A 144,179-nucleotide genomic window follows, 5' to 3' on the forward strand; every position below is an offset into this window, starting at 1 on the left:
ACTTCTAAAAAGCAAAACCAAGCAAGCATGCCAGAAAAGGTTCTTGGTCAAAGCTTAATTCCCTTCGAAAGAAAGGATTAAAGTTCACTTCCTAAACATGCTTGCAACTCAATTCTGTTACATTTATAACTTAAAGTCAGTAGTCAGATATTGACCCCAGGCTTACAACACTCCCCCACAAGCCCTCCCCCCAAACCCACCACTTACTGAAAGTCAGCTTTATGTGAGTAATTTCATTAGTTCTTTTGAAGACTTTTATGGATTCCAGAGGGAGACAATTCCCACTGCAAACTTAAGTTTTTTCCTACATCCTTGCCACCTGACCACTTATCACCTACCACACTATAATCCCTAATTTATGGCTACTTTGCTTGAAGCCTCTCAATATAGAAGTGTAACGGGGGAAAATACTTATGGTAAAGGTGCGTCTTTCATGTTTGTAGATTGGCGATTTATCAAATTCCTTTCAGTATTCATAGCTGTTCTAAAAGTTAAGTCTGCTTTTTCTACTGAATATTGATCATTCTCATTTTTCTACTAATGACCTTTCCATAAAATGTTTTGGTTTTGTGAAATTTATGAAATTGTTTTAATTTGTACAGCTGATTCTGCAAACAATGATAATCTGAACACCCCCCCAAACACCCTTTGCTAAATTTAGTTTCATGATGAGCAAGTAAAATTTATGTTTTTTATTTGTCCATATAATACACCTTTTTTTTTTTTTTAAGTTTTAAAATTAGATAAAAGCATATTATGGCAGGTGTATGAAGTTCTTCAGAAACAATGCCAGAACAAAAAAATTGAATTACAAAATGTTAAAAAATATGTAGGTACATTTGAACTTAACATTCCACTAACGCATAATGTTACAGATATTGTCTAATGCAAAATAATTGTGCCACTTACCTATTTTTGCTGTTTCTAGGAACTTTTTATTCTGTACATAGGACGATTCTGTACAAAATATGAAGTCTACATTTTTATTACTTATTACCATAAAACAAGGTACAATGTATGTACAATATTAAAATGAAGCCATACTAAAGCCACACTAAAAAGACACTTGTAATATTACTTTTGACATTCCTGATGTACAGGTGTAATTTTGGAAAATGGGGGAAGGTGTCAGAGACAGAACTTTATGAAGAACAACAGTCACCAAAATTCTACTTTAATTTTTCTTTTTATTTTGGATGGATTATTTTTAGAATGGTTTAGTACAGGATTATAAGTAGTATATAAATCTTGTTAATAAACATGCTAAACCATTAGTGGTGATAGAGTTTGGAATATTGTCTAAGTAAATATTCAGTGGCCCAAAACTTCAAATATGAATTTATGGTGAACTTTAAGCCTTTAAAAATACCATAATATTTCTCTTTTTGGTGAATGTTTATCTTCAATAAAGAACAGAAATAAAAACTAGACAGTGAAAGATGTTCTTATACGTTGAGCATCACACAATCAATCAAACATTGATATACAGTTTTTTTTTCTTCCCCTTGGGTAACATAAGAATAATTCCTTTCAGCAACCTCTTGCACAAACATACTGAACACCCAAAATCAAAGGTAACTGATAATCTACCAGCTAAAGATGGAAGTTCAAACAATGGTATATCAAAACACATAGACATTGCTTTACACAATTAAAAAAGCACCCTTTTTCCCTCAAAAGGAGAAGGCATCTTTAATTTAATATAGTTTATCCTAATGGTAAAGCATATTCTTTTTCAAGTTTTACAGGAAATGTTTTCAGACACAGTGGACATTCCACTTAAAGGTTGGGTTTGTCTTTAAATTTAGTTGTGGTAAGCCAATATTTACCACCCACAATTTTCTTCCAATAAACAACGTAACAAATACTGGAAATTGAATGTTAAATGCAACCAACAAACAGCAGGCACTACATCTGCACAAGGTTACTATGGATGTCTGCTTTGCGCAATTTTTTTTTTTTTTTAATGGATGCAGGAGATGTTATACTTCCTTAAAAAGTAAAACAAAACTATTTTTAAAGAAGCCACATTTTTATCTCTTTATGCATCAAGACATTAAACATTAAGTTATATCATGTTACTGCCAGAGACAAAAGAAACTAATCACCCATTTAGAATAGCAGAACACATTTCAAACAGCTTGTAAGCAGGATAAGTAAGTCAAAATACTGGCCACCCTGAGAGAAATCAAATATTGAAGACAAAGCACTATATTTTTAAAGAGATTTTCCTCCCGTGCTTTTCCATCTACAACAAAAAGCTCATTACATGCAAGTAATCTTGTGGAATATATAGCAGCATTTGAAGATCATCAGCAACTCAGATGCATTTTCAGTTCACTTGTGAGGTGTATTTGCAGCACATGTGCTCTTTACAACAGCAAAAAATATTTTCACGGTAAAATTATGGTGACTATCTCCTCAGCTCTTAGACTCACTTAAAAAGAAGCAGAATGGAATTCAAGGGTCTGTTCTCTTTCTTGTAAGTTTGTGATGTTGTGTTTCCTGAAAGGTTATGTTCATCTTTCAGATAAAAACTGATGCAACTGAAATCACGCATAATATCTGCCACAGAATATTGAACTCCTAGAGCCCAAGAAAAATGCTGAGTATTAAAAGCTCAGATAAGGGAGAAAACAGTGAAAGAGTATCTTCTTGACTTGAAAAAACTTAAAATGGAATTTTATATTCAATCTATTCCCAGTCATAGTAAACAAATTTTCGTTTTAGGAAAAATTCTTCTACCAGTTCGTATCTGGAATACTGGTGCCATACTATACACTAAAGACTGGAAAATATGGCTTTAAATATACATAAAGTATTAGGACATGGTATATATAGATATATATCTTTATCCTAAGTGAAGGAGAAATAAATTTACAGAATTCTTAGAAAGGAATGATGATTGAAGATTGTCATGAAAGTTACCAGTTTGTAAGCCATAATACGAAAGAATAACTGTGTATTTTCAAAACTGCTGGTATATTACAAGACAGCAATAATGTGGAAACAACTATAAAGTTGAGAAATCCTAGAAAAAGTTTAATACTTAAATTTGAAATAATTTTACTTTTGAAAACATTTATCGTTAGTACCAACTATTGGTCATTCACTTATTTAGACTGAAAGAGTTTATAGAATGCTCTTCTCAAATATGACTACAAAAACTGCATGTTATCAGCTAGCTGGTACTATGATAACACCTCCAGGAAATTGTGTCCACTTGATTATAATCAACCCAATATTCTGCATATGGAATTGGGTAATTTACCATTGTTTGAACTACTAATCTTGAGCTGCATACTCTATTCAGTTATTGCCTACAGAACTGGGTTGAAGAAAGCTTTGACTTTGTGTGTGTAACTGATTGGCATGGCACAAAAAAGTAAGTTCTACTGTAGAACTGAGTCCAGAAAAAAAACCAGAAGTTTTCCTCCAAAATAATATTTCACTGTAATAGTTTAATGCCCATCATGTGATATTAATTCATCAGCTCTGCAATGTGATTCCAAGGCTTTCATGGTATAGATATCCTGAGGCAGTTCTGACTTGCGTCGCACAAGAGGACGATCTTTTTTCTGATCTTTCTGTGCCTGAAATAAAAATAGAACAAAGTTGGTAAAAAATATTAATTACTAGACAATTACTTAAAAATACTTCTTGCATATCAGTATGTTCATTTATGGGAAAAGAAATAAAACCCATATGGGAAAAAGTTTATACTTTCTCCTCTTTACCCCACCAGCTACCCAGTTTCAAGTCTCAAAACCATTTTTTTTGCTAAGAGGAAAAATTGGAAACAACTAAAATTCTAAGCTATTAGCAATCTGACATTACTACCATGATTATCACTAGATAACATCTTTAAAAATAAAATTAACATCTATCTTCTCACTTATTTTTCATTTTGTATGTCTCTACATGTAAGATAAATGATCTTAAGTTTTTTCCATGCTTCTAATTATTTGCACTATTCACATATCTGAGAACTTAAGGTTCTTTGAAAACCAGGCTTATAACCTTCTAATAATCTCATTTACTTCTTGCACACTTTCTGAGCAAGGAAAAGCAGGAAAGCATACACTTGGAGAGATGGCTAAAGAATGCTTAAACAGTTCCAACCCAAGTTTCAGAATTTTTAGTTTACAACTTCTTTTCCATTAGTGTAACTTTTTAAATCCCCACCCCTTCTAACAACTTGGGGGGGGGGGGGGGGGGGGGCGGGCAGCAGGGGGAAATCAAGCTCATCCATAGGAATGCGATGCACTCATCTTCCAGCTGGAATGCTATCAATGAAGCTGTATATAGTCCCAACATTATAGCTCTTGAAGTTTTTGTAGAAAAGAAGGTAAGACCTAGGTAGAGTCCTTGGTTTTAGTTTGGGCTGCCCTTACCTGTTTGTGCATTTTATATTGTGTAACACTGGCCCAAATCCCCAAACACTTCCAGCAGCTGGGACTGGGAACTTTGTTCTTAACTGCTTGTCCCAACTACTAGTATATAGTCATACTTTGGCTGCTTTTCTTCTAGAACTAATGTTAGAGCACTCAGAGGTAGGAGGTGTGAATTTTAATTCCCTCTGGCCAGGATGGAAAGTGAACCAAGGTCTCATAAATCTTGAGGAAACAGTTATGCGCTAGGAAATAGCATAGTCAAAAGATGGACACTACCATCCAACACTACTCTAAGATTAAACACTACTCTTTTTTTTTTTTAAATAATCTTGTATGTATCTTTCTCCACCAGAACTCGTTCTAGGCTCTGAAGGCAGTGAAAGGAGGCCCCTCTCCCCATCACAAGGGCCTGGCTAAGCTATCCCAGGTCTGAAGAAAGGCAGAGGTTTAGAAACTTTAGTAAGTCCAGTGCTCCTCATTGACCAGCTCTAACCAGTGTTCCCATTCAGGGGAATGCTACCCTCATTCACTGCCCTGGATAGGCATCTAATTCAGCCACCAAGATTTACATGTAATGCGTAAGGTTCCACTCCAGACATAAATGTTTAAAAACCAGTAATCACTGAGCATGTCTTAGAGGCATTCCAGCATTTCTGTTGATTTCAGCCTTCATCCAAAATGCCATAGTACAAATAAATAAAATATAATCTTGCAGGATAATGTAACTGGAATTTTAAGAAAGTAACGTAGTTTAGATTGACCATATACTTGTTTCTACTAAATTTCTTGTTTGATACATTGGCTCAAATTAACAGACTTCATCTCTGATCTCAACCAGTTTTTCAGCTCCAGATCATTCCTCTGGTCTTAAACTTTGCTGGATTTAAAGATATTCATATTACTGATATTCCTACCAGACATCTTAGTGATACTGCAATGCTCCCTGGCACCTCTCCATTTTCCATCAGCTCCAAGTTTAAATTTCTAGTTTGAATGTCAGGATTCTGGTTCCACTTACCTATCCTAGCGACAGGACAAGAGGAAATGGCCTCAAGTTGTGCCAGGGAGGTTTAGGCTGGATATTAAGAAAAATTTCTTTCCTGGAACAGGCTGCCCAGGGAGGTGGTGGAGTTACCCTCACTGGAGGCATTCAGGGAACATGTGGACATGGGCACTGCGGGACATGGTTTAGGGGGCCTGGTGGTGTTGGGTTGATGGTTGGACTTGATGGACTTACAGGTCTTTTCCAACCTTAGTGATTCTGTGAAATTAAAAATATCTAAAGATCACTAAGCATTAGCTAAAGATGAAGAGACTGGAATGACCTTCAGTCTCCTTGCCCTGCAGTAGGCAATGGAACGTGACAGATGGTGGACTGAGGAAGACCACCCATGAGTGGGCAAGACAAATGCACACTTCACACATTTTTTCAAAACCTGGTATCTTTAGCCACTAAGGAGGCTCTGAATAACAAAAAAATAAAAATGTCATCACTAGAATCTGACTATATTTTATGTAAGTTTTCCTTATGAAAAAACAAAACTGTTATATAGAGAATAGAACATGATGTGGTAGATTTTAGCCATATTTTTAACGATCCTTAAAGCACAATCATTGTTCCTATCATGACACAAAAAGCTATTTCTAAGTGAAAAGAAAATGAAAGTTGCTATAGAAGTAATGTCAAAAAGAGACCATACAGCAGATTCACAGGCATTAGAAATATAACACTGTATTGGTGGCTGCTACAGTATCACTTAGAAGTAGCAGCTCTAATGAAGTTTATTACTCTAGGATAAATGGTTACAGGGCTGAAAATATAACCCAAGTTTACGTCTAAGATTCACAGTCGCTCAAAAAAAAAAGTAATTAGAGTACTTTGTTATCTTCACATGGCTTTACCTGACAAGCCTCCTCTTTCACTGTCTTTTTCAGCATCTGCAAATCTTCAATTAAAGGCCCATCTGTTTCCATTGCAACAGGACTGTTCAGCAAACTCGTGTCACTGTAAGTTGGGTACTAATAAAACGCAAAGTGTTAAAATAATAATTCTTAGTAATAATACCTAAATACTAAAAGTGTATTTGAGCATTTGAATGCTATGACTAGTTATTTGAGATTAGCTTCAATATGTAATGCTTCCAGGCACTAGGTTAATAAATTTTAAAATGGAACTCCAACACTTTCAGTTGGCAGAAATGTCCTGTTGAAAAATACAGTCAGAATACAACAAATATGCTTTGATTATCTGAGACTGAATTTTAAAATAGTCAGATTTTGCCAGTATTGAATGTCTACTTTGGCAATCATTTACCTGAAACATTCTTAATACATTGTCTAGTGATTTGTGAACAGTGTAGTAACCTAAACACAATGATTTTATTTTCTGGTGCAGTTTTGTTTTGGAAGAGAAAATACACTGTTAAAAGGCCAAATATGGTTAATATAAATTTAAAATAATTTCAAAACAAAATATTAAACTTTTCTGTCTTGAGAAAGCAAAACAGCCATAAAAGTATTTTGGGAATAAAAACATGTCTTGTAGGAACACTTGTATAGTATCTAAAAAGTTTACTATACAGCAATCTCAATATTTTAAATTCTATTTTAATTTACATGAGGTGTATGTTGTCTTGAAATCAAAACTAATTTAGAAACACACACATACTTTTTTAATCCATTTTTCCTCATAAATATTTTAGTATCTGAGTGTACCAATAACTTAATGCAGATGAGACAAAACAGAAAAAACTGACAGCAAGGATTTAACGAATCTAAATACCATGACCTAAAATCTTAAAATGTATTCTTGTGTCATGCAGAGTCAGGAATAGCTCTAAACAAGAATTGTCAGTAATTAGACAAATTAAAGTTAATAGAAATTCCAGGAGAAAAAACACCTTAAAAATCCATTATATAGAGTGCTAAAAGCATTTATATCCTTATGTCAATTCAGTCGAGCACTCAGTGTTCAAATTAATGATTTTTATTTTAAATTGCTTCCAATTATTAGCTCTCTTTAAGCATATTATGCAGAACATACTGTATACAGGTTGTGTTAACCAGTTTCAGAAAATGTACACCGTTATAAAAAATTACTTGGGAAGAAAAGGAGATCTACACTGTAGAACTCAAAATTTTATCACTACAAGTCAATCCTCTTATTTAGTCAGACATGCAATAGCTCATCATTTGTGATAGCATATGACCACATATATCAAGTACTCTTCAAGCAAGGCTTTTGTGTGGCTCATCTGATTAGAGGAATGTTTTGTCACTGAAAGTCAATTGCTGCTTTCATATGAATGGTTCTTTTTTGATTTAACTGATCTGTTGTCAACTGACATATTGTTTAACAAATTTTATTTGAGCAGTTTAGTAATTGTTGCCTGAGAAAATGCCAGAAGAGGAAAAAACATTTATGAAATTCCTCCTTCTTAGAAAAAAGATGACCCCATACTTTCTGTTTTAAAATAGCACTGAGATCATAAGTTGTCCCACTTCTGTTTATAGAGTACCATTCTTCCACCACTTTCCAACATTGTCTAGCTGAGTTTAAAGATACAGTACAGTAAGTTTCTTGCTGCAGTATAGTCGAATTCTGTCTGCAAAGTGACTGAAATGTTTGGGGTTGTTTTGCCCATAGCAGCAATCAGTATGATTGAGATAAAGGAAAACTGGCAACATTCTCCAAGCAAATTAAGTAGGGGGGGGAAAAAACCCCAACACAAACCATCCCCTTCTCCCGTAATTTCAAAATACAATGAACAGTCTAAGTGACCTTTGTTTCTTTACCAAAATTTCAGTTACATCAAGTAATGCCTGACAGTATGTTTTCCTTTTAGTAAGAACCTGGAGGTGCAGGTTCACCAGAAGACTGGCCCAATGCAAGTATGAGAACAAATGCAGCAGACAAGAAAATACAGTATTACTTTAATCCATTTGACACAGAGGAAAACTGACCAGTCATAACTCACAGTTTGCAGAAAGATCTCTTTTGTAATATATTGTTTGCAAAACAGCTTTTCAAGAGAAACCAATTATGGCATCTCTGTATTTTCCATAATTTTGCACAATAACTTTTCAAACAGCAATACAGTATATCTCCTATTATAAGAAAAGGAAAGAAGTACTTCATACCATACTTTTCAGAAACCTTTTATAAAGAAAATAATTACTTGCACAAGAGAAAGTTTACAAATTTTAAAAGTACTTTTATTGTACATCTTTCATAATACAATTAGTGAAATTGCTTTATTTCCACGATCAGTCAGACGTGCTTCCCCCACTGATATTTAACAAAACTAAAGTATTTGAACATGAACATGTTAATCTTTTCTAAATACCTGGGGATTTGATTTGGCTAGATTTTCTATTTTAACCCATGCTTCTTCCCGTTCCTTCAATTTTAGTTTCTCTCTGGAAAAAAAAAAAAAATTAGACGCAAAAATGGCAAAAGAAGCTTGCTGAATCTTGTATCACAGCTTGTATACTTTCTTAAACATGAAGAAATTCACTAGAATTAATTCAACAGAGTAATTTATTTAGCTATGCCTGTTTCAGCCTACTGCCCAAAATATCAGGCAAAATATCAATGACAGAATAATTTGCATCATAGCAATACCCCATGATCGCAAAGCAACATTAAAAGGGAAAAAACTTGTATTTTCTCATGAAAGCAATGAACTGATACCAGTTTATCTTTAATAACTGTACATTGTTTAAAAGAGTTAAAATTAAACCAGAAAGAAGTCTTGATCTATGTTGAAAGTGTGTTTGTGTTTCAACTTTATAATATTTGAATTCTATATTGAAACATAAGAAACTAATATCTGACCATAAAAAAGGGCAGAGATTCTTACTCTCAGCCCAGTGCCTTCAGGTAATAGTTTAAAGGAAAAGGCCCAGAGACATTTTAAATTGAACACTAACAGAGAAGTACTAACAAAACCACTCTCATTCAAGGGAGTCATGAGCCAAGAGGGATGACATGGGATGCTTTTTTTTTTTTTTTAAGTGGGAAAGGTTTGTTTCCTTATGCCTAATATAATTCAAAATGGTAACATCTAGGGGTTTTTTCCTTTCTTTCCTACAGATAAACAACTTATTGCCAAGACTAGAATGAACACCTGTCTTTGAAAGGTGGTAGAGTTTAAAAGGACTTTGAGCTTAAGAGTGCTAAAAATGCTCTCAGGCTTCAATGCATAGAGCAGGTGATACAAATGTGAGAAAAAAGAAAAAGCAGTTATATTCAAGCACATACACAATTTGCTTCCAACTCTCAATTAAGTTTGCGCTCAGGTGGAAGAACTCTTTAACCACCTCCTTTTAAGTTCTTGTGTGGTGTGGGATTTATTTGGTTTTGTTTTGCTATAACGTCACTCAGCACTCTGTTTGCCTTAGTTCACACTCAAAATGCCACCCAAAAAACCCCCAAAAAACAAAGAAGAAAAAATTGCTTTCTCATTTAAAAGGGATTCTACTTACTTGCTATGAGGGAAGAGAGACTTACATAGTCTTTTATTAAAAAGCAAATGTTCACATTTTGTTATATATAAACACACCCACCCCTTAAAAATTTGTTATACTACAAGCTCATTTCTACTTAAATTGTAATAAGGAATGTCAAAATCTGGACAAATCAATCTACATTAAGAATTAGTATTACTTCCCATATATTGGTTTAAAATAGGTGTATAATTTGAACCACTACGTGAAGGAATCCCTGTTCACTTTGAAATTAAAAATAAAATTCAAATCCAGGAATTTTCAGTACCCACTTTCTAACTACACTCCCCATCCCCTAAAATGAGAGTGAAACCATTAATACTTTTGACTTCTCTGTCTCAATTTAGTAGGCTTTGTAATACACTGAATATTCAAAAAGTTATGTCTATTTAACAAAATTGGAAATAGAGGAACAGAAGGTAAGTGATCTGCATTTTTGGGCATAAACCAGAAGAATTCAAGCTTCCAAATCCCTCTTCTGTTCGCTGGCCTATGCAAGAATATACTAAACTCAGCAGGATTCTTCTGGAAAATAATGTACAAACACCTTGTATTACAATAGAGTAACAACTTCATTTCGGGTAGAAAAACATGCACATGTGCTCACACACAATGCATTGCTGAAAAATACCAGAAAAGTGTTTCGGGAAGAACTGAGTGACAACATGAAAGAAAATAACATTGGGTAAATAAAGCATGCTAAAATAAACACAGGATGTAAACTAAATTGTTTATCAGATCTTTTACACGGGCTCCACAATTATCAGTGTCCCTCAAAAAAAATAAATTTTTAGGAAGATGGTGACCCCCCGCAATATTAGGCTAAAAACTACATGAATCATCCTATTCTTAAGAAGATTTTACAGCTCATATATAACAAGAAGTTTCACCAAGTCAGTTTTGAGACTGTTGTACTGTAATCAAATGGGCACAACTTCCCACACAGTAGTTTTTCAGAGCTACTCTGAACAACTTATTCAAGAACAGACAGACACACTGACATGAAAACTTACTTCAGTTTTTCTGCTTTAAATTGCTGTGTGCAGTCATCGAACAGTTTTTGGTTCATCTCCATGAAGAGTTTCAGAGCATTGTATATCAAGCCATGTATTGTCCTATAAGTAAAACTTCTGGTTGAAACTCAGAGTACTTTAAACTTTGAAATCTATTTTTTCTGGTCAACAGTAGCCAATAGCCTACATAACTGGAAAATTACATCATTTCAGAATAAGTGGAAACAAAACTAGTTAGTGGAAGTTTCAATTTACCCTCAAAAGGGCTAATACATGTACTAAAATTACCAACTTTGAATGCAGTTTTCTTACTCTGTAGTACTACTTGTCACTTACACTTTTGATGTTTGAACTTCATTTTTAATACTACATGTATCAATACAGGACTGGTTTTGAAATTTAGTAGCTGACACTAATCAAACTAGGGTTATTAGAGAAAATCCAAGATGACATTAAAGATCTTGATATAAGTAACTTACTGGCAACTGACAAATTCAAGGAAAAAAACTTAGTAATTAAAAGGAGCCTAGAAAAGACAGCATTCATTTTGAAAACTGCCACACAGCAACAGCACTCACTTCAACACAATTATGCCAGGACTCTTTAGAAAAGTGTTAGAAAAGTGAAGTGGAAAACATCAGAAAAATTAAACAAAAACAATCTGCTTTATGAAGTACTTTTACAGAGTCATTTACACTTCCAGTCTGTAATCTATTGCTGATCATTAAATCCAAAAAGCAATCAGTTAAATGATTACTTTGTGTCATACATGTGAGTTACAAGTAAGAATGCAGCTGTACTGGGGAGCATGACTTCTGCTCAGAATAAAATGAATGCATGGCCTTGAAAGCCAGAAAAAACGACCAACAGCAATCCATATTTACTATGCACAGTTGCATCACTGAATCAGAATTTCATTAATGAGTACATTATTTGTTACTGCTTACATCCAGTGACAGTAACCAATCACTTTAACATCACTTTATCCGCCATTTCTTTTCCTGTGTTTAGTGGCAGATTGATTACGCATTCTTGGCCAACCCATCAGCAGTCCTCAATTCACGGCCATCGCTAGACTCTGATACTTTCACCATCCCAGCAGTTGCACAATAGCTCAAACAAAGAGGCACTTTACAATGGAACAGCTGCAGAAAGGAGCTGACCAGGACTGTTTTCATGCGTAAGTACTATGTTATTGTGGGGAAAAAAGTCAAAATAGTCAATGGAGAAACAAGAGAAAACAATAAACAAAACAAAAAAAAAAAAAGAAAAGAAAGGAAAAAATGACCTGATCTACAACATATAGCACTAGAACGCAGAAGAAATGCAAATCAGCAAAGAGGTTAGAGATCAGAAATCAAAGTTAGTCTTTAGAAGTATCTGAACTACAGATTAATGCCAAATTTGCTTCATATTAATAAAAGTACGTCATGGATTAGGTGCAGTGAAACACTGTTTCTTGTTCAATGAAAAAACTATCTTCCTCAATTCTTCATATTTACTAAAAATTTTAACAGTAGTCTCCTCCTTATCCAGTAACTTCAATGTCATAGAACGAACAGCTCAATACACTGTTGAAACTAGCAACTCAAAGATCTGAACCACTTTTAAGCCTAAAACTAGACATAAGTGAACTAGCAGAATTTTATTTGTTCAAGTGTTTCTTACTTGTTCCAATGCGTCTTTGAATTCCGGTACAAGGATGGAAACATGATGGGTAAAATCTTTGCTGCATTGTCACTAATTAAACTCATAATATATTCATTATTCCAGTAGTATAATGCTCGCTCCGCAACCTAAGACAACATGAAAAAAGGAACACTTCTTCAGACAACCTCTTAAAGAACAAATAATTGAAACATTTGGCAAATGTAAGGGAAAGGTAAGAAAAGCTGCAACTTAGATTTGGATTTTTCTAGTGCAAATGGGAGTCACAGAGCTGATGGAAAAAGAGATGGAAAAATTGCTTTTTCCTTGATAGGGACACAATTCAAACTATAACCTATGAACTCTGAAACTCAAGCAAAGAAATGTTTTCCCAAAGAAAGAATATTTGTAGAACTCTCTTACAGGCAGTGAAATGCAAACACTATGTACTGAAAGGGTGAGCTTTTAAGCTTTTATGTTAAGCATAACACTGAAGTGAATCACCCAATAAAAATGCACATGCTGCACTCCTGAAAAGAATAAAGCCAACATTTGGATCCCTAAAATTTAACACAGAACTGAAGATTTTTTTTGCAAAAAATAAAATTAATTATGGTGAATAATAGTAGGTAATACCATTAACAAGTCTGCTTTATGAAAATCCTCATATTATTATACATTCAGTAAGTACAGACCTGAAAGTGTGGACTGGACACACATTTGGCTAGCTGTCTGAAAAGAGGCTCCATAACTTTTACAAATTCAGATGGTTCAATAACATCTAAAATTTCTTCTAGTTCATTTAAAAACATGACTTCTTTTGGACTGTGAGTCTTTGGCCAGTATTTCAGTAGTGCCATTACAACCTGTAGAGACAAAGTGAACATAATCTTCATGATAATTTGACTTCACCTTGCACTAAATGATATCTCATTAAGAAGTCTGGTATTTTAAACAGAACACAAAACTCTGATTTCTTGACCCATGTGACAGCAGTGATGAGATATGGTTCAGTGTCACAGAAGTAACTGTTAATAGGTCTAAAAAAGCTTCTTCAGGAAACAGTTACACACTTAAAAGACATGTTCAAAAGCAATCATCGAAAGACTAGAGAAAGTAACCTGACATCTAACTTAACATGATCATCAAATCAAACTGCAAATTTGCTACTATGCTATGGGTGAAACTATCTGCCACTTTAGTGATAGCAGCTTTCAATCTCTAATTTCTTGGAGGCCTACTCCAAAGCTCAAGAAATCTAGACATGTTGCTCTTATATGTTTTTATTTAACTGACTATATTACTATAACAACAGTGTTAACTTTCTTCAAGATTATTAAATTATTTACCCAGCTTGCTAAGCAGTTTTTGCCCAGCAAACCATGAACACTCAAAAGATAGGTGGGAAAAGCGGGGAGGGAGGGAGAGGAAGGAGGGGAAGATAACTAAGGGATCCATAAAAACGTGACACAAAAGGAAGTCATCTGCTAGTTGGCTCACAACTCTTCAAAAAGAGTTTATACATATGTGGGAAATGCTTCTGAAGTCTAATTGAAAAACAAACTTTCTCATCTATTGAATATATAAGTAGAAGAATTTAAGTCTGAAAAGTGATAACTAGTCTAGCTGTTAAATATATTTAGACATTGCATTTATTAGTGGAGTTATCCATTATGTCATGATTTGTTCAAGAATCTTCAAAAAAACACAAGTTTATATTGAAGTAATAACAACTATCCTGCTGTTAGCAATTTCTGATTTAAGGACAATGTGTGTAGACACAAATGTTTTTGTTATGAAAGGATGATGATTTTTTCCCAAAGATGTCAGTTTTCAAACCAAAGTGTAAGATTTAAAAATTTAAGGTTTGTTTGGTGGTTTGTTTGTTTGGTGGTGTTTTTTTTTTTTTTTTTTTAAATATAAGAACTGTTTACCATCTATGGCAATTTGGTGCCAAACAATATTCAAATAAGACGACATTTTCCTTCAAAGGATATTTAAGCCATGTTAAATATTTAAAAATGACTGGCATAGCACTCAATCTTAAATTTAGATATTTTTTATGAGAAATTAATACAACCTTGAATGTGCAAGTTTATAAATGCATTTGTTTTGTGGTTAAAGATTAAAAAGCCGCATAAAGATCAAAAGTATGACAGTGTCTGTGTAGTCGTAGATGTAGAACTCAACAAAAAACCCCACCCAAGACAGTACAGACTTCTTGAAAAACTCTTTTAAAGTTTATATTTGTCTTTTTATATAGTTTAAAAGTTGCAACAATCCATTAGACTTTCTCTCAGACAACAATTTTTTCTCTCATTTAGAAAAAAAAAAGCAGTCTCTCTTTCTGTTTTCTGAAATGGAGGACATTTTTATAGAAGTCCAGCTTTTTATATTTAAAAACTATACACAATATTTGATATCATCACTGACAAGATAACTCAGTGAGAAATCGGTGCATTTTTCATGTATGTATTATTTAATCATGAAAGCAGACATTATGTCCTCAATGAAGCCTTGGGAAATTCATGCAGTTTTTTTTAAATAAGATGTCAGAAAGTCTCATAAGACAACTTTAAAGGGAAAACAAAGAGTTTTATTTTGTAATGACCAGAATTTTTGAAGGGGAACTTAGTACTTCAGTGATGCATGTGCTAAGTTTTTAAAGAATGTTGTAATCATGTACTAATTTGGGATCAAAAAGGGAAACAGACTTGCATGTGTTTTAGTTCAGATTTGTAATAGTAAATATGTAACATCCTAGCTGATGTCTGGAAGAAAGCTAAGGTTCTGAGATCTCATATAGCACGACTGACAGAATGTCTGAGATTTGATATCTTAACAAACATTATTAAAAGCTCCAAGTAGAACAGAGCTCTTGCTCAGCTGCATACTTCATTTATTTCAAGAATCCCAGTTTCCATTCTACAATGGAAGTGGTTATAGTCTAATAATGTGCACTTTTGTTAGTAGCAATTGTTTTACTGATTGCTACTTAGTGATTAAACATATTAGTTCTTACCTACTTAATATTGGGTGTAATGACGCAAACCACTATATACTATTGAGGACAATTAGAAATATTCACCTATGCAATTATGTGCAGCCAGACCAAAGTCTGGTTTTGTCTATGGTCCAAACTTGGTAGACATGGACAGGATGTGACTCAAAAGCCTTGCATCAGTAGGTAGCTCTGTGTGCCAGAAATGTGTGTTCCATCATAACATCAGTCTCTCAACAGAGCACAGTTCAGGAAAGCTAATATCTGACTAAACTGCTTCTGGATCAACTATCTCATATCCAGTAAGCCAGAACAAAATAAGCAGAATAAACTCTGGTCTGTTTGTAAGAGGTATGCTCCTAATGTTGTTTTAATTATTTTTGGACATTTCAAACAACTGTTGGAAAAAACTGCATTTGATAGATCAAAATGGTTAAATATTTGACTCTTCCTAATAAAAACAATTACATATCATTGCTCCCCAAACCTCTTTATACAGTCTACAGATGAAAGGAATATTAATATTCCAAAATATATAATAATAGCAAGATAAACTTACTGGTTCTGTAAGCGTGCTGTCCTTTTCTAAAAATTGAACTACACAGTATGCCAGCTACAGTAAAAGAAAAAGATTTTAGTAACGCTCACTGTGAAACTGAACACACTTTTGAAATCACTAGCATTAGTGGAGAACACTACCAAATTCAAATAAAAGCACACCAGTTTTTCTGGGATTTTACAAAAACTATTTGGCAGACAATTTAAACAACAAAAGGGTAAATATGCTTCACCAATTTTTCCCAACCTTCCCAAGTCTGTCCTCACCTTTTTCTGGGTTATAATATAGACAAACACATCATTTAACATTTTCTTTTTAGACCTAGTTCTTTGTATTTCAGCCCACCTCATCTTTTCAAACGCAATCTTGTCCTTTAAAGTGCTTTCCACTTGCTAACATTTTTGTGACCCATGCTGATTTAATAAGTATTTTCTATTTCATAACCTAAGTTAGTTAAAAATGCATTGAACAATTGTAAATCATAGGATTTTCTATATATGAGGACTAATGATAACTATGTATATCAATGTAAAGCTGATGCAAGCTGAGGCTGAATTACAGTATTTACCAACTTCAACTCTGAGAATGAGACTGTGTATCTGTGCCTGAACAGTGAACTATTACATCCCTTTCACTCGATAGGCCAACAGTCCCAAAAGAAATGGGAGGATCACTGCACACCTCATGAACTGTTTAACCATTTTTCTAATGTCTCTCTGTTTATGGAAGTTCAGTTGAGGAGTCCAATTCCTTTCCTGTTTTTGATGATGGCTACCAAAAATGTCCCTAGGTAATTTAGAAACATATCTGGATTTGGCAGCAAATCCTTCTGAATATCTGCCACTGTTTCAATGTGAATTTTTGTGGGTTTACTTTGGTGTTTCACACACTAAGTTCAGTTGAAGTGCCTTCTCATTTCATTCAGTAGGACATGTAAGAGAGGCATCCCTATGTCACTATCTTCTTTTTACTGATAGTAATGAGGAATGCAAATCACCTGAAGGTTTTGGAGAATTAGTTTCTGAAGTAAGGGTAAGAGATAAAGACCAATCTATCTCAGGTAGGTAGAAGAAAAGGTGGCGATCAAAGATGTCTGCACTAGTTGAGATTATAAGAAAGGTCTGATTGGCTACACCCCAACAGGTTATGTTCATAGCATTAAAACAACAACAAAAAAACCTTTTGAAATGGGAGCCACTCTAGCCTACTACTTTAACAGGAACTGATGTGAGCCCCAGTAGGCAAGATCCAAAGCAAGTGCTTAAAAGCATCTCTAATTGCTAGAGAATAGTAATTATACAGTGTTCTTAAAAATACAAGTTGTTAGTAACTTTATTTGAAGAAATGGTACTTAAAAGTTGAAGCACTTGAACTTACATAGAAAATGTTGAACTTTCCAATTGTAAAAACAAAGCTTTCTCCTCTCATGGAGAAAATGTCAGCGTATCACAATAATAGTGTTTTTTTCTAACAGTGTACGATTTCCCACTCCCCTAGGAATTCTGAATGGAACCAAAACTCAGCACAGAAAAGATACAGCTGGTTTAAAAGCACGATACAACTCAGATGCCCGCTTCCCCCCCCACCCCGAGTACTTCTATAAAGATCTATTGAATTAAATAATGATGTCCTAGTAAAGGCCCAATTCCTTTCAAAACATCAATAGTTGTAGGAAACTGAATTCAGCTGAAATTCTCCATATAGTTTAGAAAAAGCTATTTAGAGATGACATTCATTAAAACCATACTTTCCTGCAATTTATGTATGTCTAAACATTACAGACAAGATAAACAAAATATTTTGTGTGTGGATAAATATCAAGAACTCTCACATTAATCAACTTCTTCATGCATTTCATCTATAAACACTACAGTGCTTTTAAAAAAGGTATTTATTTATACACACACACACATATTTTCCACCCCCCTCAACAAGTGAAGCATTACAGGAACATGTATTAAATAATTTCCCCAAGGCCACTTAGCAGGGTAATGTTGGAGCTTAGAACAGAATCCATGTCAGAATGACTAGACAACCCTGACCTCTCTAGGCAAACTTCCTTTAACACTGGTATGAGAAGCGCCAAACAAAACTTACTTGTGGATGGTAGACACTGAGTGATTTTACTTTGTGCAATGGTAACAAAACCTTCAATAGGAATATTTTGTGCTCTTCTTTTAATGGTAAGGCAAATCCATTAATTATGCTGCCAGGGAAAGAAATGTAAAAATAAAATTCAGTAATTATGCAAAATCTGCACTATTGTAGAGGATTAACAAACCCCTTGCTTTCATCGCATGTTTTTTTGGCGATCTCTTGGAGAACAAGACAACAGAAAAATTTACAAATTAGGCATGCACCAGAGACTATTTAATTTTTGATGCGAGTTCTCTAAAGATTACAAATTAATAGAATAGTCAGATCAACCTCTGCCCATCCCTCACTCAAGTCTTTCACAGGTCCCAAATTCTTCTCCCAAGCAACATATATGACTATACCTACACTTCAGATTCCAACTTTCACTATGAACTAATCACTATCACCAAAGCTTTGAATATCTACTTCTCCCAGCCTCTTCTTGGAATTAAAAAGAAAGAACCAGAGACTGGATGTAGAAGAGATAAATCCAGGTCAGCAGACAAGTCAAAACATGATTTCTGCTAAAATATTACTATTTCTGCAAGACCCTAGCATATAACCAAACAGCATCTCAACACATGACATCTGAGTTCCAGGTCAGTGCAGATGTGGCTCAATACTGGGCCAATGGCACCTTTACCTAAAAACACGGTACTAGAACAGTGTTTTATGTTCACTCACTTTGCTAGCATTAACATCATTTAAAACATCCAGAATCCTGTTGCCCATTTACTATTTTAAACGCTATTTTATTCATTCTAATGCTTTTCTCTTCACTAACGACAACAGAAGGCACCCAGGCAAAAAGAACCTGCCAAACTTATCTTTAAAAATTCAGTTACATGTATTTCAGATCTCAAAAATCAGATGATGCCCCAGAATTAAAGCTTGCTAAATAACACTTGCTCACCCTTGCTGTGCATGCTTAAAGTAATTTTCACTAGTAATGACTGCACAACTATTTTGAGGTTATTCCTCCTGAAGTATCTCAGTGCATAATATCAAAACCCCATTTCTACATTAACATTTCTATGGTGTTTTGCCACAGCTTCCACATACTCGACAAATACATATTAACTTCATTAAAAAAAAAAGTTTCTCCAAGATGTTTTAAGGGTTGTTAGCCACAAAGAGAGGCAGAATTGTAGGGCAAGTTTGGCCTCAATTGAGCGTGAAGAATTTCTGCAATCCTGTCAAGAGATGATTGTCAGAAAAAACATAACCACATTAGTAGTTCCTACTGGAAGCATTCATTTGTCCAGTATTATATAGCACTTAGCAAAGGAAAAGAATGAAATCCTGCACTTCAGCATGAAATTTCCTTCCTCTCTACTTCTGACAAGTCAAAATCCAGGAACCCAACTGAAAACTGTTACTCGTAAGAAGCTCTATGTTAACAACATGCTGTGTGAAACTCCTTAATGGATTGGAAGAATAACCAATACAAGTTACAGCTTTGAAGCCTCATTTAACTACTAGAAATTCTGATTTGGAAGCCTGAAGAAAAAAAAACCTAACTCTTAGATTTGTAACACTTAAAGCTAACCTAACAAAACCAAGAATGAAAAAGCTGGTGACTTAAGTAACAGTTTTGAAGATTTAGCTCCATATTCTAGTATTTAAGCTTTATGCAGCCTTCGGCGTATCTTGATGAGTGTTACTTGATTATAGTATATTGAAGTAATGATGGATATGCAACTCCTTTAATCACTGAACATTTCATTGAAAATTAAGTAACTATTCTGGACAGACAGGTAGACCTAGAAAATTTTAAAACATTTTTCCAGTTCCAACAGAATTCTGGGCTGCATTAGGAACAGCATTTCCAGCAGGTTGAGGGAGGTAATTCTTCACCTCTGCTCAGCCCTGGAGAGACACATCTGGAGCGCTGGGTCCAATTCTGGGCTTCCCAGGACAAGGATATGGGCATACTAGAGGGATTCCAGCAAAGTGCCATGAAGATAATGAAGGGGCTGGAGCATCTGACATACAAAGAAAGGCTGAGAGAGGTGTTTAGCCTGGGGAAAAGAAGGCTCAGGGGGATCTTACCCATGTGTACAAATACCCGAAGGGATGGTGTGAAGAAGACAAAGTCTTACCTGCTCTCGCTGACCTGTTTTTATGTGCAAAAATATGGGAAGACCATAAAGTACACCTAACTAAGCTTTTCAAGTGTATTAATGTATAAAAAACAAAAGCTTGCACATGGATTAGAAAATCAGTTGATGAAAAACATACTAGTTTTGACAGGGCTATCAGCTTTAAGCTGTACAATTTTAGTTTCAAGGGCTTTCATATGCATCACTGAAGTTTGCTATATTAACAAAAGAAGGTTTCTGAAGTTTCATAACCTATGCTTCCTTTATTTACCTGCTATGCATTTAGTGATGTTAGAAGAATTTTTGAATAGATTTCAACTAATTACATGTTATTTGTAGTTGCTTTACAACTAATATTAATTACAAGGATCCTAAGCTAGAAAATAAGATTTAAAAAATAAGACTTAAAAAGTTTTCACATCCCAAAACGTTGCCACAAGGTTCAAGTTTTTGCTGTGTTTCTGCAATCTTACACAAAACTTATTCTCCTTGTTACAACTTTGCCACATGATATGAAGCTATGATAATCTTGTCTCAAAGCAATCTGCAACCCCCAACTTGATTTTTAAAGTCTCCTCTGAAGACCAAGCGAGTTTAATTAAACAACTTACCTTCCCAGTATTTCCAGTAATTCTGCTATGCCATTGTGATGTTCTGTTTCATAAATAAACCTAAATAAATGAAAAGTTTTACTCAGTTACTCTTGAAGAGAGATACAACTCTTAACACCAAGATACCCATCTAACATTACAGGTAGCCTTGACCTCCCAGGTTTTAGTCACTCAGTAAAAAGAAAACAGAAACACATAGTGGAAAAGAAACTTTGTTGAAACATAAATCAATAGCACATTAAGCTGCTTTCAATGTTCACACTGGCTTGCTCTTTTCTCCCATGGTTAACAAAGCAGCATGCACTTGAGCTTTTTCCAATAATCATATTCTATGCCATTTTAATAATGCAAAAAGGAACACAGCAAACAATGTTTTAAATATCAAAATAACACAAGAGCATCTGGCATAATCAAATGCCATGACTCAACCTTCTATAGCGCATGCAAGCACAAGGTGTTCAAACAGTTACTACTTATGGATCTAAAAAGCTCTCTGGCATTACAGACTTCTGTGCATACAAAAGGCTCTGTAATAAATAGAGGAAGAAAATTTTCCCAAATTTTCTTTTGATAGAGCACTGCAATTTACTAGGCAATCACCTTTCCATCTTTCTTCTCAATCGTCTGAATGTTAAGTTTACTGAGAAAGTTCTGTGCACAACATCAGGTATTTTGCAAATAGTTATAAAAATTTGGACTCGTGAGAAAATTATTCCACTCATTAGAAAGTATTTTTCTATTTGAAAATTCATCATAGACTGACATATTAACAGCTACTTTTAATCCAGAATATTTGATGTGACTATTTTTTCTCCTTAAAGACCTTTTCCATATAATTCAGGACAACAATTCCAAGCAAAACTAAAGACAATGATATAAAAAGCTTCGGACTGAATTAACAGGAACATACCTGTTTAATGATTTTTATTAAAATATATTTTACATTAGATAAAAATAAGATTAATGTACTATTGGGACAGAATTCATACAATTCTGGTCAGTGACTGAAAGACAAATAAAGACCACACATTTCTTAGGTAAGCATGGTAACAAACTGAAGACTGGCAGGAGAACGTATAAGAAAAGGAAATATTTTGAAAAATTCTACACATACTTTTAAGAGCTTCTCATGCACAATCCACTAATTCAAGACAGGAATTAAAACAACTTTCCTCCCTGGTGCTCATATCCAGAAACGCTAGCTTACATTTGCATGTAGTATGTTTCAACTTCTAGCTCCTAAATATTATACAATTAAGTGAGATTTTCTGTTTAATTTTTTTTCTCGTACAACTTGGTAGAGAAAGGTAGTCTCTACAGTGCAAATTATATGATCTCACATATACATTGCAGATTGAAAACATATTATACAAACTATTACAAAGTTCATCTAATGATCAGAACATTTCTTAGTCTTTCAAAAGCCTTGTACCAGAACTATCTGTGTTTGAAGACTTCGCTTCCATTATCTCTGAAAGTAAAGTAGTGCAAGAAGTGGCAAATAAAAACACTGTTCAGAAGTGCACTATAATATGCTGTGATGCTGTTGTACCATCTGGTACAGATATTTTGCAAAATTATGCATTTTGGAATTAATTTAATAAATTCTATGTGTGGAGAAAAAAGTGTATATCTTTGTTTGAAAGATACACCTGCACTTTTTCCTTAGGGTATACTGGCTCTTGACACATCCAGTCAAGAGCAGTTGTCTGCAAGACAGTGAAAGCTTACTAATTATTTTAAAGTAGCCCCTCTGTATCTCTTCTAAAGGCTTACTTGTTACCACAGACAGGGAAGATAAACTCCCTCTACAGCTGGTACTACTGGGTGCCTTTCATGAGATGATACAGATTATGTGACAGCTTTTTGCTATTTTCTTAAAGGGGTAGCATCATACATTCATTTTGGTATGAAAACAACAGTGGTAGAGAACACCGGAAGCAGGATGTAAGGAGTGTAGAACAGTTATTTGTAGGAGAAGTGTACCAAAACTAAAAGACTAAGAAAAGGCATCATAATCTTGCATTCACACTTGACATAATGGCAGTAAAACCACACTTCTAAAGACCTTTGGTAAATAGAGTGGATTAATTTTTCATCTTTTACACTTTTTGTATCAGGGATAATACTACAGTTTATTCTATGGCAATTAAAAAAAATATTTCACAAGCCCTAAATGGTACATCTCCGTTCTGAGGAAAGAAAAGGCAGTAGATATGTTCCTTCAAGCAAATTCCAGGTCTCTTAGTCATTCCATTTGAGCCCAACTTCTGCATTAGGAAGAACTACATTTTGTTAAGGCACTACTGCAATACAAACACTACTACCCAATAAGAAAAAAAGCCTCACAGATGAAGATAACAAACCACCTACTGAATCACATACAAACTCCAATTTCAGCTGCCAAATCTATGCTGTGTGCAAGACTACCCCAATTTAAATCTCCCAGATTGGTATTAATTATTGTTAGATGCAGCAATATTGGGTATAGATTTACTAAAAATTGAAAAAAACTGCTAACAGTGTCTTGGGAGTATTTTTAGTTGTATAGCTGATCACATGCACCTTAATATGAAGATATTGACATACCTATAAAATATATTATTAATTTGTTTCCGGATGTAAGCTCTTAGGCCTAAGAATTTCCCATATATTCTGTGAAGAGTTGTTTTAAGAAAATCTCTTTCACGAGGATCTTCACTGTCAAAGAGCTCTAAAAGCTGCGAAGAGGGAAAAGAAGATATGCAGTTTACTTGGATCTAATGCATTGTAAAGTAATTTAGAGCTTGAAGTTAAAAATTGGTTTTTTACCTCACCTGTAATACAAACTTCTGATCAATATATTTCTTAGCTATATTAGGTTGGAAATCTGGAGATTCTAAAAACCTTAAGAAAAATTCATAAACAAGCTGAAAAAGAAACAACCAACACAACATAATATTAGTCTTTTAAACAAGGAACCATTTTATAAGCAGCACATTACCAAAATTACTAATTAGTCGTTCAGAACTGCACTATGTTTTTATTTATATTTATTTATATACTACACAGTAAAAAGCTTTGCTCTTGCTCTCCTGACAAAGTACAAGAACTTAAGGTTCTTTCAACTGCATTGAAATTCTGCTGAGCCCCATCACTAAATTTCACTCAAATGTCATACAGTAATCTAATATTCATCATGCCCAGAAGTAGGTGTTTTGAAAATTCTCTGTCCTCCTCTGTCACGGTACCTCTGAAAGCTAGAGCTGTGCCAGAGTCAGATCAAAGCATTCATAGTGACAAACTGAAGCTCATTTAAAATCAAAGCAGTTACATCTGTACCGCAAGAAATGAGCCTTTAACCTCTAATATACTAACTGATTTTTTTTCCCAAAGATTATCAGTTTACATTCAAGAAATATTTTAAATATTGCAGAGAAATATAATTTACTTGAGATAAACACAAACTAAACAATTTTGAGTCCATAAACAATTACTTTAATGTCAAGATGTTGTTAGACTGACTTCCTAGTCTTCCTTAAATACCTGTAGATGAGGCCATGCAGCTTCTAAGGTTGGTTCATCTTCCTCTGGATCAAATTCTGCTCCCGTTGGATTGGAAGATGGTGGCAATGTTCGAAACATATTAACTGCAAACTGAAATCACATGTGCCTTTAAGAATTTTGAAACAAGTGAATGATTAAAAAAAGACTTCAAAGATGGTTTTGACTGAGAATTCTTTACATTAACTATTTTAATTAATATTTGCAAAAATACAAGCTATGTAAATTTAAACAATAATGAGGTACATTCGTTTGCCTTTAGAGACGTCTAACTTGGAGAACACTTTTCCATGAAGTACTCTTTAAAGCACAAACCTACTGCCAGGACATGCTTTATGAGGATATTGCTCTGATCTCTTTACACACACAGCCCAAGAGAGCGCATACAAAATAATTACACAAACATTTTTTATATATATACACCTTACAAGGCCTTGCAACAACCTGCAAAAGTGGAAGTCAGAAGCAGAGATGCAAAACAAAGATTACCTGCAACTCTTCTTCTCTGTTTCACACCATGGGTATACACACAAGAAAACACTTCAAAACCAAATTCCTCCCTCCCCTCTTAGTGGTATCTCTCTTAAACCACGTCTATCTACCTGACATCATGGAGGCACTGAGGGGAGAGAAATGCACATCCTAATACTTTAAACTTTCACTTCATCTGAATTCTCAAACCCCTGAAAACCGTTAGGCATCGTCATGGAAGTGGAGCAGACTACAAAGATGAGTTGCTTTTCATGTTGTTGATATATACACAGACAAATTATTTCTGTGTTTCCAAGTGCTTGTCTAGATGCACATTCATACTGTGTATGAACCAAAGTGGTATTCTTCACAAACCCCTTTAACGTGAAGAGAGTTTCAAAGTCCCTAATAAAGACAAAAACCCCATTCCCTGTCACATGGACAGAAAACATTTCTATGAGGTCCTGTTCTAGGCAAAACAACCTCATCACTAAATGCATGTAGCTTGAATTTTTTTTTAAATAAAAAATATATAATCAGGAATAATCACATTTCTATCAATTTATACAATGCATATAATCACAAAATGCAAAGTAAACCACATTTGTTGGCTGCAAAAAACCTTACATGATTTTTTTGGGATAAATTTAGCATGCATTCTCAAGAGTAATCTTAGAATGGTGCAAAGATTTAAAAGGTCTGCAGTATCCTAAATTCTCCACCTGAAATTATAGCTAGCAAAACCAACTGGCTTCTCTGTGGACAAGAAAAGAACAACTAGCTAGTGATTCAAGTGGTTGTTCTCACACCCTGAGGAGTTAGTGATTAAAACGTTACTGAGCAAGTTTGAGGGAACAGGTTCCTGTGTGTGCCAGTAAGAAAACCTGAAAAAGCCTTTATCTGTATGTGCAAGAAAGCTATGGCTGTCAGTACTGAAGAGAGACCAATTCCTCAATTCCACTTGTAATCCAGTGTATTAGGTAGAGCAGACATTGGTAAGACAACCAAACTGACGAGCAAGTAGAAAAATGCAATCTATTTAGCCACGTAAATTGCACCAATAGAGACTTTCTTGTTCTATCTTGTTGCTTACTCATTATCAAGCCAGTACCAAGCAGTCTAAACTTATTTTTGTACAGAATAAAAAAAAAACTCCAATTAGTATATGGTCCAAAACTGCCTCCACTGCTTCAAAATGATCCTTTGAGACAAATGCATCAAGTCCCACAGTGGACACATTGCAGAAATGATGAGAAGACTGCCAAAATAAAAACATAGTGGTGTACTGTTCTAACCCTTCATAACGATTTGAGTTGAGTAGGCTCCATAAAGAAATTCTCTTCAAGTCTACTCCTACTTACAACACTAAGTAAATTCTGCTTTCAAATACACAGATCATTTTGTGCTTTTTAAAAATACTGAGATATTTTCAGGTATATTTTGGTTGACATTTGCTCACGGTGAGAATGGTGGCTATGCTGAACGGAAATCTACATTCTGCACAAAACTGATTTATCAAATCAGCTGCAGCTGGCTGTGTGAAGCTTCAGCATAAGGCACACATACACTTCACTCTAAACATGTACCACAAGTACTGGTAAGAGTTAATCTATATATTGTTATTGATGTTCTATTGCTGTAACAGACTGGAGGTGCCTTTTGGCAAGTACTTAGGGGAAAATCTGAGAATACACTTCCTAAGTCTGGCAAAGTAAGAGCCAACAGGGCAGAGAAGCTGATTTGCCAAGGAAAAAGAAAATTCTTTGCAAAAGGCTGTATCACCAGGAGCAGCAGAAACATTCACAGAGCCTTTTCAAGAAAACCAGTACTTGGCTCAGCAAACATGCCAGTACAGTGCATCTCCAGGACCAGCTACAAAAAAAAAAAGATTACTCCATTGGAACTTGCACTTAACTGAATCTCTTATTTGAGGATGCAAAAGAACATTTTATTTCATCAGCTGAAAGGCTCCTATGCTTTCAACAAGTGTATAATACAGCTCAATTTAAGGAAAAAAGCCTAAACCCTACATGTTTAAGTTTACTTATAACATAGCTATTCAGAATGCGAGGTCTACTCCAGTACCACATTCAAAATCTATTCTTTATGCCACAATTTCAGCCTTTATTATGTTCAAATTCCACTGCAGATAATCACATGTGCCATACACATGTTTTTATTCTTTTCTCAGGTTTTATTGAGGGGTTTCTTTGTTTTTTGTATATTTGGTTGGTTTGGGTTTTTTTGTCTTAGTTTTTTTAAATAGCATCAAAGCTTTCTTGCTAGTAATTTGAAGATTACTCGACAGCTCTGAAAGATTAAGCTGTCTCAGTTTAAAGATGCTACTTCGCAGAGGAATGCATTCTACCCATCTTTGGTGGAATTCTGGGAAGAGCAACAGAATGTCATGTTTCCTTCTTCACATTCTGACTTCTCATTAACACCTCCATTCACAGTTTAAAATAATGCTGTGAATTACCTATTAACTGGCAGGGCTAAGGAGCATATGTATGTGCTGTCCTGCCATCTCACACCTGACAGATGGCAGAGCAGACAGTGAGAGGCAGTATCAAACTGCATCAGCTAAATCTGCAAGAATTACATCATATTCCCATGAAGCAAAAGTCATGCTCATGCTCTGTTTTTCTTCAGAATATTCCTTCATTTCAGCAACTGAGATATGAGTCTGATACAGACTAAGACTGGCATATGAGAGTAATTACCATTTTAGAGAATTAAAAGAAAGCTGAAGTATCTTTATGTTCCTCTTTTTAAAAGCATGGACATCAAGCAACTAACAACCTCCAACCTTTGTTTAAAAACATATGGTGAGAATTTACAATAATCAATGGTCTTACAAGAAAACAAACCTAGGAAGACTAGTCTTGAAATTTAAAGCTTGCTAAGGTTGTTAAGCAGATTGAAGAATAATCAGCCTTTTCTAGATGAGAAAGTCTCAGGCTCTTGCTATAAGGAAGAAAAGCCGGGTCATGTAAGGTGTTAGGTACAATGTTTTATATTTATTTTTGAGACTATCAAATGGAAAAAGTTAAAACCAAAATAATTTGTTCCATGAACAATGGAACCAATGAAACCTGATTTGATCTGTTTGTGTTTTATATCCTTGACCAACAGAATGTGGTTCAAATCAACATGCAGCGTTCTCTCATTGAGGGCACAAAGTTGAAACTCTTTTGCCTATTAAGCCAGTGAAATTTAGGAAAATTTACCATGAATTAATATCAGTGAGACCTTTACTTTTCTGTCAAATGGCTGATCTTTTTCATAACATCTCAGCCTTTTGCCCAAACAGAGAAGACACAAGCTGCAAAGCCTAATTTCCTCTAAGGCAAAATTCCCACAGAAATACTAAGCAAACATAACATAACCTAAACACATCCCCTTCTCAGCTCCCCCCTTCCCCCCTCCCCGCAGACCCCACAACGCCCCCCAAATTTATGAAACGCGAGTCTTTACGAAAACTGGGCTAGTGTGCCAAAATTACCTCTGTGCTGTTAGTACTAATAATACTTGACTCCAAAGGACATAACTTAAGAGGATGGGAGAACAAAAAAGGAAAAGCAAACAACCTGCATTTTTGCTGCTTCACAGATATGTTTGCTGTAATGGTAGTTATGCACCCTGTTTTTCTGGTGGCCCATTTTGTATGACCCTGGAGAATATCTGCAAGCAAAATAAGCATCAGATATATCATTACACATTTTCTCCTCCCTTCTGCTGAGCAGCCCGAGTGAAACTGGACATGAACAGCTCTTAATGGCAAGCTATATAATCTGAAAGTCTACGCCTTCTATATTCATTAAAGCTATCCTAATAGTTAAATACAGCCAAAAGTAGTATACTTCTATTCAGAGTAACATCTCTTATTCTAGACCAAAGATCAGAGTTTAAAAAAAAAAAACAAACCAAAAAACTACACACAGAAAGTTCTCAAAGCAAAAAAAAAAAAATCCACCTCCCCATGTGTATAACTGAGTGTGTCATTTCATTGGCATAACGCATGAAAAGTTGCAGTGAAAACTGCTTCAGTTGCTGAAAACAACTAGTTATAAAATTAGATCTGTTCCTATATATTATAATTTTAAAAGTAATATTAGCCTATATGCTTCAGAAAAATGTTAATTTACCATCCACAAGTACTGAATCATCATCGTCACCACTAAGGAAATTATTCTAAGCGCTACAGAAATAAGTAAACCGTATTTATACAAGCTTTTGATCTACTTCTTTCTCAGAACACTACAACCCTGGACTTCCACATCCAGTACTGCCCGAGCCTCCTCTCAGCTCTCTTCAATACCCTCTGGCTGGCTAGCTGGGGAAGTGAATATTCATATTGATGTTCACTTTCAGAGTCCCGCTTAAAACAGATACAATCCAGGTATTGCCCATCCTTCCCCGAGATGGAAAGCAGCATTAATTTGGGTCTGTATTCTACACAGCTAGCAATTCTCATAAAGTGCTAATATCCTAAGTGTTTGTGGTTCTGACAAACTAGTGCACAACAGAACATTCTCATAAAGCCCTGTTTTCTTCAAAAACAAAGCTAAAGAAAAAGCATATATTCTTTTCTAAATAAGAATCTGTAACAGATGCTTTTGATCCAAAAAACTAAATTTATTATTTACATTTACAAGATTTAATTTTATTACATGTCTTATAGTTTTGAGAAGAATAAGTTTCTGCTCTGAGGCTAATCAATCCAACCTTAGTATATTATTCCTGAGAAATGGGACTTGTTATACAAGCGTTTAATAAAAACATTTCCTTTCCCATCACATCTTTGCTTACGAACGTAAAAGGAATTTGAAAGACCTATCAGCTGGCTCTTTGACGAAGAAAGGGAAGAAACTCTTGGATCCACTCTGGAGAATAACACTAAATCATTTTAGAAATTAATTTCTCTCATATCTTTTGAAAAGGAGACTTATACTTAACATTAAATAACTGAATTAAGCCCCTTGATGAATATACAGCTTAAAGACAAGACTTTGCTATACATTAGCCCGGGACACTCGAAGTGAAAATAGAACGGTGAGGGTGGGGTGGATGGACATGACAAGAGCACTAGAATTATAAAGAACGAGATGATGATGTAGATGCTTCTCTTGTCAGAAAGAAAGAAGATTTGAAGCTATTGAAGAGGAAAATATTATTTTATTATTATTATTAAACAGGTAACTTGTGAAATTCATTGCCCTAAGTGTTTGGCCTAAATAATATGTTAACAAAACCAAATAAAGATTATACACACACATGCATATATATCTATTACATCAATGAGTAACCTCCAAATTGTGAAGATGAACAGAATGTCACAGTGAAGTCCTAATTCCTATGCCAACTACCAACTCCACAAACTTTCCAAACCAAAGTCACTCTCAAATATGAGTATTTCTTGATCACTCTCATAATTTTACTGAAAACACTATTCCTTATTAGTATAATTCAGTAGCAGTAGCAGCACACAACTTATCAATGTCTCTTGGAAGACCCTTAAAGTACAAAAAGACATTAGATTTATTTTTCCTTAAAATCCACACAATCAACTCAAATCTAAGGCTAGAACTTAACAGAAGTACACCTCAACCTATATGTACATGCCTGAAAGAAAGAAGCTGATAATACTACTGCAGGAGGAATACAGTTGTTTCAGAACAGATGACCAAAAGAAAATTTTTCCATGAAAGCAGCCTAAAAAACCTATCTGAATTTAACCTCAAAATACTAGTCCAGGTGCCTTCACTGAGCATCTATCACAGTGCTGTATAAGTCCTATGCAAGGAAATCCTGCACCCTTTAGAACCTTGCACATAAAAAGCATTTAAATTCACTCAAAGAATTGTCAAACAGATGCCATATGCTCCCAGCAAAACACTAGCGATTAAGATAGTTTAATAAATCTTGGTGCAGAATTTGGCTAACCGAAGTGCAGACTTTATTACCATTAGTTGCACCTGAAAGCAAAGAAAGTATATATTCTCCTCAGCCAAATGTATTCTGGCCGTAACTGTTTGATGGAGGAAAATAATGCACGCATGTAAGGCAAAAGTTATAAAATTATGGGCAGTTAAGACTTCGTAAGCAGAGCAAACACTGATGTCTGACATAGATATTGAAGAACTCATCACGAACTCCGTTTTACCTAAATGAAGTCTCAGCAAGCTTATTCTCCTTCATAACTCCCCTTTCATCAGCGTCCAAAAGTATTCCAAAACAAGCAATCAATCAGCAAAAACCAGAGATATAAATAAGCTATCAAGACATGGGAAAAGCCATGATCCCACATCTCCTCATTAACCATCCTCAATGCTTTGTGTATATGTTTGACATCTAGAGTTATACATAATCCTCATATACTCTGAAGTTCTCATGAAAGTAACTTCTGTATCAGTAAACACTTATGGCTGATTTAGATAACAAGCAATCTTCAGAATAAGCAACATCTTTCATACTATAAATCCTTAGAATCTTTGAAGAAGCTTCAAAGTCTCTGATTTGTAGGAGGACCTCAAAATTTGACTGAGTTCATATTTATGTTAGAGATGCACTGTTTTCTCATCCCCCTGAAAATTCAACCCCAGCTATAAAGTCTCGGGAAAAGCCATCATGTCACACAGCTACAGACCTCAACCCAACTGCTACTTCAGGCAACTGGTGTCTAGTCACCACAATGAGAGCTGAAAGACCCTCTTGTAGTTTCACGGCCTCCTTATCTGGAGTGGACTTAGGCATGAGAGAAAAATAAACCAGGTCTAGCTGGCTAGGACTTGGACAGTGAGCAGGGAGAAACAATGCAGGTGTGAACCGTTCACATAGCTTGATCCAGCAGAACCCCCATCTGCCACTCAGTGTATTAAATAAAGTCTGACTCTCATTCTCACCTCAGAATACAGAATAAAATCAATCACTGGTACTGAATGGGATTACATAAGATTAAGTTTCAAGCTTGCACAGGTGATCTTAATTCTAATCTTCTAAACTACCAAATTACCAGTTTTGCAATCTACATGTTTTTTTTTTTTTCAACAGTTAGGTGTATTTAACTTTCCTCCCTAGTTTTAAACACACCTATGCCAAAAAAGATTTGTGGGGAAAAAAGCAACCCCCTTTTTTTTTAAATACCAATTACATTTTTACCATTTTTTGACCGTAATTTACTTCTGCTTCATATGTGTCTAGTTTCTATCTTACAAAGAAGAGGAATAAACACTGGTAATGGGATTTAAAAGCACTGTTATATTACCATTTTCAGATGTGCAAACATAGTTGATCTTTTTTGAAGATTTCAGTAAGATTTCTTAAGATAAATTGGTACAGCTGAAGAAGCAACTGTGAATTAAAAAAAACAAATCAAAACAGTTCTCAATGTTAAATCACTTACCATATGTACTACTTCAGGGTAAATAGGTTCTGTAATCACATTGCGATTGTGTGTGATATATTCTACCATTTCACTTAAAGCTGCTCGTTTTACTTCCTTCCACTTTAGGTCACTTAGTGGATCAGAAACGAAGTCAAAAAGTACACAACATTGTCGTAACTTCTGGATAAAAAGCTTTTCTTGATCAGCAGGAGGAACATCTGAAAAGTGAAAATAATTGCTTATAAATTATGTTATAGTGGACTTCACTCTCCTCTCCATTTTTACTTCCCAAGACAGAAGCATAGCAGTGTTTAAGACTACAAGCAAGCTTTCTGAATCTTCAAACAACTTTCAGGAATATAATGGTCCAGAGTATGAACCCCACTACAATACACTGTACATGACAGGATGATTTAACAAAATTGCAACAGTGATGCATACTTGCCTTTGCCAGAATAGATACTGCATGGAAAAAAAATACATACTTGAAAAAACGCCTCAAGGAATTCTCCGAATTCCCCTGTGTAAGGAATATTATGCCACAATTGCAGAAATACTGTTTTTAATATCAGAGATAAATGGGTAGATCTTCAGTTTCAGCATCAGATTTAAGCCAGAGCCACTTTTTAAACCTGGGAGCTGCCACCTCACTAAGTCCATTTTTGTATCACGTGCCTCCTACAACACAACACGCTGCAGTAACCACATCTAGGCACAGAACAGCTATGCAAGATTTTTTTAAAACTTCATTAACACAAGAAATATTTAAAGAAACTGGAACAACACACTTAGGATCTTCAAGTATTTGGTCAGTTTGTAACACTATTTTGAATGTTTGTTTCACATGTACAAGAGTTAGACTCGCATTATCAATCTATTTAAGCACTTGCAGCAGTCTGTCCGGTTAACTGCAGCCAGCACTGCAAAATTAAACAACACTGGCCTTCTAGAAAAGACCATACTTAATCACCAAGATGAATATAAGATATTAAAAAAATTAACAGTAAAGTTTAAAACAAATTGAGTAAATACCTCATTTACTCATTGTTTAACCATCACTCAGATGCCACTGATAAGAAACTATTTTGACTTCTGTGATACCTATTAAAATATTTCACAAGACTTCAGATATTCTGAGACCAGACTCCCTCATCCTCAATAACAAATAGAAGAAAAAAAGGAGAATATTTGTACTGTTTTGGTAACACTTTAATTCATTGCCTGTATCAATGCTATACAGACACTTAACCTTTTGAGACAAAGGTTGCCTTGCATTATACAGTTTTGTGCAGTGATGTTTTTATTGTTTGACAAGGATACCTAGGTTATAAAAAAAATTTAGGAAGTTTTTACCTCCCAATTTTCACTTCCTGTGCTTTACCCCTTAGTCCTCCCTGCTGATCCTCCATAATTCATTATATAGTGCTTGCATGTGAAGTGAAAGTAGATTGCACAGTTCAAACTTCATACACAGAATTGATAAGCAAGTAAGCCAGCACTACTTTTGCCATCAGTATTTTCCAAAATAATGAACCTGCAAAAAACTAAGAATATACTCACATCGGCATAAAACCACCAATTATAATTTGAAACTAAAGTAAGCCTAAATCACCAAGTCCAAATATAGATGTTGAAGTTTAAGTTCAGGTTACTGTTAAGAAAGAACTAACACTAGACTGCTGTTTATAAACATGCATATGTTGACAAATTAAAATACCTCCTATAGCTAACATTTCAACAGTTATAGAACAGAAGTTATGGCTTTTTAAATTCTACAGAGCTTTAGCCTCGATGCCACAAAATTCTGCATGTGCTTTATTTCTTGCTTAAGTAATCCCATAAGCAGTTAAGATGACTAATGCATGTGAAATTACATATTATACACAGCAAAAACTTTGAGGATCAGCACCTTAACTTTCAATACTTAGGAAATACTAAAGTATGGCCAGAGATAAAGAAAGCAGTACCATATTCTGACAGGAGCAATAATTCATGTCCAATTAAAATGGCCATATAACTACAGCACTAAGCTTAAGACAAGAAATGCAAACACACCATAGAAAGCCTGCGTAAATTAACACCATAACACATTTTATGTTTCTGCATAATGAGGTTTTTGTTAGATATGAACTGCTAAGACATTAATAGCATGTTAAAAAACAGAAAACAACTAGATTGCCTCCGTAAATATTTCTACAGTTTACTCCCACTTCTTCCAGTTGATGACTTTTTCCTTAAGAGTATCACAAAATGCTAAAATTTTCTTAAACAACGGCAGCAAGAGCTACCATCAAGCAAAGCATTTCAAGTGGTACTACTGAATACAAGCACACACAACCTAACACATCCAAGTACAATCTAATAAACTGAATGTCTTGACAGATACTTACAGTTCAGTCGATTAGTTAAATACAATGAGTTGCTCTAAGTGCCTGACAAACTTCTCCTTAAGATAACAAAAGCTGGAGTAGTTCCTCCCTCCCCAAGAGAAGTTACTTTCAAAAGTACTTTTGTTATAATAAACCTGGAGGACGTATTTAGTTAAAAAACAAAAATTGCCAGCTGTTTTAAAAGGTATGTATACTGAATTGCTCTGAAGATTAATTCTAGGGGGGAAAAAAAAAACACCAAACAGTAAACTAATAGCCCTGAAGAACATACAGAATAAAATGTAGCATACATGAAAGAAACCATAACCAGTTACAGACCAGTGTCACCAAGACACCTGGGATAGTGAAGACTTCAAGCACTAGAAAGAAGATGCTAAATGACAGGTGTCCCTAAACAGAGCAACAGCTTTGTGGCAAATAAACCAAAATTCCTGTCAAGCATTGTGAACAAGTTGAGGGTACTTTAAGCCATACAAATTTTGTATCTGAATACACACGCTTTTGTCCATTTGGATTAAAAACTATAGCAATGAATAATTTCTCCTGGAAAAAGAGTATTTGAGTAGTCTGCACACTGAAAGCCACCCGAATTTATGACCTGAATGTAAAAAGTCTTGGATGGACCAAGTGGTTGGAGTGGTTACCTTTTCCCAATTAACTGTAAAATGGAAAGTGGTTCAACCTGAAGTGTAAAAACACAATTTCACTTAGAGATACTGTGCTATGAATGTGTAACTCCACAAAATCCAAAGCCTAAATAGAGACTATAATCAGGCAAGTAATGGACATATAATTACAGTGATTTACAGTACACTAACCTGAAAGGAAAGGAAGTATTAAAGCTGTAATTACTACTAACCTTGGAAGTTAAAGACTGACAACTAAAAGGGTCAAAAAACACCCTCACAAGGCAAGCCACCTCCCTCACCATTTTTAAGTGGCTTGACTATTTTAACTACCTCAGTCATCCTTGTTATTCTAGCAGAGAGAGATGTTCCTTATACAGACTGAGAACCTTACGTATTTCTAATGAACTGTGCTTTGTTTGTTTGTGTTCCCCCTCCTGCCCCCTTTAGGAGTCCTTTCAAGTGTCCAGACCTCAAATCTCTTGTGGTACTTGTCTGGAGTACTTGCCATCAAATCAAGATCATCCCTACTTTCAAGGTTTGAAAGGTTGATTTCAGTATGACAGAAAATAGAAGCTGGCTAAGAAGTTGACCCGAGTAGACTGTAATTTTTGTGCAGAGAACATATGCACACTGGCAGAGCAACTCCGAGACATCCTGAGAAGCCACTTATGCTCAGCCACATGCCAGGGACTATATAGCCATGTTCTTTCAGTAAACTGCATGGTGACTTCTACATCACCTTCCACTTCAACTAAGCAATAACCCCTGACTTCCAATTGCTGAAGTTAATTGACATATTTGAAGACAGTGCCATTAGGTAAAAGTTTCCACAGTTAAGCAACTCTGGTGCTCCATTCCCCAATGACCACGGGAAGGTCATGGTTATTCAGAAGCTGCTCCTTACAATTATTCCAAAAATGACATTTGGAGCTATTCACTTAGCAATGTTTTATTAAAAAACAAAACAACCCTACACACCCACCCACCTCCCCACCAAAAAAACCCAACCCCCCCCCAAACACCCCCCCAAATCAAAACAAAAAACCATACACAACCCCCCCCATCCATTTGCTAGCCACTATTTACATCATTTTCACAGAATTTGTTTCTGAACAGTAGCACTAGTATAATCTTAAGACTGTTTATTCAATCCAAACACTTATCTCTATCAGTAACCATACTTTAAATGAGTACTGTTTCTGGTCTTCTACTGGAACAGGAGCATAGTTTTTCAGAATCACAAAGAATTTCAGTCTTACATTTGGATTGGATGTCCAGCTATTCCTGACACAGATTTACGCAAACAAATATTGTAATGGCATATTTTATGCCTAAATCTGCATTATTTACCCTACTGTCCTTTTTGTGAGATAGAAAAATACACTAGAAAAAAATACCAAAAGAAGGCAAGTACTATGACAGCAAGGTAAGCCTCTGGGCCTGAGGGATCAGCTTTTTTGTGTTGTTTAGGTTTTTCAGAGTTTCACAGAATCACTAAGGTTGGAAAAGACCTGTAAGATCATCAAGTCCAACCATCAACCAAAAAACACCACCATGCCCACTAAACCATGTCCCACAATGCCACGTCCACACGTTCCTTGAACACTTCCACTGACGGTGACTCCACCACCTCCCTGGGCAGCCTCTTCCAATGCTTCACCACTCTCTCAGTGAAGAAATTTTTCCTAATATCCAGCCTGAACCTCCCCTGGCGCAACTTGAGGCCATTTCCTCTAGTCCTGTCGCTAGTCATTTAGGAGAAGAGACCAACACCCACCTCTCTGCAACTCCCTTTCAGGTAATTGTAGAGAGCGATAAGGTCTCCCCTCAGCCTCCTCTTCTCCAGACTGAGCAACCCCAGTTCCCTCAGCCGCTCCTCACAAGACTTGTGCTCCAGACCCCTCACCAGCTTCGTCACCCTTCTCTGGACACGCTCCAGCACCTCAATGTCCTTCTTGTAGTGAGGGGCCCAAAATTGAACACAGCATTTTGAGGTGCAGCCTCATTGGTTGTAAAAGCTAAAATTTAAATAGTTGACTTGGTATGAAAACCGATTCCTTGGAAGCTTCAGGTATGTCTTCAGCCATTCTTACAGCGAGTTAAAGGTAAATGAGCTCACTGCAAATGAACTGTTCATGCTGGTAACTGTCCTCCCTCTGTCCCTGCTTGCTTCTCAGACAGGATGTGGCATCATTCTGCACCCAGGACAGACTATAGCATCCTGAGAAACCACCTTTTTTTAAGTTACAGCATAGCTAAGGAACTAAAACATAGTTATATCCTAACAAGTCAAGATTTTTCCTGTCTTCATAATAAAACAAGTTTGCCTGGTTGAAGAAAATTAGAAATAGAAAAAATAAAAATAAATCAGAAAATACTGAAGTTCAGTTTTTAAGTGCTGGAATAGATGTTCAATATTGCATGATACATGAATATTTCTGCATTGTAGGACTGTAGAGAACTTAATGTTCTCTGGATAATATATTTTATGTTCCTTCAAATATAAAAATTACAATTTTAGTTTTGTATTGTAATTGTGGCACCACTGGGCATTGATGATTGATCCATCCCCTATCTTTTTCACATAAGCCCATTTTTCTATGACAGCGGCGTAATTTAGTAGTTGCTGAATGCAGGACAAAAGGCAAGGCAGGGTAAGTAGGTGACCGAGAGGTATCACATAATACAGCTGTTTTCTAGTACAGACTGGAACCGAAATAAAGCCAGAAGTTTAAAGTTTTTAGGTTGTGTCCTGACAGGAAGAACAGTTGATACAATTTCTACCTACCACAAAACACGATTTGTGGTCAGTAAAACTCACTATGTTACATCATTTTGAAAGCCGAAAACAAGAGACATGGTTAATAATTTGCAGAAAATACATACAGAAGATAAAATTAGCCTCAGTTCTGTGAGCACTTTCTTGCTCATATATAAAGGCTCAGTAGAGGTACCAGTTTTGCTCGGCTGACAGCTCCCCTTTTCATTAGAAGTAGCTTTTTTTTTTCTTTAAAACTGTCAGATTCCCATAGCTACTAGACTATGTACACACACATCAGTAAAACGTTCCTCTGATTTTAAATGAGCAGCTAGATTTTTTCATACAGAAACACAAACAGAGGTTTAAGTCAAAGAATACACAGACCACCATACAGAGGAGAAGGAGCATGTGCAAAAACAAGGTCATAGAAAAAAAGACTAACTAAAAATCACATGCTAAAAGTAACTGCTTCCTTAAGACACTGGTGTAGAGCAAAAGTCTGTGTGTGTGACTCCTGCTTGCAAGTAGACGATACATCTCATGAAACATGTCTGCAAACCTACTGAAGGCTAGAGTTTTTAATGATATGGAAAAACAACATTTAACTGTGAACTAGGGTGCTACCCAGAACATATTATCAAGTATATTGATAACATGGTCCCTTCTGCTGGTCAAAAGTGAGTATTAGCATATTTCAAATTTGATGTCCATTGGAAAAGCTAGCAGCATTAAAGTTTTAGTGAAGCTTTGTAATTTGCACTATGTAGTTGTAGTTCAACATGGGGAGTCCAGTATCTTGCAATGTCTTCTTAGACATTTCAGTTGATAGTACCATGGCAGCATTTTTTCAAAGAATAAGCAGAATTCAGTATCTTGAGTAAGAGAAATGGAAATTGCCAAACGTGAAGGCAGAGGGACTGCAAAGCATAGGAAAAAGGACATAATCTGCCAAAACAGATTTACCAAAATTAGCACTCTTTCCAGAACTAGCGATCCAGCCGTTAAAGAGAACATAAGACAATCACAGAAAACTAGAAAGAAGATTACAAAAGCTTGTCTAACAAAATTCCATTTAAAATATTTAACTGATTTTTAAATGGTTAAATTACTATCCTAATCCCAAGAAAGGAGTACTTTTCTGGCTTACAAAACTTAATTTTTATTGCATTTCTATTATTTGACAGACTCATTACAGTTTTCACTGATTTTACTGAAATCATGATGACAATAATTAACACTAATTAGAGATGACGCTCTCCCAATTAACAGTATGCTATCCTAATACATGATATTGGAAGTAAGGGGGTGGCGTGGGGAAGAAATCTTCCAACTCATGCATGGAAAACTTTAATTAAAGCTACTACCTCTAGCAGCACTTAAAAATAAACTCAGGGAATACAAGAAAGTACTATAATTACATACAATATGCAATACATTTTATACTGTAACTAGCAACCCTGGAAGTGGGAGTTTGACTGCAGATAACTCAAAGCAGGCAAGAGATCGTTGTATGCATACATTGGACTAGAAAATACGTAAAACATACTGTGTATATTGTTTTATTTGGAACATTATTGATCCTGTAGAAGCATTTCTTTGCCAAAAGAAATGCTTAAATCAAGGAAAACGACCACAGTGATCAAAGCCACAGGAACACTCATGCAAAAACAGAGTGCTTGTATTAAGCTGAATAGAACATGATATATAAACATTTTAAGTGGCACAGAAGAGGAACAAACTTCCGCTCTATCTCACTAATGAAGATAAAGGGATGCACATTTAAGTGATGCGAAATATCATAAAAGAATGCAGGCTTACTCCAAAAGAACTGAGCTGTTAATTTAAGGTCCTTCTCTAGTTACCTGTAAACATTCCTACAAAGTAGTTAACAATATTTTTTTTTCTTTGAAACACTTAATACATTTCCTGTCAGAAACAGGACACTGAAGATTAGGTGGACTTTCAGCCTGATCCACAACAACAAAGCCCACGATTCCCAAACAACTCCTGATGAATAATTAAAAATATTTTACAGGTACTTAGAGCTTAGGATTACAAGAAAACACTTACTATTCCAACAGCTATTACCACAGTAAAGTTGTTTTGTTCAAGACTAGTTAGAAGGCAAGCTGAGAATGGTAGGTGGATGCACAAGGGAAGCTCCCACTCTCAAGTAGTGCTTGTACAGAGGACAAACTTCCAAAGCATGATGCTCGTCTGCACCAGCTGCCTTTATGCAGCACCGTAACACTGAGTAGCAGTCCAGGCATTCAGGAGAGCGGGGAAACAAGAACCTGCTGTAATTACTGGCTATGTTCACTCCTTTGCTTTCAAGGAACTGAGCTGCTGCCAGAAATACCTTTTGGCTGTTCTTCAGATAACAGAAATTTGTAATTGGAAATTACAAATTGGAAATTTTCATTTCCCTGCATTTGGAGAAATGGCACTGTTCCTAACTGCTGCTGTTTCACATTCGGTAATGCACCCAAAAAAGACTAGCACCCAAAATAGGAGAACTACTTCCCTGAATATTGACAGAAAATAAGGTTTAAAAACAAAGCTTAAAATCATACATATGTGACACATTTCCTACCTAACATTCAAAAGCAAGCTGCATTTTACTTTATTTTCAAGTAGTTCAAGTTTTTGGACATTCAGGTACTCCAATGGTTTTATTTAAAGCAGCTTTATTTCTAGCAAACAAATTCTGGTTAGTAGTGAACCTTCAAGCTTTATGTTTTCAATAAAGCAACAGCACTGATACTGGTTCTATGCTGATCTGCAGTCTGGATCTAGCCATAACTCCACTTAAGATAAAGAAGTTATTCTTTCACCTGTGACAGCTGTGTATGAAACTAGTGTTAATCATGATACAGAAGTGGGGAGGGGGGGGAGGTAGGAGCAAGATGTTGAAATTCATTAAGTAGAAAGGTATACAACATTTAAAATTTTCAGTTTCTACATAAAGAAATCTCTTGGCTAAATTTTCATTCAAATGAGTGGCTTTTCATTGGATTATGAGTCTTTTAAAGCAATATATTCTTCCATATAATAAAAAAAATTAAGGGCTGTTAGAATCAAATACACCATTATCAGACTAATTAAACAGCAACAACAAAAAAAAAGCCACCACCCAAAAAATCCCACAGCTTAAGAGACACTGAAAGGAATGAGAAGCACGTGTTTGTCAGTCCTGGAGTGAAGCTCAAAACAGGTGCTTCACAACCCTAATCCCCTCTGAAAGCTGCAGTCGTTGGGGTCAGCTGCAGTGCTCAAGGCTATTGCTGATGGCAGCTATCTCCTAACTAGAAGATTACACTGTGGTTTTGAGGGTAGAGAAACTAAGTAATGACATTTAACTGTCAAAGATTTAAGAAGGGAGATTTTAAAGACTGACTGGTAATGAAGTAGAAAAAAGCCTGCTGTTATTTTATACTATTTGCCATAATTTTTACATACTAAACAACCTGAGGCACTGAAATTACTTCCAGTAACATCTTTTCCAGGTGTACATCATAAGTCTAATGATGATAAAAAGTAGATCAACAGTGAATAATCCGTCCACCTAATTATCTAATGATTTTTCAGAAGTGGACCAACACCACCCTGCACCTAAGTTCCTGCTTTACAGAGTTTTATCACAAGTCAACTATTTTTTTAGAATCCATATGAAATTTTTAAAATCCTTGGAGAATATATTTGTAATAATATTTAAGAGAAATATGGATTTTTATAATATATTAAAATGTTAAAAATAGAAAATTAAGAATAAAAGTGGTAACTGTATAAATACTTAAAAAGACAATTTCCATAAGGAGGAAAACAGGAATGCTTATACAGGAAATGACAAGTGAAACAAGCCAAAATGGGCTTGAACTAATGAAATAAAAATTCCACCTGAAAATTAGGGAGAAAAATAACAGGGAGGATAATCAAATAATGGAAGAAAAAACTGTCTTAACAAGGGAAGAGAGAAACCAAGCAGATAAAGAACTCTCAGTAGGGCTTTTTGGCATATCATACAGTTAATATGATAGCAAACCCCACTTTTAAACACAAAGCACTTACTATAAACCTAAGAGAAAAATCCTCAATTTCCTAGCCGTTACAGTGTACTTGAATCCATTCTCACGGCATAAAAACAAACTTATTATGCAACATCTTCAACTGCATTTGAAAACTTCAAAATTGTTTTTAAATATGTACAACAATCTCTCTGAAAAAAAATGAAGCATTACTGTGGCGAGACCAGACTTGAGTTACATTATAGAACATAATTGAAGTGCATGGTGTAATTCAGAAGAAGATTTATATTAAGTAAATTGAAGAAACCCATGAACCACTAAATAAACGCTGCCACTTTGGACACTTATTTGAAATGCCAATCAGCTAACCAAGCCTTACCATCTGCTATAAGCAGAAGTGCTGTTTCCTGCAACACACCCAAACACCATCCCATAATTCTAGTCAGATACCGCTCACGAGTCTGAGTAACTTGCCAATCAATGTTACATGTCACACATCTACAATAAATATAATTCAAGGAACAATCAACTGCCAAAATGTAAAATAACTTGGTTAGTTCCCGGGAGCGTAGCAGCCTGCTTCTTCCTCTCCTCACTCTCCGTACATATGCTAAACCCTGGGGCTTACTGCTTGCTTTCCATTGGATGCTTCTGAATGACAAAATAGGTGAATTTAATGATAACATTTAGAGTAATTACTAACAGATATCACAAGAATTCATTGAAGAATGCTGGGTCATGTGTTGGCTTAGAAAGAAATAATAGATTAGAAAGCATGAAGAAAAGCCCCCTGTGGTTTTCTATGGTCAAACTTAAGTGTTCCACACCCTAATGCAACCTAAACCAAATGCACAGCCCCCATGCAAGAACTCTGGTTAAGTTATAAGCACAACTGCACGCACTTTCCAGCTTGTCTGAAGCTAACATTTATTTTTAAATTAACAAACACTTCCATAACCTTTCCTTGATGACAACACTAAATCAGCTTTCTGAATTCTCCATTCTTTTCAAAATTAGAAATAGGATGGGGAATAGGGTAAGTCTTTTGAAAAGTCTATTCATAGTAAGAGCTTTAACAGTGCAGGCAGCTCTTAGCTGTGATGCAAACTAAGGTCCTGAATGGCTGATCGACAACTAAAATCATCCCACATCACCATACAGCATTAAAACTTCCAGCAGTCATTACAAGATATGCAAAAGTATCACCAAATACCACCAGGACTTTTTTGTGGGTTTCCTGACAGCAATTTCTTAATAAGTTTTAATAGACAGTAAGTCCCACCCTCTGTGGGGTTTTTTGTTGGGGGGGGGGGGGTATTGTTTGGTTTTTTTTGTGTGTATTCCCTGAAAAAGCCCATTTTCCCATTCAGTGCATAGTCTTCCTCATTTTTGGCATAAGCTACACTTCCTTAGTCCCACATGCCTGTGAAATTTAGGCACCTCATGTGATGTGACACAGGTAAAAGAAATGGTCAAGCACAATAGCAACAATGTTTTAGGAAAAAGAAAAAAATAATCTTAAAGCTAGGTCAATAACTTGCTTAGTAGCCAATGCTGGCCATGTCAAATGCTAACAACAATGACTATAAAATGCTAACAGCAATTACCAGCAGTTCCCTGCTGGGAAATAAAAATCATGTTTTGGCAAGGAAAGTTTTGACTGAAATACAGCAGAAAGCCAATTATGACCATTTCAAAATGTACTAGAATATGCACTTTCAACACAATCATATTTTAAGAAAAGTAAAGATGTAATATACCTGCACATTTTGTCTGGAATGAAGTACTTAAGAATTTTGCATTTAACTCAAAAGTAATTCCTGCACAATTCAACACTATTTTTCTCATATCATATTTCTCTGAAAACATACACATTTCCTTCAAACAGATGTCTTCAGTCTCTTGTCAAAATAGTCTTCAGTCTCACAAAGGAATTCTAGTAAGAACAGAAACTGTACCTACTAGCAAAAGTGTCCGGCACAGAGTATACTGCTTAGCTGCCACAAAAACTAACATTCTGCTGATAAACTGCACGAAATTTCTACCCCTCTCACACAGCGGAAAGAGTATAGAATTTCATAAGGTAACACATTTAAATTGGAGCCTCCAACAAATCTGCACGTTTACAGGGCACAAACAAGTTGTGTGGCTTTATTAGCTATGAATCCAAGACTGACCCCCTACTGCATGTCCAGAAGACCTGCACATGTTTACAAACATCTCACTCCCAGCACATTTCCCAAAAATATTATTTACAATTCTATTTTTAAACCAAAGATTTAGGTCTGCAATAAAAGCAGTTTATTTAAAATAAGCTTTAGCATTCTTTATTCCTTAAACTACATTAATGAGTACTGAGTTTCCAATAAGAGGGAATGAGAAAAGTTACGCAGTGAAGTATATGCTCAAAATTTTACTTTAGAGAGGATGTATTTATTCTTATTCAAATGTCAGTAAGATCTTAATTTTCCTACTGAGACAAGAACACCACAGAAGTTTTTACAGCATGCAAATAACTTAGTCCTCCAAAAAAACCTGTGCAACAGTTTCTGGACTTTAAGATACTTTATATAGGAGATTAGATGTAACAGGAGCAAATGATACAAAAATATTCTTAGAATAGGTTAGAAGAAAGATTCAGTGTTAAGGCTAGTTACAGTTTGTTTGGAAAATATTTGGAAGAAAAACTTATTACACCCAAAGGGCAGACAACACATTTTTTCCTTAAACTATTTATGGGATTTCAGGCTTTGATCAATTTTGTTCAAGTCTTCTTTCCAACATGGCCCAAATGAACATGAGACACTTTTGAAACACCACCGACATTGTTACGCTTTCACTTTAAATACAAAAGCAATACAAGAATTTGGTTCTAGAGGCTGTGTGTAGATACACAGCTTGTAGCTTTAATCCAAAAATGCAAATTAAAAACCTTCCATAAAACTGCTCAAACTGAAAAAGTATTTCAAATTAGTAGACTGCTATAAACAACTAGAAAAGTCCCAAATAAGTAATTTTTTACCTCATTTTTACATCTTTTACATTTCATATGATTTTTGTGTAACTTATAAATAAAATATTTATTTCATAAAATTCGTATCATTATCAGTAACAAGAGCAATTATGAAAACTGACATAAAACCATCACTTCCACTACTGATAACAATCCAGAGCCAGACACCACCCCTAATTTTACCTGCATTTGAAAAAGAAATCTTAATTGGCAAATTATAGCAGAAATGGTGTTGCATGATCTGTACGTGGAATTGATTAAGAGAGGTGTGGATTAGCTCTAAAACATCATGCTCTCAGAGCATCATTTAACTCAGTTTTGTCATCAGAGACACAAGCATGCAGGCAGAAGCCAAGCACGGGCTCTGTTACGCTGTCAAGACTGTACTTTCACTGGTACATAAAGGCATAAAGGTTAGAATGTAAAAGCCACCACCACCAGAGGAGCATCTTGTCTGCATATGATGTAAATATTCCTGTATCTATTAAATATTGCTGGTGCTCACTTAAATCCGTGTGGTTTACAATGCAATTTCAGTAGCTACAGTATTTGATAGCATATGGAGAGAACTAGCTGATTCTACTGAAGTTGAAATTAATAATTAAAAGCTTTGAACAGAAATGGGAATAAACATTTTCCTCAGAAACAGATGACACTGAATTTTAATCTTAAGATGTATTTCACAGCAACAATCACAAACCAGAAGATTTTTGATGTATGAATAAAAACTGAGGGAAACATGCATTTATGCTGATATAGTTTTGCTTCCTTGAAAGGCCACACAAATTACACCATGAGTCAGTAAATGTAACTTAAAAATTCCAGCTGACTACCTTCCTATAATTTCACGGAATTTTCAGCTCAACAAAAAGTCCCCTCCAGAGACTTTTTACTGCCTTAGAGATTTTAAGTGCAGCATGAACACTTAACATCCTCACTGTTTCCAGCAGCAGAACTTACACATACACTCTTCATACAAGCAAAAGATCTATGCGATGGTAAAAACCACCCAACAAAGTGAAGAGGAATGACAGACTGACAGATAACACAGAGTAAAAGCAGTAACAAGGTAAAATACATCCTCTGATACAGAGTGATGCACAGTAAGTGAAAAGTTAATAAGCATGTCACCATGTTAAACACAGCAGCGGTGATAACTAAGCAACCTCCTTTAAATCTGCTCTTGGTCAAGTATTAAAAACACTCCCCACAAGTTGCTTCAATATACACCAGCAAAAACTGTTAGTCTAAGTCTAGCAAAGCACTATGGCTATGTCTGGATGTCCTTTGAAAAAAATCTAGCAAAACTGCCCAAGGGGGAATACAGTGATAGTCATTTGTACCAATATCAGTCCTTGGACAATTCAGATGATTATCTAATACTAATTGAAACTCTTAAGTAAATGTGTCACAAACCTATAGATACGAGATTCCTAGCTTCATTAAGAATAGAACAGCTGCTTCTTCTCAAGGAAGACGGTCTTCTTTCTCCTTTTTGAAGCAACACTTTTAGAAAAGAACAGTGGATGGATTTCAGAGCTAACAATTCGGTGTACAACTGGTTAAGAAATGTTAAAGAGCAGCACTGGCTGAGAACTTGCTATGAGGATGTAAGAAACTTTTGCTGAGATGGATGACTATGAACTCCAGGAGTCAGGCTGAGTATCAATGGAGTCTGGGTGGCTTGGTAGGAAGGCACAGGTATCAGCCTAAACACACAGCTGGTTCTCACCCCTTCAGATTATCAAATTATAATTGGCTCATATGGGAGAAAGGGAAGAACAAGCATTTTTATGTCCTTTAAATCTCATCTGAGGTTTATCCATTTGATCCAAAACCAACAACTATGACCCACAAGCAGGACAGATGTGTGATGCCCATGGGAAAACCCATTTATTAGATTAGCAGGGGTGAAAAAAGTTTTGAAGATCTTTTGCACGGGAATGTTTCCACAAAAGTAAGAACAAACCTGCAGTTTTACAAATAGCTGTACTTTTTAAATTTAAATTCACTGAAAGACAATTAGCACGATTCATCACTGTGATGGAAGCATCTCTGAAGAAAATGGTTAAGATGTCTACTCTATGTACCTTTCTTCTGAGGAAGATTTTACTCACTTCTCACAACAAAGAGTCACTGTATCTTAAATGTTTACTAAACGCCAATGTGTTGAAAGATTAAAGGAAAATAGTATTTAAACAAACATACATGCTCAGACCAGTTAAATTCATCATCCTTAAAAATACCTACTTATGTGAAAAATGCAAGATCTGTGAAGGTGAAGATTATCATTACATGGAAAACACAGAAGGAATAAAACAGTCATTTTCCACTGCACTATCCACTAACAGCAAAAAACAGTAGCATGAAAGGTGACTTTGAGATTTTCAGGTATGTTTCATAATCAGCGAAGGCCAGTTTCAGACTATAATAAAACATTAATACCCAAAAAAAGGCAAACTGAGCACATGTAAAGGAAATTATGCTTGAAATTTATCAAGTTCTTGGAAAGTATTAGAAAGTTCATAAGTGACAATTATCCCTGGATTTTTAGGCCTTTAACATAATGTTTTTGTAGTGCAGGAAGATTACCAGAAACATGTTGTAAGGATCTGTGGTAGAAATTACACTGTTCAACATTTTCATAAACACCACAGAAGATGAATAGTGAGGTCACACAGTTTGTTAATGCAGTATTCATTGTCACTTTAATGCTTGTTAGAAAGAGCTACAGAAAAAAAAAATCTCACGATACTGAGGAAATGAATTCAATCTATTAGATCTTTCCAAAACCTGATAAATGTAAAGAAATGTGGGTGAAATAGCTGACTGTGTGCATTCCTAAGTTCTAGCTTATTCAGAAGATACTTTTAGAGTTATGGATGTTCTGTAAAAAACACATAGCTGCTACAATTTTTTTTACTACTGCTGAGCTGCTAACAGAATATCAGGAAATGAATAAGGCATCCCTTTAGTGTGCTAATATTTTTAATACTGCACACAGTTCCAGTCACCCATCTTTAACAGTTTGCAGAAACATGGTAAGAATCATTTAAGACACCATGACACCAAAAATTGAGAGTGAACACAGAGGTAAAAGTACTACTAACAGGCATGCTGGCACCACACTTACTAAAAAGTCTGCCTTAGTAACCAAAGGGAAAAGAAGAAAAAAAAAAAGAAAGGTACTTTACACTAAGAAGATTACGCCTTCAATTTCAAAAAGTACATTAAAATTGGTATTGTAATATTTTTAAGTGACAGTAAGGCCAGTCATTTTTTGGTCCCACAGGCAACAAAGAATGACAGAATCATAGAATAATTTTCACCAGAAGGGACCATCTCATTTCTGCTAGCCTTATCCCCCACTCAAAGCAGGGTGAGCTAGATAAACCTGGCTGCTCATGGTATTGTCCAGTCAAGTTTGAAGTATCTCCAAGCAGAGATTTCACAGCCCCTTTTGGAATCTTGTTCCAGTGTTTAACCACTTTTACAGTGAATATTTTTTCTCCTTGTATACAATTGCAATCTCCTGTGTTGCAACTCCTGAGTTACTTCTCACTCAATCCCTGCGGACCTCTGAGAAGAGCCTGGCTCTGTCCTCTATACCCTCCCATGCGTTAGTTGAAGACAAGATTTCCCCTTAGCCTTCCCTTCCTCAAGCCAAACAAACCCAGTTCTTTCAGCCTCCTTTTGTACATCAGGAGATTAATGGCTACTCTTCTGCATGCTGAATTTGGTTTGTATTACTTCTGAAGTGTGAGCTTTGGCCTCTGCTTCCCATTTAATTGCAAAATGGATTTTATTTTTTTTTTTTTAGCTCAGAAACAATTCCTCCAAAGTAAGAGCCTTCATGATTTTTAGCAAGTATGGTTAGACAAAAGTATCTTCAGGTCAATTATTTTTCAAGAAAAAGAAATACATGCTGGGTTCTTTCTAAAATGAAAGTGCTGAGCTTTTCTCCTTTAAGAAATGAATTGCACACTTCACATTTAAATGCAATATGCAGCTCACTTAAAATTGTTTCCTATGTTTACACATTGTCAAAAGGGACTTGACCTTTCACAGCTGAGTATGAAAATATAAAGGCAGTGGAAACACACCTTGCAATAGCGAGATAGCACTTGGTTGCTTTAAGAACCTGTCAGTAGTTCATAATGATCAGGTAACCTTTTCAGCTCCAGACCAAAGGTGGCCCAAGCTCAGGGAAAACTCCACAGACAGGTGCTTGATGCTATCTATATCAGTACCTAACCCAACAGAACAATGATCTTTCACCAGGCTTTGACAAGCATGCAAATTTCTATGTAAATACTCAGGTATTTACATCACAAAAACATTACCAATGACATTTTTAGCCATAGCCTGTAGAAAAGCACTAAGTGAAGATGGAGTATGAACTACCTTCCATGATCCTTTAACTCAAGCTTAACACGTATGAGGAGCACATAGAAAGAATGGACAAAGTTAACATCACCTACGTCTTTGAAAAAAGTCAAAGCATCTTTCACAAAATCTGAAGTAACTTCAGTAATGTCAGAGTTGAAACTGTCAAAAAAAATTTGCTGCTGTGGAAGGCAGAGGAGAAGGATGGACAATGAAATATTTGAAACAAGTTATGGCCAACAGGAAGCATCAGTTTGAGTTGACACAGTATCAGGGTGTTCTCGCCCTCCTTCCCACACAACTTTCAGTATGTCTTGCAAAACATCTTGAAAATAATTTTTGAAAAGCATGAACAGACATTACCCATCCCAGTCAGTCAGCAACTAAAGCAACTTTATATTCTGCTAATTCTGCCCCTGCAGATCAGAGCAGAGTTTTACCTATTTTTTGTTCAAATATCTGTTTTGAGTTCATAAAAACACTGGCATTTAGGCTACTTTTGTGTTACTGATAAAACAGTATTATGAAATTTTTCTTAACAGCATTGTGCTGTATTCCTAATGAAAAATGTGTGCCCCCCCAAATGAATAAACATTTATAATCTGCCTACAAAGAATGAATTACAATTATTTTCTACCTGCAGCTGCATTCTGTACTACAGCTACAGTTTTCAGCAAGACAACTCACAACAGTAAATATGAACTGGTAATTCTGAAGTCTAGTGACAAATGTTTACTGTTTGTCCTAATCCATGCTGCTTTTACAGCTGCTTTCTTTGCTTGAAGTGCTGAGATAGAAATCGAAAGGTCCTGATTCCTTCCCCCAGGCCTCATCTCATCTATGTGGATCCCCCTGTGAGGGCCTTGAGTGCACTTCCATCACCCTAGGGGTTTAGCTGCCAGAAGGGCTCCATAAGAAGAAAGATGCATCTTGAAAACACCATTCAGTGCTCTGCTTCCCTCCCTGCTGTAAAAATCTTAAATTCATAATACCTAATAACCCTCTTCTCTGTGCTGTGCTAATGTCATCTTCATAGCCAGTCATTTGTCTATGCACAAAGATCCTAAAGGAGATCTCCATACAGATATCCCATGACCAGTTGCTTTGGCTACACCATTTGTTTCACAGCCAACTACAAGCTCAAGTCTCTACCCAGGATGACAAACCACAGTAGTTACTCCACAGCCATAATGGCTGCTCAAATTGAAACTGTAATTTTCTTGGAAGCTTTGGATCATTTCAGTACAAGGTAAGTTCACCAAGATAACCAGTGACAAGCAGCTCAGCCAACCATTGTGCACTATCTTTGTACTCTAGAAAGATCAATGCAGCAGTAGTGTAACTCGGATCTCCTGGAAAGCCTGTTGCAGGTGGAATGACCAAGGGCTCACTACCCCAGCAGGCCAAACACTCTCACTGAACCAGTGCTTTCAGCACAAGCAAACAGCATACAGTAATGGCTCCATGCCACTTGCGTTCGGTGTGGTTTAGGCTTTTTTGGTGTTTGGTATTTTCCAACAACGGGTCCAAAGTCATCTTTTGCAGACCCGATTTCTACACATTGGTCTTGAACAACTGCCAACAGTCTATGGTTGTGACAAAGGGCATAGTCTCACAGTACCTGAATGAGGAAAGAAGAGCAGGTGTACTGACAGTGATCAGGATCAGCCAGCAGTCCAGCGGTTGCTGAACAAGTCCACAGTCACAGAATCACTAAGGTTGGAAAAGACCTGTAAGATCATCAAGTCCAGCCATCAACACCACCATGCCCATTAAACCATGTCCCACAACGCCTTGTCCACACATGTTCCTTGAACACCTCCAGGGATGGTGACTCCACCACTTCCCTGGGCAGCCTCTTCCAATGCTTCACCACTCTCTCAGTAAAGAGATTTTTCCTAATATCCAGCCTGAACCTCCCCTGGCGCAATTTGAGGCCATTTCCTCTTGTCCTGTCGACAAGTCAAGGCACACCAAGCCAGGCAGTCACATCAGGATCCAGATCAGCGAGGTACATGCCTGGTCAACCACATAGCTGCAACTTAGCTGAGGCAGCGACCAAGGCCAAGGGCCTGAGCTTAAAGACAACTCTTGAGTGAAAGAGACAAGACTTCTCACAGCTCTTTCCACAGCAGTCTGACTCAAGATTACATGGCTGCACCATATCCAAGATGACCTTGAGCACTAGCAGCCAAATGAACTGCAGAGGACGGGGTATTTGGAGCCCTGACACCTCCCATCCTACAAATAGCTACTGCTCTTCCTTATTGGTGATGGTGCAGATACCAGTGACAGCAGTCAATAAAATTCTGACACTCTTATTTCCTATTCACAAGACTCGCAACATCATTTTTAAAAAAACACCTGCATCTGTTTTTCCAACTGTGTTGTTTCGGCGAAGCTGTTAAGTAGCCCAGATAATAAAGCTGCCTGAAGTTCAGGAAGGGCGGGAGGAATGGGAGCAAGCTTCCATCCCATGCCAGATCAAAAGATTTCCTTTTTATTCTGCAAGCATTACATACTCCATGTGATCCAGGTACAGAAAGCGCGTTAGAATTAACTTCAAAGCAAGACTGCAGTTTTTATTTTCAAAGAAGTCCTGATAGTGTAGTTCACAAAGCTTCACAGATTTTTAAAAAAAAAAAGATTAAGGCCAAATATGGTAGCTACAATATAAGGGTAAAATAAAATACATAATCTCAAATTGGTGATAAAACAGTATCTTCTCTATTACAACAAACTAGACCTACTAGAAACAACTGAGGGGTTTGTGCCCCCCTGCCTTTTGACACTGAAGTTTTAGCTCTTACAGCTGCAAAGAAGAGTACTTCTAGAAATTTAATCCTATACTGCAACAGATGCTGTAAAAGGACAGCTGTAAAAGTAGCACAGATTGAGACAAACAGTAAATATTTGTCATTAGGCTTCAGAGTTACCAGCTTATTTTTACTCCTATTATTTTTGTATGTATTGTTCTGACAGGCTTCATTTTGGAGGCAGATCAGTATTGGTAGCATCAGAGCAGCTAGTGAGGTGAGGTACAGACCAAAAAATAAAGCAACTTCTGTATACATATATGTGTGGCAGAGATGCTTTTCCCCTCCCAGCGTCAAGAAATTCCTGTGGACTATAATACCAGAGATCCATCTAATTTCCTACCACCTGAACAATGCAGAACTATCTCCCAGTTATTCCTTAATTGCTTACAAGAGAAAGTCCACTCTTATGTTTTTAAATTTAAAAAAAAACCCCAAACCACAAAACCCCTTAACCTCTACTTTATTACTGTATTATCCAGCGCACCAAAAATTTAGGTCTTAGGAAAGTACATTTCAGAACAGTTTCTTAAAATCCATTGTTTCCACAGTTACATATTTGATTGGAGCAACAACAGGGATAATAAATTCACTGCCAAGAACCTTGTTATCGTATCAAGACAAAAGATTAAGTGTCATCACGGTAACATTTCATCATTCTGATTGCAACCTTGGTTTGTTTTCCTGACTGGCACCTTTAAAAGATGGTGCTTCTCCCCTTCCAAAAGGCAGCATCTATCAGAGAATTAGGGTGATTTGTGCAGAGCGAAAAGCGAAGGCCTGTCTACAGGTCAGGCAGTTGCATTTATATTCCCTTGACAACAAGCACAGTCCCTATTCTAACTCAAGGGAATTTTATCGCATTCTCCCCCACCCCCGACCAAAATTAGAGTCTTCTAGAATACATCCAGTCCCACTTCAGACAGAGAAGGATATGTCTCTTTTAAAAGGTAAAGAGAAATCATGATTTCTTAATCCACGAAGACCAGTGCTACTGCTTAAAAGGAGGAGGCTTCTGAACAGTTGGGGTTTTTTAAACTTTCAAAGCAAAATTTTTTAGTGTATGGAATATTAATGAAAAAAATATTCTTTTCAATACTAACATCGAGCCTACGCCAGTGAAAGCTGAGAAGCAAAAGGTAATTGAGAATGGTATCAGCTGTGTTTCTTCCATATAAAACTGCCATTGTTCAAGGTGTGCTGATCCCAGCTAATACATGTTCTGCTTTCACAAAAAAGTTCTAAACCAAAAACCACCTTAAGGAAGACATTAAAAAAAAAAAAACTTTGGTTGGTTAATAGCCAGCTAAAAAAATACACAAAAACCCCCACAGCAATGCAAAATTTTACTAACTAAAAAAATACAGAAAGAGAGATACACACTTAGTATTACGCAAAAGTGTCATACCAACATGTATTTTCCCAATGAATGATACAAAATGTAGATTTGCAATGCAATAATTCTATAAACCCAAAAGAACATATTCTGTGAAGAACTTTAACATTCAAAATTGCACAAAGCGATACGCACATAAGAGCTTGCTTGTTAAAGCTGAACCACATCTCTTCTAGGAAATGCTTTCTGAATACATAAAGGATTATGTTCATAATAAATGTCACATCTCTTCCCCCCCCTTCCTCCCCGACAACACTCCCAATTCTTTTACAAGCTGCAGTGGGTTTTAAAGGAGCTCTATCTGAACGATTCACACAAAAAAGCCTTTGAAGCACACCAAACGTTTGCCCTTATTCTATAGAAACTGTATAGCGATAACTTGGCTCTTCCCTCCCCCCACTCAGTACCTTTCTGGGGTAGTGACTTCACATCCTTTGACATCAGCACAGCTTGAAAGGGGGATGGGAGAGTTACGGCAGAAAGCAGTAAAACCTGCTTTTAACTACGTATGCAATGCCGCGACGAATTCTTAAATCTTCCCAAAAGACATTTAACAGAACACGGGTTTCGATCTCCCCCGGTTTTATCGCGGCTGTAACAAACCGAAAGGGACTGGGCTACAAAGGACTTCCTGCTCCCCTCATCCGAGCACCACAATAGCCATTTATTAGCTCGTCAGAGGGTCGCGATTCACTCGCACACGCACAATAACTCACCTCTAATATGCAAAAGGGCCACGGGCTGGAAGGGCCCATTGGAATTGGCTGCGTCAACCACCATCCTGCTGCCAGCTCTGTTACATGTCAACATCTAGGCTCCAGCAGGCAAGGCAATGTATTCCTTAAGGCAAGAAACCAGCCTCCATTTTAGTTTAAAAAAAGACAGAAACTGAAGCGCTCTGCAGCTGGAGGGAACTGGCTAGTTAGTGATGTCAGCGGGCGGGAGGAGCCCCATTGGCTAACGGCAGCAACTTAAAATGACACTGAGGCGGCCGCGAATGAGCGGAGGCTGGTGCGGGGCTGTCACTGCGCCCTGCGCCGGCCCGCCGCCCCGCCGCCAGCCCCGTGCCGTGCCGTGCCGTGCCGTGCCGTGCCGTGCCGTGCCGTGCCGTGCCGTGCCGTGCCGTGCCGTGCCGTGCCGTGCCGTGCCGTGCCCCAGCAGAAGCGGAGCTTGGCAAACCCCACCCAGCCTGGGGAGGGGACGGCTCTGTTGCCTTCGGGTTTTTTTAAAGCAGGATGGTCTTACTGCTGCTCTATTATTTCCCCCACAGACAGTATTCAGTACGCACCTGCTGGAAAGAGCACATGCTTTTTTTTTTTTTTTTTTTCCTTTCCTGAAAAAGCCAAAAGCTTAATCTTTCCTTCAGTAAGGTTGCCAAGAATTGCCAAACTGCAGTTCAACTTAACCACGGGAAAACACAGCATTAAGAGAAACAACTACGACTTTAGCTTTCAAGAGCCATATTAAAAGGTGATTCACAGTAAGAATTAGTAGTAGTAGTGGTGGTTTATAAAACTTGATAAGCATTCCCGTGAAGTATTTTATGACTGGTTGCTAACATGTATGTTATGAATAAAAATACATACATATGACATTGAGGAGATGAAAACCTCATGTTTCGTGTTCATCTGAGTATTTCTTTCAATCTAGAAATGGACCTATCGAGTTTAACGTAACATTGGTAAACTTGGATATTACAGAATTCAGGTCTTCCTTTCCAGAAAGTTCAGTAATTGTAAGTAACTTTAATTGTCTACTGCAGCACTAAGAACCGATACATAGGCATATGGAAACAGTTTTGCTGCATGATCGCAGAAATAAAAAAAGCACAGCATAACAATTTCTAAACTTTAGTTAAATTACTTAGCATATTTGGAACAGAACTGTAAGCAACCTTTTCTTCATCATACGAAACTCGTACATTTATTTTTACAATGAGCTATTTGAAGAACCACTTTGTCCCCTTGATACTGCACCTCTGGGAGTGATGGTCAGAGAAACAGGCAATGTTGTACCATCTCCGTATCCATGCTTCTCCCCAAATGCTATTTGCACCAGTTTGTCACCTTTAAATATTCAGATTACTTGATCTATGACACTGTCCTAACTTATATCGGCTCAAAAAAGGAGTACATAAAAAAAAAAGGAGGGACTTTTCAATTAGGTAATTTGTTGATGAAAATTTGGAACAAATTTGGAACAAAAACAAATTACAGGGCATACGCATACCTGGTTAGAAAAATTATATCGCACTGCAGTAATACACTGTGAAAGGTGAGTTAGAGCTGTACTGAATATTATTGAATTGGATGAAGGGAAAAGACTAACTGGGATATACAAAAGAAGAATATTACCCATAAGACACATGAAGAAACCAACTGGATTTACTGATTGCTGACAAGGCACAGTTTGAAGTAGTACCTCCTGGGTGTCACAGTTGAAGAAGGATGTAAACCTGACAAGAAAGCCCAAAGACGACCAACCTAGAAAATACTACTTAGTTAAAAAAAAAAACAATGTGGTGTGGGTTGGTTTGGTTGGGTTGTTTGGTTTTGGGGTTTTTTTTTTTTTTTTTGATGGAAAGGACTAGACCGAGAATATCCAAGTATTTTAAAAAGTAATTATGGAGATGGAGGGAATTAGTTTTTCTACATTCGCTACGGACAGTAAATTCCTCCTACATCAAGGAAGATTAGGGTAGATATCAAATGAAATCCTCTCGCAATAAGCATAGTGAAACGAAGAGACCGGAAACTTTCTAATAATTTAAAAAGTGGCCAAACATAGTGAGTGATATAAAAGCAGGATCAGCTACATTTGAGAACGTCAAAATGGACTACATGAACTTCTGATGCCTTTTTAAACCTTTTCTCTAAGACTACAGAGATTCAAATCATTTGTCCTTCTAGTTTAGGCAAAACCAGGGGAGGTATATTCTCAAAAATTTCAGGTTTTATATCCGTTTATCCCTTGTGTATACCTTAGATGTGGAGTTTTAGTTTTGTAAAACAAAAAGCTACTATAGAGATATGCCTTTAGTAAAACTAAATTTAAAATCGAAAACAAGACTGACCTCAAAGTTTTCTACAAGATCTTGATGGATGAAGGAGAAAAGAAAACTGAAGAACTCAGATAATTTTTTGCAGTATTTTCATATGCAGAATTTTGTAAGCAAATTCTGCTTCTTTTCCCCATCTAAAATACAATTAGACTGTTCTACAGCGATAAGCCACAGTATGAAGCAGCAAAAATTAGGTTTAAAATTCCAGTTTATCTGGTAACCACATCTTTAAGAGGCAGCTGCTCTATCTCTTCTCCTCCTCTCTACTCATTTCTGTGCATTAATGGTCAACTGCTGCTTCTGCCTCTTTGAAACTCCCTGCGAAAATTACAATGGATATGAAGACTGCTGGTACAACAGCACACAACTGCTGTACTGGAACACAGAGCAAAAAGGGAATGTTACTTTAGTTACAGTGCCATTTCCTATTTTATACATAAGCATGGCTTGAATAGCTGGAGGTTCATTAGCAAATTTTAGGTAATGGTTTAAGAGTCAACCCTCCTACATTGTTCTTCACTGAAGAGAGTAAATGTGACATTTGCAGCGCCAGCAGTAGTACTGGCAGAACACCAAGTCACATTCAAGTAAGTTTTCTCTTGCAAGATACACATATCCTGTTCACATTTCTTCTTCTTTGCAGTACTGTGTTACATCTGAGGCCAGTACTCAGTAAACTACCAGGAAACTGGTTCAAACAGCCATAATTCAGTATATTTCTGGTGTGCTTCTGACAGGACACTAGTGGAGTTGAAGAACTTCAATCTTTATAAGACCTTTTGCTCGTTAACAAAAATCTGGTTTCTTCTCACCGGCCATACAGATTGAGAGGTACATTCTGCTCAGGAGGTTTGTATACCCTCCCTTTGTTTCAGCCTTAAAATATTGGATTTGCCGCCAAAGGAAAATACTTAAGTTGAATTATTTTTAGTAGCTGCATTTGGGAAAAAAATTGCAAAGAAAATTGAGTTAGGAATTGATTTACTAATGGAAAGGGAAAGAATATTAGTGCAAGTGGAATGGAGCTAACGAGTGAGTTAGCTAACGAGTGAGTTAGCTAACGAGTGAGTTAGCTAACGAGTGAGTCAGTGAGAGGACAAAGAGGTTGTTGAACAAATTTATGAAGACATTTCTGTTGCAAGAAAATAAAAACCGGTATTAACTTTGGCTACCCATTTTTAGAATTAAATTAATGAAAAAAAACATACTGACAGTATAGCAAAACTAGCTATTAGAGGTTTCCTCTGAACCCTGCTCATCACTTCTACCTTCCTGATGATGGGAATGAAGGAAAATCCTATAAAGTCCTCAGGATATAATTAAATGCGTTACATTTAGGATCCAGCACTATAGCTGGTGAATTCCCTTTACACTGGCAGACTATGTAGTATTTCTTTCAACACAAATACTCCATTTGGGTTGTGATTTAAAAAACAACCAACCTGCCCCCCCCCCCAACAAATTCACCTGCCCAAAGGTTGCCTTTCATTCTGAACTAGCTACTGTTTAACTGATAGCGACAAAATCAACAACATAAGATAATTAAAATTGGTTGAACTTCTATTTACATGAAGACACCTTGGACAATGTTGGTTACCTCTCAAACTGTATGAGGAGTTTTCATTTTTGGATTGGGGGAAGAAGGGGATATTTAGTCTGAACTTTAAGGTAACTAAGGTTTACACTGGATATTAGGAAAAACTTCTTTACTGAGAGAGTGGTGAAGCATTGGAACAGGCTGCCCAGGGAGGTGGTGGAGTCACCATCCCTGGAGGTGTTCAAAAAACCCCATGTAGATGTGGCACTGAGGGACATGGTTTAGTGGGCATGGTGGTGTTGATGGCTGGACATGATGATCTTACAGGTCTTTTCCAACCTTAATGATTCTGTAAAGGCATAATTCCACAACTGCTGAAGTTGATACTCCTCAGCAACCTAAGTCAGCCCAGTTGCAGACTGCTTCTGTTCCCTTCCTGCGTTCCCCTCTGCTTTATTTTGCTCTCACCTGCTTCAGTGGTCATCAGACCCACAGTGGAGTTGGTTTAGTCCACTAATCCAACAGAAAGCCACTTACTTTATTGTCAGGTTGGTTTTCTGTTAACTTAGACTGTGTTCCATGGCAGCCTAAGCTGAGCTACTGCTGCAGTCCCACCTCTTCTGAGGCACACATACGCAACTGTCTGAAATTGCTCTACAAGGGCTTGTACAGCTGCATGGTTGAACCAGATTAGGAAACTGAGCAGAGTTAAAATGAGAAGGAAAAGGGTTAGTTTGAGCCACGTTGATTCCATTATCTGGTTCACCAGACAGCCACCCCAAAAAAGGGATGGGAATAAACATGACTCACTTTTACTGAATCACAGAATACCAGGTTGGAAGCGACCTCAAGGATCATCTAGTCCAGCCTTTCTTGGCAAAAGCACGGTCTAGACAAGATGGCCCAGCACCCCGTCCAGCCGCATCTTAAGTGTCCAATGTTGGGGAATCCACCACTTCCCTGGGGAGGTTATTCCAATGGCTGATTGTTCTCATTGTGAAAAATTGTCCTCTTATGTCCAATCAGAATCTCCCCGGGAGTAACTTAGAGCCACTACCCCTCATCTTTTCCTTGTGACTCCTTGTAAAAAGAGAGTGTCCATCTTCTTTGTAGCCACCCTTTAAATGCTGGAACATGGTGATAAAGTCTCCCCTAAGCCTTCTTTTCTCAAGGCTGAACAAACCCAGTTCTCTCAGCCTTTCCTCATATGGCAGGCTTCCCAGTCCTTTGATCATCTTTGTGGCCCTTCTCTGCACCCTCCCCAGCCTGTCCACTTCTTTTTGTGTAGCGAGGACCAAAACTGAACACAGTATTCCAGGTCTGGCCTGACAAGCACTGAGTAGAGTGGGATGATGACTTCTTTATCTCTGCTGGTGAGGCCCTTGTTGATGCAACCCAGCATCCTGTTGGCCGCCTTTGCCGCAGCAGGACACTGTTCGCTCATATTGAGCTTGTTGTCCACCAGGACCCCCAGGTCCCTTTCCACAGAGCTGCTCCCCAGCTGGGTAGATCGCAACCTGTGCCGCACTCCTGGATTATGTTTTCCCAGGTGCCAGACCTTACATTTGTCCTTGTTGAACTTCATAAGGTTCTTGTTAGCCCACTCTTCCAGCCTATCTGGGTCTTCCTGCAGGGTGGCTCTCCCTTCCGAAGTCTCCACTTCCCTGCTCAGTTTGGTATCATTGGCAAACATACTGGTAGGACCAATGTAATTTCCTTTTTTCCCCTCCAATTATAGACTAAGCAAAACTTACCATTCTCACAAATTATGTCAGGCTATAGAAAATAAGGGTCTCTTCACAACCCTGAACAAAGAGTTACTCATGGACAGTAACTTTGTTTTAGGGGAGGAAAGGCACTAGATACTACACATTCTGGACGAGAAACCCCAGCAATAAGAAGGCTACTGGGCTTGTCCTACAAGGTTCTGACTCAATTCCAAAGGACAGCCAAGAGGAAATTCTTCAAGGAAACAGAGGCGGTAAACACCATGTTAATACCTAGCTATCAAAAGAAATACACAGATAAGAAAAAAATCCTTACCTGGATAAATGAAACGGGTATGGGACTATTATTTGGCTTCCTTAAAGAATTCCTAAGGCTGAAGCATGGCAAAAGATAGTATTCTACCTTCCACACTGAGAAATTTATATTTACTCTTTCTAGTACAGGAAAAACTGAGTAAAAGTGGAATTGGCAAACATCTGCCTGTGACTGGATTTGTCTCTATCTGGATTTCCTAATATTTGCATGGTCACTGTAGCACACACAGACTCAACAGTGCCAAGTTTTCCTTCAGCCAATATTGTATATTCGAAAGGTTTTGTAAGTGGGGGGAGAAATCTGTAGGTATCTGTTGAGTTCAGAAAGCTGTACAACACAAAGAAATCATTAGTTACCTTAAAAGAAATAAATTTTAAGAGTAGCATCTGATACAAAAACATATTTCCCAGGGCAGATTGCAGAATCTTATTTCAAGTATTGGCACACTATTTTCACCAAGCCCGGTATAAAAGCTAACACCTATACCACCAAACTCGCTCCATTCTGTGGCCTTATTACATAGGTCACACATGTCATTTTCAAGAAGTGAAGCATAAAATATTATATTTAAGAGTAAAAACTTGAGAGCATGTCACTTATCCAGCAAACACTGACTTACATTTACATGTATAAATATTGCATTCAATGTTTGATCAGTAGAGGTCTTATGAAGGGATAAGTTTAGTGCAGCAGCAAAAATGTTTAGGTCTGATTATAATGAAGTCCTGCACAATGGAACAAAATGCTCTTTTTGTAAATAAAGGCATAATAAAAGACATTTTAAGAGAGATCTAAACTCTGAAGAGACAGGTTAGAATCTAGAAAAGAAGACAATACCACACTTTAAATGCTATTTTTATGGATTCTATCCAAGCTTCAGTGGAAACAAGTTTGGTAGGAAATGCTGCCAGTGACAGATGTAGAGCATTCCTCTAACACTTTCAGCTGCTGACTAATGAGTAGGTGTTTGATAGGGCAGTTGAAATGAAAAATGTCTCATTAATCCAAGCCTATGATTTCATGTAAAGCTAGCTAAAGCAGAAAGATTCACACACTCAAGCAAAGTATTTTTCTCTATAACCTTTTTTTGGTAGTTATTCACTATCATGTTTCTTAATCTTTAAAATGTTACGAAGTAATTCAGACTGGATAATTGCTAGTTAGTATTAATGATTCTATAATCATTAAATATTAAAATATTTACTCATTTGCTAGATCATATTTTCCTATATGAACACCAATTGCCAGTTTTTGCTTTAAGAAATTTATATGCTTACCACACACATGTTTTAATAATTCTTCTAAACATTTAGAAGAAAACGAAATACAGGGAAGTCTGTTTATGCAACACTATGATAATTTTTAAAGGTCAAAGTTCAAAACCAAAGTTACTAAATTAACATGGCAAAGAAAGTCTCCACAGTTCTTTCATATGATACAATACATACACTCACTGACACCTACCTATACTGATGCATGAAAGAGCAAACTTCTGCAGTATCTTCCTTCATGGACTTTCTGTTTCAATAAATTCAATACAATATTGGACTGCCAAAAATACTATAAAAGCATGAACGTGGCCAGGACCAGAAGGATAGCACTTAGCATACTGAGTTAGTCCAATGTAGTTCATGTACAAGGGAGAAGAGCATCATCTGTTTCACAAAACTGTATTCATCAATGTTTTGCATGAGAATTAATTTGTTTTGCCTCACTGTTTTGCCTTTTAAGTGCATTACGTCTTCGGGCAAATTATCTTTTATAGTAGCAATATCTTGTTTAATCTATCATGTTACTTTGCATAAAATACTTTCAGCTAAACAGTGATGCTACCACCTTGCAGCTGGACAAAATTCCTTAATTGCCATGCACACACACAAGAAGCGTGATTAAAGTGGAAAGGAAAAGTACTGCACCTTTGTTCTCTATCTACTTTACAACTGGCAGGAGTAGGTTTCTGCAATGAAAGTGGGATTAAACATTGAGATGTCCAGTCTCAACAGCTTTTAAGAAAAGTGCTCCTCAAAACCCCAAAGTAGTCCATTATTGCTATGATTCCCATAAATACAATTATATTGCATATATCTAGTCAGTCTCTTTTGTATCATGAAAATAGATGGTAGTTTTAAATTAACAGGTAATACCACAGTCTGCTTGAGTTTGAGCTTACCCTGATATAAGTTTGTGGTAATTACCAACATATACGGTTGAATTTCTCTGCAGCACAGAGCAGTACTTTATTTGCTTTTTAATTTACCTTGATACCAGTTTTGCTTACTTATCTCTACTCTACAGTGGAAAGAAACACACAACAACCTTCCATTTCTGACCTTGAGAAATTCTCACTTTTTCCTCCTTCCTCATGGCTACAACAGATTTATCAATGAAAATTTGGTCCAATTGGTTTTTTTAGTATTAGACTCTTAAACTGGAATCACCTCTTCTGCAATCTTGATTCATCACGCCTTGATATTGTACAGTTGATGAAAACACAGTTATCTCCTAGACAGCCATTTATGACTTAAAAACATTAGGAAAGCTTTAATAATGCTTGCCTTCCTATCAGAATCCTGTATCACTAGCAGACAAGTTGAGACACCACCCTGATGTTCTCCTCTTGCACAGAACAGACTCCAAATTTGGCATAGTTCTAAAGTCTCTGCTTGAAAAAAAAAAGAAACCACGCACTCTGCATGAAATGTGCTCAGAAAAATGGCACCCTTACGACCTGTCATGTTCATTATTTCTTCCCCCCTACCTTTTTTTTTTTTTTCAAATAGATATGACTGATAGTACTTTTAATGTTGAGATCATGCTAAGTCAGAAACAGACATCTCCACCAGAAGGTCAAAACCAGGGCTGATCAACATGCACAGCAAGATCTTCAACAACAAAATACTAGAATCTGTTTGATCATATCACATGCAGTTATTCCACATTAAGAAAACAACACTGTATTCCATATTCTATACTCCTCAGCACTAAAAGTTAGTCTAGATGTCTAGTCTACATCTGTCAACATAGCTCATTTCTTCCTACCTCGATACATACCTTTATTAGAATATTGTATCCACATTTTCGAGATCAAAAATCCAACTCCAAGAGGTAAACAGTAATTCTGTAAATAAATTAGGAACTGTATTTGAAAATAAAAGCTGAATTGCAATTGCTATCTTTAAGATTATATACAACAATGTTCACTTACCTAAGAAAAAAACCCAACCCCAAACTCATGAACAAAACCATGACACTGCCATCATAGGAGTCCTCTTATAAGGCTATAAAAGGATTTCTATCCAGCTTTAAAAAAATATACACAGAAATGCTACAGAAAAGCATATTTTTGAATCGTGCCCAAATTTACATATGCATGACTAATACATGCTCATTAGAAAATTTTGCAATACTTCAGAATATTAAGGAGCACTGACTTCTTTATTTTTTCAAATTTGTTATTCTAGGACTGACAGAACATTATCTTTTAATGAATATTACTTGCAGGTTAAAGTTAGATTTGTCCAACAGTTATCTCTAAACACTGCACATTTACACAGTTTACTAAAATCATCACATCCTTGCAAAATAACGTGTACAAATGCAAGTATGCTCACCTGTTTGTACTGTTAAAAATCCCTTGTAGCACATAAACTAGATGTACATAATGGGCAAGGCAGCATCTTAGAAATACATAGTTAGCAAGCCTGTACCATAGGGAAAAAACCTGTCAACCTGTAATAGAAGTATTACTAAAATGATAAATTCTTATGAATATAAATTCTCATTTTTAACAACATGTACATTTTGAATCGTTAACTTAAATTTTATTTGTCTATATTAATAGTGTTGAATAGAATTGAAACACATTAACATTTAGGTTACCAGTTAACCAGTTATGAAATGCCACACCGCTGGCTGTTCTATTTTTTTTTTGTTCCTTTTTGATCTTGGTCAATTACTCAGTGAGTCCATCACAGCAGCAACCTCAGTCCTGCAGATGCCAACACTTGCACACTACTCTCATTTAGTAAGGGACAACTATTTCTCAGTAAAATCAGAGGAAAAAAAATTTTTTTTTTTTTAATTACAAAAAACCAAAACCAAACAGCTGCAAAACACTTTCCAGAGAAAAATCAGAAAACAATAAGTCTGATCTCCTAATGGTTTAGACAGTAAACTAAACTTACAGATTTTACAAATGTTTGTTTGGTAAAGTTTTCTTAATATGCATTTAAGAGGAAAAAAAAAAAGGCAGCTAGGTGTGGAAGTAAATACAATTACCTCATTAAAAAAGAAGGAAAAAAAAAAAGAAAAAAGATATCCTTCCTTTCCCTCAGCATTAAATCCAGGTAATTTTTTTGTTTAAAATTTTAGAGATTTGATCTGTATGATGGTCTTTGGATACCAACTCCATGACAGCTGAAATGAAAATGTTATTGCAGCCGTCAAGTGCACAAGCAACAAGCACGCAATTTCTAACATATCAAGACACTCTCAAAAGTTTCCTCTCAAAACTGAACAAACAGCTAGATAAGTGACACATACACATGACATATTCAAGCTCTAGAGCTTTTTCCTGTATATAATGTTGGGTGTCAGAAGTTCATAGGGGTAACCTAGAATCAAGAACTCAAGGGAAGATGACCCATCAACATCACCAGAAATAAATGCCAGCACACAACAAACTACATCACAGACACCGTAGAATCATTTGCTGATTAACCATCAAAAAGTATCCATAATGTAACAATGAATTCAAGCTTCTTGCATAAAGTTGATGCGAGTAGTTGCAAAGAACACAAACTACTTCAGTGTGTCAACGGTCAGGTACATACAAGCTTGATTTTGATACTTTTTAAATGTATTTAATTACATATGCATATTGAACACTTATGCTGTTTATCTCATACAGAACACATTCTTAAATTTGTAAACAATTTCAATATACCCTAAGTTCAAACTGTTTTCTTAAGAAAGCAAGAATAAAAAAAAGAAACTGGTAAATTTCTGAAGGCTGAAACACCCTTTGCCATTTATATTTGCTATAACCAAAGCATTAATCTGCAAGTTTTTATATCATAATAAAACAAAACACACCTTTAAGGCCAGTAATTTTTTCCCAATAAACAACCAAAATGAGGTTGCATTGCACTGTGCTGCAGGAAGCTTCGCTGTCTTGCAGCTTTGCTAATATATGGTTCTCGATGCTCCACAAGCCAATTTCATCACGTTCTATGTTCATCTCTATTCTCAGAGCCTCTTACCTCATAACTTATCTCCTTTTCTTTTTGCATTATCTGAGCTATCCTGCTCCTCCATTTCCTGAATAAACTGAGAGAGTGCAATGTTAATCATAAGCTTCTCCAACGAATATAAATCATACCACACTAATACCAGTCACCAGGGCAAATAGGCTGGTACTTCCAGAAGCCTATCATCAGCACTTTTGTGCAACGTCCAAGAGAGTTAGCAGCATGCCTGAAGACCAAAAATTGAGACCATTTCTGATTAAAAAGCAAAGTATTTCCTAAATAAGAAACCTTGAAGAAAACGCACTTTGGCAGCTCCTACTTTCACTTCCCACTATTTCAAGTGATCCAGTGACCTCAACTCCAGCCCTATGGTGCAGAAGGTGGTTATCTCAGCAATACAGCAGGCCATTTAGAGCTTACCAGTTATGAGCTTTCACAGATCTAACATATATCTTCAAGTATGCGAAGACAACCCCATTCTATATGCTAGGTTTAAAATATAATCTGGTTAAACATAGCTAACCTGAAGGAACACTACATTCTTCCCAGTGCTTCGTAAAAGTCAAACCCCCACCTTAATCATCTCAGTCCTTTAAATTACAGCCTGCCGGTTCGCTTTAACTCCTGTCCAGACACAGACATTAACCACCACACTTACAGCTGTCCAAAAAGAAAGCTTCCCAGATTCGCTTGACCCACTGAACACACATCAAGTCATGTAATCTGTGTACACATTAGGAGAACAGGGTGACCGGCCAACAGCATTCTCAGCAGCCCTAATAGGTGGGAATTAAGTCATGAGTGAGCACATGTAGCGAGCACAGCAACTATACAGAAACCTGCTACAATCCATGAGACTTGGACATAGCCTTATTAGTAAAGGTAGTAATTACTACCCATTGCTAGGTCAGCAATTGCACCAGTGTTTCATAACAAAGTTTGACCATCGACAGCCTGGGGACACACATACAGCATCAGACATCCACAAGAGATAAGCTCAAGATCTTGTCTTCACTTGAGAGCAGGGGGAGTGATTGCAGACTGAAAGGCAAATATAATGCATATACACAACAATACTTCTACCATTTCTTCACATCTAGGTACATTGCTGTCAAAAACGGTAGAGCACTCTCAGAACATACCTTAAACAGTTTTTAAGACTTACCCACTCCCTGCCACATTCAAAGCAGGCACTTTTCTGCCCTTCATTTGCCTACTGTTTAAACTGCAACAGAGCCAAGGTTCAAACAGATCTAAAACTTCACCCCACCTGCTGGAAGTTGGACTACTTTCCCCCTCTCCCATCTGCACTCATTTTTCTCATTTCCAGCTCACTCTCCACTCTGCTTCTAATTGAATGCTCCATCCTAGTCTCCCTGAGCTGACAGTCCCAGGCACTACCAGAAACATACTATTTAAAACAGGACAAAATGGAGGTTCTAGACCAAGTAACAAATGTTTTTCTTTCCAGATGAGTCTTTGAACAAAACGTTATGCCAGTCAATGAGGCTGTATGCATACTTTGTATAAAAATCACTACCTTAATTCAGTGTCATTTGCTTATGTCACACCCCGGATGTGACAGCTGGTGCATGAACCTACAATGTCGTTTTAAAAGACAGGACATATTATTCATAATCTGTAGTGCTAAATATTCTTATTTACAAATTTAATAAAATAGGTTGAAATTCACTAATTAAATAAACAGCAGTTATGTCTTGAAAAATTTTAAGCAGCATCTTGTATATAGACTGCTATACTAACATGATGGACAATATTTCATATTCTTTTTGTAAAAACAGTATCTGTGTGAAGATAAGAATGTTGCAGTTTGATTTAATCTGTATGAAAAGAGTGTAATTCACATGGGCTGAGAAGCTGGGTTTCTTATTTTCAAGAAACACTAATGCCTTCCATCAAGAAAACAGTGACTGGAGAAAAAAAAGTCTTATCCCTTGACATTTTCACATTGCCTACAACAGTACTATTCAACATTGCAGCAATCGGCTTTCACCGCCAACTTTGAACACTGGAAAGCAGTATGCATCACACTTCAAAACAGCTTTTTTTTTTTGTTTAAATAAACCTTCAGAGCAAACCAGTTGCTCATAAGCAATAGATCCGTACATCTGACGATACCTGGAAAATTCTACCCTAACACTACTACCATAAGCACACTATGCAAACGTGTATCTAGACAACAGACAGCAGCTAAAATAAAGATGATAAAAGCCATATTAGTAAGAGAAGACGCATCAATTGTCATCATCTGTTCATCACAGATGGCAGTAAACATAATTCTAAAAAAAAAAAAAAAAAAAATGAAAGCTTTGAAATTGACAAAAGGAAAATTCATGTTCACTAAAGAGATGCCAGTATGCTTGACCCATGCTCAAGAAAACCAGACCAATAAATAGCAATAGAGCAGGTCTCACAATGGCAAGAGATACTTTAGTACAAAGTAGGGTTTAAGCATGCTGCACTGAGAACAGATTTACTGATGTTTTGCATACAGAGCCCAAATACTCGGCTTTTATGCGAGATGAGTGAATATACTTTCACATAGACATTTCTGGGTTGAAGAAACTTAGATATTTCGTATACAACACACTGGAAGTTCTTATATAAGGAATGAAAGAAAAACACACCAGTGTGTTTGAGCATGCCAGTATGTGCAAGTTTGCACATGTGTATACTCAACATATAATGGATGCTGTCCAGATATAAGAAGTATGATAGCTGAGATGCTTCTCTGTTTTATGCCCAGGATCCCCCACAAGAGTCATTCTAATTTAGGAAGACATACCTTTTAAAGCTGGCAGTTTTTGAAGCTCCCTGTTATTGCTAACATTAAACCTTGAAGAACTCTGCCGCTTTTCCTTCTTCAGTACTGTCTGTGGTGCTGGTACTTTGATTTTAGATAGTTGTGCTGGGGGAGGAGTGCTGTTTGATTTTTTGTTTGACACCTGTTTAAAAAGAAATTAAAGCAGTTAATTGCAGCTGAGCTCAGAGAGAAAATCTTCTAAAAAAACTATTTTTGTTACAGAAATAAAATAAGTAAAATAAGCTTTTAATAAAATTGCTCTACTCATCATCCTCTAAATGTATAGCTATCTATTCTTCTGTTCCCTCTTTTCAGTGTCATTTCTGTACCAGAGCCCTCATGTAGATGGGACTAGATCACCTTGTTACATGCACTAGCCCATTTATTTGTAGTTACCAGCCAATCGAAAATAATTTTCAAATAGTGTAGTTCCTCAGCTACTCTCACCTTTTCCCTGAGAAGTCCAGGTCTCCAAGGTATTTGGCTGTCTAACTTCAGCTTCAAAGGGATCACAGGACCTTGTCTATTTACAGCAGGTGAACCTTTCACTGCCTATTTGTACTGTGCCTCATCGCTGGAGTCTTAAGCTTGGCTTAGGACATGCAGGCTGTGATATAAAGTTAAAAGAGCGAGTCTTATTATTGTAGTAGGTTCAGCAGCTTCTAAAACATACATGAAGATTTGTAGCAGTTTACTGCCTACTCAGAGCAAGTTGCTTTTACTCTAATAATCCCTATCAGATTGTCACTGTACCTCTGTATGAAGTAACATAAAACCAGAAAAATGGTTCCCACCTACAGGTTTCCAGTTTGCTGTTATTTCCCAGACTACACTTGACAGTTCTCTCTCTCTCAAACTGAATAAAATGCATCATTACAAAAGCCTGTCAGAACTTGTGATGCTGCCCTTCTCATTCCTTTTTTGAAGTAGTAAAAGCAGGTTTAAAGTAGGTAATAGTTAACTTTTTACATATGAATAATTTCATAACATTCTTTACAAGAATGATAAAACATCTAGGAGTGACCTACACTAGGAATATAGAAACAACCGAGCAGGAAAACTTGCAGTAAGTATTGTAATTCATTTTATAGGACCTTAATTTACTGTAGAAGCCTTTCAGATTTGCAAACTATTTTACACTGAAGCACACACATCTGAAAATATACCTTGGCAGTTTTCTCTTACAGGAAAGACCATATTCTCCTTTTCAGGAAGTGCCCACGTGACAAGAAACAGGAAAAAAATCAGATGAGAATGGGATTCAGGATGGAAATCAAGTTGTAATGCTGCTACTTTGGCACTTTGAAGGTATTTAATTACAGTTTTGTTAAGTATAGTAGATATGAAAGCAGTGTTTCATTCCTGCATGAAATAGCATCAATAGCCATATCCCTGTGAAAATGCTAAAACAACAGAAGCCACTTTTCTCCATGTTCTAAAAAGGATTTCCAGAATAGCTTATTCATCAGCAATTTCCATATGGTCTGGGAGCGTACACATTCAGTGCACATGGAAAATGTTACCATACATAAATTTATCTACCTTTAGAGTCTAAGACAGTAATTTTATTCAAATTTTGTTCTAGTAGCATAACTGGGAGAGAAATGTCTATGCTTCAAGAATAGATTAACAATTACGTTTAATATATTAAAGTATTGTGTGTATAATATCAAAGACATGACTGAAAGCAACATTTAGTTTTCATTGAACACATTTAAGATGTCCATTTTGCGAATTTAATAGTATAATAGCAAAAACCCCCACAACCTTATCAAACAAATAAGGGGAGACAATACACTAAACACCAGAAGTCTTGAGTTACCAAAAATACTCTAGAACTTGTTTCAGTAAAATGGCGTACATCAGCAAGTTAAAAGCACTTATGTACAAGTAATACCCATCACATTGCATTTTTCAGGCTATTTTACTTTTTAATCACAAACACTAAATGCTTAGAAATCTTTTTGCTGAAGTACAAGTGATCTGCAAGGTAAATTCTCTTCATTAATTCAAGTTAAAAAAAAGCATTCCAAATGAAGTTATGAATAGACTAAGCAGAAAGAAAAACAGCACTAAAAAATACAAAGCAATGACTTACCATGTATTAAACAATAAAAGCTAATTAAGATGCATCATAAACACTATTATTGCGCAGAGTTCTGTACTTTCAATATTGTGCTTGAGCCTAATGGTGTTTTACTGAATTGGCTATCTGCCACTGACACCTGTTTTTTGTTCATTACTTGGAACAGGAAAAGCCACTTTCCTGTTTCCCCTATTCCCAAACAAATTCTCAGTTTCGAATTAACAAGTGCTCACATGTGACTGTACACATGCGCACGCTACGCTATCCTAAGGTAACACACACCTCAGAGAACCGAGCATTCTAAATTGCAGATAAATTCTAAAATTAGCCAAAGGTGGTTATTTAAGAGGATGGGTAACATTTCTAATTATAGATGTTGAAAGAAAGCAATTTTTGTTGCTATGGGAACTTCCCATCTAGAAGTGATGACTTCAGCGTAATTCTAGCCCTGAATCACTGGCCAATTTATCCAACAGATCTCCTCCTCCTTTCTACGATCAACCATAATCATCCTTGCTTTTCAGTCATGCTCCAGTCATTCAGACAGCATATACCAGAAAGCTCCCAAAACAGTTTCCAGTTGATTATTATTTGAATACTACACTACATAGCTGTACTCAATGACCTCTGCAAGTGGCACTATGGTGCTACCACGAAAGAACTGGCCTCCAGAGCTTGCAGATAACCAGCCCTTGGATAGAAGGGCACCTGGAGATAGCAAGTGAAGTCAACTTAAGCAACACAGCTCAGCAATCTTAACCATCCCTCTAAAAAGAAAACACATTCAGACTAACAATTGTGTGTATTCATTTGCTAAAGATTTCAAGGTAACATAACTAACTTTTTATGAAGGTACAGTGCTCATTAGTTCAGATCAAAGAGCCAACCAAGCTCAGCTTCTTCCTCCAAGTGACAAACCGAACTACTTCAGAAACCACAACTCCAGGGAATAACTGGTGGACATTCTGCTACATCAGTGAACAATTCAACTTATTCAACACCAGAACAGTCAAACTGCAGATATGGTTTTATCAATTTTCTTCCTATGATTAGCATGGGAAATACCTATTCTTTCCTTCATTCTGGCAAACAGCTCCCGCCTACCCAAATGTTTATATACTCACAGACACATTCAATTCCAAAAGTGCTGATAAACCCCTAAAAATGTGTACAAATTAGTCTGAAAAAATGTCAGATTGAGAATGTGTTTATTCAGATCATAATTTGTTTTCTGACCAATTTCTTTTTTAAAAGCTAGAGCTTTACATACATTTATGAACATTAAGACAATCAGGACTAGTGTGATTCTGACTTAACTTCCGCTCTTAACAATTGGAAAAAAAAACACCAGAGTTTATGTCCCTCAGTTCCCTTGAATAAGCTTAAAATGAATTCAAGAGAGTGAAAGGCAGGGAGGAGAGAAGGATGTTTCTTGCCAGTCGTGACAGTTCAAAATAGATAGTCCTTGCATTCCTCCTTTCCTTGAGTCCTCCTCCATCAAGCAGGATGTGGTACATTGCTTGCCTTAACATCCCTGTTTTGAGCAAAGTTGGATCCTTCATCCCCCCAACTCGTACACAGGCAAGTATAGATCAAAGCACAACACTAAGTTTGTGACCAGGGAAAGAAAGATATGAGTAGACCAAGCACACCTACTGTTACAGCCAATTTTTCTTTTTAATTGAAATCGATCATCAAACAGCCCACACGGCAACTTTTACTTTTAGCCAGCCATTTAAGACATAAGAGAGAGAGAGAGTACTGAGATCTGGAAGGAGGCTCCACCCTGCATCCCATGTATGTCAGCAAGTCTTTCAGAAGACCCTGTTCTTCCCTTTCTGACAGTCCCCAAAAAAACTGGTATTCAAACTACCTTGACCAAACATGGGCCGTCTGACCTTACCTTTCAAAGCACACTCACTAATAACTACATTAGACCAAAGCACATGAAATCTTCTGCTCCACAAAACCAAGAGGGTTTCCAAGCCAAGCCTAGAGTGGAGTCAACTCACAATGCAGCAAGTTTTCATACTGCTTTCTAAGATAAACTGGTCAGAGCAGGGTAAAGATTTGAAGATGACAGTAAGATCACCTGGATGCATCTGTCATTCAAGATTAAAAAAACTGGATGGCTTACTAGCGACAAAAATCAGATCACCTCCTAAACACCAGGCAAGAGAGATTCTCTCTCTGCCTGAAGAAAACATGGTGCTAGGCAGTGTCCTATATGGTGTTTCTTCACACAGATCAGTCTAACACTAATCCACAAATTTCCTCCCTCTAATCACCACTGAATTCAAGTTTATATCAGTGTGTACACCATCCCAAGATGGCAGCAGCAAGCCACATCCCAAGAACCTTGAAAAACACTCTGGACTACAAGATCTGGATAAGTGAACTTTGTACCAATTAACACATAATTAAGACTCCCTGTGAAATGCAGGTACACAGAGTGAAAAGCACAGAATACCTTTTACGAGAATCATTAGTCTAAATCTGAAAACAGAGAGGGAATGCTTATATTAATACAGAATTAATCCCTTCCTTGTTTTCCTTTTGGTATAGTAAGTAGCCTCCATGGATTTATTTTTCATTGAGATAAACAGAGGTCTGATCTATAGCACCCAGAAGAGCTCATTTCTTGCCAAGGCAGCCTCAGAAGGGGCTATGAAAGCATTCTGGATTGTATCTAAAATATACTTACAATGAAACTGAAATACAATTTACTGAACCTAAACAAAGAACATGCGAAAACATGAAAGGGACATTTACAACTTCATTTTCAAAACTGTATGAGGGCCCAGTATGTAATCAAAATAATTTGGCTAAGAGGTTGAGGCCCAATACATAATGAATGTAATTAGGCTGAGAAGTTGAACTTAATTTAATCTCTTGAGATGAGAACTGAAATAAAAGATGACGGAGTCAAAATGGGTGGAGAGCAGTTTAGAGCCTTCCATGCAGTTTTTTCCCCTCTGCAGTAACTTCAAAGTAGTGTGAAAATCTCTGAACACTCCAGGAATCTTGAACTCTGCCACAGAGCTCTCTCCTTTACAGATCTTCATCTACTACTCTGTTTTTTGGGTGGGAACAGGGACAGATCATATTTGGCATATGGACCAGTAGCCATCAACCTGGTAAATATATCCACAGCATACCTGCAGGAGGGGGGCTGGTGGTGTTAGATTAGCAGTTAGGACCAAGGCAAGTCGTTCAAGACAGCTTGCTACCAGAAGAGCTATATTTGTCAGTTGATTTCAGTGCTGTGTTGTTAACACCACCAGTTCAACATGCCTTCCAACAGGACATCATCAGAATAAACTCTTGTTATAGTGGTATAAAAGATACGGTTTGACAGAGCTATCCAGAGTGTCTGCAGTAATTCTAGTTCATGCAAGTAGTGCCCAGTCACTGGTAAGGAGTTTGTTATGGAGCAACTAGCTACAATCTCTAACATCGGTATTTTCAATCTACAGAGACTCAGTGCAAACTATATGATGATATATATAGATTCTTAATCATCTGGACACATAAAAAGAGGCATTGATCCATAAACAACCCAGTTAAAAAAACAAAAGCAGGGAAACAACATGCTTGTTGGATATCATTTTGGATGGCAAACAGTTCTGAGGTTCTCACTTTGTTGAAGACTCTTGCTACTATGCCATTATCGTTCACTAGTTTCACCGCCACAAGATTGTTTGGACAGACAACTTATGGATGAGCCTCTGGAGATGCAGCTTATGGTGCTGAAAGCTTTGGTTGGTTTCACACAGACTGCAATTTAGATTTCTGTTATTTTTCCTCAACAAAATCATTTGCCAGAATGATACCTCCATAAGCCTGCTAGAATGATCTTCGCAGCTACCTTTCTAGCAAGGATGTTTATTATAAACATACTCTCAGTGGTTGAGATACACTGTATAGTACAGCGGTAGGCTCAGCATAACTTTTTATGGTTTTATTTGGTAAAGTAGCAAGAGCTGCATCCTAAAGCTTTGAGGATCCATGTTATTATAATGATAAACAAAAAGACTAACTTTTCAACAGGGTGGTGATGACAAAGTTTATGTATTTTAGCACACTGTAATCAGTGCTCACTGATTTACGTTGTGGTACTTGTTTAACAACTGTGATTTTTCATTTACAGATAGCAATGCTGCTGCTGGCTATTCTTGATGTCTAACTATGGAGTTCCATTAGTGTTTTGGCAGAGACAACATGGAGTTTGTTGAATTGCATCAGTGACTGGGAAGTTCCCTACAAGCAGTGAAGGTCATCTGGTCCTCTTCGCTGTGGAGGGGTACCCACAGCAAGTTTTACAGTCATAGACCATTTTAGAAGACCAATCTACAACTTGCTGAAGCTCTTCCACTCTTCTTGCTGGCGTTTATTTTTCACGACACAAAGCATTGCTTGTATTTCCTGTTAGCTGCTCACACACACAGGTCAAGTTTTATCTTCTAAAGGATCATCACAGCTTTGTGCAACACACTTGACTTGCAACACATCACACCAATCCTGACAACTGCCAAAGATATCTCAGCATGGTTTACTGCATCCTTGACATTCTTGCACTGTAATTTTACATTCATAGTTAAACATCAGTAGCATAAGGCTTGGTTGCCATTTGCTCCTTGTAAACTTAGTTTTGTTTTAACTAGTTTACTCCAGGAACAAGCTGATATTTTATTCCTTTCAGACAGAAAACAGATCTGCAGCCTGAGGTTGTGGAGTATGGGCAAAGATGACAGGGTGCCCAGGCTTGGACCGTAAGCAGATTCATGCTGTTTTGCATTTGCTGAAACACCACCATCAGTGAGCACCTGGTACTTCACAAACACAGGCAGCAAAGCAACATTTGTTTCTTAATGTATTTTCTATAATGAAACTTCAAAGAAACAGAAGCCCCCAGAAAAGTAAAATTTGTTACCTGCAACCGTCAGTTAGCTAATGAAATATGATTAAAACCAGATAATATCCTAACTATTATTTCAAAACATTTATACCAATACAGAGATGAAGAATCTGAATGAATAATGGCCTGGCTTAAATTACTTTAGTTCTTGATTTTCAATTGTAATTTCTCTCTGATCAGCCTGAATCACCCTTTTACTTTCAAAACACCCAACAAAAACTACCTTTGTGCTTCTTTTTATACATATACACACATACATATATATACACACACACACACGTAGGGTTCCCACATTAGAAGGAAAACACACACAAAATAATCTCATTTGCTTTAAGCCCCATCTCCTACACTCTGCTGTAAATTTTAAAGCTACTGATGAGCTAAGGCTACTGATGAGCTAAGGCTACTATATGCCTGGTTTTACCAATGATGTCTGTATTCTTGTGTTCCCTGATCCATTCATAATAGTTTCGCACTTCATATACTCATATTGCCAAAACACACAAACAAAAAAACAAAGCCTGCCACCCCACTTCTAGATTTACAGATTTATTCTGGCTTCAAATGAAATTGAAGGAAAAACAACCAAGATTTAATGTTTGTAAAGTCGGTGAACATACGGATGGATTCAACAGCTACTTGTTTTTTCTTACTATTTGTATTCTCTATGGGCTATCTATATTAATAATTCTGTATTACACATATGCATTAATGAACAACGGAGTCCTCTCGAAGTTTAAGGAGCAGTAGGCCTTAACTCCTAAGAAAAAACTTAAGAGAAACAATTTGAAACAAAGGATGAAAAGGATGTTTTCAGTTTATAAACTGCTGATACCCATTTTTGACGACCACTTTTCTCCTTTTGATTATAACAGCCTTTGGCTTCATCGCTGTGTTTCCATTCGGAGAGTTTAAAAGCACGATTAGGAAGTAGAGGATAGCAAGTACTAAAACAAACCACAAACCAAAAGACCTCACACATCATATGTTACACAAGTAGTTGTCAGCCTTGTGTAAAAACTAGAACGGCATAAGATCTGTTTTCAGAAGCATCTCCTTTTAGGTAACATAATACTTGTATACAGTAGTGTGTAGTACATTTCTTCAATCAATTCAATTAGTTTTAAAAGCATAATATTAAAGTTACATAACATGCACTGTTAAGGTAACCTCTTTCACTGATCAGTATTAAGGTATATTTGCTTTGAATGCAGAAGGAAATTCCAGTTCCCAAAAACAAACAAAAAATTGCACGGCTGCTTTAAAAGTAACAGATAGTGCATCTCTCTAGTCAGCAAATCGCACCTCATTCAGTACTAAGGGTGTATTCACTTGGTACACTTAAGTTATTTTTCAATGGTTGTATCAACCCATTAAAAATTCTCTCTAGGAAAGAAAATCAGACCTGCAAGCCATGAACAAAAATGAAGTTAATTTTTTTAAAAGAAGTTGGCAAACCATTTTAAAGACAAACAAACAAAAAACCCCAAAGCCCATAGACTTTATTTACATAGCTGATACAAGAGAAAAATCCATCCTGATTTCATGTGCAGTTTTGGTTTAAAGTTCTGTTTTGCTAATGTTAGAATTAAAATCCCAAGCAATAGCCCTAGAAGGCTTCAGTAAACAGGAGGTCTAACAGTGTCCATTTATAGCCATTCTGCAATTCAAACTTGAGAGCACTAGTTGTTCAAAATTTCAAATTTATGTCATAATACGAGTATCTGTCTTCTTACAAATGAAACATGACCAATTTCCAAATCAATTTTATCTCCTGCATGTGAGTGACTCATGAAAACACTGGCTACTCCACCTATCAGTCCAGCTGGGACATATTACTGAGTGCGTACTGAAGAAACAGCTAGGGTCCAGCTAGGTTTGTTATGTGCTACATACACCAGACAAGCATAGCATTTGGCCCACTGAAAACTTGGGGGTTTGGAGATGCTTTATTACAGGCTATCAGCCATTCCTGATCTAGATTACTATATAAACTGGCAAACTGACAGTATGGTAAGGAGTACTAACCAAACCCTTAAAACACTGTTTTATATTATAAATAAATTAATACTTAACTTCAGGCATTAATTAAAAGACATAAATCCAAACTATGTTAAGTATAACTCTTTTTACAAGGACATCCGCTCCTATGAAGAACAACAAATACAGAAGAACCTTATACCTCAAAGGTGCTGAACTCAATGCATCCAAAAATGTCGTGCCACTGAGTGACAGAGATTTCCATTATTATTGTCAGATGGGCAAAGAGCTTAAAAAGGCAGCTGCTTTATATAAGTGACAAATACATATATGTACACTGAATCACATACAAGTACAAATCAGCATACTAAACAATTAAAACAGGATAATCTCAGCTGATTGAAAGAAAGTTCTGTGGCAAGAAGATATTTCCAGAAATTATTTAGGAGCAGTCCTAGTCCTAATATATGTGAACAAGGAGGGGGAGAACAACCCCAGAACTTTTGGAAAGGTATTCTCCCCTCCCAGACCCCCAAACCTCAAGGTCCTCTACTGTAGTCTCTAATGAATTGCCTAGTAAGTACTTAACTGTGCTAAGACTATCAAGTATAATTTATAAAAATGTGAAGTAGAAAAATCTAATCACAAGCTAGACACTGTATAACAGTCTCCATATGCCATCTTCAAGGTCAGATCAGGTACGTTTGTTTCTTAGGGTTACTAATAACTGGTACAGCACCTTAAATAGCACTGCAGTGAAAAACACAAACAGGAAACATGAGAAAAATAAGGAACAGTATATAGAAAATATGGAGTCAGCTTTCTAAACTTGCTGCTACTGATCACAGGAACCTGTTAGCACGAAAAATGCTGGATTTATTGCTTTTGTCTATTCCTAGTTTTCCTCTTAACATTAGAATACTTCTACATACGATCTCTGCTAAGAAACCCACACAAAACCATCAACGCCACTTCTACTCCCCATCCCTTTTTTAATTTATTATTTTTAAGGGAAGTGGCGATCATATGTGCACATGTAACCCAGGAATCAGTAAAAGAACTAGCAAGAATACTGATAGTCCTTCCCCACTGTGTGCTGGCTAACACAGCAAAGGCGATCACAGAAAACTGGATAGTCACCTCTCAAGGTTCTTTCAGAGAGATGAAAATCCTTACTTTTGCTGAAGTATTTTAAAGACAGCCCATTAAAGAGAGATTTCTGTAATTTCATTACCAATCCCCAAAAATATTACCACTACATTGAAAAGCCTAAGAAATTAACTTCTAAATAAAAAAGGCTTCATAAAGCAGGGAAGAAAAACCTCTGAAAACAAAGCCTGACAAAATAGCCGCACTGGAAGCTATTACCAGTGTTTAATAAACCTACTGAAGAGTGATGGCGGTGAGACAGTGGCAGGACAGAAGCATGGATCAGTACTTACTTAACAAAGCTTTTAAAATTTTTTTTTTTTAAAAATTGGTTTCAACAGGGATTATAGTCCGACATTAGCAACACATGCTGTCGATAAGTCAAGCAATTTCTTGCATGGCAAAAAAAATGGCCAATGCAGTTTGTATTTTATTACATTTTCATTTGTCTGTATTCAATAAAAACACCTTTAAAGTAGAAAGAACCAACCAGGGCAGCACATGGAAACAATGAGATAATATACACAAACACACACTCCTCAAACCACATTATTCTTCCTTTTGCTGTTCTGTGCGGCAGAAGAACTTGAAGAAAAAGTTATGATTTCTGTTCTCGTTTGTTGAAAGTCACCAAGCCAATACTTTCTTAAACAACAAAAGTAGTCTTTCCCTTCTACAGACTACTCAGCACAATTTTAAATTTAGACGTTTCATGCCTTCTTAAACCAGTCCAGCTAGACCTAGAAGATGCTATCACTCCCAGCCACCTACTACTGCCTTGGATGAAAGGTTACCACCTTCTTCTGACCCTTCCATCCCCCAGGTGAACCACAACAGTGAATTGTCCAACTGCACCTAGACCATTGCAGGGATTGGTGAAAAGTGCAAGTTTTATCACATGCATTCCCACAGGCAAACCAGACAGAAATAAGAGTCTATAGGGTTAAAATTTTAAACATCCTTCCCCTGTGGTTGTCTTTGAAAACTACTGTTAAAGTACTGTAAGGAACACTGAAGTTTTACAAGTGTTATATTTTTGCTAGACATGGAAAAAGGTAATGTTTCTCAGCAATCATTGACTATTACCAAGCCACCTCCTTCTAAAGAAATTAGACTAACCGTAAGTTACTACTGCCTTAACTCAAAAGGAGACCTCCACACCTCTGTGACAAAACAGAATTCTTATGTCAGCTTATCCGTGAGGCAAGTAACTTCTGCAAAAGCCAGTTAGGTCACAGGGAGTATGTCCACAACTTATTAAGTGTTGGCATAGCCAAGCCCCACACCCAGGCATTTCTTGTTTTTTTGTTATTTGTCTGTGTTCGGAGCAGAGGTTTTGGGCACTGGTAAACAAACCCCCCCAAGTATTTTACCTGAGACACTATTCCCACACAGAGGAAAAACAATACACAACAGACAAAGTCTTTGTCCACAACCTGAAGACACTAATATTCTGGACTAATTACTGAAGTAAGAGGTTATACTTAAAGGAATAATTCAATTGTTCTGGCAACTATTTAGTCTAATTCACTAATGTTTACTAACAGGTTACAAACTAAAGTTAGATGGGAGCTTTATCATATTAGCTCTTTTCTTAGTGTTCAAAAAGTGAACAATATGTGCAACTGGAACCTGGAATAATTGCATTAGGGTACCTCATACGTACTGTGCATTTCTGGTACCTCCCTCACAAAAAGGAGAACAGAACACAGAAACAGGTAAGGACAATCACAATAATGGAAGCCCTTCTAGCTAGGGGAGATTAAGCAGGGCTTGGGGAAAAAAATATTAAAATCTACAGATGACAATATAAAAAGGCAGTTAAATCATTAATAACATGAAAACAATTTTACGTAACACCTCAGCTAAGCAACCTTCTAAGCCACCTACTGGCTTAAACAAAAGCATACCAGGGTGGAAGACCATACAATACATCTACTCTGTTTCTGAATCTCTCTTCTTGAGTATCAGCTACTGACCACACAGCAAATATGAAACAACATGGACCTCTCTCCTTATGTAGCATGGCTCTTTTGGCATTACATCAAGTAACCAAGGCATAGGTAATGCAAGAAGAATCATCTTGTACTCTTTCCCCTAAACATCTGCGTGGTGGGAATGCTGGAGACAGGAAAATAGACAAGATAGACCTTGCTTTCAAACACAACTACAATGGGGTTCTTTGAGATTTAAATAGAGAGGACTTTAGTAGGTCACCTGTATGCTGCAGCTACTATTTAGTACTTCTGCAAGTACTACATACTTATGGGCTATTGCTGAAATTTTCAAACTGAAACAAGCATCAGCTTAAGCCACTGTCACCCCCTGTTAGCATGGGCATCCTGACCTGATGTATCAGGAATCATTTCAATCCCTTTTCAAACTTGCTGTACAGCTTCACTCAACTGAAATCTAATTTCTCTGACTGCAAGACAGGAAAAACACTTGTTCATTTTTTGTAAATATTAAGATCTGTTGTACTTTTTTATCTATAGAAGTCCAAGGCACCATGAATTTACTTAAGTGCTATAAAAGTGTCTATAAATAAAGTATTTGTGGGCTGCTGCTGCTGCTTGTGTTATCCCTGTTCTTTGAATAGCCGTTTCTAGTCTTTACAATCTGTCATTTGCATTAAAATGCATACACATTAAATGCATTTTGAGAAAAAAGTAATTAAATGAACCAGCATATTTTCAAGTCTACTCATAGTCTAGAAGAGGATTTTTAAAAAGCCATGTTAAAACACACGTACAAGGAAATTGAAGACAACCTTCTTTAAAAAAAAAACACCAAACAAACCCTAAAAATGTATTAACAGTGTGTTCAAGAATGTACTAATCTTCACTATGTTAACAAAAGCCTCCTTTCTGCTCATACAAGCACCAGCTAACATACATCATGATTACAGCCAGCCACATTAGAATGCAAAGTCTACATTACTATTTGTGTGCAATTACTCTATTAATTAAGTTAATGAGTCAAGCACTGAGGTGTTCAAAATTGTATGGAGACTAAATAATGCCCACTGGGAATGGCAATCTAGTATACGTGCCAGTCACATTCCCAGTCCCTTTCCCATTCTGCCCCTACTCACATATGATTAAGCATCATAGATAACATAAGTAAACTGTGCATTTCATTGGGAATTCTACCTGGAAGGACAACTGAAAAAGAAAGATGCATGAACACTACAACATATTCTCCTATTGAGATACATCTCTGTCACATTTTAAGTTAAAAAGAAAGTTAGATCTGCAAGCACAGAAAGAAATCACAAAGAAAACTACATACACATTTTCAGTTAACATTTAAAGCTCTCTGCTAATTAACTATGCGAGCTTTACACTCTGTCCTGAAGTACAAAGAAGGAATTAGAAAATCAATTTTGGTCTCAGCAGCTTGTCATTCAGAACCTTGAGAAAATAAGCAGTCAACAAACATACAGCAAAGATGTTGATAATGACGAGCCTTACAATTGCACAGGAACTAAAATTACAGCCAAGAAGTAACACTCTTTTTAACATCACAGCAGTATACTGTAAAGACAGAACATATCACAGTAAAGCACATCTATTTACACCATTATAAACATCTACACTGATACATTTTTTACCTCATTCTAAGAGCTTTCCTAGTAGCTAAGATTCCCCCCTAGTAGCTAGGTTCCTCCACCAAAACTCAAATCACACTTTTATCTGAATTTGCCAAAATACTTAAGTTTACAAGTTTTAATGATCTTATTGACAGTGGCATGTGTCTTTCTGCATAACAAACATATGAAAACTCATTGAAGTGCATCAGAAAGAGTATACTAAATATTCCCATCCACCTACCCCCAACAGTCATTTCAGGGAGGGCAAAATGGTAAAGCTAGATGAGTATTTTTTTCCTCAAACATTATCTTTCAGTATCAAGACATGTAGTTTAGAGGTTGAAATACATAAACTTTTCAGTGTAGCATTTTACATTCAGGTTGGTATGAACATTTAAAAGGAAATTTCAGAATCCACCTAAACAGTGGATTTCCAAATTTATTAATTCTGAGTTTCTGGATTAATATGGGAAAGGGAGTGAGTAATGATTTAATCAACTCCTTTTAAGTCACTGCACCTTGCTAGTGGGCAAAGCAGAGAGCAATGCAGAAAGAGAAAAAAAAAAGTCAGCATCAACAACAGAATAATCAGTCAAAAATGGAACACTCCACTGTATATCTATAAAAAGAAATCACACAACAAAACAACTGGCAGCCTTTGATTAAGCTTAAGGTCTCCTGACAATATAACAGACTACTGACACTTAACCGACATGCCACCAACATCGACAGTTTGAGAGAAGAGAGCTCTGGGAATTACAGAAAACAACAAAAACTGCAATGAGCAACTAGAAGACAAGCCCAAAACCTCACAATAAGACTAGAAAATAAGATAGATGTACACCTCATAACCAAAAAGGAAACAGATGAATATCTAAGACTGTAGCAAGCAACTCTAAATAAAATTAACTTTCTCAAAAGCATGTTTTCTTAAGTCTTAAAAACACTTTTTGTCAAACACCAGGGCAGTAGTTCCACAATCACCTGTCATGTCAAAACTATAACAATCTAGAAAAACTTAAAACACTCTTCAAAAGTCATAACAAATTTGCCTGGAAAAAAACTACATATTTTAGTAATATTTACCTCATGTTGTTCTTGGTTATCTTGTCCATCTTTGCCACTTTTTCCACTCTTGGCTGATTTTGCAGGTTCCTTAAAAAAAGTTTACAGTCTCAGTTACTTTGAAAAGGATATCTAGATAAATTTTCAAGTCAAGAATTAGGTATTTTTTTGACACTCACTAAGAATATTAAAATTGATGGGACAAAAATGATACTGTTTCATTGGAAGATCTTAACACTGAACTATCAGTCTCTACAAAGCTGCTTTAAACATTTTTCATCTGCAGGAATGTTTTTGAATTTTATGTATGCCTCAAAATTCTCCCATAAAGTATATAAAGATAAGCTTTCATATAGGTGAACAGGCAGGGACAAAGAATGCATGATTTGAACCATGTCTAAGAACTTACCCTTGCTGTCTTTGGTTTTTAGCTACAGGAATATTTCTATTTAGTTTAGCTTTGAAACTAACATCAGTGCAGCACACATTTTACACTTCATTATTTTGTCTGTTCTAGGGGCTAGAAAGTCTAGTATTAGAAGTAGGCCCACAACTCAAATTTCTCCCTCCCAACATCATACTTAACTTGTATGCTTCACCCACAGCATACTTTTGAGATTTGTTAGTCTCGGAAAAGTAAAGAAAAGTTTGAATGTTTTTAATCTCAAAGGTGGCAAGAATATTGGGAAAAAGTTAAGACAAACAAACCCCCACAAACCACAACACCCAACCTCCCTACATCTAATTTTAAGACGATGTTGAAAAACTAAAAGACAAGCAGAAGTCAACCAAACAGAAAAAGTCTAGAGGGATAGACAGACCATATACTTCACTGTTTCTGACTTCCAGTCATACAGCTAATTGCCTATCACATAAAATAAAGTGCAATCCAGCTAACTTTCTGTTGGATTTAGAAGTTTTCTGGAAACATTACTTGTTCAAGCCCCTTTCGTGGCTGCCAGACATATCACTCCTGGGAGCACCGGGGGAAACTGAGGCAAAGCAAGGCCAAAGCTAGATCCTATCCCACTGTCAGGAAAAGGAGGTGAAAAGATTTCGAGTGGCGATTAGTGCTCCTTGAGTGCTTACGGTGATCCCCCAAGCACAACCTCAACTGCAGCCAGAGCCACGCAGCAGTGACACTTCCCGGGACGGGGACCGGGGAAGCAGCTATGGGCACAGCCCCCTGTCCAGCCCTGCCACCATGAAAAACACTCCTTCCTCCCCCCGCAACACAGCCGGGCCGGCCCCGAAGTGAGAGACACCCCCTCCCAGCTCACCCTTCCGCCAGGCACGGCTGAGGACACGTTTCCCATCCCCTCCCTCCAGCACTCCCCCGCACGCCAAAACCACGGCCTCCCTCCTCCACCGACTCCCTCCCTCCGGCTGTCCCCAACTCCGCGCCCGCCCGCCGCGGGCTCCGCGTCCCCCCCACTTCGGCGGGGCGGACCCCTGAGGCCCGGTGAGACGATACCAGGATCCACCCCCCCCCCCCCCGCCACGGCCCCCCCGAACTAGGCCCCCCCGGGAGCTGCCCCCTCCCCAGTACCCGGATCCCGGGGGAAGGCAGGGGGCTGGCACACAGCGGTGAGGGGAGGGAGCTACCCCTCGCCCAGCCCTCCTCAGCGGCGGGGAGCGCCCCGCCGGCCCCCTCGGCGCCCGGCTCCTCTCGCCGCTGCCGCCCCCCGCCGCGCACTGCCCCAGGCCCCTCCTCCCCGCGGGGCCTGCGCCCCACAGCCTCCTCCCGCGGCGCGGCCCCCCCCCCTTACGATCCCACCGACTCACTTTCTCCTTCTTGTTTTTGTTCGGCATGGCCGCCCCACGCGCGGCGGCCGGAGAGGCGCAACCCCCGGCGGCCCCGCTCCGCGCTGCGCCCGCCCCGCGCTGCCGCTCCCCCCGTCCTCGGCGACGGCAGCGGCCTCAATCCTCCCCCCACCCCCTTCCTCCTCCGCCCCCCGCCCGCGGTGAGCGGGCCGCTGCCTCCCCATTGGCTGTCCGCGTCACGTGAGCCGCGGCTGCCGGAGCGTCACCTCGTAGGCGGGGCTCGCGGCGGCTTCCCGCCCCTCACCGCTCCTGTCTCGCTCCCGAGCGGCAGCGGCGGCCGGCAGGCCCGGGCCCGGGACTCTTCCCCGCTCCGCCCGGGCTGTGGGGCGGGCCCCGTGGTTCCAGGCACGCCTTGGGGTGGGCTCCGCAGGCTAAGCTGTTCCGCTCCCGCGCCCCAATCCCGCCGCCTGTGGGGAAGCAGCGGGGCAGGCTGAGGTGTCCTCAGCGCCCCGGGCCTCCGTCAGGATCTCCCTCAGCCGGTGGCACCCCGTGGGAAGTGAGAGGTCCCTGCAGCCCCCCCCAAGCCCGAGTTGCCTTCGCAGCCCGCTCTTGAGTGAGGGCTATGGGCTCCGCCGCTGTGGATGCAGGGGAAGGTGGGACCGCCGAGCAGGGTCGGGGAGCCTGTCACTGGAGAGCGGCAAATGTTTAAGGAAGGAAAAAAAAAAAAAACCAATATAGGGCGTATCTGAAGCATGCTGGCCCTCTCGTACAAATCCATTGTGGTCATCAACGGTTTGAGGACTTCAAATATATGCTTGTGGTACATGGATGAGGAAAAGGTGAGCTTTGCATAGTTGCAGCCTGATCTTATAATAGTATCTTTATCCCTTGTTTGTTTTTAAAAGCCTGGGTGCAGATGTGTTTGTTTTCATGATGCCCACCTGTACCAGAGATAAATTTTTTTTCAAACAAATTGCTCTTTAATCTCTCAAAGCCAGAATGCAAAAATCAGAACAATCTTCTTAGACAAAAGAAGAAAGGTGCATATACTTCACCTGGAAAATTTACAAACTGTTTATCACATGGCCAGATTAAAGCCTCAAATTACTGTTAGCTGAGGAAAAAGCACAGGGAATACTAATATTCATAATAATGCCAACACATAAAGCCTGTAAAATTTAGGTTGGAAATGCTTATTAAATGCTAATTGTGCTGTGCTACTAAAGGATAGAAAAATCACAGCCTAATTAATATCAGCATAAAAGTGAAATTGATCTCCTTCCTTACCCAACCTGTGAGTATCAAAGTCAACATGAGCATGCAGCTGTGCTCTCATTTTTAGGAACTGGCATTTCTGATAACCACTTGTGTCTGATGTGATGATATCTAACATCAGCTTGAATCCATTATATTTGAACACTTTGCTTTTGATGTGGTGAAAGGACAAAGAAACTTTTCCAGGCACTGCAAAGAAGTCTACTGACTATGGAGAGCTGCTTCCTCTTGCTTCAGTCCCCTTCCTTTCCTGCTTCTTAAGTGCTAGAAAACAAATTACGTCTGCCTGTTATCCTTTCCCTAATCTTCTCTGGTTTGAGTATTTAGATATGAGGTGCAGTTATCACTATTGTGCTTCTGTTAAGAGCCAGTCATGAATGAGTTACTACTAATAAATGAGACTTCTGACCAACAGAATGATATGGATTTTGAACATACTAAGAGACAGTAAGGGAAAGAAATCTACTTCCATACGTAGTTTGGAGTGTGATCAGTGTATGAAAGGGTTTGTACAGCTGAGGATAAACTTGAGAGCTTGCAGTTCTTAGGTTTCAGTTTCATAGAAGCTTAAACTGCTCTTAATTCCCAGCTGTTGTGTTCCTATCTCCCTCCTCTGCACTGATGCTGGTACTGTGCAGCTCCTTAAACCAGTTCATACAACTGATCAGTTTGAAAACTCTTCCCCCAAAGCGATGTGTCAGTTTTGGGATTTTTTTTGCCTTGAACTGGCACATTACCACCTGCTTCTGTAAACACTAGGGTTGGCTGAAGGAAGGGGGTGGAAATATGTGGCGGGGGCGGGATGTGACCTCAACAGCCTAGATTTAGATCAGTTTAAGCAGCTTAATGAGTTTCTCATTGGCTCTTGGCCTCCTTTGTGCTTCCTAGTGCTCACAGTTTTTCCAAAATAATGGAAAAACTCTGTCAGTATCATTGTTACCCAAGTACTTCTGAATAGCAGCAGCGAAAATTTTCTGTCCTTACTTTGCTGGGAAAACTTGAATCAATACATCAGACTGAATACAGGTTCAAAAGATGGCACTGACTCAGTTAACATTTAGGAGATTTTCTTTGTGACCACAGATGTAGAAACTCTTGTGAAAACTTGACTCCCCCTCACCTCACTTGCTGGGGAAAGAGTCTCATTCACCAGTAACAGAAAGCAATTGTTTTTCAAGGCCTGCTGTATTATTATGAAATAATCAGTGGGTGGAGGTGGTTTACAAGAAAAATAGTTCCATCTGTATGCTCCAGTGTCTTCATAAAATAAGAGAGTAAGACAAGTGACTTACATTTTCATGCGATGCTAAGATGAAATCTTACTTTTACTACAGTGTTACGTCACTGGTGGTCTAATTATTATGCTACAGAGTAGGATTAACTATGTAAATCAGGTGATGTAGTATGAGTGTGAATATGACTATGTTAATATTTGCATTAAGTTCTGAACATGTTTCATGCAAACTAGGTGTTTTCAAAAACCAGTACAGTTTTATACTGATTAGGCTATCTCTGTAATTAAAATAGCAAAAACTAATGCACATAGGATAGCTACCGATTTGCATTTTTTTACTGTATTGATTAAATTGTCTAAACTTGCAAAGGTTAAATCACCAAATAATTTCAAGTCTTGTGTAAAACACCTGGATAATATTTAATAGCTTGAAACTGGGCCAGGTGTCCAGCATGCCAATGAAAGGGGAATATTTACACAGTTAGTCCTTTCCAACTGTATTGGGTATTCTTTTTTTTTTTCCCAACAGCGGTTGAGCAGTCATGCTCAGGCCTGAGTTTATTGAACGGATCACTGTCATAGGGATACCACCTTCCATCCCCAGCTCAATGATTTTACTGCTCTCCATGCATTCTCTCTAGTTTAATTGGGTGGTATGCCAGTTCAACTTGCTAAAATGGCAGAAAACTAACCGAGCAGGCAAGACGGCCATCAAGGAGATCTTTTCCCAGCGAGCTGTTAATTTGGCTCAACTGAAGCTATGCAACTGCACTTGTGGACAAGGTTTGAGAAGCCAGTGAACTGTCATCATTATACATAATTGTCAAACATTGGCAGACTGTTTCTCAAAACACTTCTTTATTGACTGAAGTGGATCTCTCCTGTTTTCTGGCACTCTGTGTCAAATGTAAAGAGAGAACTGAAAACTGAAGCACCACTGGCAGTAAAGAGGTTGGAATAGATGGACTGAAATTTCAACAACTTTTCCATGCTTGTGTAGGCCAAACTACTAGTTACAGTAACTTCCCTGTCAGGAGGAGTGAAACTGCCAGATTATGTCTGAAGGAACTAACTGAGGGAATACACTACTTCATCAGCATGTGCAATAGACTCTGCTTCCATGCAACCTAGCATCAAAAGCTGCAAAGCAAGTATATTCAACTTCACAGAAAAGCTTAAACATCTTTCAGAAACCTTCTCCACTAGTATGGATTTATTCTGCATACCCTGAATTACATTAAATAATTCTTGGGCTGTTCTCAATCTAAGTTGTAAGGTTTTAATTCTCCTCAATTCTTTTAATATCCATTAGTGTTGGATGCCCTGCTGTCATGATCTGCTGTGTTGTAAAGGTTACAAAATAATTTATTCAAAGCTGTATAAAAGTCAGACTCTTGTGAGGTAACGAGTAACAGGTCAACTTTTAGAACTCCATGCATGTAAACAACATGATATTTCAGCCGTGTGTCTGACCACATAGTTACATATGGCAATTGTTGGCATCACTTACACACGGAACCAGTGGTGCACATTCAGAACCATAATTAATCATATGTACGTGTAGTAGTGTCAGTATTGGATACCTTCTAGCTTTAATATTACTCCATATTTTTGTAAAATTTGGGCTGGTAAAAAATGAAAAAAATGCTCATGTATGATTAATTGCACTATCTAAATCTCAGCTTTAAGACTTTTCAGGGACTATGTGGAAGTATTGCTTTGAAATACAGATTTCTTTGAGTTACGTCTATTCTTAAACCTTTTCATTCTCTTTCTCACCTCTTAAGTTTAAAAAAATTGATAAGATTTCATTTTGAATGTAGTGAATAACATTATCAGTTATTTAGGCAATTACAGCATTATAGAAAATGTTTGCTAGGAGGTTTTTCACTTTTGTTAAAAATTGAGGACTCTCCTTCAGGTCAGGAGTGAAAGCTCATGTTAAGCCCCTTTTTCACTAAGCTCCCGGAGGCTTATTGGCAAAATCAAAAGTCGGCTTGCTTGTGACTCTTCTATCAAGGAGCAGCAAGAGTGGGGCTGCTCCATGAGAGAGAAAGAGCTGGGAGCAGAGCGTGGCTAAGCAAAGGCAGGACCTCACTGACCAGGGTACCATCCCAGTGGGGTCAGCATGGCAACAATCACCAGTCTGAGACAAGGCAAGGTAACAAGTCAGGGGCCATCCAAGAAGTCCACTCGGGAACAACAGGAGACAGGGCCAAAGAACAGAATGGAGACAAGACTACCTATAATGCAAGTCCTAGTTTACAGGAGACAAGCCCAGAGAGAGGACTACTTACAGGATAGGTCTAAGGTTCATCCAGGAGACCTGGGCCAGAGACAATACTACCTACAATGTACTCCTGAGGTCCATCTAGGAAGAAGGTCAGTCAATAAGTCATGCTGGAAGGAGACAGGGCTGGATACAGATACAGCTATGACAAAGCAAGCAAGCCAGGGTTGGGTGCCCAGGCCAGAGCTTAAATGGAGCTCCTGGACCAGTTGGAAATGTTGTCACATACGGCTGGTAACTGGCCTGGTATTAGATATTTTCAGTAGCTGTTGTCCATATTCATTAACACACTCATTCTGGATTTCTGTTTGGGCCAACTTAATTTTAAAATTAACATGAAAAACATAAATAATGAGCATGGAGAACTCACACAGTATGTTACTGAGGCATAGTACTGGTTTTGGCTGCAACAGAGTTAAATTTCTTCATAGTAGCTTGTATGGGGCTAGCTATGTTTTGGATTTGTGATGAAAACAGTGTTAATAACATAAGGATGGTATAGTTATTGCTGAGCCGTGCTTACACAACTTCAAGGCCTTTTCTGCTCCTCACACTGCCCCACCAGTGAGTAGGCTGGGGGTGCACAAGAAGTTGGGAGGGGACACAGTCAGGACAGCTGACCCCAACTGACCAAAGGGATATCCCACACCATGTGGCATCGTGCTCAGCAATAAAACTGCATGGAGGGGTGGGGAGGTTGGCCAGGGCTGCCACTGGTTGGGGACTGGCTGGGCATCAGTTGGCGGGTAGTGAGCAATTGTTTGGGGGTTTTTGCATTACTTGTTTTTCTTTTTTTTCCTCTCCTTTGTTGTTTACCTTTTTTCTCTTTAAAAAAAAAAAATTATTATTAAACTGTCTTTATCTCAACCTATGAAGTTTCACACTTTTACCTTCTCAATTCTCTCCCCCACCCCACTGGGGCTAAGTGAACGAGCGTCTGTGTGGTGCTTAGCTGCCTACTGGGGTTAAACCACGCCAGGCATCATTACTAAGATTCACTAATATTCTGGACAAATAATACATAACAAAGATATCTAATAATATCTAATGATAGTTAAAACATTTTATCTGTTTGTGGCCACAGTTTGCACCATGGTTTTTAAGTATTAAAATGACCTACATGTGCAAATTCAGATGATGGTCAAAGCAATAGACAGACTATTAAGCCAGATGAACTATTCGTCTTATCCAGAATGCCAATTCCTATGAAAAGTGCCTGCACTTGTGTGCTGGTACCCAAATTCCACAGAGATGGGAATTACAAAAATAGTAACATTAAAACACTTTGTACAAATCACTTGATGTTCTTCTGCCTCAGTGAAGCAAATAAAAAGATCATAAAAGCAAGACTTTGCTGCATGTCATGTAGTTGAATCTTTCTGGGAAAATAAACTCAAAGACAGACGTGCAACTGTGCTGGTAACAGATGAAATTAGGATGTCTGCTTTCATGTTTCTACTATTTTTGTGGGTTTATTTTTTGTATTTATAATTAGTTGAGAGATACTTTCAAATATGATATAATAATATTTAAAATTTATTGGATGTGCCTAGTGTTCAGAGTGTATAAGGGACAAGTTTATTTTTGATAGTTCATCTCTTTTTTGTATCCAAATTGAGTATTATTATGGTGTGTTTTGGTGCAATTTTTAGCAGTCTGTTGATTCCAGGTTTTTGCTGTATTAAGTGCAATGCTCCTATTCACGTACTGCCATTCCCTCTTCCCACATGATATCAAAGGGAAGATTAATTTTGTATCAGATGAGTGAGACTAGTAACATAAAGGTGACTGCAGCTAAGACTCCTACATTTTCATTTTTATCATATTTCAGTTGGTATTTATAGAATGAATGAAGAGATCCAATTAATTGTACCTCCTGTTGATGCTATACAAGATTTTCTCTTTCAACACCTCATACTTTTTTCTGCCTTTTTGGGATTTGTCATAGCTAATATAGCTGTATATTTTTAACTCAGTGTGGGAAGAGTTGAAAGACATACTCAGAAGGCATACTCAGGGCTTAACCCTGCAAGTACTGTTTAAGTTTGTAGATGCATAAGTGTCTGCTTCCAAGTATGCTCAGAAGTGTCCAACTTCTCAAATGGTGCATATGCTGGATTTGTCATCTGCTTCAGGAGGAATCCGTGCTTCCTGCTCAGAGTGTACAGAGTAGCTTCCATCAACACAGCTTTTGGCTTGCTCCCCCAGGGCAGGCTGCCTGCATCTACACTGTGCAGTGTTTGGAGGCATCCTGTAGTCTTCTACAGGCCTTTCCAACCGCATTTTTATGTACACAGCACAAAGATCACTCCTCTGCTGCGCTCTCATCCTGTGGTCATGCCAGTTCTTACTGTGTACCTTAAGATGGATAAAGCTTGTTTTTAAGTATCGTTGACTGGGGCTATGCTGAAATCCCTCAGCATCAAGCTGCCCTACCACATGTCTTCTGGTAGTCAGGGTGATTCCTGCAGTCAAGGTTCCCCTTTGTTCAAGGCCTGTGATAGTCTAGAGTCCTCTGCCACACTGACCTCCTCTCCGCACCTTGAAGCCTGTCTTTGCATATGAGACATCTGAACAATTTTGAAAGGTTCTTTAATAATTAATAACCTTTTTTGTTTGTCCAAGATAAAGAGAGAAATTCTTGCAGCATACCACGTATCTGCTGCTATAGCGTGTTACCAGTGAGGCACGTTATGGGGGCATGCCAGGCAAAAGTCTTGCAAGGATGATGTTGGAGGATTGGACCAAGTGGAGGAAGGCTTTGCACTCAAACCATTTCCTAGAGCTATCTAGCTACTGAATGGCTTCTAGGTTTTGTCTGGGAAGAAGCCATATTATTTTGCTTCGGGGGTATTCCAGGAATCAAGCATGTGCACAGGGTGTTAATGAAGAGGACTTTGGAGCAGAACAGGTGATGATTCAAACTGAGAGTATAGGTGCACTCAAAATCTCCTTATGTGTTATGTTGGGAGCCTTGGTCTGTAATTCAGCTGTAGATTCTACTGGATGACAAAACTCCCAAGTCCATCATTCTAGATTCAGTTTTTCAACATAAGAGTTATAAGCATTTGTCAACTTCAGCAAACCAGAATATTTTCACTTAGTCACATTTTAGAAGGTGTCAGCTCCATTTTTATAGAAGGTTTGAAAAAATCAGATACTCTGAAAGAATTTAGGCTGAGCAATTAAACATTGGCAAAGTTTGTAAGCATTTCAGACTAGAACCTTATAATAGGAAGTGTTAGGCAAACTTAACTACAGATTTCTCTTCCATCTGTATTTATATCATGCTGTGTACTGACTGTCTGGTATGCCTGTACAGACTTTACCCCAAAGTTAACTTTGTCTGCATCATGTGTTGAGTATTTATTTTTAAAATTCTGCATAGGTATGAGTTGTATTCACTTTTATATCATAATTTCTTAGGCATGTTAGGATTTTTTGAACACCAGGCAGGTGAATAAAAGTATTGAGAGACAGTAACATGGGAAGACAATAAGTAAAAAAAAAAGGCCTTTGACACATTTTTTTTGCCTGCATGCCTTCCACAGAAACATGACACATAATCTTTATACTTGATGCATTCCCTTTGCAAAGAGGTTCACTTTTTTTTTACTTTATGCTCCTTTTTGCTGTCCACAGTTTTTTCCTGTCCATGAAAATGGCTTTTATTGATGTGAGCAGAGCTGATTAATCACAGCTGTTCATACAGATTTTAATTTCCACAAAACAGCTCGTGTCTCCAGCATGCTGTATCACTCCGCTTTTGCTTTTATTGCTATCCTACATGTTTCTTTCCAACTTTATCAGAAGACTCTGTTCATCCATTTCTTGGCTGTTTAGAGAAGTGTTCCGTACATGTAACATTGATTCAAGAATCAATTGAGAGAGCTGGTTTTCCCTTCCTTTCACAGCAGCTGCCAACACAGTTTTATGGGCAGCCCTTTGCCTATCTTGTGTTTTTTAATTTGTAGAATAAATGCTCAGATTACTTCGTGGACTCCTTTATTTTTGTTTCAGAGAAAGAATTAGCAGGCATTTGAACTGAAGTTAACTGCTTTTCAATATAAATTGAAATGGAAAATCCCTGTTATTAGCATATAAAAGAAGCAGATTGGTAACTGCCTGTCCATAATTCCCATGGCACTTTAAATTTAAAGCTTCTTTCATGTATGTGAAAAGGATAATGGTAATAAGGTAAATAAAGTGTGTAAATAAATGAGATAAGGTATGTAAGATATATGTGAGATATATAAATAAAGGATTCTTTACATACGTTTATGTAGAAATCCTACTCCTCACCCCAAGTTAATTGGATTTTTGCAACTTACTTTACTAAGTTGAGTTTGAATTTTAGTTCTGCTATATACGTTAAGGCATTTTAATATTTATCTAAAATGTTAGAAACTAGATGAACTAATAGCTAATATTTTAAGGTTTGTTTTTTAATTTACTTGTATTATGGAACCAACCAGAGGTTTAAACTCAAGGCTGAAGTATCATGGCGCTGTGTACGAAATGCTAGTAAGGAAATGTCCTTTTAACACAAAGGTCTGTTTTTACTTCCCTAACAGTATGCTTCAAAAATAGTATTATTCAATTAAATGCTAAATTAACTATATGCATAAATTGTGGGATTGAAGCCACAATGAGAGGAAAATGATCAAAAGCTGTAAAATTTAAGTAATGTATATATAGTAATTTTTTTTTATAAGATGCAAAGGCTTAGTAGTCACTCAGATGTGTGAGTTCAAGCTTCGACTGTGCATTTCCAGGCTGCTCAGCTGTATATAGGTCCTGTGTCATTTGGTCTGAAGAGGTAAAATTGATCATTTATGATGTTGACCATTGCATTCCTGTACATGCTGTTGGCTGCAGAAGCTGGTATACTATACCCAGCTAGCCCAACAGGCTGTTGTAGTCTTGAGTGAACCTTGAATATATATGGTACAGCAGGTATATTCAAGAGCCTCTTAGCCAGCTTTTTGATTATTCTGTAAATGCTAACAGTGGAAGTGGATTTCTGAGAGGTGGTAAGTTCAGTTGCTTTTTGTTTAAAAGGTCTGTTTATGGTCTAACATTAACTGCAACTGGTAAACACTGATGGCTAACAACAGTATCTTAGAAAAACTCGGGGGGAATACTGTGTGAGCTCAGCAAAGGACTGGGATTTGGAAGATCTACATTCTATTCTTAATTTGACCATTGATTTGCAGTGTGATTTTGGCAAGTTAATCTCTGTGTTTCTGTTTCTTTTTCACATCTTTTATCTCTCTTGTCTATCTTTACTGCAATTTGTTTCTCCAGTGCCTAGAATAAGGAGGGAGGCAATCTTGACTGTGATTCTAATAACAGTGATAACAAATAATATTAAATGCAAAGTAAGTTTCAGTCATTCTATTGAAGTATGATTGTAATGGGTTTGTATAGATATACAGTGATACAGATTTAAATTACATTTTCAGCCACCTTTAACCTAAAGGATTGAATCCTGTCAGAGAGCTGTCTTTAGCATCTGTCTTCATGTTCTGTACTGAGCTGAGAGAAGTTAGACTTGAAGATAATGTCCATGGATGTCAAGGAGGTAATATAGTTGTATTTGTAACAGTTCTGACTCAACAACTCTTATGACCTACAGCTAAATGTCTGCAGCTCTTTTACGTGTATAATTCCCTTTCATGCCTCATACATTTTCAAAAACATTGTCATTAAAAGCACTTTTGTATGATACTGAACTTATGTTTGAAAATGACTGATTAATTCTCTCTCAGATGGCTATTGCTAGGCTTACTCCAAATATACCCTATATTTCCTTTTCAAAGGAAAAGTCCTTCTACATTATGACCAATTTTGCTGTCAGGTTCCAGCTGATGCAGGCAGCCTTTGGGTCTGGTTTGAAACCCTACCAATTTCAGTTGGGTTCCATGAAAACATAAGTGTGGTTCTGTTCAGTAAACATGAAAAAAACCTATAATAAATTAAAAGCTTATGGCGACAACGGAACATGGTAAGTTTTATTGAGAGCAGTAGCTGCCAGCCTTCTCCAGGCTTCCTGCAAAAGGGAGTTACAATCACTTGTTTTTTATCAATTTATTAATGCTTTTTTGACAATGCAGATACTTTGCATCCATATTGTATGTTTGTATCACTACTGAAAATTTTTGTGCATTGAGCTTACAAAAGAAGAACACATCACATCCTTCATGCCAGGCTTTGTGAAAGCAATAGTCTGTCTCATTACATTAGTTTTTTTCGTTCATCTCAGGTTGATTTTCTTCTCTTTCTGTTTTTTTGTTTAAAAGTTAATTTAGTCATTGAAAAAATACCTCATAGACACTAATGGAAACTGACCACTGAACAAGTATATGTGCTAAGCCCATTGTCCCACTTGCACATGGGTTTCAAACTTGTTCTGAAGGGCTGAACCTTTAGACTTAAAAGGATAATCCAGTCTTCTGTCCTACTCAACCCTGAGTTTGAAAACAGCATGCTAGCTTTGTTAACCAGATTGTACAGGGAAGGCTAGGCTAAGACAGGTTATTACATATTGGCTATTGAATACCTGTGAAACAGTAACTTTCAGTTACGATCAACATGAGGCAGATCTGAAGCAGTTACTTTGCAATGAAAAGATCTGTATCCCATTAGCAGTCACTCGAGCTGTTCAGTGTCCATCTGCTGATTTGAGATGAAAACATCATTAATAATGTATTCACAGATTGTGCTCTAGCTTTTATGTTGCTAGTAGTTCTTCCAGCATGAGCTATCTCAGCATTATTTACCTTCTGAGCTCTAACATCTCCTTAGTAGCCATGGCAAGCTGCTTGGTATCTTCTGTTTTAGGGGATAAAAGGAATTAAAACATACAATGTGACATTAAAATTGATCCATGAGTATGAGGTTGCTTAGTTTTTGCATAAGAATCTGTACTGCATTAATATGTTTTATCACTGCTTAAAAATACTTTTGGAAAAGAGGGAGTCTGAGCAAAAAAGAGTAACTTGTAGCATAGTTTATTATAACTAACACAACTACACTAAAGTAATATTTGGTAATATAAATAACTTAATGCTATGAAATGAGTAAGGTAATGTTTTGGACTTAGGGAGCTGAATGCTGATATAAACTGGTGCAGCTCCATCAAAGTCAGTGGAAATGTCAATGCCAGAAAATGGCTAAAAATATCTAGAGAATTTTGTTTGATTTGGACAGTGTTTTAACATTTTTAATTAACAGTTCCACCAAGCACAATAAAATTATTGCATTAGAACTTAAACCATTCAAACCCATAATTTATAGTCTTATCGTTTGAGAGAGTTGTTTTGTTTTTAAATTGCTGAACAATATGATCTGAAAAGTTGTCAGAATTAACGCCTGCAGCCAAAACAAGACCGTATTAGGCAGTAAGTTCTTAATGTCTCTGAAAGTCTTGCTCTTTTGAAGTACTGATCTTTTCTTTTCCTTAGAATGGTCAGTTTGTGTACACTGGGAAAGTAATTATGTGTCTGGGAGAAAACAGCATACAGGTGTAGTCCTTGATCCAAGACATAAAAGTTCTTTTTAATCTATGATTTATTTCTTTTTTTTTAATATCAGGTAGTATCACTGGCCAAAACACCCAAAGGCTTGGCTGTTTATCTCTGATACAGACCTCTGCAGTTTTCATGCCTTTGTGGCTTCGAGATTGTATTACTGCAGTACACAGGGACCGAGGAGCTATAACTATGGCAACCAATGCCTGATAGGTAACTGACAGCATGAATTACAGAATCTGTAAGGATTTGTTGCAGACTGGTCTCCCTGCTGGTCTGACTGCTCATTTTTTTGACCTTCAGAACCAGGATCAAGGCCTTTTCTGTTGCAAGGCCTGTTCTGTTCCATCCATCTGTAAGAAACGCTTTTAAAGAGTTTGTATAGATAAACAGGTACAGACGGATCTTCAACTGGCTTAGGAGGGTATCTTTTTGCAGTTGTGCTTATTCTAATTCTTCAAGTGGGACAAACCATGTCTCATTTTTGCCGGTATCAGTATTGCTACATCTACAATATCACTTTTACCAACACAACTAGCTCGTTCAGAAGGGTATTTTTCACAACCCTAACTAATTTAGTGTTGTAAGTAAATCCTGAAGTCCAACCCAAGCTCAGATATAGCCTTTGTATTAAAGATGAGGTGGGAAATAAGGTGGGATATTAAATGTTCTTGTTTTCATTCTTTAGATTATGCAAAGAGTGTCTGAATTAGGAAAGCCAGTTGCAGCCCTGACATTAAAAATCCAGGCCCTCCATAGTCTCTGGTAATTGGAGTACATATTTCATAGCATTATCACAAAAGCCAAGAGATTGAAAGGTGAAATATAGGAGAAAATAGTTTGGGTTCTCACTTTTCTTAATACCTCTGCAACTTGCTGATTAAATTTTAAGTAAAATTCGACTCATACCCCTGGTTAACTTGTGAGTGGTGACGCTCCAGAACTGGAAATTCAGTTTCAAGTCTCCTTAGCCAAGCAAAAGCCAAAAAAAATTACAATGCTTGTTAAATATTTTGTAGATCAGAGTTTAATATTTCTGTTGACAATGTATCTGGACTTCGTTTTATGAAAGCTGTTGGCCATTTCTGTGAAGATCCTCTGCCAGCAGTTATCTATTCACAGTTGCTTAATAATGTACATTTAAAAACAAAACTGAAGGTGCCTGTACACTTATGCCTTCAGCCAAGTATCTTGTTAGTGCAGATATAATAATATTATGTAATAATAATAACAATGACTTAATTGAGCAATCCAGGACACATATTCTGACATTGCAACAGCTATTTAATTGCATACAAAGATTTCAGAGAAAATGAATTTCATTTCTAAGAAAATGAGAACTACAACTTAAAACAAGTTTCAGCAGTCAGAGAAAAAAATATTTATCTGAATGAAGCACTTCATAGTATAGAAGATCTGATAGATTTATGGATTTCTTTAGAGTGTGGAGATCACACAGAATTTTGTTGCTTAAATATCATCAGCAATTAGTAAACTGTAGTGCTTGGGTATTAACATACGTTGCTATAAAAATCTACTAAAATGGGAGTAAAATACATTTACAAAACCAACCACAGTAAGGTGATTTTATCTCTGCAAACGTAAAGCATAAAGAAGCAGTTCACAAAGAAAAATCCCTGTACAATGTTATTGGAGTTTGCTGGATTCAAAATTAGTCAGGTTCACTCCATTTTGAATTAAGATGACCTAATGGAATTTAATAAAGTTATATTTCTAATTGAATTTGAATCACTGTACTTGGAAGACTCATAATGCTTCAGTTATGGAGTAGCAAAGCTGAAGAATTTGGTTTTCTTTTTTTTTAGTAACTACTAGTTACTTTTTCTAGTGGCTGCTTTCAGTACTGAGAACAAACTTTCAGAAATGGTTCGGAGAGTTCCCCAAGATTCAGTGTTGCCTGATGTTATTGATGAACAGATAGCTAAGAAGAGATAAGAGAATTATTTACATGGTGATTTTTGCACAAGAGCGTAGAGAAAGTGTGTTAAGCGTATGTGTTTTATAAGTAAAAAAAAAAAAATCCAAGAAAGATGACATATTTTTTCTTAATTATTAATAGCTTTTGTATATACCTAGTTCAGATCCCTTTCCTAAAAATGTCGTATTACTAGTAACATGAGCGGACCAGTGTGATGCAATACCATTTTCCCAGTTTGTATTGGTTTTAGTAAGATTGTAAATGAGTAGAGATTTTTTGTCTCCCAACAGTTTAGAATTATAAGTATGTAGGAAAGGTGGAATATGCATGAAGAGATAATCCAGGATAACCTATTTCTCTTGTCAGTTTTTTTTTCCTAAATAATCTATGACAAGTACATTTAAATTTACTTAAAACCCTTTTGTAAAGACCTTCTTAGTGGGTCTGTTGCTTGGCTTCCCATACATTACTGAAGTATCATAATATATGTCCTAATTCTTCTCAAAATTTAGTTAATGTCTCCTGTGCTTCTTCCAGTCCTCCTTCTAGTGGATATGTTGAGCAGTAGATGATAATCTTTTTATAACTACCTTTCATGTATCAAGAGAATTATCAAGTACTGGACTTGTTCAGATCCTTCCTCTCTCTTGTAGGTCTCATTTTCTAAGCCACTGTTACTGTTAATTTTCTTCTCTGGATGGAGGTCTTCTATAAATACTAACAATTGCTAAACCTATTGACTTTTTAAATTAAAGCAACACAAAATAACTGAGTAAATACACACCTTAGTTTAAGTATTGTCATATTAGTAATATAAACATGTATTGTGAACACATAATAAACATTAAGGAAAAATGCTCTCTAGTTCTGAACAGTGTAATATTCAGTATGATGTCAAGCATAGGTCTAAATGAGTTGACTGTGTTCCACTGTAGATTTCAGTTGCTGAAAACAAGTGTGTAAAATATGTTCTGGCCTCCTACTGAAGAAGAATGTCTACATCATCACAAGACTAAATTTAGATTTTGATTTTTTCCAGAAATTAGAATTCTTATTCTGAGCATGGAGAAACTTACAGCTGTACTCCATCAGGTAGAGCTCCGGGGGATGACCGGGACAGCTTCTCCTCCTTTCCTTTCTTATTCCTGATGACAGCGATTTACTATGGCTTTTTATTTGATAACAGTGTACTCCTCAAACTTGTGCAAGGTTTTTTTCTAAATTCTGTCTGCATGCTTTAATTGAAGTCTGCAGCTGCTTTATCTCTGCTTTGCCCAAGTGAAGGTGTAAGCAATGTATTACAGGAGTAAGTTTCTTACTCCCTGTTATTGCCATGAGTATACTGGAGCTTGGCCAGGTCCGGTTCCTAGTCCTCAGTAGGCTGTCAGTCAATTTTCAAGTCTGTTACCTGTAACTCTCACCAATAACCTCACTTGTCATCAAGCAAATAAAATTATTTTAATGCTGCAATGAACTAGGAACATTCTACAATAATGAATGCAAAGACACTTTGAAAAATAATCAAAACCAAGACACTTTTAATAGCACAGAATCCCACAGGTATTTATTTCATCAAGATGTATGACGAACCTTCTGGTTTTGATCAAAAAAAGGCTTCAGGGTTTGTCAGGCAAAAAAATATATCTTTAATTGAAATATAAATGTTCTTTTATTTGCTGGCTTTAGAAAATAAGTAACTTGAGCTATAATTTCATGTACTTCATGTGGGTGCATGGTAATATGACAACACTATCCTCTAGTGGCAGTATGTGTTAACGCAAGTCTCAGTCTACATCGATGTGGATCGGTTTATACGGGTTGAAAAGATGGTATGTTGCCCACATTAGTATTTATAAATTCAGAGTTTTGTTTTACATAACATAATAAGGAATAATTAACTAAAAGCTGCATACAATGTGGTGATAACACTTGTTTCAACCACCAGCATCAGCTGCACCATGTATGTTTTTATGTGACTATAAATCAGAGTATATATATGATTTCTTGTAATTTTCCAGACCATCAATCTTCTGTAGTTGTATTCTGCTATGGTAGCTTTTTCATAGGTGTGTCGTTAAACATGGTAGGATCACTAGTTGGTTTTTAGTCTATTCCTGAACTCTGGCATTAAAATCTAACTCTCATGGTGAGAATGTCTCTAGACGCTGGTATCCACAAGCACATAAAATAGCCTTAATTTCTTTTTTCAGTTTGAAATTTCAAAAAGCCAGTGTAGAGCTTAAAGGAAAATAAGGAAAGGCAAGATTTTGTGTAAGAGAATAAACTCAGAGATTTCAATGCATCCGTTTTTCAAACTCACCCACTAAAAGGGCCAGTTGAGACTGAAAGTGTATTTGCTTACTGTGAAGATAGGTGATAAAAAAAATTAAATGTTTTCTCACTCATCCTCTAAAAATGTTCCTGCTCTGGAATTTTGGAAATTTATCTGCGTATGTAAAAAATCCTATGAGAGTCGACTTTTTTGGTGGGGTTTTTTTGTTGTTGGTTTGGTTTTTTTTTTTAATATTCTGACACATTTTGAAGAAAATTTATCTAAATATTTCATAATGTATTTTAGGAATAAAGAGGTTATGATGTTTCCCATTCACGCATGCCCCATATAAATCCAAGGCAAAGCGGAAGCAGGAAACAGAGAAGATGCAGTTAAAGACTTATATCTAGCTTTTTGTATGGAGTGATTTCTGCAAGTGATGAGCAGAACGGATGGGAATGAATGTATTGATGTTTTTATTGTTCTGATTTTACTTTCAAAGACCATTTGGCATGCAGCCAGCTCATTTCTGTATCAGGTCCAGTTAGAGGACCACATAGCTAGCTTAACAATGCTTTAATTTCCCTTCTCCATACCCAGACAGTTAGAAAACGTGTTTTAGGAGATGGGATCGTACCTTTTAAATGTTACCACTTAATGCACCGTAAAATGAAAACAGTGGATACTAAAGAGGTTATACGGACATTGATATGTATTACAGAATTCATAAAAGCTACTTGTACTTTATAAACTTACTTTAATTCACAAGTGTATTTGTTCCTATAGTGCCAAGTTGTTTTTCTGATATCTATACAAAGAATTCAAGGTAAATATTTTCTTAATTTTCATCTGAATTGTCCTTAAAAACCAAAAGCAAAAGTAAAAACACAAAAATGCATTGTTCTCTTTCCTAGCATTCAATTTATATTGCAAAACGTTTGCATTACTTTTTTTTTCTCTGAGGTCTGCACTTGGACCAAAGGAGATACTTGATCTGGCCAGTTCATGCACACAGAGAGGAGACATTGTCTCATTGTTCCACAATCCCCTCGAGCAGTGTTTGCTATAACGGTATAAACTGCAGTGGTAAACTGCAATATGAAAACATAAAATTTGTGACAACATAATTGTAGCCACAGAACAATAATTAGTCAAAAAACAATTATCTTGAATGAGACAACAACTGTTTTTAAAGTGTCAATAAAAGCTATTGTTAGTATAAGTAGTGCCCCTCTAAGGGTTAGATGTACTATGCAATGAACAGTGTTATTTTAAAAATGTCATGTGAAGAGTTCAGATGTTATTACACTTGGAAGATGTTACTTGGGCTTGTGGTGAGTTATGGAGCCTTTTGCTTCTGATTCATCCGTTTAATTCCAGTTCACACTGCTAGTGACAGAATATTATATAATGGCCGATCATAGCACTGTCTTTCATGAATTAACCGTATGTGTCCAGTCCCCCAAAAATATAGCAAGAAGTTTACATCACAGATTGGCTAACTATGGAAAACACCAACCGGTAATTTTGTTGGTAGTGTTTGTTACCAATGTTTGAATGGCCAGTGAAGATTGAATTGTCCTTTTTCCTCTAGCTCTTCTCTGAAAGTTGAGCATTGTCAGTGGGAAATACAGACAAATCTCAGAATTTCTGTCTCTGCTATGTGTGTTCTGCAGATAAATAAAGAAATGAAAAATAATGTCAGGGAAAAATAGTACCCAGATGTCCTGGGGGAAATGCTTGTGAGGATCTGTGAAAGGGAACTGTATGTTAGTGACAGACTGCAATCTGTTTGCACGAAGACAGGCCCTACATGATAGGTCATCAAAATAATGCTCTTTATCTCTTAAGCTATGTTAAAATAAGCCTGTGATGTAGGAAGAGTGAGAAAACTTTGATCTTAGCTCCATGTTCTCTTCAATAGGTCAGCGCGACCAGGTGAATCTGTCTCCTGTTTCTACTTCCACTTGCCTGATTCTCTTGAATTCTGTGTTTCTAGTTTCTGTGTATCTAGAACTAATAACCTAAGGGCATAAGAAGATGAGTTTACTGTTACATGGGTTATTATGTGTTTTACTGTTCCTGTTGACTAAAACCAAATTAATTTGATATTATGTTACTGAAAAATGCATACTCACTTGATTAGTCTGTTAGTGGTTTTTGGAATATGTTTTCTTTGTACATATTTTGCCTTGAAAAGGGAACCTTTTCAAATTTTCTTCAGAAAAATACTGTGTTTATGTAGTGAGCAGTACAATAAAACAAATATTATAATTCAAAGTTTCACAGGTTCATAATTGCAAGAATGTTGCCTTAAATACCAATATAGGAATTTAAGAGTTATTCTGAAGCATTTGAAAACATTATATTTGCCTATGAAGCATTGTAGTCTAGTGGTTTATTGTTTAGGATTCTAGTGCAGTATTTTTCTCAGTGTTTCACTGAAGTATAGAATAGACATTAGAAGAGCTCTTTAATAAACACAGACTTTCTTATCTATTATCACATTTTCAAATGGGGCTTGACTGTTAGTTCTGCAGAACTGAATTAGCAGGACAAGTAACACAAGAAGAATAGCCAAAGCTCCTTGGATAATGTCCTTCTCTGCTGACCTACAACACGGTTCATTTTCTGTACTAATTTAAAATTTGGGCTGCCTGCTGATATACACGAAACGAGTACAATAATGGCAGAGTGTTCTTTTCTAATAGAAATCTGTAAAGAAATGCAGGAAATAAAATCATCAAATGTATTTCTCACACACACAGGCCACTGAAGAGCTATAATGTCATGTGCCGATTAATAGTTGCATACTAATGATCTGGAGAATGTGAACTTGCAATCCAGCACAGTCATACTCTATTTCCATTAATAACAGCATGAACCAGCCCCTGTTACGGTATAACGGCATGCTGTATGCAATGATGAGAATATTAGATCTTTCATATGGTGAATATGTCACTTTACAAATGGCTTCACTGTATTCAATTCATTAGGGCAGGTGTTCTTCAGTGTAAATAGGATATGGTCTTGCCCTGAATAAGGCAGCAAATAGAGTCCTATTGCATTGGCTAAGAAATTGCACAGCCAAAATGTCTCTGCTTTTCTGGTAGTTGATGAAAAACATAAGAAAGAAAAATATGTAACAGAGAACAGAAGAAACAAATACATTGAAGAGATTGACATTGATTTGTGGAGGCTGCTTTTTCACTACAATTTCAGTTATGCCAGTGGGAAGTATGCCTTCTCTTCTCTCTGCTGACACTATCCCATACATCTGGAAGCAATTGGTCTTAAAAAAGGGCCCTGACATCTCAAGTTAGAGAAAGCAGACCAACAGTGTGTGGCAGAGCTATGACAACAAATCTGAAAATCTGTCTTCACTGATTTCAGTTCCTGTCATGTTAGAATTGATGCAAAACTTTCAGTATCAACTCGCTCTTATGTGTATTACTGCCTGAGCTAAATACCTGGAAAGTATTAAGAATAATTTTTTAATATAAATTCAATAGACAGATCATACAAGCACTGCTGAGAATTGATTTGAATTGAACAGTATGCATAAGAGCCTTAAAAAATTGTAAAAGTAAAGTACAATGAAATGTAGCTGTAAAACAGTCTTTGTAATGTAGAACTACAGAGAGCAGAATCCTCTGCCAAGTTAGACTCTTTGTCAGCTGATTATTCTTTCTAGAATAAAAGAGCCTTGTGATTTCCCATAATATGAAGTCAGAAAAAAATCTATTTACTAAGAAAAGCTAGAGAGAAGAAATTTTATAACTAAATACTGTATTTTATATGGTGGCGTATTTTTTATATAAATTCATTTGCTATAATTTTTGAAAATTAATGTGCTTTCAGTGTACATCTTGATGTAATTTGCAAGGAAAAAATACCACATAATTTTTTCACTTTGCAATCTTTTGAAGAAATGTCCCTAGATACGGTATAAATCAGAATTTGGCTTGTGAAAGGGACAGAATTTGGCTTGTGAAATCCTCCTTGGATTCAACACATAGGGTACAGGCTGGTATATTCTGATGAAGAGATTTCAAATCTTATATGAGGAAAAGGGAAGTTGGCTGGTGATATTGAAAAAGAAGCTATGTCCCTACTTCTCATTTTTAAAATAATATTGCATATTGTCAGTAGTATGAAATGACAAAACTACTAGTTTGTTGCCAAGTAGAACAGAAGGCCAGAACTTGACCACTTAAATAAAGAATTAGTAGTCCTCTTCGCTGAATTGGGACTATGTAAGAGAATAATTACCATTGTGAAAAAGGAAAATCATTCATAATCTGACTCTAGGAGCCATTTGCTATTAAATTTCATGCCTTATATTTTAAACTGAGAACCTTTAGAGGTGAGGGGGGAGTTGTTTCTTCAAGTTGTAAATGACACAATTTCTAGGTGCGTATTTCTTTATTGGCTTTCTCTGAAATAGAAGTTGCCAACTGCAGCTGGAAGGACATGGTACTAAAGTGATCAGTAGATTGGTTTGGCATGGGAGATCATGTTTTTATCTTTTAATAAGATAACAAATCAAACAGATGTGAAATTAAAAAATTTCCTAAATTAAGAAAGAGTTATAAATTCTTCAGTCAAAATACTGTGTAACAAAAGTACTGCCAGACAGAGGAGTCACACAGCTTTTCCAGGGAGTGCCTTTTTCTGTATTTGAGCAGCTCTCTCCTGGGAAACAGTGCTACAAAATTACTGGTAACAGAGTATGACAGGACTAAGTGCTTTAAGAATAAAAAATATTTTGCCTAAACCAAATAGTGTTGTAGTGTTATAATGGTCTAAAACAATATTAATTCTTAAATTTTCTGAGTAATTATGTCAGTCCTTATTCTCTTCAGGACAGAATACTGTTCTTCACTGACATATCTTTAAAAAAACAATAATTAAATTCTACATTCTTCTTTACAGTTTGATAATACAAACTTGTGTATAGGGGAATTAGCAACATTAGTCAAATGTTGTACTTTCAAAAATATTTAACTAAGTAATAATCTTATTATATGGTGTGTGTGTTTGTTTAAGTAGGTTCTAAAACAAACTCATTGCTACTAATACCTTTTTACCAGATTTTTAAAAAACCCCACAGGATTCTAGAGTCTAACCATTCTTTCATTAAATGTCTGTTGTTTATAATATCACTTTTCTAAGTAATTTGCTACTCAAAAGAAATAAGTTAAGTAGATGGTTTGAGAAATATGCCATGCAGTGTCTCAGACTGTTTTCTTGCCAAATAAATGTTTTTAGCACCTTACATTCTGTTCTTTAAAAGTATCAAAGAGGGTGAGCTACTAAGCCAAATTCCCCTCAGGATTTGAGAATGTGACTCTGTAATCTTGTGTAAAGAGGCATTAACAATATTAGTCACAGTACTCTGCTTTTTCCATATTCCTGACTAGTCCCTGATGTGGCTGTCCTTGCACAAGCAGAAGTCTCATTAACATTAACAGATTTATCATGTCATTCCAAAAAATAATTGAGATTTGTAGAACAGTGCTCCTTTACTTATAGAAACAGCATAATTTATTTTTATTTACTAATGCATGTAAGAGTTGTAAAAAAAACCATTGGAATCGTGAATCAGGAATGTTTTATAGCAGGGGATGCCTGGGTGGGAACCAAGGGGAGGATTTTAGGCATCTGGGCTTTACTTCTGTAAATAATCAAATTTATTTATAAGCACTGCCTGTGTAAGAATTGTATGATAAAGTCATTGAAATGATGATTCACAACACTTAATGGACTGGTTTTATTGGCAAAGGAGCAGCAGGGAAATACTTAAAATGGTCATATTCTAAATTCACTTTTACATCAGCCCTTGCAGCATTAGGAAAAGGGGACCACTCAGACTCCGTACCCTAGTTATGATCCACATGAGGCAGTCCACCAGAATGCGTTAAGTACTTAACAAATATTAATAAAATAAACATCTGATTATCCTGATAGGAAATATTATATCTGTTTTATAGATGACTAAACAGAGACATGGAAAGGAGATGTGACCGATCAAACACTACACAGAAGATCAAAGAAGTTGGGATGTGTTAACCTGAGTGGCAAATAATACAGTAGGTGTGCTCTTATCTGTCTTGATAACTGTTTCCCTCCCATAGCTACTAATGGACTTGTGGAAAGACATAAAAACTCAATTCATATTTCATTTACTTGAAAACAAAACACAAAGTGATGATACTCATGTAGAAAGCAAAAAAACCCCAAAGTTTTAAATAACCAATGTCTCTCAAAAGGAGGAAGACTTTTTCTTCCTTTTACCGGGCTCCTTGAAATTAGGAATTTTCTGGTTAACAAGCCAATAATGAAAAATCCTTCTGCACCACTGTTTGCACCATTCAGATTCCAATTAGATAATCCTCCACCCTGACTCCTCTAAAACTTTGTGGGAAATTTATTGGTTACTACTTTCATAACAGAAATTTTAAGGAATTAATAAGCTAAATGTTTACATAGTTAAATGCAGTGTGATCTCTAAGAATAAAGTCCAAAACATTTGAAGTAATATTTTCAAGCTTAGGTGCTAAAATGTGGTTCCTCAACAACTCTATAGGCTCACAAACAATCAAATTGCTGACTATCTTCCAAAAAGTTCAAGTCACTTTTATTTTGGAATCCAAACATGCATTGCGAAATGCAGGTTTCAGGCCTTAATGTCTGATTTGCAGTAAATTTTAATAGTTCATTTGATGATCCATAAATGAAGTCCAGAAGACTCATGAAGTTTCTAAGTCCTCACCACCACTAAATTTATAGAACTACTGTACGTAAACTCTTGTATTCTGCTATGGTATTTGTGGGCTCCTGGATATAGACATGCATCCTAAGTGACTGTCAGAACAAGATCTAGGTGTATATCATTCCTGTTTCCCCATTGATCTAATGCTGTCATTTGTGTTGAGTGGGAACCTAAGATACAGGCAGAAAGTTTTCAGTTTGGACAGTTTCCCACTTTGAACAAAATCGGGGGAACTGGATGACGAGTGCAAAATCTACTCCACATTTTAGGAACACAAGCCATGAGAATTCAGTCCTGATATGTTTTAAAATAAATAGAGATCTCCTTACAGACTACAATAGAATAATATCTCAGGGAAAAATTATGGCTGTATTTACTGAACAATTTTCCAATCTTGCAAATTTTAATGAAAATTTTATTGTCTTATTTTTCAGAATTACTTTAGTTTCTAAAAATGGATGATACAGAATGTAGAAATTACATTTAGTAACTTGGGGATATAGACTGTATAGCATCTAAAGGAAAGATGACAGTAGGCATCGGTGTTTTTTGGACAGTATTTTTTGTTGCAGAGGAACATTAAAAATAGAACTGGCAAAAAGAGCACTAAGCAAGTGCAAGGGGACAAATGAGGATAAAGGGACACATCCTGCAAAGTGCTGAACATGTTTTGAGGCGCCGACTGCTTTTAACACCTGTTGACTTCTGCATGCAAGGAGGGTGGATTGAAAGAATGTGCCTATGTGCATGTGTGTGGAGTCAAAGAACCTTATTTGAACCTGTCTTTGGGTTATAGCCAAGTACTTTAAGTCAAGACGATAGTCAGATGCTTGGGCTATGAAAAGTACTTAATGCAAAAGAAAAAAAAAAAGTAATACAGTTGCTTTGGTTTTGATCTTGCTCATTTGATAAAAGTTTCACTAGCTTCCGATCCTACTGGCAGGTCCAAAGACCTTCTCTAATTATATTTACAAAAATGTTAACAACTATTTCAGTATTATTAACGATGGCAAGATTTTAACTCATTAAAGGTGGGAAATTGGTGGGATTAATTTGCTCCAGCTTTTATTTGCCAAGAGAGCATTTTCCCAGCATTATTCTTTCTCCATATATTTTAACTTTGTAATTGTGGATCAAAGCCTACTCAGCTTTATTAGTGAATCTTACTGAAATAGAAACTCAGAAAGGCATTTTCTGCCAAAAAATGTAACTGGAGAAGTCACGATTGAGTTCAGCTTATTAAATCTGTTTACTCAGTGTGCCTAAGTCTTTTTGGAATTTAAAAAAAAAAAAAAATCATCGGTATGCTTGGGCAGTGGGACATGACAAATAGTACATTTTTAAAGAAATAGTCCTGGGAAATAAGTTTGAGAAACATTGTCAATACAAAACAATAAACAAGACCTCATAAATGTATTGCCTGGAATAATATGTGGCTCTATGAAATGAAAATTATTCAGAAATTGTGAAAAATCAGAACTTCAAAGACTTGCACTTTATGTTCATCTGAATATAAGAATTCCATCTGGTCCTGTATCCTGTCTCTGAAAATTGCCAATATATTTGTGCTTTCTAAAGGATGTGTAAGAATTTTACAGGAAACTGCTGTGGTTGGTCTTTTCCTGAACTCTAATTGCTAATCTGCTTCAACTTTTACTAGCTCTTTCCATAAAATGGATATAAATAATTGTAATAATTGTGAACATCCACTGTATTTATATTATTCCCATATGAATATTTGCATATAAGTTCTTGACCTCATTTACTTCATGTCATTTAGAATATAAAATCAGCCATGTGGAGTGACACCAAAGGTCCATCTAGCTTAATACTGCCTCTCACCTGCTATGTGAGAATTTTGTTTGGTGAGCCTTATTTGCAGAGTAACAAATAATGTGCTATTCTTCTCTGTTAACTGTCTTAATTACATTAATGACATTAATAATATCAACATTAACATTAGTAATCTTTTGCTTTCAATTTTCTGGGAATTTTTTGAAGTGGAGCATTTTGGTGTGTTTTGTTTCTCTTGTGAAGCTGTTGCATACTTCTATTTATCTTTGATACTCTTTCTATAGTTTCATAGAAGCTATAGGTTTTTAGAAACTAAAAATACAGTTTTAGAGGGGCTTGTTTTTTTCTGAGATGGGATGTCAGAACTGCATACTTTGTAGATGTTGTGAACATGGTAGGTTTATATTGTCTCAAAATTATTTCTGTCTCTTTCCTAGTAGTTTATGTTGTTCACCTTTTTGAATCCTGTGGCATTTTGAACTGCTATTTTCAAAGAGTCATCCATAATGATGCATGATGCCACCTTTCATTATGATAATAGTTAAGAGATCATCTTTTTATATGTTTTCGCCTTATGTATTATGCTGCCTTTTTTGATTTTATGCGTCCATTATCCATTTCAAGAACATTAGAATGATTATATTAGGTTAGACCAAAGGTTACTCTAGGCCAGTTTCCTGTCTCCAACACTGCTAAAATAAAATGCTGTTGGAAAAAAAACATTAGAACAGGGCAATCATATATTGTTACTTTGTCAGAATATTCTCCCCAGCTCCAGCAGTTTGTAGTTCAGGAAATTCCAGAGTCAGAGATACTGTCTTTGTAGTTAATTAATTTTATTTCCTATTGCTCAGGACAGTATAATTCTTCATCAAATGCTAGCAGTAAGTTTTAGATTTGACTGTCCTGACTAATTTTTATCACCAATAATACTTCCTCCTATTCTGTCCATATGGTCCTAGTCTTAATTGAAGTAATTAAGCCCATTAGCGTTCATCAAAATTTTAAGTTCATGTAGCCACTCAGTTAATTGATCATTCTACTTTTTTGGTCAGATCAAACGTAGTTGATGTTTTTTCCAATCCTTTATTAAATCCCAAACTGTTTAATTTCCTACTTTGGCATGTAACTAATTTTTTTCACACAAGGTAGAAAGCACTTATTTGAGGAAGAGATGAATGGAATTTGAACCATCCTTTGACTGTTTAAGCCAAAGCATGCTGCTGCTGAAGCTGTAGAAATTCATGGTTATTGCAAATGCATTCTGTACCAGCTGCAACTGTTTAAGTAGTTGACTATTTTTGAGGAGATATGATATTAACAGGGATAAAAGCGGGAAGAACTGATAAGTGTTTTTATTTAAAATCTTCCTGCTTAACCCTTTATTATGTTCACACAGGATTTTTGCAAAAATACTGTCCTTAAGCAAGTGGTCTTTAACTAAAGATCTGCCTAAAAATATGACAATCTCTTGTCTAGTGTTACATGTAGGATTAGATCCTGCATTATTGAAAATAATGAGAGTTTCTGCTTTGACCTTGTTTACAAGGAGCAGGACCTTGGACACCAATGTGCAGCTGGACACATTGAAAGATAAAAAGTTATCTGGGGTGGGGTTTTGTGTGATCGAGTACAGAGATAAGAACTCTAGCACTATTTACATTTTCAGCGCTATTTAAGTGCTGAATTCCTTATGTGCATTGACATTGCACAGTTTTAAGGGTGATATTATGTGCAACCAGAAATAAATGTGTGTCATTATTCCTTTGAACAATTTAATATTTTAGGCATGGTATGTTGGTTGTGGCTTACGGAAAGAACAGATGTGCAGTTTACCTTGTGGGAAGAGGAATCAACTGCAGTAATTTAGGCTTTTCTCCTAGTATTTCCCTATTATCCAATAATCTCTTTGATGAGGGACAGTCCCTAATTTTCTGTTCTCCCCTCTAAGTTTGGCACCTGCCCTAAATCTTTATTTGTTTGGAAAAACAGACCCCCAAAAAATCCCTTTAATATTTAGCACTGCTGTTCCCATTTACTGCCTGATCAACCTTTTTAGAGGCCGTACTCTTTACCTCAAAGGTTATTGCTGTGGAAAAAAAGCTAAGTACTAGATATGCCTTCTGGTCTTAACCAGTATCTGTCCCTGAACTACAAGTTCTTGAAATGGGTCCATGTTAGCTATTACGATGGGTTTGCTATGGCCCAGGCATTCAAGATCTAAAACTTTGTCTTTGCAATATTCGTAGAGGTGTGCGGTTGCTCCTTTCTTTGCTGCTCAGCCTATGGCATATAAGGAAGTTCTCTTGTTGAAAGGGAATGCTTTGCAGATCTTTTGCAATTAATACATTGTCTTTTGCTTCTCCTGTATTGAGGATTTAGTCCAAAGCCTCATTTCAGTTGTGCAGAACATGTGAAGGTTATGTCCATGATCAAGCCTACATGCGGGATACCTTGGTTTTCTCAGTTAGGGACCTGTTTCTCAGAGGTTTTCTCTTTGCTGGTTGTTCAAGATGCAAACTGTGCAAAAGGCAGCTGGACTCTGCAGTTTTCAGATAAGAAGGCTTTTGTCTTTTTATCTTCTCCTGAGCGTGCCACCAGAGCCAAAATTTCTTGTGCCATTTGGGTAAGTACATAGGCTAATCTTATGGGTGAGGTATTCATAGTGGCACAGGGATGTCATACGCCCTAGTGATTTACTCTGTCAAGTCTATGGGGAAAATGCTGGAAGTTCACACACTGCTTGTCTCCTACAGCATCAATCTGTTATGCAGCTGTATCAGCTTTGGCAACATCCACTGAGCACAGTAGGACAGTATCCACGTTGGCTCATTCACTATTGCTTCCTGAATGTTTCTGACGTGGTGGCTCTGCTTCTTGCATCTTTTAGATTATTAAGGCTACACTGGCTACCATCAGCACTATACACATTGTCCGGCCTGCATGGTTCTACTTCCTGAAATCTCCTACTTGATGGTTAAAATCTGTACAGCTATCCCTGGCAACAGGAGTGTCATTTGTTTGCTGCTGAGGGATCTAAACCATTCTTCTAGAGGTAATGGTGAGAAAATATGCTTTTGTCTGATCATTAAAAGAAGACCTCATGCCAGGGAGTCTAAACTATCAATGTCATCACCCCGTGGTATGTATGTGTTTCACTCCAAGAGTATCTGCTTCTTGAACTGGCTTATGTGGATCAGCCTGCTTTCTCATCAGTCTAAGTGGGCCTGCTTATTTTTCAACATAATTGCAGTGCTGCTGAACTATTTGGCTTTGTTTTCTAGACACAGATTCAAATCACTTAACAGGTTTCTTCTCTGTGTTCTTGTGTCCTAATACTTTCTTTTCTCTTTTTAATGGAGGCCAGATGGTCTCTCACACATCACATCACTCCAGACTGTTCTTGATGTGGCAGATATAAGTTCCCATTCTATTGCATTACCTGTTCAACAGTGCTGATTTTCATAGCTACAGAGCACTGGTCCCTTTAGGACATGCAATACTTGTTGAGAATTTGCTGTGTAATCATTCCTTAATTTTCATTTCCAGAATTAAACTGCACTCCACTGTCTTAACAATTCTTAGACCAGTTCTGTTTGCCATGAGTCTTCTGTTGCAAAGGGAACAATGTTTTATTAATTACTAATATTAGATAGTCTGTGCCTCCACAGTCTTTGAAGATTGTAAGCCTTGGCAATGCGTTATTCATTTTAGGTCTCTGGTTTATGTTTCTTCCCATCCATGGTACTTGCAATAGATATAGGATCCCCCTATTTTCTACATTCTGTACTCAGTTTTTGGGTGGTGAATCTGGCTACTGAAGGAGATTATTGAAATAACTGTCGAACTAGGCATTCTGGCTTAGACATGTCTAGCAATCCAAGTACTCGAGAGAGGAAGTCAACCAGTATTTCAGAATGAATAAACTGTCTTTTATCAGAGTTAATTAATTACTGAAAGGGATAGATGGTAGTGCCTAATGGTAATATTCTACAATACTGAATTGCCATTAACCCTTAGAAAACAATTAGTTCTTCAGGGCACATGATGTCTTCTAAACATAATGGAATCTCTGTGTAATGGTCTCAGGTCTAGGCAGTGCTAAGACATGCACGTAAATTCCCCATCTAAGCCTCCAAGGCTTTGCTGTGCAGCCACTGATTGCATTTTAATTTCACCATAATCTCAGGCTTTATGCAAACTTTAAAGTAACTAGTTTTGATATTTTCTGGAGATCTAAACATTGTAAGGGTATTTTTTCCAGACAATCCTTGTTTATGGAACACTGCAACTATGGTCTTAATCCAGAGTATTTAGCTGGGATTTAGTAAGGTGTCAGTATGAATTACAGAAGAAGCTTCTATACAAAGCTTTCCTGGAAGTATAATCCTCAGAAGAATTAATGATTCCAGACTGCTTTGCCGAATAAATTTTAGTATGTGTGTCTTGTAAACAAAAAAGACAATAGTTGCATGTTTGGGTGCCTTATATTTTTCTTTTACTGAATTATAGAATAGCAGTATCTCTTCATTACTAGACAAGTCTATGAGTTGTAGTGATAAACAATTAATCTATTCCAGAATATTTATCGGACCATTGCCTTTTAAAGATAAATATTGCTCCAAGAGGGAAACAGTGTATATAATGAAATGTGATTGTTTAATAACTGATTGGGAACGTGAAGTTCGAAGAGACAATAAAGGCTTCGGGACATACTGATACTCAGTTTACAACTGTGGAATGAAAATCAGAATGATTAATTTTAAGAATTAGTCTATGATCATGAGCAGACAGAGCTGGGAATATCAGATTACTAATAGGTAAGTATCATCACATTGGAAAAATACATCAGTATTCACCTCAGTATTTTCTGGAAAAAAGTTTTGGCTTTTTTAAATTCACTCAAGGCTTTCTAAATACTTTTCTGTATATAATTTCTATTGTTTAGGCTTTTGGTATAAAAATAATCCAAAATTCATTGATACAGTTTTGTTTTCAGAGTCTGCTTTTCCCTAGGGGAAAAAAAAAAGTTTTATTTGCTATCTAGCTTCAATTAAAATTTGGCTAGAAGGTTTTTTTTTTCATTGGAAATGTTAGTCCATTTCCATTCCAACTGCAGGCTAACATCCGTACTTTGGGATAAATATCTATGAGCCTTCTCAGACTTTCTCAGAAGCTCTTTATATAAATAGTAGTTGAGTATGATAGGCAGCAACACCATTACAACCTGTTGATGTCAGAAGTTCTTTCTTCTTTTTTAGGAGGCATTCAGTCTCTACTTCGTGGTTCAATAACTCTTCTCCAGACAATGTTTAACAATCATTAAAATATATGTCTATTAAAGTCATAGTATGAAATTCTATGAGAAGGAGCTATAGGAAGTGACATTAGGATTTGCAGTGTGTTGGTAAGTGAGTAGCTAATAGTGCTAGGATTCTGTCTCTGGTATTGCAAACTGTAAAAAAGTCCGTAGCTTAGGAGACATCGTCTGTGTCAGTGAAGAGGTAGACCTTGAGCTGCAACTGGGATATATCATGGGGCTGCCAAAGGGAAAGGGAAGACAGTTCTGTGTAAGTTCTCTGACAGTAAAAGAGTGCTCTGAGTTGGTCTAAGTCCCAGGTATGCTAACTGCCGGTGGCCCCCGTGGGCTGATCCAACAGCCACTGGAAAATCTCGGTTTGTGCCTTTTGGTTGTGCCCAGTGCCTCATTAGTGGTGGTTAAATGAGATAGAGGGCACTACCCTGGGGTTGCACCGCAGGAAAAAAACTTCTCACTGCATTTTTCTTAGAGAACTGCAGGTGTCACTAAAAATCACGAAGACAAATCCATTCTGTGGAAGCCAGGACACTGGGGAAATCTGGGGAAGTGGTGAAAAAGATGAATCCTTTTCCAGTTGCGGAGTATGATAAGCCAACATAACAGAAAACAGGGTTTGGGTTTTTTTGTGTTAGATCTATCTCAGTGCTTTATGCATGTATGTCCTTAAAAAGTGCTAATTGTGGCTATAATTGGAGTTAGTAAGTTTTCCAAGTAGTCATTATGGTGAGAACAGTCTAAGAGGTTCAATTTCCATCTGTTACCAGATCCATGGCTTGAATAGCAAACTGATTTTTTTTTTCTTGGCTTTGTTTCTTGTATTACACTTGTTTGTCACTGTGATCAGTATGTGGAAGATAAATACATGTCGCTGTAAATTTTTTTTTTTTTTATTTTAAATTTCTAAATGCTTCTTCCTGAATAGTTGCAGGACTTCTGATGGTCACCATTTCTGGTTCTTTCTCTAGATTCTCTAGTGGTGCACGTTGCTTATTTAAATGTTTTCTTTCCATAACTCCTTCAGCTTGGCTTTGCTTATTATTTAGTGGCTCCTGCTTTCTTAGGTCATCTCATAGGACATAAGGGTATATCTACTTAGTGAAAAGATACAGAAAATATCTTGATAAGCATGTTTTAATTGATATTATACCGAACACTGTGGAGAATGTAAGACAGTCTTGCAATAGTTCTCCATTCGCTGTGCATCTTTTAGTTTTCTACCTTTCAATTTTGGCATGAAGTAATGTGTTAAGTTTCATCCTTGCCTGGGAGACAAAAAGTCTGGGAGTATTTGCAGTCGATCTGTCATGGTGTCAAACAGTGTATCAAGAATTTAATAAGACAATTACCTATGGACCATATTTTTTCTAAAACAATAACGGAAAACGATTGCTGCTAGCTTCTAACACTTTTAACAACCACCAATCATCTTCCCATCTTTCCACCAGAAAGGGATATGAAAGAAATCATTAAATACCCTCTTAGGAGGAAAAAAGCAGGCAGGAAACAGAGAAAGAGATGGACAAACAGACAGATAGCAGCAGGCTGAATCTGAAAGGTCAGTGTGTCTGTCCTGCTGTACAATGTAGTACAGTCTTGTTGGACTGTTGCCTTCTGCCTCTGTATGGACCTTAAATGATGGATTATTTTAGAAAAGCTGTCTTTCCAGCATGGAATTACTGCTGTTTGCCTCAACTTCTGATTTCAGAACAAGTATAATTTGCATGGAGTGACATGACTGCCATATCCACTTCCAGAGTTGGAGGAAATATTGATCATTTATGCATATACAGAAGCAGTGTGAGATCTAACTTCAAAACTGATTTGAGGAAGCTGTGTGATGGCCATAGTGGAAAGTGCAATTACTTTTGTCAAACATCCATGGCAAATATGAATTAACATCTCGTGAAATGTGTTAAAAAGTGTTTAGCAGAATTTATTACTTTCTGGTTTTATATCCTGCTGTTGGCACAGCAGCTACAAGGGGTTAATTCCAGAAACATTTCATCTCTGCCTTACTGACTCTTTCTCAACCATCAGTGGTCTCTGGTAGCCTCTTCTCAAAAAGCCTATCCTAGGTAGTCCAGTAATGCATAGTTGAGTTCAGCTTTCACAGGAAACAGCACTGATAACAAAAAGTGCACTTTTCCAATTGAATTTCCATTGTTCCAAAGTTCTCTGTACCTTGTTTAAACATCTTCAGCCCATGTCTGAAGGACTAATACTTACTATTTTTAATTTTTTTTCAAAAATACTTCAGTTTTCTCCAATACTTTGTATTGTTCCAAAGCATTAAATAAAGTATCATGCACATCTGTCTGTCTTTTTCTACCAGAAAAGCTCTACCCAGAGTTTTCCCACTTTCATTGTTCACTTCACCGTTATTGGCTGAAAATTAAATGCCTTCTTGTTTACTTTGGCAGGCTGTTGAAGGTTATGACTGAGCCCCTCCATTTTCTTTCTTTGTTACATTTACGTGAGGCTTCCTTTATGTATTTCTTTGCTGAGAATTCCTATCAAACAACACTGCAGACATAACCGTTCTTGGCACTTACTGCCAAAATTTCATTAGCTAATGCCTGTGTCATATTATCACTTATTCATTTCAGTCTCCTCTTAAAATAGGGTCATATTGTGCCTTTAACCACATTTTCATTACCTGTCTTTGACACCTTTCTCTTTCAGCTGAACAGCTTTTGAAGATGAATTGAACACAATATTCAAAGATTCATTGTACTGTCAGTAACCTTTACACAGTTTATATTGTTTTTCAGCTTTTTTCTCTGCTGTACAAGATTCTCGGTTTGATGACCTTCTGGGTAAGTTGTGAGACTCATTTGTTTTCTAAAAGGTATCAGTGCATTTTGCATCACACTCTAACTACAACTTAATTTATATTTCTAAGATTCAATATTTGGGTTTGGGGTTTTGCACTGTCACAATAATGAAACTGTACTGTGAGGACTTTCTGTATCTAGTTAATTTCAGTATTTGGTTCTTTACCACACCGTTGGGTTTCTAGCACAGCAGAAGAATGATCAGATTTCATATAGATTTGATGAAAGTGTTATGACATGAGAAATATTATATATCATAGTCTAAAAATATTTTTAAAATTAAGTTAAAAAGTCCAATAAAACACAAATATGTTCCTTGTACATGGATGTTTTTAACTGGTTGACAACTACATTTTGTTCTATTCATGTAATAGTGTTTGCAAGTACTGACTTGTTTAAGAATTCATTGTGCTGCTTGGAATATTGGAAAATATTATGTATGTGCTCATATTCATATGTATAATATGCATAAGTACTTGTTACATTATCACGTTATGTGAGAAATAGCTATGCACATAATGTATATAAGTAATAGAGACAAATTAAGACTTTACAATTACCTCTCTGGATAAAATGTACCACTGTATGTAGAAATACCACCTAGAGTTACCTTTTACAAACCTGAATGGGTGGTGAGAGGACTTTTATTTCATGTGCATCAAAAATTTTGCTGGCAACTCCCCCCATCCCCATCCAGCACCACAAGAATGGCTTGTTGCCTTAAGGAAATACAAAGGAACAACTGAAGGGGAAAGTCACTAAAAACCAGAATGAGAAAACCCACAAAATGAAGAAAGATGACAAATAAAATATTCACAATTTCATAATAAACTGAAAATCAGATGGAAGTCAAACCAAAGAAAGTAATAAAACAGAAATGAAAACATGCAGAATAATGTACGCATGTACACTAAGATATATTCAAAAGCAGAAATAACGTAATTAGTGATCAAGACTTGTAGATTCCTACCACAAACTCATATCTCTGTGAGATTTTGGCCATCTTCCTATGAGAAGGCAAGGCTTTTAGAAAGCGTGGAATTCTCACAGATGAAAAGAGACTTTAATGTTGGCACACAGATGCTCCATTGGCTTCTTAAGTTGTTGATCTAGAAACATTTCTTATTCCAGTAAAAGAATATATGGTAGAGCTGCAGGCTGTGGAGCATCTCCACTTTCTCCTGCAAGAGAGAAGGCTTCAGGAGACTCAGTTTTCTTGGGATTGCGGAGCCATAGGAGAGCGTTCTTCTCCTTGAGCCTGCCAGGGAGAGGAAGAATAAAATGGTGAATTAGCTTGAAGTTCAGTGCCATTAGTTTAGTACAGGGGATGGCAAGGATGTTTTCTTAATATTGCCTTTCAGTTATGAGAAGCAGAGCCTTGGTTCCTATTCCTGAATATATATTTTGTGTGTCTTTAAGTAATCTTAAAGAGATACAGGATTTGTGATCAGTAATGATTCCTGAGTACTTTTTATAAGTGCTAATCATGCTTCCTTGCTCACATTCTGCTTTGCTGGCTAGCTTCATTTTGTGCCCTATCGCTATTAAACAGTTCCAAGTGTCGTCCCAGAAATGGTTGCACTTCATCGAGATAAGGTGAGCTTTGAATATAAAGTCCTGTCCTGAGATATATTATGTGCCTGCAAATCCTGTTGACCTCACTGGAAATTTGGAATCCTGTGTAGAAGATTGGAGGACAGCAGTTCATTTTTATAAACCCATTGTCGTGTTTTCCTTTGAGGTTGACTCCCGAACTACCCTATAACACAGTTCATATTGTATAGAATTTTCCTTAGCAGTCTTGTCTTAGCTTATCCCACAGCCAACATCTGTGTTCTTCCTTTAAATCCTCATTTGAGGGAAACTGGCTCACTTGGCAGGCAGAGTTACTGGGACAAATATAACTGGACCTCAATGTAATTCCCTTATGGGCAGATGTAGGCTGACGTTTTTGCTACTGCTTGTTGTTTGGCAGAAGGTAATCTCTTGCAAGGCCAGGTTGAGTGTTGGTTAGATTATAAAGCTTATATACAGTGGAAAACAGTAGAAATACATGAAGCCTGAAAAATGAAGAATCCATCATGGTTTTGCATCTGTGATTTTCCATTGGTTTGGGACATAACCATTTGATTTTGGCGTTGTACCCATGTCCGTGTCAATAAATAAGATAGCAAAACCTCCAGGGAATTACTGTCTCTTAATCAAGCCCATCATTAAAGTGTGTACACAGAAATGGGCCTAGAGACCGGAGTTCCTGCCAAAACCCCAGAAGCCAAAAAAGAACATCAAGATTTTAAAAAACATTCCTGTAAGACATTTACCAATGTTTATGCAATTCTTAGTCCATCTCTTCCACTGCTGTTTTCTGTTGATTGGGAGCATAAGGTGCTGTGTTTCCTGTAAGTCAAGAGAATCTTCTGGAGAAGCAGATAGGAGCAATGCCTTTTTTCACCTTGATGTCATTACAATCTTAATTTTCATCAAAGGATTCTCTTGGGTGCCCCTCTGGGCTTCAGCAGTCTGCAGAGCCCTGATTAAGCAAGGCTCCCATTTGTTTCTAATAGTCTCAGATTTCACTCTGTGAGTGCCACAGCATGTTTGGAGGGCCTGAACATCAAGATTTTCAGTCTTTGTCTGAAATGTGTTTATTAGATGTGCATAGAAAGTGCATATTTATATAAATGTTTAATGTGTGTATAAACTGACATTATTTTATCTTGTTGCATTTACTTGTGGCTAAGGACTGTTCAGTCTAATTTGTATGTATATTGTAAGAATACATGCAAACAAACGCATGGTATTAGCGGTATTAGTACAAACCTGATGGGAGCATCCACTTCAAGGTCTGGATCTGCCAGGTATTTACTATGACATGGTCATTAGGTTTCAAACAGGCTGTACGTGTATTACATGCACATACAAATACACTGTCAGCTGCAAGGATCTAACATGGAAAATCAGACCTTGAATCTTACCTTTTTTGCATTTCTGGGTTTTCTCTGCTTCCTGCAGTAATGTGAACAAACTTTGAAATTAAATTGTTGTCTTTGAAATTAAACAAATTGCAGAAAGTAGTAATTAGGTATGAATCTTCTTTTTAGCTCTTGTAAGAAATTTGAACCTGTAATTAACAATGGCGAGGGCAAAAAAGAATAGCTCAAGAGTTAAACTGACCTGAAGTGCATTCTTTTTACTGAATTCTATGTCTTTCCCAAATGAAAAAAACAAACAAAGCTCAACAAACAATCCACACAATTGGTGCACAGATGGTACAGAGCAGAACCAGATTCCTCTGCAGAACTGCAGAGCTTTCATCCCATGCAGTTTCTACACTGATATAGATTTTACCCATCCATCTGAGCTGTTAAGTTTTTGTGCATCGAGTGTGAGACTCATAGATTTGGCTCCTGCATCGATGCACCCCCACAGATAGGGGTATGTCTTACATACTTTCGTAGCACAGTGCCAGAATCTTTCTCCTACTCCCTGACTTGATACAGCAGCTGCAGGTGGTTGGCAGCTCCTCCTGTCCCCTGCCTCCCAGTGCACTGGTCTATTGAGTGGGACAGTCTGCTGGGCTACATGTCCACCAGTTCTTACTGAGGTGTTGGGCTCCAAGGAACCTGCTTGCTGGCATGTTGCCTGGCTGCAGCACAGAAATGCTGGCCTCTTCCCCACCATAAGCCCCAGCACCCAGATATTTCTCCTGCACAGGACCAGTCCACAGTTTTGTCTTATTAATTGGAAAAGAAGAAATGTGAGAGGATTAAGCCGTTTGTAAATGAAGTTATGCAAAGCTACAGTCAATTTTGTTTGCCAGAGCTTGATGATTTGAAAAATTTGTTCACATATTTCTTCCAGCCTGTATCAAGTATTCTGGAGAGTCATCTGCTTCTTCAAATATCTTTTTGGTCCTCTATTGTATCTGGATAAATAAGTCTGAGGACTCCTGTTTTAGTGGACTTGTGAGATATTGTTACTTCTACTTTTCTACTGATAATTCATCAAATTGTCATTTTTCAGACACCAAAAATAATTATTTCATTTGTTGTTTCATAGCTGATTCCACTGGTGTGGCTTGTTAAACTTTTGCTTATTTCAGGTCTGGCTCAGCCATATTTCATCAGGCAAAGCTGCCACCAAAGCTTGATGGGAGATTTGTCCAAGTAAAGGCTCTAGGATTTGACATGTATTATTTTGCTGTGTCTTTATGCTGTTACTGTCTTTCATTTGAATTGGAACATAGATAATTATATTCTAGATTTAAAACAACAACTTTGTTTTTTTATAAATAAAATATTTTTTTTACTATCCAAAGCCTGGAAACACCTTCAAAGAGGTGATTTTAGTATCTTATAATTTTCTGTACACCATAAATGGTTACTTGGAATGTGCTTCTAGTTGTCTGCCCTAAAAGGAAAAAAATACTGACCAAAAGAATTTAAAGTGCTTAAGAGTTTTAACCACAAAGGATACACAGAGAGGCTAGAATGGCACATGGTGCTGAGCCTGTCAGATTCTTAAAATACCAACAATTTGGTGGTCTATAATCCTGTCACTCTTTTCATGTATCTGAAAAAAAAAATGCTTAACATCCTCCTTAATTGAAACTAGAGTTTTCAGGCAAGAGATTTGATTTTTCCAATATCAATAAAATCAAGGAGGATTTAGAGTAAGAGCATAGGGGTCTACTTTCTAAAAAACCTACTGAAGGTTTATAAAAAGATTTTGCAAAGCAGTCTACTCAGAAATGTTCTCTTGTGTATCATGTTATCCACAATTTCCATTTTCCCATTTGTATTGAATTCCCATTGAAATTTTTATGATGTCACAAAAGATCAGATCCAGAGAAAACCTAAAAATTGGTCGGTAGAAGTTAGTGCTCAGGATTTCACAGGATTGAGCCCACTGAAAGAATTACAGTCATGTTGAGGCATGATTTTCTAGCAAAAGCCAATGAGCTTTAAACGTGAAGTGGTCCAAAAAATATATGAAGCATAAGCATGAAAGTTTCGAAATAAAATGTTTTCCAACATTTTCTGTGAAGGGTCAGCTATACAATTCCAAAAAAAATAATTATTCTTGTTTTAAAAGCTAAGAATAGAAAGATTTTAAACCAGAAATGATGGTACTAAATAGCACATAATCTACAGTGTACGAACCTAAAGACATTCTAGAATTAACTGGAGCTTTAGCATCTTTATCGTGATCATCTTACAATTATTTATTCCAATACATTTATTCAGGGATGTCTGGTTGTCTTCACCCTTTTCTTATCTATGTCTTACAAGCAAAACATATACAGAGATGGTCTGCACCAATGAAGCAGGAAATTGCAAAGCCTGATGATTCTTATTTGTTGAGCCACACATGGTTGGTGTTGGAGTTTGGGTTTTGGGGTTTTTTGGGGGGGTTTGGGGTTTTTTTTTGTGAGAAACAAAGTTTTCCTCTCCTCAGCAGCAACAGTAGTGACAGCAGAGAAGGACCAAGCCATTCTGAACTGCAGTAGGTGGGTTAGTCAGGCTGTCATAGCTTTTCAATATAATCAGTTTATTCTTTATGCAAACCATTCTTAACTTCTTTCACTGAATAAATGGAGACAGGATAGGTGCTTCTGTGGGCAGAAGACTAGATGGGGGGAAACTACCTTTATCATTGTTTTATATTATTTTTCTGCTACATAGCATGGGCTTATAGATGTCCTTATCTAGTTCTCAGCAATGAGATTATAGGAAAATAATTGCTGAGGATAGGTAGCTTGAGAGTTCATAGTGCGCATGCTGAGTCCATCTGATCTTGAGAAGAAGGTCAGACCTTCATTTTACTGAGGTGTATGCATGTTAGAAATTTTTTCCATCTGACAGCAGCAAGGTATGTAGGAGAACGAAAGTGAGTGTCCTTGCACCATAGAGGAAGAAGGACATCCTTGGTTTGGCACAAGATATATGTGTATAGTGGGAAAGATGGAATCTTAAAAGGCTCTGTTGACCTTCATCATTAAAATGTGAAGGGGACCAAATCACAGATGTGACACTTGCCTCATATTGAAGTCTGACTGTAAATTCCTATATGCAGACTATTTGTGCATTTCATCTCTGTAGATACTGGCAGACTTGTATCTAGGAGAAGAGCTGAGAAATTTGTGGTTTCTCAAATGGGATGATTCCCTTTAGTGCTGTGTTTTTATTTGATGCTTGGCACATTGTAAATTCCATACAAAACAACCTGCATGTGATATCCCTGTGACTTCTGCTCCCGGACTGGATGGAATGGGTTGTTTTCCTCTCTCTTATATTCTGTCTTCATTTCTAGACTAATAAACTTTTAGAAAAGGTACAATCTTGTAAAAGTGTTCATAAGCTCTTGTCACATATCATATATTACACAAAGTCTCCTAGGTATTCTTTGATTTCCAGGTTTTCCAAACATCTCTCTCCCAGATACTTTTTGAATGATTATTTCCTTCAGCTTGCGTTTTTCCAGAATGAATCTCATTTTGGGTGATATCCAAAGCCCATTGAGGTCAGAAGAATGTCTCCTATTGACTTCAGTGGGCTTTGGATTTGTTCCTTTATTTCCTATATCCAGAAGCCAAATTTTGCACACCTTATTGTTTGAATGGGAATTTTGTATAAGCAAGGCAAACTGTATTGGCTTCCATAGTCTGGTATTTTCAGACTCCTTTGCATTGTATTTCACTCTTTTCACTAGCATTCATAATGGTACAATATAATTTACAAATGTAAGTGCTGTTTATCTGTCACCATGGATAGCTAATGGAAATCTTAAGTAATACTGAGTGAACTCTGTTGTGTCTGCTACCACCTCTTTCCAGACTTGATATATGTTCTTCCATTACCTTTTGTTTCAGTCTATTAATTACTTTGCAGTTCATAAGGTTTTGTCAGTGTTTGGGAAAATGTGAATCATTTGTGGGTAAAGTTTTGAAAGGGACTGTAATCAGATATAAAGACCAGTTATAGGTTATATTCTACATATAATAACTTTTGCCCAGCTTCAGGAAAGCACTTAAACATGTGCTTGAGTCTATCCCTGTTAAGAAATGCAAGTAGATTTTTAAATGTAATTGTCTAAGTGGGACTTTGGTCTCAATAAAAGTTAAGCAAAGCTTTATATTCATTCCTGAATAGGGACATCTTTTCAAATTGTGTCTTTTATATATCAGTTCTCTAAGATGAAGGATTCCAAGCCATTCTACAAAGTCAGTACCTGTAAAGACTGTTCACTACAGTATGGTTATCTCTGATATGAGTGTGCTATAGATCTTACCTAGGATTTGTCATTTAAATTTAAAACTGGAGTGAGTTTAGTAGAGGGCCACCAAAAGGATCAGGGGATTGAAGGATTTGCCTTAGGAGGAGAAGCTGAGGCTTGTTCAACTTGGAGAATCACAGAATCACAGATTCACTAAGGTTGGAAAAGACCTGTAAGATCATCAAGCACCACCATGCCCATTAAACCATCTCCCACAATGCCTCGTCCACATGTTCCTTGAACACTTCCAGTGATGGTGACTCCACCACTTCCCTGGGCAGAAGATATGGCTTTTGGGGGACCTTATAGTAGGAGGTGACCAAGAGGATGGAGCCAGGCTATTCACAGTGTTGCATGATGAGAGGACAAGAGATAACAGGCAGAAGTTGAAACAAGACAAGTTCAGACTTGATACAAGGAAAAACTTTTTCACAGTGAGGGCAGTCAAGCATTGGAACAGATTGCCTAGAGAAGTTGTTCAGTCCTTGAAGGTTTTGAGGACCAAACTGTGTATGAGTAAGTTGGTCAGATCTCATAGCTGACCCTGCTTTGAGCCGGAGGCTGGACTAGATGAACTCCAGAGATACCTTCCAACCTGAATTTCCTATGATCTTTTGATCCTATTCATGTTTTCTGTTGCTTATGGATCTAGTATGCTTTTGGTCTCTCTTGGTTCATATTTTTTTCTCTAATAGCATTTATTCAATTATTTTTCTGGAAGGAGAAGCAAGAGATACTGGAAAGCAAGTGCTAGAATTCCTTGGACTTCCATAGGAAAAGTGTTAATCTGTATTTCTCCCTTTTGCATTTTTCCATTTCTCAGTACCTGCTCCTCTTGGCATACCCGTTTAATTGTCAGTGGTTCATAAATTAACTAGCTAATTCCTTTATGATCTGGGGATGCATCTGTCCTCCTTCTGGTTTATATTTTTTTCTAGCTGTTTTATTAAGTACTTGTTATAAATAAATGTACCAGAAAGATTCTGCTGCTCTAGTTGCTCAGGCATCTTTTCCTTAGTTTTATTGTTAAAGACTAATTTTTTAAAAATATTCCTCTATTCTTGCATTTTTCCTCTTTCATCTTTTATCAATTCGAGTAATATTTCAGAGAATCACAGATCACAGAATGGTTGGGGTTGGAAGGGACCTCTGGAGGTCATCTGGTCCAACCCTGCTGCTTAGGCAGGGCCAGCTGGAGCCAGTTGCCCAGAACCATGTCCAGACGGCTTTTGAATATCTCCACGGATGGAGACTCCACAACCTCTCTGGGCAACCTGTGCTAGTGCTCAGTAAAAAATTGTTTGCTGATGTTCAGATGGTAGTTCCCATATTTTAGTTTGTGCCCATTGCCTCTTGTCCTGACACTGGGCACCACTGAAAAGAGCCTGGCTCTATCTCCTGTACACCTTCCCTTCAAGTATTTATATACTCTGAGAATATCCCCCTGAACCTTCTCTTCTCCAGGATATACAGTCCCAGTTATCTCAGCCTTTCCTCATGTGAGGTGCCCTAGTTCCTTAGTCATTTTAGTGGCCCTTTGCTGGGCTGTCACCAGTAGCTCTATACCTTGCTCGTACTGGGAAGCCCAGAACTGGACACAATGCTCCAGGTGTGACCTTACCAGTGCTGAGTAGAGGGGAAGGATCCCATTCCTCGACCTGCTCACAACACTCCTCTTAATGTAGCCCAGATAACTTTGGCCTTCTTCACAGCCAGGGCACGTTGCTGGCTCATGTTCAACTTGGTGTCCACCAGGACCCCAGGTTCTTTTCGGCAAAGCTGCTTTCCAGTTGGTCCTCTGTTGTTTTTTATTGGTGCATGGGGTTATTTTAACACATTTTTATTTCGTACTTAACAGAGAGCCTGCAACAGTAAAGACCAGCAGCTGAAGAAATCTAAAAAGGCACAGGCAGTTACCTAATACAATCTATTCGTATGCATAGAGTCTTAGTTGGGCTGTGTGTAGAATTACAGATTGACTGAGCAGGTGAAGCCCATCATTTGAGATCATGGTTCAGTGCTGTTACTACCACAGACTTTAAAATTTATATCAATTCCTCTATTACAATTAGGTAATTTTTTGCACTATTTTTTCCTCATCTTCCAGTATAATCTTTAGTTTCGGCCTAGGTACGTCTGGGGCAGGACACTTCCATTTTGCTTCGGTGTCCCTTACATGCATACAAACCTCTTGTAGGATGCTTCAGGAAATGTTAATCAACAGGAACCTACTCTGTACCCAGCAAATTTAATCTATGAAGAGATACTACTAGTCAGATGTTGTTTCTACACAGAAGATGTTAAGAATTCCTCAGAGGTAGTTCTTGCGGTGTTGTCAACTCATGGCATGGAATGGACAAGCAGATCTGGTCAGGGAATAAACTTTTTTACTTCTCTTTCTCAAAAAAAAATGAGACTTTGTAAAAGAAAGTCATCCCAAGTGGGAACAAAAAGACAAATTGTTGAACATCTTCAGGAAAAAAAGATTCAAATTAATACTACTTTGAGTCTTATTTGTCTAAAATAAAGATATGCAGTATAAACATTTCTAATTTTTAAAATATAAAATATTGTAATGTGAAAATTTGAACCTTTCTTTTCCAGAAATGTCTCATTGAAATATACCTACATTTTAGAAGTGTTTTCCACACTGTCAAGAAAAGCTTAAATTAAATTTGATTTCTTTTAGGAAGGCGTTCAATGAAAACGACAGTTTTCTAGTGGAGAGTTGCTCGACAAATTTTTAGCGCTTTGTGCAAATAATTTAACTGAAATACCTCTGTTTTCTTCCCATGTAAGAGGAGAGTTATATAGTTGATTGACCTCATAGAGTGTAAGGATAATTAATTCGTATTTATTAAGCACTGTAAAGACAGAGAAGCTCAATCTCCAAATGGAATTATAAAAAATACTGTGGGAGTCTAAATGCCACCAACTTTCAATGAAATTAAAAGGCGCTATCAGGAATACTCTGAATCACTGATACAAATTAATTAAAAGAAATAGTTTCATTTAATCATTAACATCTCTGTAGACTGTTGTCCAGAGTTATATCAGGCAGCCATTATGTGCAAAAATGTGTACACACCTTTTTTCCCAACTTAGAAATGGCATTTAATTTCATCTGTCACTTTACCAGCTAGTCATTTGGTACCGTGAGATGCTTTTATACTTTGCCTCAAACAACTTTAGTTTTGATTGTCCTGAGTAATTTCATATTGTCATCAGAACGTATAAAGTTTCTATTTACTCTGGTTTTGAGATTACTCATGAGTATGCTGAACAGCATAGGTTCCAGCAGAGACCTTGTAATGCCTTGCAAGTAACCTTCCTCCCTTCTGACAATTGACCATTAGTTCCTTCTTTTCTTTCCTAACTTGGAAAAAGTTAATAATGCACAAGAGGACCATTCCTGTTGTGACGTGGTAGCTTCACTCTTTTAAAGGCCTGTGAATTTTCCCCAAGCTTTATGGAAATTCAAGTTGTATGCACCCAAGTATCCAAGTATAGAATTGCAACACCGCAGTTACCAGGTCATCTTATCCACATGTTCCTTTAGACAAGCCTAATACATTTTTGAGACATGACTCCCATCTGCAAATCAGCATCGATTCTTCCCCAGTTAAAAGCTCTGTGACAGCTGTAACTCCCATCATATTGCCGTGCTAGGGTAAGCTTGTTAAAATATGCAGTCTTTGTCTTCTAAATTATTTGAATGCTTACCCTTTGATTACCCCAAGTATTGTTTTGGGTTTTTTCATAAATGGTATTGAGGGGACATTTTATACAAAAAGAAGGTGAGACTGAACAAAATAAGACTTATTTTTGTGACTAAATTGTTAGCATCGGGGAGTTCATTAAAAAATGCTTATAAAGAAAACTGAATTCTGGAAGTGTGTTTTGTGTGAGGAAAAACCAAAACAAAACAAAAAATTCTTCAAGATGAGTCAGTTTCTGAACCTCTACATCTGTGTAGCTAACTAAATAAATATTATTTTCTTTTTGAGCTCTCTGATACTGTTTTCTGTGTTTTGATTTTCAGATACATATGTAGACAAATTTTATAGAAAGTGGATTAATCTAGAGTTTGGCTTTCATTCAGCTATGTCTGGCATATACAAATTTGAGATCTGTAATAGAAGAGTCTGTTTTGGAGACATACACATTTACATCAGTATCATGTCTCTAAATTTCACAACAGTCCTAATTTTCAGAGCTTCATACTTTGTGTGTGCTAGATTTCCCTATTATATCAATTGGCTTTTCTTTCCGTGAAGCACTGAAAAAAGTGTGTGTAAATTCAGACAAAAATTGCCTGTGCTGTTGACATTTTCTGCTGTTGAAAATGTAGCAACTCAATTCTGATTTTCAGCTTGCTTTAAACTTACAGAAATGGTGCAGCTGCTGCCTGTTTCTAATTATTCCTGAAAAGCCAGTAAGAGGTAATGCGAAGGCTACTCCGGAGAAGGATACAGAGTAATCTGGAAATTTTAGCTATTGATCTTTAGTTGATGACTTTCTCTTTGTTAAGCCTGATGTGTGCTGCCTAGACCAGAGGTTGGTTGTAGCGCCCGTTGCATCCTGTTCTGTCCGAGGCACAAAAATCACAGTGATGGGAGTTCAGAGAAGATGGTGATACTCTTTTTCTTAGAAGTAGTACAAAGTAATGGAACAGAAGGGGCTTAAAGAGATACTCTTTCGGTAACGATAGCTTTGGTGAAAAATTGAAATCTCTACAGCTGATCAATGACATCAGCAGTTACCAAAGATCTTAGCCCATCACTGCTACAGTCTTATGACAAATGTTCAAAACTGGATGTCTGTATTTAAATAGGCTCCTGAATCTACAATGATAATGAGTTTATAAATAGTTTGATGTTTAGCTGCGTTATATCTCACAGCCATTCACTGAGATTTGTGGATATCTGTCACTGAGGTGTAGCAACTTTACTGACACTAGGAAGACTAAATATGGATTGAAAAGCTTAACATTAGGCAACTGTGCTAATATTTTGGCCCTATTTCCTAGAAAATGATCTTTTTCCTTTTAATCTTAAAAAAACCACAGTGAGTAAAGCAATTTTTAAACATCTTGGCCTGGTAGTTACAGCATCCTCCAAAAGCTTAGGATTGTTACAATCAAGTAAAAAAAATTGGCCAAGATTTCTTAAAGATACATAGAGTAGGAGCAAAATCCTACTAAAATGAAAGGCAAGTTTATTGCTTTTCCACATCTCTGGGTATGAGGCAGTGAGACAGAAAAGCTCCATATAAGCTGGATGTAAAATGAACAGTTTCAGTATGATTGTGCTTTATTTTATGTAGACAAATAAATATATGTATGTGTGTGTATAAAATCCCTCACCTCACTTCGGTTCTTGAGGAGTCTTGATCCTCGTAGCTTCCTGACTTACTGCATTAATGCTACTATTTAATATGGATTCTTTTCTATTTCGCTTAACACTGTTCTCGCCTTTTCTTAAGCAAATCTCACTCATCCTACCTCCATTTCTCAATGATGTGTTTATTTTCACAGTTCTCTCAACCATCTCTTGCACAGGCAAGCTCGCTGACCATTTTTCAGTAACTTTTGAGACTTAAGAATGTACTTTCTTCATATGATCAGGTGGTAATTTGAAATCTAGGTCTCTTCATCCTCTTATGTCCTGGCAGCTTTTTCTAAAGACTGTCATGGGGCAGCCAGTCATCCTTGAATGCTTCATGCAAGAAGCTGATCTCTACAGAAGCTCAGATAACTGTTGTCTTTAGGCATCTTTATTGAATGCCCATTGTCCAGTGTTATGTGCTTACCTTGAGTTATGTTTATTCAGTGTGTCACATGAGCATCTGCAGGGCAGATAACAGCAATTTGTGGAACTTCTGTCCTAAGCTGCAAATAACTCTTTTGTAATACAAGTTGCCTCATCCCTCATGTACAAGAAAAAGGAGAATGCATTGAAACATACGGTGAAAATGAACTGGTAACTTTACCATAGCTTAGTCATGTTTCTTTTTTTCTCGTTAAAATGGAAAGCTCTTCAAATAGTAGAATAAAGATTTATATTTTTATTATCAGGGACAATATTTAGAACTACAGCTCCTAAAGATAACCAGCTTCTCTGTTAAAAGGCTTTTTTGGAAATCATTGCAAGGAGGAGGCAGGAATTCTCCCCTTCCTATGTTCACTGTTGCACCAGTGAATTCTGTGCTGCCTCTGACATACCAGACACATGGCATTGCTGGTATTCAGGTATGATGAATTATGGCTCAGACCTGATGTTTCTCTGTTAGTTTTACGGTATAGCATATACTTTATTTATTAAAGTATAAATCCTAATAAAACTCTTGCATAAAGAAAGCTCTCAAATGGTCATAGGCTTAATGTCCCTCCATCCTTTTTTACAGGAAGAGAAATGACTAAAACTTGAAGTCAGACTCTGGCATGCCTGAATACCATATGCCTGCACTATTGAGAGACTGGAGCAGAGTATCTGGAGAAAGATGAGAGAGTGTGGGTGGCAATAGAAAAAACAACCACGACTGTAAGTTAGCAAGATAATATCCTTACTTTCTTCTGTGGGTCTCAAGAGTGATTAAAAAAACATTGGTGTTTTAAAAATATTGCTGAAGACTACAGTGTGACTCATAATGCTTCAGAGAATGGAATTCTTGGAAGTTTCACTGTAATGCCAGATTTTAGAATGGAGGGCAGAAGAGCTGCAGAGAAGTAACACGAGGCTATGTTGACGGAGAAAGAACATCTCTGAGGAAATGCAGGCAAGAGAGAAAGAAAGGAAAGAGAATTAGCCTGGGGAAAGATGACAAGACAATTCTTTATACTGAAAACCATTGCTTGCACTGATGGGAATGTTTCACTGCTTTTTGAGATTTTATTGGCCAGCATGCCTGCCTACACAATGCTCGGTCATATGCACAACAGGGGAAGACATGTAAACATGTTGACCAGTCACATGATGAAAGCAGTTACATGCGACTCCGAAAGTCTATCCTACAGCTGGCCTGAAACTTTTGAATGAAACTTTTTTTTTGGGATGGAGGGGAGAATAAATTTCTGGTAAATTCATCTGTTTTATGAGGGAATGTATTGGCTAAAAGTAAATTTTCATTGAGAAGGCTTCTCAAGTCAGAATAGACTTTCTAGTCAGAATAAAATAAAGAAGAATGACAATTATCTGGAATTAAATAGTATCCTCACAGTTATGGCATGCACCTGATTTTTTGCTTGATACTGTAACATACCTGTTTTACATCCTAAATAAGTACCTTTGCTAGGAAGGTGAGCAGTCTTTCTCCCACCATTCCCTACAAGTGCTGATCAGCACCTATTTCCCTAAAGTTCCAAGGAAATAGTTTGTGTATTTCACAGGCTATGACATTGGCAGGGATGTGGAAATTCGAGGTTCAGATCCATGAGCATGGGCTGGGCTTGTACCAGAACCTCCTCCTTTAAGTGAGTGTCCTATCTATCTGGCAGCTGAGGTATGATTGAATTCTCACTCTTACTTACAGGGGAAAAAGATATTGTTTATACTGGAAGCCTAAATACTGAAATGTAGGCACTTTTTTTTTTTAAAAGAGCATTCTTATTATCTAGTCTCTCCTATAACCTGTATCTATAGTTTGTACATATGGTTAAATAAAATATGTTGGTTCAGAGCGCTGAAAATGTGTTGATGGCTTAAAGGTGGATAATGCTGCTGTCTGGATAGAAAATTTGTATACCTTTTAAACATTTAATGATTATTCATCTGAAAATTCACATCTGAGAAATGTCACGACTTGATATTTGGTACTTACTCTCTGAAAAAAAAAATCATATATCCAGCAGGGGAGCAAATATGACACCATTCATATAAGTGATGGTCATATATCACAGTTAAATAAATACCCTAAATGAACAATTAGTTGATATGTTCTTGGCTGAAATTTGTTCATGTAATTTGATCGATGAAGTGTGTGGATAAAGAACGGATTAACAGATCATAACCAGTTCATTAACAATTAATGAAACGGAAGAAAGACTACAGAGCATGGAATTTGAATAATGTATATTTTATTTCACTTGTGTAACAGAAGAATGTAGATTTTTGAGTTGTCCAAAATGGAAAATGAAACTTTCCATTTTTGTTTTATGTATTTTTTCTGGAAAATTAAATCTAGTTATATTTAGAAATGAAACATCTTAAATGAAAAGGTGGTCTCTTATGAAAATATGAGCATAAGTTTTTTGAGTTTTCACTTTTAATGTTTTTATGTTTTAATGAATTCTTGTTGGAATAATTTAGCAATTTTTAGGTGGATGACACATGGATTTTAGCCAGGTTGAACTGGCAACTTGCGTGGATAAAACATTTGATCAAAAATTTGTCCAGCTTTCCTGGGCTTATGATCTACCAATTCCCTTGTTTCACAAAGCAGTGAACTGAGAAATGTTTATCCGTTATAGGATTAGTGCAAATAATTTGTTCTCATATTGCCTGTCATCCTGTAGATTTCATAATATGTGAACACAGCCAGACTGTTATGATCTCAGAGTCAGCAGTAAAATCTACAGTTCATGATGATAGTAGGTTCTCAAATAAACAGGATCTTGGACAGAGTGAAAAAATGCACCAAAAATTTGAGTAAACAACAGCAAGACAATCTGCATCTTCCAAGTTTGTGTAGGAGATAAGTCGAAGCTGGGAAACATTTTCTGATATGCCCATTAATGGATGTACAACTCATCCAATCACTTAAGAGCTAATACTGCACTTTTCTGTTCTGTGCATAAAAAATGTCATGCCAAATGACTCTGAGTGGTATCCTTAATGATGAATTTACAACCATCAGTAAGGAGCCTTCTTCAATTGTCTGCATTAAAGCAGCAGTTGATTATAATCCCATCCAGTGATGCTTTTCTTTGGCCTTATTAAAAAGAGCAGCATACAAGGCAATCATACCCTTGGGTGTCTTTTAACTTGTTCAAAAATATGGCTTAAGTGTTGATTTCTTTTCCAAAAAAACCCCAAATTCCATTTTACAATGATGACACATCCATCGTCTAAAAATTAATGACATGGGAATTACAATGAATGCTCTGATTGCTCACCTGGCATTAAAAATAGTACCAGGTTTCACAGGCAATATTTAGCTGGGCATATCTGTCAACTGTGTGCATGGGAAATGCACCGGCTCCCTCTTTCCATCATCCCACAGTTTGGGCCTTATCTCATGCATTTGTAATGCAGTGCTGCAGTCTCTCTCTGAGACTGTATATGCTCTTTTTTCTGCCATTCTGTTCTTCCCAGTAGATAATTTCTGGAAATTATTTCAGCTGAGTGAATCAAGTAAAGACATCTCATGGGAATAGGAGAGGTCTTGCAGGTCAGTTCTGGGGAATGGTTCCATGTATTACAAATTCTTTTCTTGCTTTTGCTTACCACACCTTTGCTCTAATCAGATAGATAGAACTATTGACTTAGTTTGATGTCATGGTAGATTATTTAGTATCAGAGACATCAGCCAGCTAAATACTAGCTAAAAAACTATAGATCTGCATGAACATCATAAAAAAATAGAGCTCAGCATAATCATTCCAGTGGTATGCATTTTAGAGAAGGCAATATACAGTTAAAAGAAAAAAAAAGATAAAATGAAATAGAGGAAACAAGACAACTGAGTTCCATCTAGTATTTTCCATTTCCCCAGAACTGCTCATTATTCACTGACATACGTGCAATGGATGTGTTCCACTTAGAAGAAATAGAAATGAACTTGGTAATTTGCTTAAATTTTTGTATAATTATCACTTTTTGAAATAAATATTTCATTCTATAAAATGCACAACTCCCTGCCTCTCCTTTTCTGATGTTCCAAAACCACTTTGGACTAATTTTGATCTCTGTTTGCAATTGTATGCATGTGTCTGTGTGTTAGTAGCACAGTATGTTCCCTATGTCCACGTGCTGCAAGTCTGGTTGACAGCAGCCTTGCGCCCTCTTCTTCCCTGGTTGTCCTTCATCACAAATGGTAAGTAATCAAATAACTAATTTTTTGTTTTTTTTCTTGTGTTGAATTGTGCAACTTCCAGAACTTCTTCAGCCCAGTCCCATAGTTTTTGTAAGGGACACTTTCCTTATAATGATTTTTAAAAGTCATAACATATAACTTTAAATTTTATTTATAACTTAATAAAATATAATTTTTCATAAACATATGTTTTAAAATTTTTCCTTAGGTTATGCGATGATTTTTATTCTTAGAAATTAATTTCCACTTTCAGGTCTTTGGCACTAACTATATCTTTGGCGTAATTATGCTTATGAAGTTATATGAGCTCTGAGAAAGCTCTGAAAGATGTTTCAACACAAAATTTTTCTAGTTTATGATACTTACAGTGAGGTTCTGTGCTGTGACACCTCATTTAAATTCCACAACGTGGCACATAATTTGAGGAATTGTGCCTGATAACCTGGAGTGATTAAATAAATATCCTGAATTTTGACTACTGCAAGGAATGTACATCCTGACTGACTCTTCAGGCAAGAAAAGCAAGACCCACTAAGGAAATAGAAATATGACCCTAAAAATCCCACCTGGGGTGCATTGGAATGGATATGAAAGTCTGGTCAAATGCAGACTGCTCAAGCACTAGTTGCTTTATAAGCCTAAGAAGGTGAGAGGGAGAAGGTGGACAGAAGAGATAGAAAGCTCTGCCGTGGTCCTTACCCTCATTGCTAGGGGTTTCAGTCAAATTTAGATCTGTTTATGGTTTATTATAGTGCCCATTAGGCTATAATGGATAATGGGATCCCCTTCTGCCAGGGGCCATGTGCCAATCCATCCTTGAATGTTTCCAATAAGAATTGCAGCTCTTAGGTGTTGTCTTTATTCTTTATTCAGGGCTCACCTCTGTGTCAGGGTAATTCTGAGCACTGGGGGAGCGATGTGTAGGAGGTTAACTACCTTACCCCATCTGGCCATGTCCTAAAGGTCCTTTCAAGATGGAGGATGTTTATTACTTGAAAGGAAATGGAAGGAAATGCTTCCATGAGCAAAGTCAGGAAGGAACTATTAACTTGGAAAAGAGATAGGAAACGTCAGATAGGCCTGATCTTCTATGTTTGATGGGCACAGGAACTCCATGGGCCAGCCTGAGGGAGCCTTAATTTTGTGAGCATAAGCATTATACCCTGAGAAGAATTCTTACACAAAACGTATTAGCTGAAGGATTTTAACCTTGTCCTGTACTGTGTTTTCACACAGAAAGTATTGAATACTGCTTACTGTGCTAGTTAAGATGTTTTTTGGCTGTTGCTTGTTAGTGCATTCACCACTGTAAACCACTTCCAAAATCTCTGAAGAAGCAGGCAGAAGGCCAAGAAGACAAGAAATAGATGGAGTAGTCAATTACGCAGGGGTCATAAATGAACCCCTTTTCAAGAGGCATGATCAAGAATTTGTCTGAAAAGAGAAATTTGCAAAGAAGGAAGCAGGTATCAAATTCTTTCTGGCAGCTGGATGCTTAAAAGCATTTAAAATTAAAAGCTACCTGATCTAAAGCTCAAGACACTGAGAGGATGCACCTTAACGAGTGGAAGGGAACACGTATCGATGAGGTTTGCAACTCTCACGCTGTAGGAAGGGTGCAGAACGGTGAGGAAACATGCTGACGTGACTAAGTTCTGGCAGGATTTAGGACACTGGCACTGTCAGGGAGGAGGAACTCGAGAATGATTTTTTGAGATCTGTATTCAAACAGCTGTCTGTCTTCCACAGCATGCTGTAGAAAAATAGAGGTTTTGAACTGTTAGAAAAGCAAAGGAAGTGCAATAGCCCAGATTTTGATGATAATTACACCCAGGTGGTTCTGAAGTGACTACACCCGTGTCATTGAAGTTACACCAGTGCAAAACTTGTGTGAGAACTGAATCAAGCCCTTTGTTTTCTTGCATTTGTGTACCAAAAGAGCACTCTAACAGCTCTTAGTAAATAATAAATTAATAATGATATGATGATCTCCTTTATGACTGGAGGAAGTACAGAAGAATTAGTGTCAGAGTAAGAATTTGCTTGCAAGATTCTTTGAATGTGTCATTTCTAGATTTGTATTGGATATATGATGCTTTGCTGGACTGATTTTCATTTCTGGACTGATTTTAATTTTTATTTTAAACATCAGAAACATCAAATTTAATTAGTTAGTATGTGGTGAACAATACAAAACCTACAACATAAAGCTTATAGATAAATGAGTAAGACCTCTGGTCTGTTCATCGTAAAACACCTTTAAATCCCCAGCAGATAGTAGTAATGAAAACAACTAATGAAAGAAGCAAGTGCTTTTGCTGTCTCCCTGCTGTAAAGCAAATAATACTTTAGTAGTTGGTTTCGTTTGTGCTTCCCCATTTGTGCCTCAGAATACACCAGATTGCAGTGTTACATCACACTTTTAGTGGCTGGAACCATGTCCTGAGATCCCCCTCCGACCACACCACAACTTCCTTCTTTCTTTTCCACTCCCGGCTAGAGGACTGTATGTAATTATGCTGAGGACATAATTCAATTAATTATTGACAGAACACGTAATCACCACTCAGATCTCTCTCTGATACATCTCTTCGCCGCTCTCTGACTTCTGTTTGTCATGCACTAGGGAGGTGGAAAAGCAGTAAAAATGCCTTGTAAAGATAGGACGTTTCTCAATACTCTGCATCAGCCAGAGAGGCTTCTGACACCCTAGGCTTTACCCTGACATAAAGCATATTGTTCTTGTCTGTGCCAAACAAGTGTCCCCGAGAAAGCTCAGTGGGATGGAGGCTGATGATTCATTTTAAGTGGAGGATATAGTAGGAGCAGATAACTTTGATTTGTGCAAAGGAAAAGTATGATCTCTTTCAGGGATTCCGGGCATTCACAGCAAATTTTTCTTCTGCTGCTGATTAAAGGGAAAGTGATAAATAAGAGCTCTGTGTTCGGTTTAAAGGAGGAATGTAGCTTTAGAAAGCTGGCTTATTTAGAAAAAAGAATAAATCCTGACCTCCGATAGCCTTTGACCAAAATCTGCTGGTAGGAGAAAGTAAAGACGAGGCTGTTTCTGAAGCTATTAAAACCCAGGTAAGGACAGCGATCATTTCTGTCCGTATGACTGGAAAATGTGCTGGGGGCCGGGCGGCGGTGGGGACGTGCCCGGGGGTTGCTCGTAACTTCGGGTTACTACTAAAGCGTGCCAAAAGCGGGTAAGAAGAAGAGATAACGAGGTGAGAACGCAAAGAAGGGCTTGATTGTAAAGTAAGGAAAACTAAGCTGGGGGGGCGGGGGGTGGGGGGGAGGTAATCGCGTAGATAGAGGCTGCCCTGTGCAGCCTCGGCAACCCGATGCCGGCTGAGAGGGTGGGCGCGGAGCCGCACGGCCTCTGACACCCGCACCGTGGGCGCTGGTGCGCCGGGCATCAGCGCCGGCCTCCGCACGCCCCTGGGAGCCGAGCTCAGCGCTACCGAGTGACCCGGCTCTGCCCGGGGCTTCGCCGCCGCCTGCGCTCGGGGGGGCGCGGGGTGGGACCGGCCCCGCCCGGCGGCTGCGGGCAGCAGGGCTGCGCGGGGGGCACCCACCGCCCTTCCCCTAAGGCTACGTGAGAAAGTCCTTTACGGCGGCCTCCCGAGAGGAGACCCGCTGCGCGGGTTTGCAAGAGCTCCTCTACCTTTGGGTTTCACGGCACGGGGCGCCTGGGGCTGGGAAAGGCACTGCGCGGGACAGGGACGCGGCTGCGCTCGGAGCCGGTGGGCAGCAGGGCAGCCCCTCCACCTGGTCTCTGGGGCCCGGTGCGGGCGCCTGCCTCCCCTCCTCTCCCCCCCTTCGGGGTGCGCCAGAACACTTCTGTTCCTTCCGCGCCGGGAGCAACGCTCAAAGGCAGCGCGGCGTCGCCGTCCTTAGGCAAGAGGCAGCCGGGGTTGCTGATGCTTGGGAGTCTGGGAGCAGGGAAAAGCGCTCGTTCGTCCCGCGTGGGGTCGCGGGGAGGGAGCCGAGGCTGGTGCGCCCGTGCAGCAGGCGAGAGGCACGGACGGTGGCTGGAGGCGGCTCAGGCACTGACACCTTTACCTCTCCGCAGCGTGCAGCGCCCGGAGCCGGGTCCGAGCGGGCGCTGCCCGCGCCCGGAGGAGCGGGGTGATGTCCCGCCCCAGCCTGCCCTGCTGGGGCTGCCGCGGAGGTCCCCCCTCTGCTCCGGGGCTTCGTCGAGGGCTCTGTGCTCAGCGCCCAACGCGCAGCCGGGCGACGCAAGCCCGCCTCGGGCTCCCCGCCCGCCGCCCCGGCATCACCGGCGGTGCCCGAGCCGCGCGGAGCCGGTGCAGCCCCGAGCCCGGTGCCCCGGGAGGCCGGCCGGGCGTCCGCCCATGGGTGCAGCGGAAAGGTGAAGTGCTGAAGGGTTTTAGGGGCCCCCAGAGCAGGCTGCACGGCCAGGCGGGTCGGGAAGCCCGAAGCGGGCACCTGAGCCGGATCTTTCCACACCTCAGCCAAAGCAGCCTGATTTCCAGCGGCGCTGCTCTCCCGCCGAGGGGAGGGGCGGAGGGGGCGGAGGGGACCGAGGAGCGGGGTGGGAGCCGCTGGTTTGGCTGTGAGAGACCGCCCGGTGCTGCTTGCCTTGCCGGGTAGCGGCGGGAGCGGTTACACGGGCTGATCTAACCCGTGAACGTTGAGGGACAGCGACGTTGCGGGGACAGGGGAACACTGTCATGGACAAGACAGGGGCTGTAACGCCTGTAACAAACGGCATTCCGCAGGTTTAACTTGGTACTGCGGGCGCGAGTCGGTCCCCAGCTGCGGAGAGCGGCGTCCCCGGCTTGCCTTACCTTCGGGCGGTGCATCCCTCTCCAAAACTTAGTCAGGGGCTGAACAGCCCGGGCACCTCGTCCCGCTGCTGTCAAGGACAGGGAGGCGTTCAGAGGCGCCACGGGAGGTGCTTAAAGACTCGCTGTTTCTGGGCGGCTTTGCACAGCCCCTGCGAGGGTTGCGGGATGCTCTCCACGCCCGGCTTCACCTGTAGCTCCGGGTGAGCGAGCTCCGGCACCCCGCACCCTCTGGAACGCAGCTGCGGGCCCCCGGGGAGGGGGTTGAGCCTCGCACCGCCGGGCTGGGCGCTGCCCTCCTGCCCGAGCCCCGCAGCCGCCGTCGCTCGGCGGGGCCGGTCCCGCCTGGCCGCAGGTGCGGGTCGCGCTGCCCCCGGCCGGGCTCCGGCTCCGGCGCCGCCCTCCCGGGGCCGCCTGCGCACCCGCGACGGAGCGTCCTCGGCGGGGCGGCTGTCCCGGCCAGGACGGCTTCCCCCCGCCTGCTTTTTTGGCCGGGATTCACTTGCCTGCACGGCGCCGGCCAGCCCTGCACCTTCGCCCTCCCAGGGCTCAGCCCCGGGGGCGGCTCGCCGGGGTCAGAGAGGGAGCGCACAGTCCTCCGGGCTGGTCTCTAGGGCCACCGAAGTGCTCCCTCCCCCGGGAGCCCCGGAGGTTTGGATTTCCCCCTGGGGACGCCCCGTACCCCCCCTTCTCCTTCGGGCCGCGAGCGGTGCGCGCTCCTGCCGCAGCCGAGCGAGAGCCCGTCGCCGGGCGCGGCAGCGGCTCGCCGCCCCCGAGCCCCCAGCAGCGCATCCTCTCCCGCCTGCCGCTTCGCCTTCCCCTCCTCCGCTGCGGGAAGGGTATTGCGGGGCAGGCAAAAGGGAAAGTGAATGTAGCGGTCTGAAGATAGAGAGAGGCAGTCAAGGTTAGACGTGTATTTACTCAACCTTTATTATTTAAAAAAATTCATAAAAAAAAAAAAAAGGTGAACGAACGTCTTACAAAACCCCCCCCCCACATAAATAGGACATTCCGTTCAGCTCTGGCTATTGGCAGTTCTAGTACTTGACAACATCAGACGCGATTTCCTGGCATTAGAGAAACCCATTTCAAAATCGGTCATCACAAAGAAATACTAGAAATCCCAGTTAGCACTTGCTAGGCAGCACGGAGCACTTGTACACAACTTTTCAGACACACACCCGCGCACACACGCAGCTGGGAACAGATCCCGTAGGAAGAGAGCCTCCTTAAAAAATAGTAAACGCTTCTCAAAAAAAAAAAAAAAAAAAGAGAGAGAGAGTTATTTACAAAACGCACATGGAAATACAGTATTGACAGAGCGTGGCTGGCAAATCAACATGATTTGAATAGAGAAAGGACTATGGCACATCTTGCTCGAAAGCTCGCACAGCAGCCTCCTTCGAGTGTCCCCGGGGGAAGACAGCTCCTGCCATCCGCGTCGCAGTGCCCTCTCCCTCCCCACCTCTCCTCCCGCCCGCCCCTCGCCTCTCCACCCCTGCGCTTCTTGCCAGGTCCTTTTTACACTTGGATGACCACCGTGCTGGGGCTCTGGAGCCGGGTTTTGTACTGGTCTAGCCAGCTCCTCAGCTCCGAGATCTTGTAGCCCTCTGGTCCTCTGCCTCCCTGGTACATCACCTTCTCCTCCTGGATGACGTAGAGCCTCTCGAAGTAGGCGCCGTAGGCGGCGCTGGAAGCATTGTCCATGGTGTCCACGGCCAGGGGGCAATCGGGCGCCCCTTCCCTCATCAGCTGAGCTGCCCGCAGCCTGTCCTGGAGGCACTGGTGCTTGGGGATGTTGTAGGCTGCGTCCGAGCTGACCCAGCCGTCGGAGGGGTGTGCTTCTTCGATGTACACCAGCAGGAAGTCAGCAATGTCCACGAAGTGCGCGGCCAGGCGCTGGAAGGACCTCAGGCGGGCCATGAAGGGGGGTCAGGTGCAGCTGCCGAAGTTGAGGATGAGGGGTCTCTTGCCGCGGGCGAAGTCCAGGATGCGGAGCCTCTTCTGCCCGTCCAGCTGGATCACCTCGGGGTTGGGGGCTAAGGAGCCCACGTGCGCCGACTTGAAGAAGTCCAGCTTCTGCCCGTGCCACACGGCTTTCAGCGACTCCAGCGTGAACATGCGGTTGGAGTCGGACACGCAGACCGGGGGGTCGTCGGGGGGCGGCCCCTCGCTGGCGCTGGCCACCTCCTCCGCCGTGGGCATCATCAGCATCTTCTTCCTAATGCACAGAAAATCCAGGAGCCAGAGCATCACGGCGGTGAGCAGGAAGCGGGGGAAGAGGAGGATGCAGGCGGCCGCCTGGGTGAGCAGCTGCAAGGTGTGAACGCCAAGGGAGTGGAGCATCGCAGCGGCTTGTGCTGCAGGGCGCTGCCTGCCTGGGGGCCCCCACGCACCCTGCTTGCCGGGGTCTGTGCAGCACGGCTGAGATCCCGCTTCTCTTTAAGCCCATTTTATAGTCAGGGATTTAAATGAAAAGTGACTCCACCTCCGGCCAGAACCCGCCCCTCTGGAACTTGAGCCTGGGGATTACCTACCCCTCCACTCTAATGACCTAAAAATACACAGACAAAAGGGGAGAGAGCCCCGGCGGGAGCTGCGAGGGACGTGCAACGAAGCAGGGAGCCGCCGCTATCAGGCACCAGCAGAGAGTCCGAGATAGGGCACCGCCGGGGTCCCCGGCCGCAGATAGCGGCAGGCGCTCACAAACAGCCCCGCCAAGGACAATGCAACAGGCGCAGCCCGCCCCCCGGCCGGGCCCGGCCCGGCTCCCCACGGGCTATGCGAGAGCGGGGCCGGCGCCGCGCCGGAGCGGCAAGCGGCAGCGGGGGCCGGGGCCGTCCCGGCAGCGCCTGCAGGTGACAGGGACGGGCCGCCGGCGCCGCGTCCCTCCCCGCGCCTCCCTCCCCTCCCCGCCCCGCCAGCCCGGTCGCCCCTGGGCACGGCCTTCGCCCCGCCACACGCCCCGGCGCCGCGGGGGCACCCGGGGCTCGAACCCGCGGACACGCCGAGCCCGCATCCTCCCGCCGCGGCGGCGGGGCGGGAGGCGGCCGCTGCCCCGGCCCACGGGCACCCCCTCGCCTCGCGGCGGGCGGCCCGGGCGCGGGGGGGTGCCAGGTGGGCGCGGGCCGGCGGGCGCTGCCCCGCGGCGGAGGAGGGGCGCGGGGCGGCGCTCCGGCCGCTAGGGGTAGCTGTTGCCCGAGAAGCCGCGGCGGCGGCGGCTGCGGCGGCGGGGAGCCGCGGGGCCCTGCCGCCCCCCGGCCCGGAGGTGTCCGCGCCCCCGCCGCCTTGCCCCGGACCCCGAGTCGGAGGGGGCGTCCCCCCGGCGGCGGGTCTCCCCTCGGGGTGGGGCTCGCCGGCCTCCCCCGAGGGCCCTCGGGAACGGGGGTCAGGGCGGGCAGCCCCGGGGCCGCGGGAGGCAGCGGCGGGCGGGCCGGCCCGGGGCTGCGGGTGTGCGCTGGGGTGTGAAGGCGGGGCCCGGCCGCGCGGCGGAGGCGGCCTTCGACCGCGCTCGACGCCGGCCTGGTCGGGGCGGCCCCCGCGTCCTCGGGGAAGATCACCTCGCCTCGTCCCGGGGGCGCACCCGGGGCCTGAGGGGCGTGCGTCACCCGGGCTTCTCCCGCCAGCTCAGCCGCGACCGCACTCTCCCCGCACCGCCGAGCTGCGGCCCGGCCGGTGCTGCGGGGGGTGCCACGACGGGTGGGCAGCGAGGACGGGGGGGGGGGGGGGCAGGGGAG

General features: G+C 38.2%; 2 protein-coding genes across 4 annotated transcripts; both read right to left on the minus strand.

Annotated features, from left to right (window-relative positions):
* Positions 1-784: 784 nt before the first annotated feature.
* PPP2R5C (protein phosphatase 2 regulatory subunit B'gamma) lies at positions 785-85,138 on the minus strand. 3 transcript variants are annotated; one of them, XM_059819226.1, is made up of 16 exons: positions 85,078-85,138; positions 83,314-83,382; positions 68,485-68,644; positions 32,391-32,590; positions 24,497-24,607; positions 23,788-23,880; positions 23,561-23,691; positions 20,972-21,031; positions 18,220-18,328; positions 16,123-16,176; positions 13,258-13,428; positions 12,584-12,711; positions 10,916-11,017; positions 8,741-8,813; positions 6,297-6,413; positions 785-3,593 (listed from the first exon to the last, which is right to left on the minus strand). In XM_059819226.1, the coding sequence occupies exons 1-16, from the start codon at positions 85,102-85,104 to the stop codon at positions 3,462-3,464; spliced, it is 1,737 nt and encodes a 578-aa protein (XP_059675209.1). In that variant the 5' UTR covers positions 85,105-85,138; the 3' UTR covers positions 785-3,461. The 3 variants fall into 3 exon arrangements, with proteins under 3 accessions (XP_059675209.1, XP_059675210.1, XP_059675211.1); XM_059819227.1 differs by lacking the exons at positions 68,485-68,644; positions 83,314-83,382; positions 85,078-85,138 and adding an exon at positions 54,505-54,671; XM_059819228.1 differs by lacking the exons at positions 6,297-6,413; positions 68,485-68,644; positions 83,314-83,382; positions 85,078-85,138 and adding an exon at positions 54,505-54,671.
* Positions 85,139-141,963: 56,825 nt separating this feature from the next.
* On the minus strand, positions 141,964-142,791 carry DIO3 (iodothyronine deiodinase 3). The gene has a single exon (XM_059819866.1). It carries the CDS (start codon positions 142,786-142,788, stop codon positions 141,964-141,966), a length of 825 nt encoding a protein of 274 aa, XP_059675849.1. The 5' UTR covers positions 142,789-142,791.
* Between the last annotated feature and the right edge of the window lie 1,388 nt (positions 142,792-144,179).

The sequence above is a fragment of the Gavia stellata genome, chromosome 7, assembly GCF_030936135.1.
Source record: "Gavia stellata isolate bGavSte3 chromosome 7, bGavSte3.hap2, whole genome shotgun sequence".
In the NCBI taxonomy this organism is placed as follows: domain Eukaryota; kingdom Metazoa; phylum Chordata; class Aves; order Gaviiformes; family Gaviidae; genus Gavia; species Gavia stellata.

Excerpts from the sequence above, each read along its gene's own strand:
- PPP2R5C (XM_059819226.1), bottom strand. The coding sequence starts at position 85,104 with ATGCCGAACAAAAACAAGAAGGAGAAA. Across the intron at positions 32,591-68,484 it reads AAAACTGCCAGCTTTAAAAG|ATGTTCCTCCTGCTGATCAA; the intron begins GTATGTCTTCCT and ends TTCACTTTTCAG. Across the intron at positions 13,429-16,122 it reads ACAGCACGCTTACAGAACCA|GTTGTAATGGCACTACTGAA; the intron begins GTAAGTTTATCT and ends TTGTCTCTACAG.